The sequence below is a fragment of the Moschus berezovskii genome, chromosome 10, assembly GCF_049115385.1.
Source record: "Moschus berezovskii isolate FMDL1 chromosome 10, NW_MosBer_1.0, whole genome shotgun sequence".
NCBI lineage: Eukaryota > Metazoa > Chordata > Mammalia > Artiodactyla > Moschidae > Moschus > Moschus berezovskii.
The window spans coordinates 39220429-39364607 of NC_142469.1; the positions used below are offsets into that span (position 1 = coordinate 39220429).

Genomic DNA, 144179 nt, shown 5'->3' on the forward strand with positions numbered 1-144179 from the left:
AATTTATCAATTTTTCTGTCTTGTATAATGAATTCTGAAACAACCATATGGCTTTTCTTCCACTGCATACCATGTTTCTGGGATCAACATACGTTTACTATGTAATGGTAATTCTTGCATCCTTACTGATGTATAGAGTTTTCTTATATGAAATACCACAATTTACTTACTCATTTTACTGTACTTGAGTATAGAGTTGTTTTTATTTATTGACTGTTATGGAGGGAGATACCTTGAGGTGTTTGATTGTGAATTTATAAAGTTTATCAATTTTCTTACAACACTTTTATGCATCACAAGGTTTTCTCCATTTAGGAATTAAAAGACGTCTATGTTTTTCTAGTTATTCAAAGTAATTTTATTCTAAATATTCAACTTTTAAATACACATAGAATTACTTTAGTGAGAGATATAGATACAAATATTTCTTTCCATCCAAATAGTTAAATAATTGGACCATTAGATCATCAATCTACTTTTGAAACTTAACTCCTTAGTTTAAACTTTGTGATCTAGTAAATCACTAAACAGATGCATCTGCTTCTCAGATGCATGTGATTTCTCTATTTACTCAATATTCACATTGGTTTTAAGCCAAAATATCACATTTCAATTAGAAAATTATAGATAAATAATGAGTGCCTGCTACAGAAAACACTCTCAAAATATTCATGTTGCATGCTTTCTTTCTTTCTTTCACTTTATCATACAGGTTAACAGTGCAGATTATCCAAATCATTTTAATTATCGTAATGTCAAAGTTTCATTAAAGGCAAGGAAATGAATCTAAGCACAGTTTACTTCTTTTGTTGATTAACAAAGTTTTATAATTAACATTTCTATGAGAAGCACAAATTAATGTGTATGTTAAAATATGCTTTCCAGTTGTTAGATTTTGACAATATTATTATATTTTGCACTAATTCTACTCCTCATCTATTTCCCAGATGAACTTCAAGGGGAAATCTTTCATCTTCCTTTGGAACACTCTGTCAAATCACTCACTTTGCTCCACTGTCAAGTTACGTTTCCAGTCTCCAACGGTACCTGGTGGGACAAACACACAGACAGCCCTGGGTGAGGAGGTAGTACTGTTGGGCCAAAGCTGCCTTCAATCCACTTTATTATCTTCACAAGCAGATAAATATCTGTTTGTTCTCCATGGAATTTGATGCCTCACCTTTTCTTAAACATGGATGAGCTAAGAAGCACACTTAGGACGCGGTAACACAGAAAATAGGGCTATAATCCACTTCCTTATCTTAGACTTTCATTATCCACAACCATTAAATTAGAGCTTTCTTAAGAAGGAAAAATAAAACTAAGTATGCAAAGAGATTAGAATATTTGAATATATCTTACAAAGTTCCACACTTGGCAAACCATATAAATTATACCACATAATATAGTTCTTAATGATACCCTTCAAAGTAAGTATTTTCTTCATCTTTAAAATTGCAGAAAAAAAAAATTAGCCCCAAAGATTTTTAAGTAGAAGAGAGATCAAGATGGTGAGCAAAAGGAGTTGAACTTCACCTCCCTCCATGAACATATTAAAAATACACCTTTGTGTGGAAGAATTCTCATTCACACTTTGTTTCTCACTGATTCTTTCTCACTGAAAGAATTCTACCTAGAAACAGGCAGTCAGACTCCCAGACAACCAGGACTATCAGAAAGTTACACACGTAGCACACGTATGAAGGGAAGAAGGGTGATCAGGTCAGGACCCATGACCCTTGGGAGAGACTCAGAAGAAAAGGGAGATCACGTGAGAAGACACTGGGGAGTGAACAGATTGAGCCATGATCTGGGCATCTCAGACTTGGGCTGGTTGGGAAACCACTGGGACAGTTAGAGAGGCTGGAGCACTCTGGGGTCCAGGATTCCAGTATAAAGTAGATAAACAACAAGGATATATTGTATAGCACAGGGAATTACAGCAATTACCTTGCAATAATTTATAATGAAGTATAATATGCAAAAATAATGAACCACTATGCTGTACATGTATGATGGAGTAGCCATCATAGTAAAAAAAATGAGTCCAAAATGCAGTACTTGGATGCAATCTCAAATACAGCAGAATGATCTCCATTTATTGCCAAGGCAAACCATTCAATATCACAGTAATCTAAGACTATGCCTTGACCAGTAATTTCTGAAGAAACTGAAGTTGAACAGTTCTATGAAGACCTACAAGACCTTCTAGAATTAACACCCCCCAAAAATGTCTTTGCATTATAGGGGACTGGAATGCAAAAGTAGGAAGTCAAGAAATACCTGGAGTAACAGGCGAATTTGGCCTTGGAGTACAGAATGAAGCAGAGCAAAGGCTAATAGAGTTTTGCCAAGAGAACGCACTGCAAACACCCTCTTTCAACAACACAAGAGAAGACTCTACACATGGACATCACCAGATGGTCAATACCAAAATCAGATTGATTATGTTTTTTGCAGCCAAAGATGGAGGAGCTCTAAACAGTCAGAAAAACAAGACCGGGACCTGACTGTGACTGAGATAATGAACTCCTTATTGCCAAATTCAGACTAAAATTGAATAAAGTAGGGAAAAACACTAGACCATTCAGGGATGACTTAAATCAAATCCCTTATGATTATACAGTGGAAGGGACAAAAAGATTCAAGGGATTAGATCTGATAGACATAGTGCCTGAAGAACTATGGATGGAGGTTCGTTACATTGTACAGGAGACAGTGATCAAGACCATCTCCAAGAAAAAGAAATGCAATAAAGCAAAATGGTTGTCTGAGGAGGCCTTACAAATAGCTATGAAAAGAAGAGACGTGAACTAAATAACCTAACTCTACATCTAAAGCAACTAGAAAAGGAAGAAATGAAGAACCCCAGGGTCAGTAGAAGGAAAGAAATTGTAAAAATTAGGGCAGAGATAAATGCAAAAGAAACAAAAGAGACTATAGCAAAAATCAACAAAGCCAAAAGCTGGTTCTTTGAGAAGGTAAATAAAATTGACAAACCACTAGCCAGACTTATCAAGAAACAAAGGGAGAAGAACCAAATCAATAAAATTAGAAATGAAAATGGAGAGATCACAACTGACAACACAGAAATACAAAGGATTATTAGAGAATACTATCAGGAATTATATGGCAATAAAATGAATAACCTGGAAGAAATGGACAAATTCCTAGAAAAATACAACTTTCCAAAACTGAACCAGGAAGAAATAGAAAATCTGAACAGACCCATCACAAGCACGGAAATTGAAACTGTAATCAAAAATCTCCCAGCAAACAAAAGCCCAGGTCCAGACGGCTTCACAGCTGAATTCTACCAAAAATTTAGAGAAGAGCTAACACCTATTCTACTCAAACTCTTCCAGAAAATTGCTGAGGAAGGGAAACTTCCAAACTCATTCTATGAGGCCACCATCACCCTAATCCCAAAACCTGGTAAAGACCCCACAAAAAAAGAAAACTACAGGCCAATATCACTGATGAACATAGATGCAAAAATCCTTAACAAAATTCTAGCAATCAGAATCCAACAGCATATTAAGAAGATCATACATCATGACCAAGTAGGTTTTATCCCAGGAATGCAAGGATTCTTCAATATCCGCAAATCAGTCAACGTAATACACCACATTAACAAACTGAAAAATAAAAATCATATGATTATCTCAATAGATGCAGAGAAAGCCTTCGACAAAATTCAACATCCATTTATGATAAAAACCCTCCAGAAAGTGGGAATAGAAGGGACATACCTCAACATAATAAAAGCTATATATGACAAACCCACAGCAAACATTATCCTCAATGGTGAAAAACTGAAAGCATTTCCCCTAAAGTCAGGAACAAGACAAGGGTGCCCACTCTCACCACTACTATTCAACATAGTTCTGGAAGTTTTGGCTACAGCAATCAGAGCAGAAAAAGACATAAAAGGAATCCAAATTGGAAAAGAAGAAGTAAAACTTTCACTGTTCGCTGATGACATGATCCTCTACACAGAAAACCCTAGAGACTACCAGAAAACTACTAGAGCAAATCAATGATTACAGTAACGTTGCAGGATATAAAATCAACACACAGAAATCCCTTGCATTCCTATACACTAATAATGAGAAAATAGAAAGAGAAATTAAGGAAACTATTCCATTCACTGTTGCAACGAAAAGAATTAAATACTTAGGAATATATCTACCTAAGGAAACAAAAGACTTGTACATAGAAAACTATAAAACACTACTGAAAGCAATCAAAGAGGACACTAATAGATGGAGAAATATACCATGTTCATGGATTGGAAGAATAAATATTGTAAAAATGAGTATACTACCCAAAGTAATTTATACATTCAATGCAATCCCTATCAAGCTGCCAACGATATTTTTCACAGAACTAGAACAAATAATCTCACAATTTGTATGGAAATACAAAAAACCTCGAATAGCCAAAGCAATCTTGAGGAAGAAAAATGGAACTGGGGGAATTAACCTGCCGGACTTCAGGCTCTACTACAAAGCCACAGTCATCAAGACAGTATGGTACTGGCATAAAGACAGAAATATAGATCAATGGAACAAAATAGAAAGCCCAGAGATAAATCCACGCATCTATGGACACCTCATCTTTGACAAAGGAGGCAAGAATATAAAATGGAGAAAAGACAGTCTCTTTAACAAGTGGTGCTGGGAAAACTGGTCAACCACTTGTAAAAGAATGAAACTAGAACACTTCCTAACACCATACACCAAAATAAACTCAAAATGGATTAGAGAGCTAAATGTAAGACCAGAAACTATAAAACTCCTAGAGGAGAACGTAGGCAAAACACTCTCCGACATAAATCACAGCAGGAGCCTTCATGACCCACCTCCCAGAATATTGGAAATAAAAGCAAAAATAAACAAATGGGACCTAATTAAAATCAAAAGCTTCTGCACAGCAAAGGAAACTATAAGTAAGGTGAAAAGACAGCCTTCAGAATGGGAGAAAATAATAGCAAATGAAGCAACTGATAAAGGATTAATCTCCAAATTATACAAGCAGCTCCTGCAGCTCAATTCCAGAAAAATAAATGACCCAATCAAAAAATGGGCCAAATAACTAAACAGACATTTCTCCAAAGAAGACATAAAGATGGCTAACAAACACATGAAAAAATGCTCAACATCCCTCATAATCAGAGAGATGCAAATCAAAACCACAATGAGATACCATTTCACACCAGTCAGAATGCCTGCTATCCAAAAGTCTACATGCAATAAATGCTGGAGAGGCTGTGGAGAGAAAGGAACCCTCTTACACTGTTGGTGGGAATGCAAACTAGTACAGCCACTATGGAGAACAGTGTGGAGATTCCTCAAAAAACTGGAAATAGAACTGCCATATGATCCAGCGATCGCACTTCTGTGCATACACACCGAGGAAACCAGAATTGAAAGAGACACGTGTACTCCAATGTTCATTGCAGCACTGTTTATAATAGCCAGGACATGGAAGCAACCTAGATGTCCATCTGCAGACGAATGGATAAGAAAGCTTTGGTACATATACACAATGGATTATTATTCAGCCATTAAAAAGAATACATTTGAATCAGTTCTAATGAGGTGGATGAAACTGGAGCCTATTATACAGAGTGAAGTTAAGCCAGAAAGAAAAACACCAATACAGTATACTAACACATATATATGGAATTTAGAAAGATGCAAATGATAACCCTGTATACGAGACAGCAAAAGAGACACAGATGTATAGAACAGTCTTTGGGACTCTGTGGGAGAGGGTGAGGGTGGGATGATTTGGGAGAATGGCATTGAAACACGTATGTTGTCATATGTGAAACGAATCACTAGTTCAGGGTCAATGCATGTTATAGGATGCTCGGGGCTGGCATGCGGGGATGACCCAGAGGGAGGATAAAGGGAGGAGGGAGGTGGGAGGGCGGTTCAGGAGGGGGAACTTATGTAAACCCGGGGCAAATTCATATCAATGTATGGCAAAACCAACCAATATAATATTGTAAAATAATTTGCCTCCAATAAAAAATAAATTAATTACCTAAAAAAAAAAAAAAAAAGAAGAGACGTGAAAGGCAAAGGAGAAAAGGACAGATATACCCATTTGAATGCAGAGTTTCAAAGAATAGCGAGGAAAAGCTTTCTCCATCAGTGATCAACAGATAAATAGAGGCAAACAACAGAATGGGAAAGACTCCAAGATAATTAGAGATATCAAGGGAATATTTCATGCAAAGATGGGCTCGATAAAGGACAGAAATATTATGGACCTTAGAGAAGCAGAAGATATTAAAAAGAGTTGGCAAGAATACACAGAAAAACTATACAAAAAATATCTTCATAACCCAGATAATCACGATGGTGGAATCACTCACCTAGAGCCAGATATTCTGGAATGTGAAGTCAAGTGGGATTTAGGAGACATCACTACAAACAAAGCTAGTGGAGGTGATGGAATTCCAGTTGAGTTATTTCAAATCCTAAAAGATGATGCTATTAAAGTGCTGCATTCAATATGCCAGCAAATTTGGAAACTCAGCAGTGGCCACAGGGCTGGAAAAGGTCAGTTTTCATTTCAGTCCCAAAGAAAGGCAATGCCAAAGAATGCTCAAACTACCACCAAATTATACTCATCTCACACACTAGTAAAGCAATGCTCAAAATTCTCCAAGCTAGGCTTCAACAGTATGTGAACTGTGAATTTCCAAATGTTCAAGCTGGATTTAGAAAACGCAGAGGAACCAGAGATCAAATTGCCAACATCTGTTGGATCATGGAAAAAGCAAGAGTTCCAGAAAAACGTCTATTTCTGCTTTATTGACTATGCCAAAGCCTTTGACTGTGTGGATCACAACAAACTGAAAAATCTTAAAGAGATGGGAATACCAGACCAACTGTCCTGACTCTAGAGAAATCTGTAGGCAGGGCAGGAAGCAGCATTGAGAACTGGACTTGGAACAACAGACTGCTTCCAAATAGGAAAAGGAGTACATCTTATCTGTAGATTGTCACCCTGCTTATTTAATTTATATGCAGAGTATATCATGAAAAACGCTGGGCTGGAAGAAGCACAAGCTGGAATCAAGATTGCCGGGAGATATGTCAATAACCTCAGATATGAAGATGACACCACCCTTATGGCAGAAAGTGAAAAAGAACTAAAAAGTGAAAGAGGAGAGTGAAAAAATTGGCTTAAAACTCAACATTCAGAAGACTAAGATCATGGCAACTGGTCCCATAACCCATGGCAAATAGATGGGGAAAGAGTGGAAACAGTGACAGACTTTATTTTATTGGCCTACAGTATCACTGCAGGTCGTGAGTGCAATCATAAACTTAAAAGATACCTGCTCCTTGGAAGAAATGTTATGACCAGCCTCAGTTCAGTTCAGTTCAGTTCAGTTCAGTTCAGTCTCTCAGTCCTGTCCGACTCTTTACGACCCCATGAACCACAGCATACCAGGCCTCCCTGTCCATCATCAACTCCCGGAGTTCACTCAAACTCACGTCCATTAGTTGGTGATGCCATCCAGCCATCTCATCTTTGTCATCCCCTTCTCCTCCTCTGCCCAATCCCTCCCAGCATCAGAGTCTATTCCAGTGAGTCAACTCGTCACATGAGGTGGCCAAAGTATTGGAGTTTCAGCTTTAGCATCAGTCCTTCCAATGAACATCCAGGACTGATCTCCTTTAGAATGGAGTGGTTGGAACTCCTTGCAGTCCAAGGGACTTTCAAGAGTCTTCTCAAACACCACAGTTCAAAACCATCAATTCTTTGGCAATCAGCTTTCTTCACAGTCCAAATCTCACATCCATACATGACCACAGGAAAAACCATAGCCTTGACTAGACGGACCTTGGTTGGCAAAGTAATGTCTCTGCTTTTTAATATACTATCAAGGCTGGTCATAGCTTTCCTTCCAAGGAATAAGCATCTTTTAATTTCATGGCTGCAATCAGCATCCGCAGTGATTTTGGAGCCCAGAAAAATAAAGTCTAACACTGTTTCCACTGTTTCTCCATCTATTTCCCATGAAGTGATGGGACCAGATGCCATGATCTTGGTTTTCTGAATGTTGAGATTCAAGCCAACCTTTTCACTCTCCTCTTTCACTTTCATCAAGAGGCTTTTGAGTTCCTCTTCACTTTCTGCCATAAGGGTAGTATCATCTGCATATCTGAGGTTATTGATATTTTTCCCAGCAATCTTGATTCCAGCTTGTGCTTCTTCCAGCCCAGCATTCCTCATGATGTACTCTGCATATAAGTTAAATAAGCAGGGTGACAATATAAAGCCTTGACGTACTCCTTTTCCTATTTGGAACCAGTCTGTTGTTCCATGTCCAGTTCTGACGGTTGCTTCCTGACCTGCATACTGGTTTCTCAAGAGGCAGGTCAGGTGGTCTGGTATTCCCACCTCTTTCAGAATGTTCCACAGTTTATTGTGAGCCACACAGTCAAAGGCTTTGGCATAGTCAATGAAGCAGAAATAGATGTTTTTCTGGGACTCTCTTGCTTTCTCCATGATCCAGCGGATGTTGGCAATTTGATCTCTGGTGCCTCTGCCTTTTCTAAAACCTGCTTCAACATCTGGGAGTTCACGGTTCACATATTGCTGAAGCCTGGCTTGGAGAATTTTCAGCATGACTTTACTAGTGTGTGCGATGAGTGCAATTGTGTGGTAGTTTGAGCATTCTTTGGCATTGCCTTTCTTTGGGATTGGAATGAAGACTGACCTTTTCCAGTCCTGTGGCCACTGCTGAGTTTTCCAAATTTGCTGGCATATTGAGTGCAGCACTTTCACAGCATCATATTTTAGGATTTGAAATGGCTCAACTAGAATTCCATCACCTCCACCTGCTTTGTTTGTAGTGATGCTTCGTAAAGGCCTCTTGATTTCACATTCCAGGGTGTCTGGCTCTAGGTGAGTGATCACACCATCGTGATTATTTGGGTCATGAAGATCTTTTTTATACAGTTCTTCTGTGTATTTTTGCCACCTCTTCTTAATATCTTCTGCTTATGTCAGGTCCATACCATTTCTGTCCCTTGTTGAGCCCATCTTTGCATGAAATATTCCCTTGGTATCCCTAACTTTCTTGAAGAGATTTTTAATCTTTCCCATTGTATTGTTTTCCTCTATTTCTTTGCATTGATTGCTGAGGAAGGCTTTCTTATCTCTCCTTGCTATTATTTGGAACTCTGCATTCAAATGGGTGTATCTTTCCTTTTCTTTTGCTTTTCGCTTTCCTTCTTTTCACAGCTATTTGTGAGGCCTCCTCAGACAGCCATTTAGCTTTTTTGCATTTCTTTTTTTGGGGATGGTCTCGATCCCTGCCTCCTGTACAATGTCACAAACTTCCGTCCATAGTCCATCAGGCACTCCGTCTATCATGTCTAGTCCCTTAAATCTATTTCTCACTTCCACTGTATAGTCATAAGGGATTTGATTTAGGTCATACCTGAATGGTCTAGTGGTTTTCTCCACTTTCTTCAATTTCGGTCTGAATATGCCAAAAAGGAGTTCATGATCTGAGCCACAGTCAGCTCCCGGTCTAGTTTTTGCTGACTGTATAGAGTTTCTCCATCTTTGGCTGCAAACAATATAATCAATCTGATTTCAGTGTCGACCATCTGGTGATGCCCACATTTAGAGTCTTCTCTTGTGTTGTTGGAAGAGGGTGTTTGCTGTGATCAGTGTGTTCTCTTAGCCTTCAGTTCAGTTCAGTTCAGTCGCTCAGTCGTGTCCGACTCTCCGCGACCCCATGAATCACAGCACGCCAGGCCTCCCTGTCCATCACCAACTCCTGGAGTACACTCAAACTCATGTCCACAGAGTCGGTGATGCCATCCAGCCATCTCATTCTCCATCGTCCCCTTCTCCTCCCGCCCCCAACCCTTCCCAGCATCAGAGTCTTTTCCAGTGAGTCAACTCGTCGCATGAGGTGGCCAAAGTATTGCAGTTTCAGCTTTAGCATCAGTCCTTCCAATGAACACCCAGGATTGATCTCCTTTAGAATGGACTGGTTGGATGTCCTTGCAGTATAAGGGACTCTCGAGAGTCTTCTCCAACACCACAGTTCAAAAGCATCGATTCTTCGGCGATCAGCCTTCTTCACAGTCCAACTCTCACATCCATACATGACCACGGGAAAAACCATTGCCTTGACTAGACGGACCTTAGTTGGCAAAGTAATGTCTCTGCTTTTTAATATACTATCAAGGTTGGTCATAACTTTCCTTCCAAGGAGCAAGCGTCTTTTAATTTCATGGCTGCAATCAGCATCTGCAGTGATTTTGGAGCCCAAAAAAACAAAGTCTGACACTGTTTCCACTGTTTTTCCATCTATTTCCCATGAAGTGATGGGACCAGATGCCATGATCTTTGTTTTCTGAATGTTGAGCTTCAAACCAACCTTTTCACTCTCCTCTTTCACTTTCATCAAGAGGCTTTTGAGTTCCTCTTCACTCTCTTAGCCTTAGCCCTGCTTAATTCTGTATTCCAAGGCCTAATTTGCCTGTTACTCCAGGTGTTTGTTGACTTCCTACTTTTGCATTCCAGTCCTCTATATTGCAAAGGTCTTTTTTGGGGGTGTTATTTGTAGAAGGTCTTGTAGGTCTTCATAGAACTGTTCAACTTCAGTTTCTTCAGCGTTACTGGTTGGGGCATAGACTTGGATTACTGTGATATTGAATGGTTTGCCTTGGAAATGAATAGAGATCATTCTGTCACTTTTGAGATTACATCCAAGTACTGCATTTAGGACTTTTTTGTTGACTATGATGCTACTCCATTTCTTCTAAGGGATTCCTGCCCACAGCAGTAGATATAATGGTCATCATATCTGAGTTAAATTCACCCATTCCAGTCCATCTTAGTTCGCTGATTCCTAGAATGTCAATGTTCACTCTTTTCATCATAGCTTTTACATAGTGCATTTTTAAAGTCAACCATACAAAGATAAGAAGGAGAACGTGGTTCATTGAAACCATAAGAATTTCTAAGAAAGAATTTAAAAATAACTTTATTCTCCTACTTTCATCATCTCCTCATACATCATGAAGAGGATATTGAAGTCATGTCTATGCTCATACCAGCCTCTGATGTGATCAAACCAAAGGCTTCCTAACACTGTGGGAAAATTAATAAGTTAGCAGGTAAAGATGTCACACTTATTACATAACAAGCTATAGTCTGTCTTTTCTGTTCAAGAATCCTCAAAAGGCAAACCAAGCTCCAAACCATTGGGCATCTATGCTATCTTTTAAAAAGTGGAGTTGTGGGAAACAATTGCACCATTTTAATAGAAAACTGCTTTTGCAAGTTAGTCTATGTTTGTAGGAAAGCAGCAATGTAGAAAAAAGAATCCTGAAAAACTAAATTCTTAGGTAAGAACTAACATTAGTCAAGAAATAAGATTTTGTTAAGATCACTCCCTTCTTTCTTCTGTTTCCTTCACCTGAAAACATGCATCTTTATTTCTCCTATTATTGTCTATTAAAAGATCATGTATAGCAAGTTTATTTACTGACAAACCAGCACATGAATATAAACTTTTAAGTGTGAGAAAGCCCAGATCCCACATTCCAGAAATCGCTTGCATCAGTCTTTCTATTTCAGTGCTGGAATGAGAATCCCACAGCTGCCATTTAAGGTCTACTCCAGGACCATGACAGAGCATAAAATGACACCTACATTAGCTACTCTGGAATGAGCTTTGGATCTAGACCTTTTCTGGTTCTATTATTCCCTGGTCAAAGTTTCTCTTATACACTGTGCAGCCTTGACAATACTCAGAATAGGTTCAGTTCAGTTCAGTCGCTCAGTCGTGTCCGACTCTTTGTGACCCCATGAATCACAGCACGCCAGGCCTCCCTGTCCATCAGAATAGGTGGTCCTAGTTTTAAAAAAAGAGCTATAGGATGGCGAGTAGATAGCCAATACAACCACTTGTATATATGTAGCATATTATGATTAACCTTCTCTTCTCACTAAATATGTTCCCTTGGTTTGAAAATTTGGCTAAATGACAACATGACCTCATAAACATGTTGCTTGATAAATAAATTCATAGTTACCTTTTCCATCTAGAAATTTTTCCATGAACTGTCCTATGTTATCTGAAGCTTCTAATACAACCATCAAATTAGAAAAATGAAAATATGAGGTCAAAACATCCTTGGGGTTTCTGTAGACATAAATTACCTGCAGAGGGAATAATGAACAATTTGAACAATTCTGGGTTATCTTTACAGATTTTTTAATACCTACTTATTATTTCATTATATAAATGCAAAGTAATTTATTTTATCCAGTCTACTACTCACAGAAACTAAGTTGTTCACAAGGTTTTTTTCTATCTAAAGGATTATTGCAATAAAATCTTTATTCTTAAGAATTTTCACTTGTGTGAGCATATAGGGCTAATTCCTAAAAACTGAAATTATTTATTATAAGGTTGATTAAGTTTGCAAATTACCTTCCATAAAAGATGTTCCATTTACCTCTGTGAGCATTAAGTGATATTTGATATACAGACAAGGTAGCATTGGAGATCAGTGAGAAAAGGAAAATCTGCTTAACAGATGATGTTGGGTAAATAATAATCCATATTAAAAAGTGGATTTCTGCTTCACACATGTATAGAAACACATTTACAAATGGATTAAGGATTTAACTTTGAAAAAAAATTTTAGACTCTATAAAGATAAAAGAAAGTATTACTGACCCTGTGTAAAGAAACAATTTTTCAAATAGGAAAATATTTCCCATATAGAAATACATAAAAATGGATCAATCAGACTCCATTAAAATAAGAATGCTGTTCATCAAAATGTACCAAAGCTTTACAAAAAGCAAGAAAATATAAGTGCACTACTGCTGCTGCTGCTAAGTCGCTTCAGTCGTGTCCAACTCTGTGCGACCCCATAGACGGCAGCCCACCAGACTCCCCCGTCCCTGGGGTTCTCCAGGCAAGAACACTGGAGTGGGTTGCCATTTCCTTCTCCAGTGCATTAAAGTGAAAAGTGAAAGTGAAGTTGTTCAGTCGTGTCCAACTCTTCGCGACCCCGTGGACTGCAGTCTACCAGGCTCCTCCGTCCTGGGATTTTCCAGGCAAGAGTACTGGAGTGGGGTGCCATTGCCTTCTCCAAGTGCAGCACAGATACCAATAATAGATTAGTATCTGAATTGTGTTCAAACTACCATACAATTGCATTCATTTAACATGCTACCAAGGTAATGCTCAAAATCCTGCAATTAGGCTTCAGTAGTATGTGAACCAAGAACTTCCAGATGTACAAGCTTGGATTTAGAAAAGGCAGAGAACCAAACATGGAACAACAGGTTGTTCAAAATTGAAAAGAAATATATCAAGGCTGTGTTTTGTCACCCTGCTTATTTAACCTCTATGCGGAGTGCCTGTGTGCTAAGTCACTTCAGTCATGTCTGTCTCACTGCAACCCATGGACTGTAGCCCACCAGACTCCTCTGTTCATGTGATTCTCCAGGCAAGAATATTGGAGTGGGTTGTGAGCCCTCCTCCAGGGGATCTTCCTGACTCAGGGATCGAACCCACGTCTCTTATATCTCTTGCATTGGCATGCAGGTGCTTTACTACTAGCACCAGCTGGGAAGCCCCCTATGCAGAGTTCATCATACAAAATGCTAGGCTGGATGAATCACAAACTGGAATCAAGATTGCTGGGAGAAATATCAACAACTTCAAATATGCATATGATACCACTCTAAGGGCAGAAAGCAAAGAGGAACTAAAGAGCCTTCTTGATGAGGGTGAAAGAGGAAAGTGAAAATGCTAGCTTAAAACTCAACATTCAAAAACTAAAATCATGACATCTTGTCCCATCACTTCACAGCAAATAGAGGGGAAGAAGGGCAAACAGTGTTAAATTTTATTTTCTTGGCCTCCAGAATCACTGCAGATGGCAACTGCAGCCACGAAACTAAAAGATGCTTACTCCTTGGAAGGAAAACTTTGACAAAACTAGACACTGTAGAAAGCAGAGAGTTTGCTTTGCCAACAAAGGTCCATATAGTCAAAGCTGTGTTTTTCCCAGTAGTCATGTATGGGTGAGAGTTGGACCATAAAGAAGGCTGAGCACCAAAGAATTGATGCTTTCCAATTATGGTGCTGGAGAAGACCCTTGAGAGTCCCTTGGACTGCAAGGAGATAAAGCCAATCAATTCTAAGGGAAAACAACTCTGAATTCATCAGAAGGACTGGTGCTGAAGCTGAAGCTCCAATACGTTGGCCACCTGATGCAAAGATCCTACTCATTTTAAAAGACCCCAATACTGAGAAAGATTGAAGGCAAAAAGAGAAGGGGGCGACAGAGGATGAGACGATTGGACAGCATCACCAACTCAATGGATATTAGTTTGAGTAATAACCTCCAGGAGATAGTGCAGGACAGAGAAGCCTGGCATGCTGCAGTCCATGGGGTCCCACAGAGTCGGACATGACTTAGAGACTCAACAACAACAACAAAAAAATTAAACAGAAGATACATATAAAAATCACTATGAAAAAAGTAACATAAAAAAACTGACAAAAGTTATAAATTTCACTGAATAAGAAATAACTGTGGGCAATAAAGTTTTCAAAAACCTGCTTAATTTCATTATTGATTACATAAATGGAAATTAAGATCAATTTTAGATAGCATCTTATAATCACCAAATTGATAAAATTAGGAAATCTGGGGGGAGACAGGAAGATGGCAGAGGAATAGGATGGGGAGACCACTTTCTCCCCCACAAATTCATCAAAAGAACATTGAACTCTGAGTAAATCCCAAAAAAAATCTTCTGAATGCTGGCAGAGAACATCAGGCACCCAGAAAATCAGCCCATTGTCTTCGAAAGGAGGTAGGAAATAGTATAAAAGATAAAAAGAGAGGTAAAAGAGGGAGGGACAGAGATCCGTCCCGGGAAGGGAGGCTTAAAAAAAAGAGAGAAGTTTCCAAACACCCGGAAACACTCACTGGCGAGTCTGTGGCAAGCCTTGGAACCTCAGAGGGCAACATAACCGGGAGAAAAAAGAAAGAAATAATTAAAACCCACAGACTACAGCCCAGAGGAAACTCTCAGTGGAGAAGCAGTGCAGACACCCACACCCCACACTAGCAAGCGGGGGCTGGGCAGGGAGGCACCAGTGGCATTGCTTAGAGAAAGGACCGGGCCTGAATGCCCCGAGGGCAATCTGAGGGCACTAACCCAAGACAGCTAAGCAGACTGTGGGATAGCGACCCTGTGAAAAGGCAAAAAGCCCCAACCTAAGACAGTGCCAGACCTGCTCACAGAACAAAGGACTGAGCAGAGCTAGCTGGCTGCGGACGGCCCATCTCCCATCCCCCGCCGAGACAGTCAGGGGAGGGCGGCCAGAGCCGGAAGCGGGCAACCGCCTCCCCAGAGAGGCTTCCGATACCAAGCTGCAGGCAGGCTTCGTTGCCAACCAGGACTTCCTGGGTTCCGGAGGGTCGATATCCGCCTGAGAAGATGCGCTGGTTGTACACCCAGAAAACCAAGCGGCAGGGACCGGGGAGGCGATAATTCGCAGCAACTGCACTCGCCAAACACCGGGTCACCTGAGCTGCTAGAACGGGGAAGGCACAAAACGCAGGCCCAACCAAGTCTGCGCCTGTGTGGAGTACCCAAGTACCTGAACCTGAGCCGCTGAGACCTGGGAAGTGCATGCAACCCAGCACCAGCCTTGGAGAGTACCCGGCAGAGCAACCTAGAGCCTGAGCAGCATAAACAGGGAAAGCACACACACCGTGAGCGGGGGCAATCCCAGTGTAACCGAGACACTGCATGCACTTCCCACAGATGCCAGTGATATTTGTTAGCAGTGTTCCTCCCTCCCCACAGCACGACTGAACAGGTGAGCCTATAAAAGTGTCCACCACCGCCACCTTGTGTCAGGATGGGAATTAGACACTGAAGAGACAAGCAAACAGAAGAGCTTAAACAGAAGGAACTGCCTTGGAAGTGACAGAGGGAGAAGTCTTGAGCCTACTGCAAGAATAAGACTGAAAACCAGAGGCAGAGGTTTAAGTCCAAATCCTGAGAACACCAGAGATCTCCTGTTCCAGGGAACATTAATTGATAGGAGCTCATCAAATGCCTCCATACATACCTTGAAACCAGGCACCATCCAAGGGTCAACAAGTTTCAGAGAAAGACATAACACACAAATTCTCCAGCCACACAGGAGAATAGCCCTGAGCTTCGATATACAGGCTGCCCAAAGCCACTCCAAACCCACTGACATCTCAAACTCATTACTGGACACTTCATTGCACTCCAGAGAGAAGAAATCCAGCTCCACCCACAAGAACACTGACACAAGCTTCCCTAACCAGGGAACCTTGACAAGTCACCCGTCCAACCCCACAAACAGTGAGGAAACTACATAATAAAGAGAACTCCACAAACTGCCAGAAGATGGAAAGGCCATCCCAAGCACAGCAATATAAGCAAGATGAAGAGGCAGAGAAATACCCAGCAAGTAAAGGAACAGGATGGGCTTCCCTGGTGGCTCAATGCGGGAAGCATCTGCCTCCAATGTGGGAGACCCGGGTTCGATCCCTGGGTCGGGAAGATCCCCTGGAGAAGGAAACGGTAACCCACTCCAGTATTCTTGCCTGGAGAATCCCATGGACGGAGAAGCCTGGTAGGCTACAGTCCACAGGGTCGCAAAGAGTCGGACATGACTGAGCGACGGAATGGAACGGAAAGGAACAGGATAAATGCCCAACAACACAAACAAAAGAGGAAGATATAGGGAATCTACCTGATAAAGAATTTCGAATTTTGATAGTGAAAATGATTCAAAATCTTGAAAGCAAACTGGAGTTACAGATAAATAACCTGGAGACAAGGATTGAGAAGATGGAAGAAAGGTTTAATAAGGATTTAGAGGAAATAAAAAAGAGTCAATATACAATGAATAATGCAATAGATGAGATCAGAAACACTCTGGAGGGAACAAACAGTAGAATAATGGAGGCAGAAGACAGGATAAGCAAGCTAGAAGATAGAATTGTAGAAATAAATGAAACAGAGAGGAAAAAAGAAAAACGAATTAAAAGAAATGAGGACAATATTAGAGACCTCTGGTGCAATGTTAAAAGCCCCAACATTCGAATCATAGGAGTCCCAGAAGAAGAAGACAAAAAGAAAGACCATGAAAGAATATTTCAGGAAATAATAGTTGAAAATTTCCCTAAAATGGGGAAGGAAATAATCACCCAAGTCCAAGAAACCCAGAGAGTCCCTAACAGGATAAACCCAAGGCGGAATACTCCAAAACACATATTAATTAAATTAACAAAGATCAAACACAAAGAACAAATATTAAAAGCAGCAAGGGAAAAGCAACAAATAACACACCAGGGTGTCCCCATAAGGATAACAGCTGATCTTTTAATAGAAACTCTTCAGGCCAGGAGGGAATGGCAGGGCATACTTAAAGTGATGAAAGAAAATAACCTACAGCCCAGATTACTATACCCAGCAAGGATCTCATTCAAATATGAAGGAGAAATCAAAAGCTTTACAGACAAGCAAAAGCTGAAAGAATTGAGCATCACCAAACCACCTCTCCAACAAATGCTAAAGGACCTTCTCTAGACAGGAAACACAGAATGAGTGTATAAACTCGAACCCAAAACAATAAAGTAAATGGATACAGGATCCCATACTTATCAATAATTACCTTAAATGTAAATGGGTTGAATGCCCCAACCAAAGGACAAAGACTGGCTGAATGAATACAAAAACAAGACCCCCATATATGTTGTCTACAAGAGACCCACCTCAAATCGAGGGACACATACAGACTGAAAGTGAAGGGCTGGAAAAAGATATTCCATGCAAATAGAGATCAAAAGAAAGCAGGAGTAGCAATACTCATATCAGATAAAATAGACTTTAAAACAAAGGCTGTGAAAAGAGACAAAGAAGGACACTACATAATGATCAAAGGATCAATCCAAGAAGAAGATATAACAATTATAACACAATAGTGGGAGACTTTAATACCTCACTCACATCTATGGATAGATCAACTAAACATAAAATTAACAAGGAAACACAAACTTTAAATGATACAATAGAACAGTTAGACCTAATAGATCTCTATAGGACATTTCACCCCAAAACAATGAATTTCACCTTTTTCTCAAGTGCACATGCAAACTTTTCCAGGATAGATCACATCCTGGGCCATAAATCTAGCCTTGGTAAATTCAAAAAATTGAAATAATTCCAAGTATCTTTCTAACCACAATGCAGTAAGATTAGATATCAATTACCGGAGAAAAACTATTAAAAACGCCAACATATGGAGGCTGAACAACACGCTGCTGAATAACGAACAAATCATAGAAGAAATCAAAATATGCATATAAATGAATGAAAGTGAAAACACAACAAACAAAAACCTGTGGGACGCTGTAAAAGCAGTGTTAGGGGGAAGGTTCATAGCAGTACAGGCATACCTCAAGAAACAAGAAAAAAGTCAACTAAATAACCTAACTCTACACCTAAAGAAACTAGAAAAGGAAGAAATGAAGAACCCCAGGGTTAGTAGAAGGAAAGAAATCGTAAAAATTAGGGCAGAAATAAATGTAAAAGAAACAAAAGAGACCATAGCAAAATTCAACAAAGCCAAAAGCTGGTTCTTTGAGAGGGTAAATAAAATTGACAAACCACTAGCCAGACTCATCAAGAAACAAAGGGAGAAAAACCAAATCAATAAAATTAGAAATGAAAAGGGAGAGATCACAACCGACAACACAGAAATACAGAGGATCATTAGAGACTACTATCAGCAATTATATGCCAATAAAATGGACAACTTCGAAGAAATGGACAAATTCTTAGAAAAGTACAACCTTCCAAAACTGAACCAGGAAGAAGTAGAAAATCTTAACAGACCCATCACAAGCACAGAAATTGAAACTGTAATCAGAAATCTTCTAGCAAACAAAAGCCCAGGTCCAGACGGCTTCACAGCTGAATTCCACCAAAAATTTAGAGAAGAGCTAACACCTGTCCTACGCAAACTTCCAGAAAATTGCAGAGGAAGGTAAACTTCCAAACTCATTCTATGAGGCCACCATCACTCTAATACCAAAATCTGACAAAGATGCCACAAAAAAAAGAGAACTACAGGCCAATATCACTGACAACATAGATGCAAAAATCCTTAACAAAATTCTAGCAATCAGAATCCAACAATACATTAAAAAGATCATACATCATGACCAAGTGGGCTTTATCCCAGGAATGCAAGGATTCTTCAACACCCGCAAATCAATCAATGTAATACACCACATTAACAAAATAAAAAATAAAAACCATATGATTATCTCAATAGATGCAGAGAAAGCCTTTGACAAAATTCAACACCCATTTATGATAAAAATCCTCCAGATTGTGGGAATAGAAGGAACATTCCTCAACATAATAAAAGCTATATATGACAAACCCACAGCAAACATTATCCTCAATGGTGAAAAATTGAAAGCATTTCCCCCAAAGTCAGGAACAAGACAAGGGTGCCCACTCTCACCACTACTATTCAACATAGTTCTGGAAGTTTTGGCCACAGAAATCAGAGCAGAAAAAGACATAAAAGGAATCCAAATTGGAAAAAAAGAAATAAAACTCTCACTGTTTGCAGATGACATGATCCTCCACACAGAAAACCCTAAAGACTCTACCAGAAAATTACTAGAGCTAATCAATGAATATAGTAAAGCTGCAGGATATAAATCAACACACAGAAATCCCTTGCATTCCTATACACTAATAATGAGAAAATAGAAAGAGAAATTAAGGAAACAATTTCATTCACCGTTGCAATGAAAAGAATAAAATACTTAGGAATATACCTACCTAAAGAAAAAAAAAGACTTGTACATAGAAAACTATAAAACACTAGTGAAAGAAATCAGAGAGGACACTGATGGAGAAATATACTGTGTTCGTGGATTGGAAGAATAAATATTGTGAAAATGAATATATTACCCAAAGTAATTTATAAGTTCAATGAAATCCCTATCAAGCTACCAACGGTGTTTTTCACAGAGCTAGAACAAATAATTTCACAATTTGTATGGAAATACAAAAAAACCTCGAATAGCCAAAGCAATCTTGAGGAAGAAGAATGGAACTGGGGGAATCAACCTGCCAGACTTCAGGCTCTACTACAAAGCCACAGTCATCAAGACAGTATGGTACTGGCATAAAGACAGAAATATAGATCAATGGAACAAAATAGAAAGCCCAGAGATAAATCCATGCACCTATGGACACCTCATCTTTGACAAGGGAGGCAAGAATATTCAATGGAGAAAAGACAACCTCTTTAACAAGTGGTGCTGGGAAAACTGGTCAACCACTTGTAAAAGAATGAAGCTAGAGCACTCCCTAACACCATACACAAAAATAAACTCAAAATGAATTAAAGATCTAAATGTAAGACCAGAAGCTGTAAAACTTCTAGAGGAGAACATAGGCAAAACACTCTCCGACATAAATCACAGCAGGATCTTCCATGACCCACCTCCCAGAATACTGGAAATAAAAGCAAATATAAGCAAATGGGACCTAATTAAAATTAAAAGCTTCTGCACAGCGAAGGAAACTATAAGCAAGGTGAAAAGACAGCCTTCAGAATGGGAGAAAATAATAGCAAATGAAGCAACTGACAAAGGATTAATCTCAAAAATATACAAGCAGCTCCTGCAGCTCAATTCCAGAAAAATAAATGACCCAATCAAAAAATGGCCCTAAGAACTAAACAGACATTTCTCCAAAGAAGACATACAGATGGCTAACAAACACATGAAAAAATGCTCAACATCACTCATAATCATAGAAATGCAAATCAAAACCACAATGAGGTACCATTTCACACCAGTCAGAATGGCTGCTATCCAAATGTCTACAAGCAATAAATGCTGGAGAGGGTGTGGAGAGAAGGGAACCCTCTTACACTATTGGTGGGAATGCAAACTAGTACAACCACTATGGAGAACAGTGTGGAAATTCCTCAAAAAACTGGAAATAGAACTGCCATATGACCCAGCAACTGCACTCCTGGGCATACACACCAAGGAAACCAGAATTGAAAGAGACACGTGTACCCAGTGTTCATCACAGCACTGTTTATAATAGCCAGGACATGGAAGCAACCTAGATGTCCATCGGCAGACGAATGCATAAGAAAGCTGTGGTACATATACACAGTGGAGTATTACTCAGCCATTAAAAAGAATGCATTTGAATCAGTTCTAATGAGGTGGATGAAACTGGAGCCTATTATACAGAGTGAAGTAAGCCAGAAAGAAAAACATCAATACAGTATACTAATGCATATATATGGAATTTAGAAAGATGGAAATGATAACCGTGTATGTGAGACAGCAAAAGAGACACAGATGTATAGAACAGTCTTTTGGACTCTGTGGGAGAGGGCAAGGGTGGGATGATTTGGGAGAATGGCATTGAAACATGTATATTACCATATGTGAAATGAATTGCCAGTCCAGGTTCGATGCATGATACAGGATGCTCGGGACTGGTGTACTGGGATGAATCAGAGGGATGGGATGGGGAGGGAGGTGGGGGGGGTGTTCAAGATGCGGAACATATGTACACCCGGGGCAGATTCATGTCAATGTATGGCAAAACCAATACAATAATGTAAAGTAATTAGCCTCCAATTAAAATAAATAAATTTTAAAAAAAGACAGAGGACAAATGAACAAAGGGGTAGCTTAGGATTTCTATCATCCTCATAGAAACTGATGAGCTCTTGCTATGTGGCTTAAATCAAATCAACATTCTGGGATAGTCAGAGTTACAAATCTTCTCCCAAGAAATTCCCCCATTCTACACAACTACGCATGTGTTTGCCTTCCAAGGCACAAAGGACTTTGCAAATGTAATTAAGGTTACTAATTAGCTGACTTTAATTAAAGTTGGGAGACTATCCTGGCTTATCCATTTGGGTTCAATGTGATCCACTGAACCTGGGGGGCAGAAGAGGAAGGTGATAGGAAAGTCAGCAAGATTTGAAGCACAGGAGGGATTCAAGAGGCCATGGCTTGCTAGAAGATGAAGGGGCCACCTGTCAAGTAAACAGTTTTGCAACCACAACTAACTGAATTCTTCTAACAACCTGAATGCACTTGGTAGTAGGCACCCCCCCCTCAGAGTATTCAAAAAGAAAGAAAATTTGGCCAACTCTTTAATTTCAGCCTTGGCAATTTTAAACAAAGAACCCAGCCATCATGCTGGAACTTTTGTCTACAGAACTCTGAGATAATAAATGGGTGATATTTTAAACCATAGACTTGTGATAATGTATTATGTAGTAATGCAAAACTAAAGCCCATTATATTTATTATTCAACACACTTCAGTGACTTAGTTACTGTCAATGTCACCATTAAAAGTGCAGTGTCCAGAGACTAACTATCAGTCAGACAACTGATACGAGGCTGAGCTGTGAATGTTCAGGACCTGGGATTATGTAGAATTAACAGGTAAGAACTACTTAGGCTTCATGTGAAGAGGAGCCCTGGTGTCTAATTGCAGTTCAATGAATTACTAATTGTATGGCAGGTTATTTAATCTAAGTTTCACTTTCTACAGTTGTAAAACATTGGGAATTAAAATATACTTTAAGGCCAGGTACAGCATTCTAGGATTTCCCTAGTGGCTCAGAAGGTAAAGTATCCTCCTGCAGTGTAGGAGATCTGGATTTGATCGCTGGGTTGGAAAGATCCCCTGGAGGAGGAAATGGCAACTCACTCCAGTAGATTTGCCTGAGAAATCCCATAGACAGAGGAGCCTGGCAGTCTCCTATTCACAGGGTTGCTAAGAGTTGGATACAATTGAAGGACTTTCACTTTCACACTATTCTAAAGCAAGCACACTTGGGAATCAGTTCTAAGCACAACTGCAAACTTGCGTGTCCAAATTTTATTACCCCCCAAAATTTGGGATGTCATAATTTGACACCTTGTTTATCACTTGACTTAACTTTCCCACTTGTCACATTCTCTCATTTATCTATAGTCACTTTAATGACTGAATAATACTTTTAGGTGTAGGTTTCAATTTCCTTGAAGACAGAGACCAGTTTTTTGTTTCCATGTGACCTCAGGGTCTAGAGCAGAGTGAGCAGCCAGTAAATACTTATTCAATGGAAATAAATAGTTCAATTGCTCTTATCATATCCTAATAGGATCACAGGATTGCCAATCCATAAAACAGTTACCCACAAAGATTCTATATCACTGTACTTAAAAGAATTTTTTATTAGCATATAGTTGATTTACAATGTTGTGTTAGTTTCACATGTACAGCAAAGTGAAATACATATACATTGGATTGGGTTAAGTCACTCAGTCGTGTCCGACTCTTTGCAACCCCAGGGACTGTAAACTTACCAGGCTCCTCTGTCTATGGGATTTTCCAGGCAAGAGTACTGGAGTGGGTTGCCATTTCCTTCTCCAGGGGATCTTCCCAACCCAGGGATCGAACCCAGGTCTCCCACATTGGAGGCAGATGCTTTACCATCTGAGCCACCAGGGAAGCCTTACATATACATGTATCCACTCTACAGAATATTGAGTAGCGTTCCCTGTGCTATACAACATCACTGCACTTTTCTTGAAAATGATTACAGTTAATGTAATTCACCACGTATTATTCTTCTCTCTTGCTGGCATGTTCTATATCGTTGACCAGTATGAACATTATTCTTAAAGAGATAGGAAAACCAGACCATCTTACCTGCCTCCTGAGAAATCTGTATGCAGGTCAAGAAGCAACAATTAGAACTAGACATGGAACAACAGACTGGTTCCAAATCAGGAAAGGAGTATATCAAGTCTGTATATTGTCATCCTGCTTATTTAACTTATATGCAGAGTACATCATGCGAAATGCTGGGCTGGAGGAAGCACAAGCTGAAATCAAGATTGCTCGGAGAAATATCAGTAACCTCAGATATGCAGATGACACCACCCTTATGGCAGAAAGCGAAGAACTAAAGAGCCTCTTGATGAAAGTGAAAGAGGAGAGTGAAAAAGTTGGCTTAAAGCTCAATATTCAGAAAACTAAGATCATGACATCTGGTATCATCTAGAAATTTACATGGCCTGGAGAATCCCATAGACTGTATAGTCCATGGGGTCACAAAGAATTGGACATGACTGAATGACTTTCACTTCCCTTCACTTCATCAGGGCTTCCTAGGTGGCACTAAGTGGTAAAGAACCTGCCTGCCAGTGCAGGAGACATGAGATCCAGGTTCGATCCCTGGGTTGGAATGATCCCCTGAGGAGGAAATGGCAAACCACACCAGTATTCTTGCCTGGAGAATCCCCATGGACAGAGGAGCCTGGTGGGCCAAGGTCCATAGGGGCACAAGGAGTAAAACAGGACTGAAGTGACATAATACCCAGTTCTCTTCTCAGTCCAGCTTGCTGAGTTTCATTCATCTTTAGAGAGGAGCTTACAGAGTCTCCAGGATTCACTACAAATTGTATCAAATCGATCATCTATATAAATCAATGGAGTAGTGACACTACAAGACTGTTAACATTGTCGAGATCAGCTCTACAAGCAGGGTTTCAGAAAAAGCAATATGGCAAGAGAATGAGAAACGAGACACAAGAATGCAGAGAAAAGCGAGGATCAGGGGACCAACACTGCTCCAAGGTGAAGGTGCTGAAACTGAATCCAAGCCAGCTTTGTTATACTCTCAGCAGTGAATGAAAGAATAAGTGGGGAGTTAAACTATAACTCATGTGGCCTTCAGGACCAAAGAACAAAATGATCATTAACTATTGAGTAATTAGGAAACAGTAATCAATAACAAATCAGTAACTAAAACTAATATTCTTATCTATAGATTTTCCACCAGATACGTAAAACATGTGACTCTGAGACGCCAGTTGAGAAACAGTCTGGGGTCAGTTTTCCGACCCCAGGATCATATCTTGTTTTCAAGATTATGAACTGTTCCTTCTGGACTTGTTCCAAGAGTCTCATGCCTTATAGCATCCAGTTTATCAATAATTATAAATTTCTTTTGTGGCCCTTGCCGGGGCCTGCTATTCTTTTATTCTTCCTATCTCCTACAAACATCTCACATCCTTTTATTAGATTATTGATGCTATTTTGTGAAAATAGAAGCAAAAATCCTAAAAACCATTGCAAGCAAAACCAATGTAGCAATGTTAAAAAAAAATAAACTGTGACAAAGGTGGGCTTATTTCAATAGTCAAGGTTGGTTTGAAAAGTTTCATTCACATTGCTAGAGTATAAGAGAAAGCCTATGTTATCAATTCAATAGTTGCAGAACAAGCATTCAATAAAATTCAGCAGCCATTCATGCAGGAAACTGTTAGCAAGCTAGGGAGAAAAGGGAACATTTTTAACCTGAAAAAGAGAATCTACAAAAACTGCCACAAACATCATACACCACAGTGAAACATTTTATGAAAAATGTTTTCAGAAATGTTTCTTGTTCACAAAAAATCAAGAACAAGACAAGACGGCCTGCTGTCCTTAGTTTTATTCAACACTGTGTAAGAAGACATGCTACACAATAAAAAAAAAACGGAAAAAGAAATGAAAGTTCTTTTTAGTCTTGAGCTCTTAATTAGTCTATACTTTAAAAGATAAAGCTGTAAGAGAGGAGACTAAGGAAGAAGAAATAGGGAGCCTCAGAAAATTGTATAAAGGGAGTTTACTTGAAGTACAGGAAACAGAAAAGCTGAAGGGTTCATCTGAATCACTAATATTTTGGAATCAGAATCACCCACAGCTCTTCAGGTTGAAAAGGAAGGAAGAGGCCATGATTCCACCTTTATTAATGTTAATATAAAAATACAAATAAAACAAAAAACTTGGGGCAAATTCATTAGCACATTTAGAGTGGTTAACAGGAATTAAAAGCTCTGAATGATGTTGAAATGGATGGCTTTGACTATTGACATTTACTATTAAAAATTTATTCAAGGTTGAAAATAATATTATTTATTTTTACAGGCACCATCTGGTCTCAGCAGATATTAAGCTTGATTTATTTTGAGGGACATCATAACAGAAAGGAAATTGTGGAAACAGTTGATAGAGTCCCCTTCCTTGAATACAAACTACGCACAATAGACCATGACAAGAGACCATCCCCTCTCATCTTCTCTTCCCACAACCCATATTATTTGGCACCGAAAGATCTCAAGAACAAAAAAGCTGAAGTATGTCATAGAAATAACCTATGAATATTTTGCACAAACAAAAATATTTTCTTCAAATATTGTTCTCCATCCCTACTCATCCACATTCTTTCAAATGGGATTATTATACTCTTTCTGATCTTGTTTTATTACATTAAACCAATATATATGTAAATTAGATCATCACCAACATTGCTTGCAGTGTTATTATATGTGTTGTGCTTAGTCACTCGGTCATGTCCAACTCTTTGAGACCCTATGGACTGCTCTCCCCCAGGCTCCTCTGTCCATGGAATTCTCCAGGCAAGAATACTGGAATGGGTTTCCATGCCCTTCTCCAGGAGATTTTCCCAACCCAGGGATCAAACCCACGTCTCCCGCATAGCAGGTGGATTCTTTACCGTCTGAGCCACCAAGGAAGCCCAATATAACATATAGCAAAAACTCTTTTATGTCAGCACACAAAATTCTATTCTTTCATAATTTCAGGATGGCAGTAGAATATATAGCATATTCTGGTGGACAGGTAGGTTGCAGCAAAGAAACACACCAAATTGCAAAAGCAATAAACTTTCTCATAGATCCTTGAACTTTTTTGGTCTCTGGTGAAATGTTTCCAAATAAGTCGCATTTTCAGATTAAAGGGTCCAAATATTTTATATGTTGGGAAGTATTATCTATTTGCATTCTAAAATCTATCAATTTGCATTTCATGAAGTACTTTTTTCACATCTTTCCAAAGACTGAAATTATCAGTCTATGCTAATGTGCTAAATAAATACAATGCTATTCTTGAGTAATCTGAAGCCCTTTTTTTTTTTGTTAAACTTTGAGCATCTTATTTTACATTTCTAGGCCTTCATATGTCCTTTGTATCTCTTATTCAATTTTCTGTAGGCTGTCCTTTATTCGCTTTTATATTTAAGTATTTATATAGGGGCCAAATATTGTTCTAATTAACAGTTTACATTTAAAAATTGTTCACTGCTTTTAATTTTATAGAACCAGTCTATTAATCTCTCCTTCATAACTTCTGGCTCTTGCTGCTGCTGCTAAGTCGCGTCAGTCGTGTCCGACTCTGTGCGACCCCATAGACAGCAGCCCACCAGGCTCCCCTGTCCCTGGGATTCTCCAGGCAAGAACACTGGAGTGGGTTGCCATTTCTATCTCCAATGCATCAGAGTGAAAAGTGAAAGTGAAGTCGTTCAGTCGTGTCCAACCCTTAGCGACCCCATGGACTTGAGACACGCAAAAAAATACCTCCTCCATAAATATGCAAATTCTCTCCAGATTTTCTAATGAACTTTTATATTTAATTATAAGTTATATCTGATACTACATGTGATTTGAACTATGACTGTTCCATGATATTTACCAACTGGCTGGTCAATGGACCCAATATAGTTGATTTTTTAATTATTTTTAAAGATAAGCTTGTTTTTGTTCTTTTTTTTATTTTACAATATTATATTGGTTAGTTTTGCCATACATTGACATGAATCCGCCCCGGGTGTACATGAGTTCCCCTTCCTGAACCCCCCTCCCAACTCCCTCCTTCCTTTATCCTCCCTCTGGGTCATCCCCGTGCACCAGCCCCAAGCATCCTGTATCATGCGTCGAATCTGGACTGGTGATTTGTTTCACATATGATAATATACATGTTTCAACGCCATTCTCCCATATCATCCCACCCTCACCCTCTCCCACAGAGTACAAAAGACTGTTCTAAACACCTGTGTCTTTTTTGCTGTCTCGTATAAAGGGTTATCATTTCCATCTTTATAACTTCCATATATATGCGTTCAGTTTAGTTCAGTTTAGTTCAGTCACTTAGTCATGTCCCACTCTTTGCGACCCCATGAACCAAAGCACGCCAGGCCTCCCTGTCCATCACCAACTCCCAGAGTTCATTCAAACTCATGTCCATCGAGTCGGTGATGCCATCCAGCCATCTCATTCTCTGCCATCCCTGTCTCCTCTTACCCCCAATCCCTCCCAGCATCAGAGTCTTTACCAGTGAGTCAACTCGTCGCATGAGGTGGCCAAAGTATTGGAGTTTCAGCTTTAGCATCAGTCCTTCCAATGAACACCCAGGACTGATCTCCTTTAGAATGGACTGGTTGGATTTCCTTGCAGTCCAAGGGACTCTCAAGAGACTACTTCAGCACCACAGTTCAAAAGCATCAATTCTTTGGCAATCAGCTTTCTTCACAGTCCAACTCTCACATCCATACATGACCACGGGAAAAACCATAGCCTTGACTAGACAGACCTTGGTTGGCAAAGTAATGTCTCTGCTTTTTTTTTTTTTTTTGGTAATTAATTTATTTTTTATTGGAGGCAAATTATTTTACAATATTATATTGGTTGGTTTTGCCATACATTGACATGAATTTGCCCCGGGTTTACATAAGTTCCCCCTCCTGAACCCCCCTCCCATCTCCCTCCTCCTTTTATCCTCCCTCTGGGTCATCCCCGCATGCCAGCCCCGAGCATCCTATAACATGCATTGACCCTGAACTAGTGATTCGTTTCACATATGACAACATACGTGTTTCAATGACATTCTCCCACATCATCCCACCCTCACCCTCTCCCATAGAGTCCCAAAGACTGTTCTATACATCTGTGTCTCTTTTGCTGTCTCGTATACAGGGTTATCATTTGCATCTTTCTAAATTCCATATATATGCGTTAGTATACTGTATTGGTGTTTTTCTTTCTGGCTTACTTCACTCTGTATAATAGGCTCCAGTTTCATCCACCTCATTAGAACTGATTAAAATGTATTCTTTTTAATGGCTGAATAATACTCCATTGTGTATATGTACCAAAGCTTTCTTATCCATTCGTCTGCAGGTGGACATCTAGGTTGCTTCCATGTCCTCGCTATTATAAACAGTGCTGCAATGAACATTGGAGTACACGTGTCTCTTTCAATTCTGGTTTCCTCAGTGTGTATGCCCAGGAGTGCGACTGCTGGATCATATGGAAGTTCTATTTCCCGTTTTTTGAGGAATATCCACACTGTTCTCCATAGTGGCTGTACTAGTTTGCATTCCTACCAACAGTGTAAGAGGGTTCCCTTCTCTCCACACCCTCTCCAGCATTTATTGCATGTAGACTTCTGGATAGCAGGCATTCTGACTGGTGTGAAATGGTATCTCATTGTGGTTTTGATTTGCATCTCTCTGATTATGAGGGATGTTGAGCATTTTTTCATGTGTTTGTTAGCCATCTTTATGTCTTCTTTGGAGAAATCTCTGTTTAGTTCTTTGGCCCATTTTTTGATTGGGTCATTTATTTTTCTGGAATTGAGCTGCAGGAGCTGCTTGTATATTTTTGAGATTAATCCTTTATCCGTTGCTTCATTTGCTATTATTTTCTCCCATTCTGAAGGCTGTCTTTTCACCTTACTTATAGTTTCCTTTGCTGTGCAGAAGCTTTTGATTTTAATTAGGTCCCATTTGTTTATTTTTGCTTTTATTTCCAATATTCTGGGAGGTGGGTCTTGGAGGATCCTGCTCTGATTTATGTTGGAGAGTGTTTTGCCTACGTTCTCCTCTAGGAGTTTTATAGTTTCTGGTCTTACATTTAGCTCTCTAATCCATTTTGAATTTATTTTGGTGTATGGTGTTAGGATGTGTTCTAGTTTCATTCTTTTACAAGTGGCTGACCAGTTTTCCCAGCACCACTTGTTAAAGAGACTGTCTTTTCTCCATTTTATATTCTTGCCTCCTTTGTCAAAGATGAGGTGTCCATAGGTGCGTGGATTTATCTCTGGGCTTTCTATTTTGTTCCATTGATCTATATTTCTGTCTTTATGCCAGTACCATACTGTCTTGATGACTGTGGCTTTGTAGTAGAGCCTGAAGTCTGGCAGGTTGATTCCCCCAGTTCCATTTTTCTTCCTCAAGATAGCTTTGGCTATTCGAGGTTTTTTGTATTTCCATATAAATTGTGAGATTATTTGTTCTAGTTCTGTGAAAAATATCGTTGGCAGCTTGATAGGGATTGCATTGAATGTATAAATTACTTTGGGTAGTATATTCATTTTCACAAAATTTATTCTTCCAATCCATGAACATGGTATATTTCTCCATCTATTAGTGTCCTCTTTGATTGCTTTCAGTAGTGTTTTATAGTTTTCTATGTACAAGTCTTTTGTTTCCTTAGGTAGATATATTCCTAAGTATTTAATTCTTTTCGTTGCAACAGTGAATGGAATAGTTTCCTTAATTTCTCTTTCTATTTTCTCATTATTAGTGTATAGGAATGCAAGGGATTTCTGTGTGTTGATTTTATATCCTGCAACATTACTGTAATCATTGATTAGCTCTAGTAGTTTTCTGGTAGAGTCTCTAGGGTTTTCTGTGTAGAGGATCATGTCATCAGCGAACAGTGAAAGTTTTACTTCTTTTCCAATTTGGATTCCTTTTATGTTTTTCTCTGCTCTTATTGCTGTGGCCAAAACTTCCAGAACTATGTTGAATAGTAGTGGTGAGAGTGGGCACCCTTGTCTTGTTCCTGACTTTAGGGGAAATGCTTTCAGTTTTTCACCATTGAGGATAATGTTTGCTGTGGGTTTGTCATATATAGCTTTTATTATGTTGAGGTATGTCCCTTCTATTCCCACTTTCTGGAGGGTTTTTATCATAAATGGATGTTGAATTTTGTCGAAGGCTTTCTCTGCATCTATTGAGATAATCCCCTGGAGAAGGAAACGGTAACCCACTCCAGTATTCTTGCCTGGAGAATCCCATGGACGGAGAAGCCTGGTAGGCTACAGTCCACGGGGTCGCATAGAGTCGGACACGACTGAGGGACGGAACGGAACAGAATGCGTTTATGGTTGCTATTACTTACAGGACTAATATTTTTTAAATTTCTGCTTTCATTTCTAACATAGTAAATATCAATGTATATGTAATTTACATAAACAAAAGCTCTTGGGAATCTTCAGTTTTTAAGAGGGTAAAGACTGCCATGCTCTTGTGACCAAATTAGACACGAATCTCTCTTCTTGTGTAGAGACTTCTTCGGTGAACCAAGTTCCTCCCAGGCTATTCAAGGGCTATTCAAGGATTCAAGGATTGAGATAATCATATGATTTTTATTTTTCAGTTTGTTAATGTGGTGTATTACATTGATTGATTTGCGGATATTGAAGAATCCTTGCATTCCTGGGATAAAGCCCACTTGGTCATGATGTATGATCTTCTTAATATGCTGTTGGATTCTGATTGCTAGAATTTTGTTAAGGATTTTTGCATCTATGTTCATCAGTGATATTGGCCTGTAGTTTTCTTTTTTTGTGGGGTCTTTACCAGGTTTTGGGATTAGGGTGATGGTGGCCTCATAGAATGAGTTTGGAAGTTTCCCTTCCTCAGCAATTTTCTGGAAGAGTTTGAGTAGAATAGGTATTAGCTCTTCTCTAAATTTTTGGTGGAATTCAGCTGTGAAGCCGTCTGGACCTGGGCTTTTGTTTGCTGGAAGATTCTTGATTACAGCCTCTATTTCCGTGCTTGTGATGGGTCTGTTCAGATTTTCTATTTCTTCCTGGTTCAGTTTTGGAAAGTTGTACTTTTCTAGGAATTTGTCCATTTCTTCCAGGTTATTCATTTTATTGCCATATAATTGCTGATAGTATTCTCTAATAATCCTTTGTATTTCTGTGTTGTCAGTTGTGATCTCTCCATTTTCATTTCTAATTTTATTGATTTGCTTCTTCTCCCTTTGTTTCTTGATAAGTCTGGCTAGTGGTTTGTCAATTTTATTTACCTTCTCAAAGAACCAGCTGTCTCTGCTTTTTAATATGCTATCTAGGCTGGTCATAACTTTCCTTCCAAGGAGCAAGCGTCTCTTAATTTCATGGCTGCAATCAGCATCTGCAGTGATTTTGGAGCCCAAAAAAATAAAGTCTGACACTGTTTCCACTGTTTCCCCATCTATTTTCCATGAAGTGATGGGACCAGATGCCATGATCTTCGTTTTCTGAATGTTGAGCTTTAAGCCAACCTTTTCACTCTCCTCTTTCACTTTCATCAAAAAGCCTTTGAGTTCCTCTTCACTTTCTGCCATAAGGGTGGTGTCATCTGCGTATCTGAGGTTATTGATATTTCTCCCAGCAATCTTGATTCCAGCTTGTGCTTCTTCCAGCCAGCGTTCCTCATGATGTACTCTGCATATAAGTTAAATAAGGACGGTGACAATATACAACCTTGACGTACTCCTTTTCCTATTTGGAACCAGTCTGTTGTTCCATGTCCAGTTCTAACTGTTGATTCCTGACCTGCATACAGGTTTCTCAAGAGGCAGGTCAGGTGGTCTGGAATTCCCATCTCTTTCAGAATGTTCCACAGTTTATTGTGATCCACACAGTCAAAGGCTTTGGCATAGTCAGTGAAGCAGAAATAGATGTTTTTCTGTAACTCTTTTGCTTTCTCCATGATCCAGCAGATGTTGGCAATTTGATCTCTGGTGCCTCTGCCTTTTCTAAAACCTGCTTGAACATCTGGAAGTTCACGATTCACATATTGCTGAAGCCTGGCTTGGAGAATTTTGAGCATGACTTTACTAGCGTGTGAGATGAGTGCAATTGTGCAGTAGTTTGAGCATTCTTTGGCAGTGCCTTTCTTTGGGATTGGAATGAAGACTGACCTTTTCCAGTCCTGTGGCCACTGCTGAGTTTTCCAAATTTGCTGGCATATTGAGTGCAGCACTTTCACAGCATCATCTTTCAGGATTTGAAATAGCTCAACTGGAATTCCATCACCTCCACTAGCTTTGTTCGTAGTGATACTCTCTAAGGCCCACTTGACTTCACATTCCAAGATGTCTGGTTCCAGGTGAGTGATCACGCCATCGTGATTATCTTCATCGTGAAGATCTTTTTTGTACAGTTCTTCTGTGTATACTTGCCACCTCTTCTTATCTTCTGCTTCTGTTAGGTCTATACCATTTCTGTCCTTTATCGAGCCCATCTTTGCATGAAATGTTCCCTTGATATCTTTAATTTTCTTGAAAAGATCTCTTATTTTTCCTATTCTGTTGTTTTCCTCTATTTCTTCGCATTGATCGCTGAGGAAGGCTTTCTTATCTCTCCTTGCTATTCTTTGGAACTCTGCATTCAGATGCTTATATCTTTCCTTTCCTCCTTTGATTTTCGCTTCTCTTCTTTTCACAGCTATTTGTAAGGCCTCCTCAGACAGCCATTTTGCTTTTTTGCATTTCTTTTCCATGGGGATGGTCTTAGTCCCTGTCTTCTGTACAATGTAACAAACCTCCGTCCAGAGTCCATCAGGCACTCTATCTATCAGATCTAGACCCTTAAATCTATTTATTACTTTCACTGTATAATCATAAGGGATTTGATTTAGGTCATATCTGAATGGTCTAGTGGTTTTCCCTACTTTCTTCAATTTAAGTCTGAATTTGGCAATAAGGAGTTCATGATCTGAGCCATTGTGAAGAAAGCTGATCGCCGAAGAATTTATGCTTTTGAACTGTGGTGTCGGAGAAGACTCTTGAGAGTCCCTTGTACCTCAAGGAGATCCAACCAGTCCATTCTAAGGGAGATCGATCCTGGGTGTTCACTGGAGGGATTGATGCTGAAGCTGAAACTGCAATACTTTGGCCACCTCATGCGACGGGTTGACTCACTGGAAAAGACTCTGATGCTGGGAAAGGTTGGGGGCAGGAGGAGAAGGGGACGACCGAGAATGAGATGGCTGGATGGCATCACCGACTCTGTGGGCATGAGTTTGAGTGAACTCCGGGAGTTGGTGATGGACAGGGAGTCCTGGCGTGCTGTGATTCATGGGGTCGCGGAGAGTCGGACACGACTGAGCGACTGAACTGAACTGAAATGAACTGATCTGGGCCACAGTCAGCTCCTGGTCTTGTTTTTGCTAACTGTATAGAGCTTCTCCATCTTTGGCTGCAAAGAATATAATCAATCTGATTTCTGTGTTGACCATCTGGTGATGTCCATGTGTAGAGTCTTCTCTTGTGTTGTTGGAAGACGGTGTTTGCTATGACCAGTGCATTCTCTTGGTAAAATTCTATTAGCCTTTGCCCTGCTTCATTCCGTGCTCCAAGGCCAAATTTGCCTGTTACTCCAGGGGTTTCTTGACTTCCTACTTTTGCATTCCAGTCCCCTATGATGAAAAGGACATCTTTTTTGGGTGTTAGTTCTAAAAGGTCTTGTAGGTCTTCATAGAACTGTTCAGCTTTGGCTTCTTCAGCATTACTGGTTGGGGCATAGGCCTGGATTACTGTAATATTGAATGGTTTGCCTTGGAAACAAACAGAAATAATTCTGTCGTTTTTAAGATTGCACCCAAGTACTGCATTTCGGACTCTTTTGTTGACCATGATGGCTACTCCATTTCTTCTAAGGGATTCCTGCCCACAGTAGTAGATATAATGGTCATCCGAGTTAAATTCACCCATTCCAGTCCATTTTAATTCACTGATTCCTAGAATGTCGACGTTCACTCTTGCCATCTCCTGTTTGACCACTTCCAATTTGCCTTGATTCATGGACCTAACATTCCATGTTCCTATGCAATATTGCTCTTTATAGCAACGGACCTTGCTTCTATCACCAGTCACATCCACAACTGGGTATTTGTTCGCTTTGGCTCTATCCCTTCATACTGGGCAACTACCGACCTAGGGAATTCCTCATTCAGTATCCTATCATTTTGCCTTTTGATACTGTTCATGGGGTTCTCAAGGCAAGCATACTGAAGTGGTTTGCCATTCCCTTCTCCAGTGGACCACATTCTGTCAGACCTCTCCACCATGACCCGTCCGTCTTGGGTGGCCCCACATGGCATGGCTTAGTTTCATTGAGTTAGACACGGCTGTGATGCATATGATCAGATCAACTAGTTTTTTTGTGATTATGATATCAGTGTGTCTGCCCTCTAATACCCCTCCCAATACCTACCGTCTTATTTGGGTTTCAGTTACCTTGGTCGCGGAGTATCTCTTCACAGCTGCTCCGAGAAGGCGCAGCCGCTGTACCTTACCTTGGCCGAGGGGTATCTCCTCAAGGCCGCCCCTCCTGACCTTGAATGTGGAGTAGCTCCTCTCAGCCCTCCTGTGCCCGCGCAGCCACCACCTCTTGGAAGTGGGACAGCTCCTCTCGGCCACCGCCCTGACCTTGGGCGTTAGTATACTGTATTGTCATTTTTCTTTCTGGCTTCCTTCATTCTGTATAATAAGCTCCAGTTTCATCCACCTCATTAGAACTGATTCAAATGCATTCTTTTTAATGGCTGAGTAATACTCCATTGTGTATATGTACCAAAGCTTTCTTATCCATTCGTCTGCAGGTGGACATCTAGGTTGCTTCCATGTCCTCGCTATTATAAACAGTGCTGCAATGAACATTGGAGTACATGTGTCTCTTTCAATTCTGGTTTCCTCGGTGTGTATGCCCAGGAGTGCAGTTGCTGGATCATATGGCAGTTCTATTTCCAGTTTTTTAAGGAATCTCGACACTGTTCTCCATAGTGGTTGTACTAGTTTGCATTCCTACCAACAGTGTAAGAGGGTTCCCTTCTCTCCACACCCTCTCCAGCATTTATTGCATGTAGACTTTTGGATAGCAGGCATTCTGACTGGTGTGAAATGGTATCTCATTGTGGTTTTGATTTGCATTTCTCTGATTATGAGGGATGTCCAGCATTTTTTCATGTGTTTGTTAGACATCTGTATGTCTTCTCTGGAGAAATGTGTGTTCAGTTTTTTGGCCCATTTTTTGATTGGGTCATTTATTTTTCTGGAATTGAGCTGCAGGAGCTGCTTGTGTATTTTGGAGATTAATCCTTTGTCAGTTGCTTCATTTGCTATTATTTTCTCCCATTCTGAAGGCTATCTTTTCACCTTGCTTATAGTTTCCTTTGCTGTGCAGAAGCTTTTGATTTTAATTAGGTCCCATTTGTTTATTTTTGCTTTTATTTCTAATATTCTGGGAGGTGGGTCATGAAGGCTCCTGCTGTGATTTATGTCGGAGAGTGTTTTGTCTATGTTTTCCTCTAGGAGTTTTATAGTTTCTGGGTTTACATTTAGCTCTCTAATCCATTTTGAGTTTATTGTTGTGTATGGTGTTAGGAAGTGTTCTAGTTTCATTCTTTTACAAGTGGCTGACCAGTTTTCCCAGCACCACTTATTAAAGAGACTGTCTTTTTTCTGTTTTATATTCTTGCCTCCCTTGTCAAAGATAAGGTGTCCATAGCTGCATGGATTTATCTCTGGGCTTTCTATTTTGTTCCATTGATCTATATTTCTGTCTTTATGCCAGTACCATACTGTCTTGATGACTGTGGCTTTGTAGTAGAGCCTGAAATCCGGCAGGTTGATTCCCCCAGTTCCATTTTTCTTCCTCAAGATTGCTTTGGCTATTCGAGTTTTTTTTGTATTTCCATACAAATTGTGAGATTATTTGTTCTAGTTCTGTGAAAAATATCGTTGGTAGCTTGATAGGGATTGCATTGAATGTATAAATTACTTTGGGTAGTATATTCATTTTCACAATATTTATTCTTCCAATCCACGAACACGGTGTATTTCTCCATCTATTAGTGTCCTCTTTGATTACTTTCACTAGTGTTTTATAGTTTTCTATGTACAAGTCTTTTGTTTCCTTAGGTAGATATATTCCTAAGTATTTTATTCTTTTCATTGCAACAGTGAATGGAATAGTTCCTTAATTTCTCTTTCTATTTTCTCATTATTAGTGTATAGGAATGCAAGGGATTTCTGTGTGTTGATTTTATATCCTGCAACTTTACTGCACTCATAGATTAGCTTTAGTAGTTTTCTGATAGAGTCTTTGGGGTTTTCTGTGTAGAGGATCATGTCATCAGTGAACAGTGAAAGTTTTACTTCTTCTTTTCCAATTTGGATTCCTTTTATGTCTTTTTCTGCTCTGATTGCTATGGCCAAAACTTCCAGAACTATGTTGAATAGTAGTGGTGAGAGTGGGCACCCTTGTGTTCCTGACTTTAGGGGAAATGCTTTCAGTTTTTCACCATTGAGGATAATGTTTGCTGTGGGTTTGTCATATATAGCTTTTATTAGATTGAGGTATGATCCTTCTATTCCCACATTCTGGACGGTTTTTATCATAAATGGATATTGAATTTTGTCAAAGACTTTCTCTGCATCTATTGAGATAATCATATGATTTTTAGTTTTCAGTTTGTTAATGTGGTGTATTACATTGATTGATTTGCAGACATTGAAGAATTCTTGCATTCCTGGGATAAAGCCCACTTGGTCATGATGTATGATCTTCTTAATGTGTTGTTGGATTCTGATTGCTAGAATTTTGTTACGGATTTTTGCATCTATGTTCATCAGTGATATTGGCCTGTAGTTTTCTTTTTTTGTGGGATCTTTACCAGGTTTTGGGATTAGGGTGATGGTGGCCTCATAGAATGAGTTTAGAAGCTTCCCTTCATCAGCAATTTTCTGGACGTGTTCGAGTAGAATAGGTGTTAGCTCTTCTCTAAATTTTTGGTGGAATTCAGCTGTGAAGCCATCTGGACCTGGGCTTTTGTTTGCTAGAAGATTTCTGATTACAGTTTCAATTTCCGTTCTTGTGATGGGTCTCTTAAGATTTTCTATTTCTTCCTGGTTCAGTTTTGGAAGGTTGTACTTTTCTAAGAATTTGTCCATTTCTTCCAAGTTGTCCATTTTATTGGCATGTAATTGCTGATAGTATTCTCTAATAATCCTTTGTATTTCTGTGTTGTCAGTTGTGATCTCTCCCTTTTCATTTCTAATTTTATTGATTTGGTTCTTCTCCCTTTGTTTCTTGATGAGTCTGGCTAGTGGTTGTCAATTTTATTTACCTTCTCAAAGAACCAGCTTTTGGCTTTGTTGATTTTTGCTGTGGTCTCTTTTGTTTCTTTTGCATTTATTTCTGCCCTAAGTTTTATGATTTCTTCCCTTCTACTAACCCTGGGGTTCTTCATTTCTTCCTTTTCTAGTTTCTTTAGGTGTAGAGTTAGGTTATTTAGTTGACTTTTTTCTTGTTTCTTGAGGTATGCCTGTAATGCTATGAACCTTCCCCTTAGCACTGCTTTTACAGTGTCCCAGAGGTTTTGGGTTGTTGTGTTTTCATTTTCATTCATTTCTATGCATATTTTGATTTCTCTTTTGATTTCTTCTATGATTTGTTCGTTATTCAGCAGCGTGTTGTTCAGCCTCCATATGTTAGCATTTTTAATAGTTTTTCTCTGGTAATTGAGATCTAATCTTACTGCATTGTGGTCAGAAAAGATGCTTGGAATGATTTCAATTTTTTTGAATTTACCAAGGCTAGATTTATGGCCCAGGATGTGATCTATCCTTGAAAAGGTTCCGTGTGGACTTGAGAAAACGGTGAAATTCGTTGTTTTGGGTGAAATGTCCTATAGAGATCTATTAGGTCTAACTGGTCTATTGTATCATTTAAAGTTTGTGTTTCCTTGTTAATTTTCTGTTTAGTTTATCTATCCATAGGTGTGATTGGGGTATTAAAGTTAAGACTCTGATGCTGGGAGGGAATTGGGGCGTGAGGAGACGGGGACGACAGAGAATGAGATGGCTGGATGGCATCACCAGCTTGATGGACATGAGTTTGAGTGAACTCCGGGAGTTGGTGATGAACAGGGAGGCCTGGCATGCTGTGATTCATGGGGTCGCAAAGAGTCGGACATGACTGAGTGACTGAACTGAACTGAACTGAACTGAACTATTATTCTGTTGTTGTTAATTTCCCCTTTCATACTTGTTAGTAATTGTCTTACATATTGCAGTGCTCCTATGTTGGGTGCATAAATATTTATAATTGTTATATCTTCTTCTTGGATTGATGATTTGATCATTATGTACTTTCCTTCTTTGTCTCTTTTCACAGCCTTTGTTTTAAAGTCTATTTTATCTGATATGAGTATTGCTACTCCTGCTTTCTTTTGGTCTCTATTTGCATGGAAAATCTTTTTCCAGCCCTTCACTTTCAGTCTGTATGTGTCCCTCGTTTTGAGGTGGGTCTTGTAGACAACATATATGGGTTCTTGTTTTTGTATCCATTCAACCGGCCTTTGTCTTTTGGTTGGGGCATTCAACCCATTTATGTTTAAGGTAATTAGTGATAAGTATGATCCCGTTGCCATTTTCTTTATTGTTTTGGGTTTGAGTTTATATACCCTTTCTGTGTTTCCTGTTTAGAGAAGATCCTTTAGCATTTGTTGGAGAGGTGGTTTGGTGATGCTCAATTCTTTCAGCTTTTGCTTGTCTGTAAAGCTTTTGATTTCTCCTTCATATTTGAATGAGATCCTTGCTGGGTATAGTAATCTGGGCTGTAGGTTATTTTCTTTCATCACTTTAAGTATGTCTTGCCATTCCCTCCTGGGCTGAAGAATTTCTGTTGAAAATCAGCTGTTATCCTTATGGGAATCCCCTTGTGTGTTATTTTTTGCTTTTCCCTTGCTGCTTTTAATATTTGTTCTTTGTGTTTGATCTTTGTTAATTTGATTAATATGTGTCTTGGAGTATTTCGCCTTGGGTTTATTCTGTTAGGGACTCTCTGGATTTCTTGGACTTGGGTGATTATTTCCTTCCCCATTTTAGGGAAGTTTTCAACTATTATCTCCTCAAGTATTCTCTCATGGTCTTTCTTTTTGTCTTCTTCTTCTGGGACTCCTATGATTCGAATGTTGGGGCATTTAACATTGCACCAGAGGTCTCTAATATTATCCTCATTTCTTTTAATTCGTTTTTCTTTTTTCCTCTCTGTTTCATTTATTTCTACAATTCTATCTTCTAGCTTGCTTATCCTGTCTTCTGCCTCCATTATTCTACTGTTTGTTCCCTCCAGAGTGTTTCTGATCTCATCTATTGCATTATTCATTGTATACTGATTCTTTTTTATTTCCTCTAAATCCTTATTAAATCTTTCTTCCATCTTCTCAATCCTTGTCTCCAGATTACTTATCTGTAACTCCAGTTTGCTTTCAAGATTTTGAATCATTTTCACTATCAAAATTTGAAATTCTTTATCAGGTAGATTCCCTATATCTTCCTCTTTTGTTTGTGTTGTTGGGCATTTATCCTGTTCCTTTACTTGCTGGGTATTTCTCTGCCTCTTCATCTTGCTTATATTGCTGTGCTTGGGGTGGCCTTTCCGTCTTCTGGCAGTTTGTGGAGTTCTCTTTATTATGTAGTTTCCTCGTTGTGTGTGGGGTTGGACGGGAGACTTGTCAAGGTTCCCTGGTTAGGGAAGCTTGTGTCGGTGTTCTTTTGGGTGGAGCTGGATTTTTTCTCTCTGGAGTGCAATGAAGTGTCCAGTAATGAGTTATGAGATGTCAGTGGGTTTGGAGTGACTTTGGGCAGCCTGTATATTGAAGATCAGGGCTATTTTCCTGTGTTGCTGGAGAATTTGCATGGTATGTCTTGCTCTGGATTTTTTTGACCCTTGGGTAATGCTTGGTTTCAGTGTAGGTATGAAGGCGTTTGATGAGCTCCTATCGATTAATGTTCCCTGGAGTCAGGAGTTCTCTGGTGTTCTCAGGATTCACACTTAAGCCTCTTGCCTCTGGTTTTTGGTCTTATTCTTGGAGTAGCCTCTAGACTTCTCTATCTGTCATTTCCAAGGTGGTTCCCTCTGTTTTAGCTTCTGTTTGCTGGTCTCTTCAGTGTCTAATTTCCACCCTGACACTAGGGGGCGTTGGTGGACACTTTTTAGGCTCACGTGTTCAGTCCTGTTCTGGGAAGGGAGGAACGCTGCAGACAAATATCTCTGGCGTCTGTGGGGAGTGCTCGCAGTGTCTTGGCCACACTGGGTTTGTCCCCGCTCATGGCACGTGTGCTGTCCCAGTCTACACTGCACAGGCTCTAGGTTGCTCTGCCAGGAGCTGTCCTCGGCCGGTGCTGGGTTGTATACACTTCCCAGTTCTGAGCGGCTCAGGTTCAGGTACTCAGGTACTCCACAAAGGCGCAGACTTGGTTAGGCCTGCGTTTTGTGCCTTCCCTGGCCCGAGCAGCTGAGGTGAGCAGGTGTTTGGAGAGCGCAGTCACTGCGACTTATCGCCTCCCCAGTCCCTCCCACTCGGTTTTCTGGGTGTACAACCAGCTCACCTTCTCAGGCGGATGTTGACCAGTCAGAAACCCATGAAGTCTTGGTTAGCAACGAAGCCTGCCTGCAGTTTGGTATTGGATGCCTCTCTGGGGCCGCGGTTGCCCCCTTTCAGCTCTGGCTGCCCTCCCCTGCCTGTCTCGGCGGGGAATGGGCCGTCCACGGCCAGCCAGCTCTGCTCAGTCCTTTGTTCTGTGAGCGGGGCTGACGGAGTCTTGGGTTAGGGCTTTTCGCCTTTTCGCAGGGTTCCGTTCCATTCCGTTCTGTCGCTCAGTCGTGTCCGACTCTATGCGACCCCATGGACTGTAGCCTACCAGGCTTCTCTGTCCATGGGATTCTCCAGGCAAGAATACTGGAGTGGGTTACCGTTTCCTTCTCCAGGGGATCTTCCCGACCCAGGGATCGAACGCCGGTCTCCCGCATTGGAGGCAGACGCTTTAACCTCTGAGCCACCAGGGAAGCCCACAGGGTATTTCGCAGGGTAGCTATCCCACAGTCTGCTTTGCTATCCCCAGTTGGTTCTCTCAGATTGCTCTCGCGGCATTCAGGCCCAGTCCTTTCTCTAAGCGGTTTTTCCGGCTCCTCCCTGCCCAGCCCCCGCTTGCTAATGGCGAATGCGGGCGTCTGCACTGCTTCTCCACTGGGAGTTACCCTTTGGCGGGTAATCTGTGGGTTTTAATTATTTCTTTCTTTTTCCTCCCAGTTATGTGGCCCTCTCAGGTTCCAAGGCTCACCACAGACTCACCAGTGAGAGTGTTCCCTGGTGTTTGGAAACTTCTCTCTTTTTTAAGCCTCCCTTCCCAGGATGGAGCTCCATCCTTACCTTTTTTGTCTCTCTTTTTATCTTTTATGTTTTTTCCTACCTCCTTTCAAAGACAATGGGCTGCTTTTCTGGGTGCCTGATGTCCTCTGCCAGCATTCAGAAGTCGTTTTGTGGAATTTACTCAATGTTCAAATGTTCTTTTGATGAATTTGTGGGGGAGAAAGTGGTCTTGCCAGCCTATTCCTCTGCCATCTTATTCCCCTCCCCCCAATATAGTTTAAGCATTTGCTTTTTACAGATTATTTTGAACTCTACATTTTGATATACTAACTTTCCTTAGCACCTTCATCTGAGTTTGCATTTTTATTCTTAAAATTGGTAAATCTGTTTAATATGTGGCAGTTCTTCACTGTTTTAAACATTATACCTGGTAAGGCAAATTCCTGTTAATTTAGATTCTGATTAGATTTGATTAAAGATACATATTAATTCTGGAACATTCATTGCTTTGCAATATTCCACCATTCCTTCCAGTATCATTGTATCACTCCTTATCAAGTCTATTTTCATGTCCATTGTATGTGATGTATTTTATATGTTCCTATACATTTTTTCCTGAATCTTCAGTTGATAATTTTTTTTTCATAGTAAAAACTGGAAAATTTTCACTGTGGTATTTCTATTTAGTTATTACTGTTTTAAAATAGTGGCATTGATTGTGTTACATTATTTTAGTTGGCTCCATTAATCTCTTTTTTAGTTTCATTAATTTGAACATATTTCATTTAAGAAAATACATTTTTTGGCTTTCTTTTCCAATCTTTGCACTTCTTTGCCTTCTCTTTCAGGGGTTAAAATCTGCAGAAAAAATACAATAACAGAGATTATGACAAATGTCCTTGACTCTAGTACGCTTAGTACCTTTCCTGGTTTTGTTTGTTTTGTGTTGTTTTGCAATTGGTTTTTGAGGGACATAATGCTGAGAAATTTATTTTTGTTATCTTAGTTTACTTAGAGTTTTACTTGTAGTTTTGTTTTACTAGTCAGTAGAGGTCTAATTACATAAATGCCTTTTTAGGCAACTCAGTGTACCATGTCCTTCCTCCCATGCTTTAATCTAGAGTGAAATGAAATCCACTAATAATTTACTAATGTTCTATTCCTGTGGTAAATCCCACTTGTTTATAGTAGAGTTCTTGTGTTAACAAACAGCTGGAATAGTTTTGTTAATTTTAACTCAAGAATTGTTACCACTATTTAAAAAACACACTTTAATATTCCATAATTGTTTTATTATTTGACAATAGAATCACTAGAAATCTAATGTTGCAGATTTCTTTGAAGCTTTGTGTATTTTTTTCTAAGTCATCAAGTGATTTTCAAATATAAGACAACATAATTTTTTGAAGGCTTGAGTATCAGTTCAGTTCAGTCGCTCAGTCGTGTCTGACTCTTTGCGACCCCATGAACCACAGTACAACAGGCCTCCCTGTCCATCACCAACTCCCGGAGTTCACGCAAACCCACCTCCATCAAGTCGGTGATGCCATCCAACCATCTCATCCTCTGTCGTCCCTTCTTCTCCTGCCTTCAGTCTTTCCCAGCATCAGGGTCATTTCCAGTGAGTCAGCTCATCGAATTAGGTAGCCAAAGGGTTGGAGTTTCAGCTTCAACGTCAGTCCTTCCAATGGACACCCAGGACTGATTTCCTTTAGGATGGACTGGTTGGATCTCCTTGCAGTAAAAGGGACTCTCAAGAGTCTTCTCCAACACCACAGTTCAAAAGCATCAATTCTTTGGCTATCAGCTTTCTTCACAGTCCAACTCTCACATCCAGACATGACCACTGGAAAAACCATAGCCTTGACTAAACGGACCTTGGTTGACAAATTAATGTCTCTACTTTTTAATATGCTATCTAGGTTGGTCATAACTTTCCTTCCAAGGAGTAAGCATCTTTTAATTTCATGGCTGCAATCAGCATCCACAGTGATTTTGGAGCCCAAAATAATAAAGTCTGACACTGTTTCCCCATCTATTTCCCATTAGTGATGGGACCAGACGCCATGATCCTACTTTCTGAATGTTGAGCTTCAAGCCAAATTTTTCACTCTCCTTTTTCAATTTCATCAAGAGTCTTTTTAGTTCCTCTTTACTTTCTGCCATAAGGGTGGAGTCATCCACATATCTGAGGTTATTGGTATTTCTCCCGGCAATCTTGATTACAGCTTGTGCTTCTTCCAGCCCAGCGTTCCTCATGATGTACTCTGCATATAAGTTAAATAAGCAGGGTGACAATATACAACCTTGACGTACTCCTTTTCCTATTTGGAACTAGTCTGTTGTTCCATGTCCAGTTCTAACTGTTGCTTCCTGACCTGCATACAGGTTTCTCAAGAGGCAGGTCAGGTGGTCTGGGATTCCCATCACTTTCAGAATGTTCCACAGTTTATTGTGATCCACACAGTCAAAGGCTTTGGCATAGTCAATGAAGCAGAAATAGATGTTTTTCTGAAACTCTCTTGCTTTCTCCATGATCCAGCGGATATTGGCAATTTGATCTCTGGTGCCTCTGCCTTTTCTAAAACCTGCTTGAACATCTGGGAGTTCACGGTTTACATACTGCTGAAGCCTGGCTTGGAGAATTTTCAGCTTGACTTTACTAGCGTGTGAGATGAGTGCAATTGTCCAGTAGTTTGAGCATTCTTTGGCATTGCCTTTCTTTGGGATTGGAATGAAGACTGACCTCTTCCAGTCCTGTGGCCACTGCTGAGTTTTCCAAATCTGCTGGCATATTGAGTGCAGCACTTTCACAGCATCATCTTTCAAGACTTGAAATAGCTCAGCTGGAATTCCATCACCTCCACTAGCTTTGTTAGTAGTGAAGCTTTCTAAGGCCCACTTGACTTCACATTCCAAGATGTCTGGCTCTAGGTGAGTGATCACACCATAGTGATTATCGTGGTCGTGAAGATCTTTTTTGTACAGTTCTTCTGTGTATTCCTGCCACCTCTTCTTAATATCTTCTGCTTCTGTTAGGTCCATACCATTTCTGTCCTTTATCGAGCCCATCTTTGCATGAAATGTTCCATTTGTATCTCTAATTTTCTTGAAGAGATCTCTAGTCTTTCCCATTCTGTTGTTTTCCTCTATTTCTTTGCGTTGATCACTGAGGAAGGCTTTTTTAAATCTCCCCTTGCTATTCTCTGGAACTCTGCATTAAGATGCTTATATCTTTCCTTTTCTCCTTTGCTTTTCGCCTCTCTTCTTTTCACAGCTATTTGTAAGGCCTCCTCAGACAGCCATTTTGCTTTTTTGCATTTCTTTTCCATGGGGATGTTCTTGGTCCCTGTCTCCTGTACAATGTCACGAACCTCCGTCCAGAGTTCATCAGGCACTCTATCAATCAGATCTAGTCCCTTAAAAGCCCCGGCGGCGCAGACGCGACGCGAGAGACACCGGCCCCGGCGCCGGCCCCAGCGCAACGAACCACGCAAAGAGGTGCAGCCGTGAGGAGCTACCCCATGCCTGAGGCCAGGGCCGGCGGCGGAGAGGATCTGCCCTACGTCCAACAGGCGGTGGTTGCAGGGGCGCAGGAGGGCCAAGAGGAGCTACTCCGCGTTCAAGGTCAGGAGGGGCGGCCTTGAGGAGATACCCCTCGTCCAAGGTAAGGTACAGTGGCTGCACTTTGCTGGAGTGGCTGTGAAGAGATTTTCCATGACCAAGGTAAGAGAAACCTAAATAAGATGGTAGGTATTGCTAGGGGGCACCAGAGGACAGACAAACTGAAATCATAATCACAGGAAACTAGCCGATCTGATCACATGGACCACAGCCGAATGTGGTCCACTGGAGAAGGGAATGGCAAACCATTTCAGTATACTTGCCTTGAGAACCCCATGAACAGTAACAAAGGGCAAAATGATAGGATACTGAATGAGGAATTCCCCAGGTCGGTAGGTGCCCAGTATGCTACTGGAGCTCAGTGGAGAAATAACTATAGAAGGAATAAAGGGATGGAGCAAAAGCAAAACCAATACCCAGTTGTGGATGTGACCAGTGATAGAAGCAAGGTCCGGTGCTGTAAAGAGCAATATTGCATAGGAACCTGGAATGTGAGGTCCATGAATCAAGGCAAATTGGAAGTGGTCAAACAGGAGATGGCAAGAGTGAACGTCGACATTCTAGGAATCAGTGAATTAAAATGGACTGGAATGGGTGAATTTAACTCGGATGACCATTATATCTACTACTGTGGGCAGGAATCCCTTAGAAGAAATGGAGTAGCCATCATGGTCAACCAAACAGTCCGAAATGCAGTTCTTGGATGCAATCTTAAAAATGACAGGATGATTTCTGTTCGTTTCCAAGGCAAACCATTCAATATTACAGTAATCCAGGCCTATGCCCCAACCAGTAATGCTGAAGAAGCCGAAGTTAATCGGTTCTATGAAGACCTACAAGACCTTTTAGAACTAACACCCAAAAAAGATGTCCTTTTCATTATAGGGGACTGGAATGCAAAAGTAGGAAGTCAAGAAACACCTGGAGTAACTGGCAAATTTGGCCTTGGAGCACGGAATGAAGCAGGGCAAAGGCTAATAGAGTTTTTTCAAGAGAATGCACTGGTCATAGCACACCCTCTTCCAACAACACAAGTGAAGACTCTACACATGGACATCACCAGATGGTCAACACCGAAATCAGATTGATTATATTCTTTGCAACCAAAGATGGAGAAGCTGTATACAGTTAGCGAAAACAAGACCAGGAGCTGACTGTGGCTCAGATCATGAACTCCTTATTGCGAAGTTCAGACTTAAATTGAAGAAAGTAGGGAAAACCACTAGACCATTCAGATTTGAGTATAGTCCGTTATAAATATGTTGATCCTGTTAAATTTATAATCTAAAACGTCTGTCTTTTTCTCCTGAGTTTAACTTACCTGCCTTTCCTAATCCAACAATATAATTTTATTTTCAGAGTAAATTATCCTCATTTCATCTAGATAGAAAAACACTGAAAAAATCACAGTGTATTCTGTTATGACTTGATCATTTTGTTTTGTTTGCACATCTTTTTCAATAATTTGTAATTTTGAAACCTATTACATTTTTGAACACTTTTCAGGATATCAGCAGTTTTTTGTTAGATGGTGTTCTTTAAAAAGTCTGGCTTCTTTTTTAAAGATAATTTAAAGTTTTCTATTTCGTCAACTTCTTCTTTTATTTTAATAAATTATTTCCTAATTTTTTGCATTATTTTCTGCAAATATTTTTCTGTGTTTAAATAAATTCTAATTTTATCTTTTTCCAAAATTGACATTTTATGATGATAAAATTCTTTTTAGTATAGCTATGGATGTAATTTTGTTAGTTTATAAATAATCTATCCTTTTAGTTTTGATTTTATAATAAAAATTATATGTCATATATAAATTTTATATATGATATACAAATTATAATATATATTATAAAATATATTATAATTTTACAATAAAAATTATTTTGAAGGTTTTTTCCAAGGCTTTTTCTACAATTTTCTTTTTAAAATGTTTTCATCGCTGATTATAGTATTACAATACTGTCATGCGATGATGGTACTAAAGAGTTCCAACTTTTAAGATTTAATAATAAGGTTTATGGCCAAATGCATGATCAATTTTTCAACATGATCTAGACTTCATGAGAAAATAGTGTATATTCCATGTATCAGGCATAACATACACACATATATATAATATATTTTGTTAAATAATATTGTAAATTTATTATGTTAATATTTTTATTCTCAAGTCTAAAGATAAATGTGTCTACAACTCCCACTATGCTTGTTGCTAAGCCAAAATCTTCAGTGACTTACTAGAAACTATACTATTTATTCGTTGATGTTATTTATGATACAAGATTTCCTGCCTTTTGGGTCATTGCAAACAAATTACATGTTGTTTTGTTAAACTATTTGACTTTAAATTTTACTAAACTTTAGTTTGACACTGTTTCTATTTCCCCCCTGGGGTTTGCCATATGCCTTTTTTTGTTCTTGACTTATAATATTATTTTCCATTGTTCTATAATTTTAGAAGTTGTGTATATTGCCCTATTTGAACTGTATTTTCCCTGACTGAATAATGAGATTTTTTGAGTATTTTGTTATTATAACACATGCTGCTATAAACAATCTTGATAACATACCCTGGTGCACATCTGAATGAGCTTCCCTAGAAGTAAACACCCTAGAAGAGAAATGCAAAGGAACAAAATACAAAAACATTCGATTTTATAAGAAGATGCTGTTTTATTTTCAACAAAGCAGTTGTGCTAACTCAAGCTGAAATCAATATATGAGCTCTTATTTCTCAACTAGTAATTATTCTATCAAACTTGTTTTTATAAATATATAATTATAAAATAGTATCTCAAACTAATGACAATTTGCATTTCTTAATCTGTGAAATTCAGTTCTGTTTGGTCGCTCAGTCGTGTCCGACTCACACAGCATGCCAGGCCTCCCTGTCCATCACCAACTCCCGGAGTTTACCCAAACTCATGTGCATCAAGTCGGTGATGCCATCCAGCCATCTCATCCTCTGTCACCCCCTTCTCCTCCTACCCCCAATCCCTCCCAGCATCGGTGTCTTTTCCAATGAGTCAAATGGCAACCCACTCCAGTGTTCTTGCCTGGAGAATCCCAGGGACGGGGGAGCCTGGTGGGCTTCCGTCTATGGCGTCACACAGAGTCGGACATGACTGAAGTGACTTAGCAGCAGCAGCAGCAGCAGCAACTCTTCACATGAGGTGGCCAAAGTATTGGAGTTTCAGCTTTAGCATCAGTCCTTCCACTGAACACCCATGACTGATCTCCTTTAGGATGGACTGGTTGAATCTCCTTGCAGTCCAAGGGGCTCAAAGAGTCTTCTCCAACACCACAGTTCAAAAGCATCAATTCTTCTGCTCCCAGCTTTCTTCAGAGTCCAACTCTCACATCCACACATGACCACTGGAAAAACCATAGCCTTGACTAGACGGACCTTTGTTGGCAAAGTAATGTCTCCGTTTTTTAATATGCTATTTAGGTTGGTCATAACTTTCCTTCCAAGGATTTCAGTTCAGTTCAGTTCAGTTCAGTCGCTCAGTCATAACCAACTCTGTGCGACCCCATGAATCACAGCACGCCAGGCCGCCCTGTCCAACACCAACTCCTAGAGTTCACTAAAACTCACCTCCATCGAGTTGGTGATGCCATCCAGCCATCTCATTCTCTGTCAGTTCCTTCTCCTCCTGCCCCCAGTCCTTCCCAGCATCAGAGTCTTTTCCAGTGAGTCAACTCGTCGCATGAGGTGGCCAAAGTATTGGAGTTTCAGCTTTAGCATCAGTCCTTCCAATGAACACCCAGGATTGGATCTCTTTTAGGATGGACTTGTTGGACCTCCTTGCAGTCCAAGGGACTCTCAAGAGTCTTCTCCAACACCACAGCTTAAAAGTATCAATTCTTCGGCAATCACCCTTCTTCACAGTCCAACTCTCACATCCATACATGACCACTGGAAAAACCATAGCCTTGACTAGACGGAACTTGGTTGGCAAAGTAATGTCTCTTCTTTTTAATATGCTGTCTAGGTTGGTCAAAACTTTTCTTCCAAGGAGTAAGCATCTTTTAATTTCATGGCTTCAATCAGCATCCACAGAGATTTTGGAGTCCCCAAAAATAAAGTCTGACACTGTTTCCACTGTTTCCCCATCTATCTCCCATGAAGTGATGGGGCCAGATGCCAAGATCTTAGTTATCTGAATGTTGAGCTTTAAGCCAACTTTTTCACTCTCCTTCTTGACTTTTATCAAGAGACTTTTGAGTTCCTCTTCACTTTCTGCCATAAGGGTGGTGTCATCTGCATATCTGAGGTTATTGATATTTCTCCCGGCAATCTTGATTCCAGCTTGTGCTTCTTCCAGCCCAGCGTTCCTCGTGATGTACTCTGCATATAAGTTAAATAAGCAAGGTGACAATATACAGCCTTGATGTACTCCTTTTCCTATTTGGAACCAGTCTGTTGTTCCATGTCCAGTTCTGACTGTTGCTTCCTGACCTGTATACAGGTTTCTCAAGAGGCAGGTCAGGTGGTCTGGTATTCCCATCTCTTTCAGAATGTTCCACAGTTTATCGTGATCCACACAGTCAAAGGCTTTGGCATAGTCAATGAAGCAGAAATAGATGTTTTTCTGGAAATTAACCACACTATAATATACTTATTAACCATAATTATTCCTTCCCCTGTGAAATTATTACAACTTTTGCTCAATATTTTATGATGTTGTTTATCTTTTTCTTTTTGACTTGTTATTTGCATATATAAACAAATAAATACTCTGAATACAGATCTATTATTGGTTATATACACTGATCCTCATATTTTCTTGCATTTTGTAACACTATGTTATATTTTGACTAATAGCATTTTAATTTTAATGCAGTCCAATTGATCAATTTTTATTTTAAATAATTTTTCCTTTTTAGGAAATCCTTGATTGGGCTCCAAAATCACTGCAGATGCTGATTGCAGCCATGAAATTAAAAGACGCTTACTCCTTGGAAGAAAAGTTATGACCAACCTTGATAATATATTAAAAAGCAGAGACATTACTTTGCCAACAAAGGTCCGTCTAGTCAAGGCTATGGTTTTTCCCGTAGTCATGTATGGATGTGAGAGTTGGACTGTGAAGAAGGCTGATCGCCGAAAAATTGATGCTTTTGAACTGTGGTGTTGGAGAAGACTCTTGAGAGTCCCTTGTACTGCAAGGAGATCCAACCAGTCCATTCTAAGGGAGATCGATCCTGGGTGTTCATTGGAGGGACTGATGCTGAAGCTGAAACTGCAATACTTTGGCCATCTCATGCAACGAGTTGACTCACTGGAAAAGACTCTGATGCTGGGAAAGGTTGGGGGTGGGAGAAGAAGGGGACGACCGAGAATGAGATGGCTGGATGGCATCACCAACTCTGTGGACATGGGTTTGAGTGAGCTCCGCAAGTTGGTGATGGACAGGGAGGCCTGGCGTGCTGTGATTCATGGGGTCGCGGAGAGTCGGACACGACTGAGCGACTGAACTGAACTGAACTTACTTATCCAAGACTAGAAATACATTCTTAATTGTTTTAGATGTTGAGGTTTTGCTTCCATATTCAAATCCTTAATTCATTCATAAATGTGTTTGCATGCATGCTGTGAGGGTGAAATTTATTTTCTTTGGTTCTTTTTTTTTTATATATAGAAATTTATTTGCTCCACCTTCATCAGTTAAGCAGTTTTTCCTTGTTTCAGCAATGTCCAATGTTACCTTAATATCACTTAATATTCATGGTGAGTAAAATGAAACAAATTCAGTGCAAGGTAATTTCCAGTACTAGTTAAATTTATAAATAAATAATTTCATTTTTTAGAATTAGTCCTGTATGCTTCCACAATATGAAATATCATACAAACAAAGTTATGTATTACAACAGACTTTGAAATAGCCAAAAATTGGGAAAAATAAATTTCCATGTATATTATACTGCATGAAATATTAAGAAATTGCTATTCATTGATGTAACAATGTTATATAGGCATTAAAAGCCCTGCAAAGATAACCAAGAATTATTAAAATATTTCATTATTCCTCCTGCATATTATTCATATCTACAGAAACCCCAAGGATGCTTTGATCTCACTCTTTCATTTTTCAAATTCAGTGGTTACATTAGAAGCTCCAGACAACATGGGGGATTTCATGGAGCAGTCTCTAGATGTAAAAGGTAACTGTAAATTTGTTTATCAAGCAACATGTTTATGAAGCATTGTTGGTGTGTAGCCAAATTCTCAAACCTGGGGAACATATTTTAGGAAGATAGAGAAGTGGTAATCATAAAGATAGAATGCACATAGAAGATAGAATGTCACTATAGTTAGAACTGAACATGTAACAGTGGCCTGGTTCAAACTGGGAAAGGTATGTGACAGGTCTGTATATTGTCACCCTGCTTATTTAACATTTATGCATAGTATATCAGGGGAAATGCCAGGCTGGAGGAATCACAAGCTGTAATCAAGATTGCTTGGAGAAATATGAACAACCTCAGATATGCAGATGATACCACTCTATTGGCAGAAAGGAAAGAGGAACTAAAGAACCTCTTGATGAAGGTGATAGAAGAGAGTGGAAAAGGCTGGCTTAAAGCTCAACATTTAAAAAACTAAGATCATGGCATCTGATCCCACCACTTCATGCAAAAAGATGGGGGAAAAGTGAAAAAAGTAACATATTTCATTTTCTTGGTCTCCAAAATCACTGCGGACAGTGACTGCAGCCATAAAATTAAAAGACATTTGCTCCTTGGAAGAAAAGCTATGACAAACCTAGACAACATATTAAAAAGCAGAGACATCACTTTGCCAACAAAGGTCTATATAGTCAAAGCTATGGTTTTTCCAATAGTCATGCATGGATGTGAGAGCTGGACCATAAAGAAGGCAGAGCACCAACGAATTGATATTTTTTAATTGTGGTGCTGGAGAAGACTTTTGAGAGTCCCTCTCTCTGTAAGGAGATCAAACCAGTTAATCTTAAAGGAAGGCAACCCTGAATATTCACTTGAAGGACTGATGCTGAAGCTGAAGCTCCAATACTTTGGTCACTTGATGCGAAAAGCCAACTCATTGGAAAAGTTCCTGATGCTGGGAAAGACTGAAGGCAGGAGGAGAAGAGGGCAACAGAGGGTGAGCAGATTGGATGGTGTCACTGATTCAGTGGACATGAATCTGAGCAAACTCTGGGAGATAGTGAAGAAAAGGGAAGCCTGACATACTGCAGTCCATTGGGTCGCAAAGAGTTGGACACAACTTAGAGACTGAACAATTGTCTGTCTACTTAATCTGCCATCCAGTGACTTTTCTGTCCTCACGAGGAACACTATGGCGATTGTCAAGGTTGCAGAAGCAATTGTATAGGAAATATTTTTACCAGAGTATAAGACAATCTCTAACAGTCTAACAACTCAAACTAGTCAGATTAAAGCTAGATCCTCCAAGTGTTCCAGAATAGTTAATGTTCAGGATGGGTGAAGGTTTTGGACTTTGTCATGGACTTCGGGTAGGTCTTATATGGCAACTGTGGAATGTTCATTCCAGCACTGAGAAGAACAGATTGATGCAAGAGGCTTGTGCAATATTGGATCAGGGCTGCCACTCATTTAAAAGATTATATTCAGGTGCTGTCCTGTTGTAGATAGTTAAAATTGCTATCCACAGACCTTAAAATAGATAATAAAATGTATGTTTTCAGATGGAAGAAATAGGAAAAAAGGGGGGGCTTACCTTAACAAAGTTTTCAAAATTAGATCTCTGGGATTCTTCTGTCTACATTACTGTTTTCCTGTAGACACAGAGAGTAGGTTGCAAAGGCAGGTTTGGTATTTAAATGATGCAATAGCTCCCCTGAACACCATTTTTAAAAGATAGTAAAGATGTCGTTTGAGTGAACTCCGGGAGTTGGTGATGGACAGGGAGGCCTGGTGTGCTGTGATTCATGGGGTCGCAAAGAGTCAGACACGACTGAGCAACTGAACTGAACTGAACTGAAAGATGTCCAATGGTGTAATTTTATCTATGTGAGAAATCCAGAACAAAAAAGAAACTATAGTTACTAAGCTTGACTAGACGGACCTTTGTTGGCAAAGTAATATCTCTGCTTCTTAAAATGCTCTCTATGTTGGTCATAACTTTCCTTCCAAGGATTAAGCATCTTTTTATGCATGGCTGCAATCGCAATCTGCAGTGATTTTGGAGCTCAGAAAAATGAAGTCTGACACTGTTTCCACTGTTTTCCCATCTATTTGCTATGAAGTGATGGGACCAAATACCATGATCTTCGTTTTCTGAATGTTGAGCTTTAAGCCAACTTTTTCACTCTCCTCTTTCATTTTCATCAAGAGGCTTTTTAGTTCCTCTTCACTTTCTGCCATAAGGGTGGTGTCATCTGCATATCTGAGGTTATTGATATTTCTCCCGGCAATCTTGATTACAGCTTGTGCTTCTTCCAACCCAGCGTTTCTCATGATATACTCTGCATATAAGTTAAATAAGGAGGGTGATGATATACAACCTTGACGTACTCCTTTTCCTATTTGGAACCAGTCTGTTGTTCCATGTCCAGTTCTAACTGTTGCTTCCTGACCTGTATACAGGTTTCTCAAGAGGCAGGTCAGGTGGTTTGGTATTCTCACCTTTGAAGAATTTTCCACAGTTGATTGTGATCCACACAGTCAAAGGCTTTGGCATAGTAAATAAAGCAGAAATAGATCTTTTCTAGAACTCTCTTGCTTTTTCGATGATCCAGCAGATGTTGGCAATTTGATCTCTGCTTCCTCTGCCTTTTCTAAAACCAGCCTGAACATCTGGAAGTTCACGGTTCATGTATTGCTGAAGCCTAGCTTGGAGAATTTTGAGCATTACTTTACTAGTGTGTGCGATAAAGGACAGAAATGGTATGGACCTGACAGAAGCAGAAGATATTAAGAAGACGTGGCAAGAATACACAAAAGAACTGTACAAAAAAGATCTTCATGACCCAGATAATCACGATGGTGTGATCACTCACCTAGAGCCAGACATCCTGGAATGTGAAGTCAAGTGGGTCTTAAAAAGCATCACTACAAACAAAGCTAGTGGAGGTGATGGAATTCCAGTGGAGATATTTCAAATCCTGAAAGATGATGCTGTGAAAGTGCTGCACTCAATATGCCAGCAAATTTGCAAAACTCAGCAGAGGCCACAGGACTGGAAAAGGTTAGTTTTCATTCCAGTCCCAAAGAAAGGCAATGCCAAAGCATGCTCAAGCTACCACACAATTGCACTCATCTCACACGCTAGTAAGGTAATGCTCAAAATTCTCCAAGCCAGGCTTCACCAATATGTGAACTCCTTATTGCCAAATTCAGACTTAAATTGAAGAAACTAGGGAAAACCACTAGACCATTCAGATTTGACCTAAATCAAATCCTTTATGATTATACAGTGGAAGTGAGAAATAGATTTAAGGGACTAGATCTGATAGACAGAGTGCCTGAAGAATGGATGGAGGTTCATGACATTGTACAGGAGACAGGGATCAAGACCATCCCCATGTAAGAGAAAAGGAAAAAAGCAAAGTTGCTGTCTGAGGAGGCCTTACAAATACCTGTGAAAAGAAGAGAAGTGAAAGGCAGAGGAGAAAAGGAAAAGATATTCCCATTTGAATGCAGAGTTCCAAAGAATAGAAAGGAGAGATAAGAAAGCCTTTCTCAGAGATCAGTGCAAAGAAATAGAGGAAAACAACAGAATGGGAAAGACTAGAGATCTCTTCAAGAAAATCAGAGATACCAAGGGAACATTTCATGCAAAGATCAGTAATCTCCAGGTGTTAAATTTGGGGAGTGGTTGTGAATACTAACGGGTGACACAAAGAAGTGTGTGACACAGGAAGTGTTTCTCCTGATTGAGCTGATGGTTACATGAAACTACATACATGTGCTTGTCTTACTAGGTATGGTTGGAAACTGGAAGCATCACTTGACAATGCAGTACAATGAAAGATTTGACAGAGTATTCCAAAGGAAGATGAGATATTTTCCTTTAAGTTCATCAGGGATATAAATGAGGAGTACAATTTATAAAGAATCATATAAAAAAATCTAACTAGAGAGCATATTTTAATATACATATTCATTTGTATTTCTAATACAAATGTTAACTATAACATTAACAAAATAAGTAAACTGTGCTTGGATTAGTTGTCATGAATTTGATGAACACTTTGAAATTTCAAAAAATAAGATGATGGTCTGCATTGTTAGCCTGATGATAAAGGAAAAACAAAAAGCATACAACATACATTGTAAATGTCTTGAGTTTTCTGTAGTGTATACTTTTTATTTATCTCAATTAAATTTAGGATCAATCAAATGTTAAACAGTCTTTTCATCCTTCTAATTAAACTTTAATGCTTTGGCTTACAATCAATGTAAATATTGAAATTGAGAAATCACATGTAAATACACACATCTATTAATAATTACCAGATCACAGTTTTCACAAAAGATCAAAAGTTCAAGGTAAGTTAATCATTTAACTATTTGGATGAAAAACATTGTTATGTCCATAACACATCACTTTATTTAACACTTAAATATTTAAGATAAAACCGTTTTGAACAGCTAGAAAAGTATAGGTGAATCTGATCATAATTTTCAAATTGCAAAAAAACTTGTGAACCATAAAAGCAGTGGAAAACCTTTAAAAAATTAGTAAATTTACAGTCATAAACATTTTGAGGACTACTATCAAGTCAACCAGTAGAAATAACCCAATACTCAAGTACAGCAATACAAATAAAGAAATTGTATGGCTTTGTATAAGGAAACACTATAAGAATGCATGAATTAAAACTACGTGGAAAACATATATGAATCTCAGAAATATAATATTCAGTGGAAAAAAATAGACACATCACACAATTCTTTATAAAAGATTAAAAAGCAGTAAGATTAATCTATGGCTTGAAAAGGAGAGTAATTACCTTTTGAGGATGGTATAGTAACTGATTAGGTAAATGAGAAAAGTCTTAGGGTCTTAGTAATATTTTTAATTGAGTTATAGTTATAGTTGCTGTACAATATAAGTTATAGATGTATAATATAACAATTCACAATTTTTAAAGATTGTACTCCATTTATAGTTATTATAAAATATTGGCCATGTTCCCTGTATTGTATATCCATGTAGCTTATTTTATAATAATAGTTTGTACCTTTTATTCCTCTACCACTATATTGCCCTTCCTCCCTTCCCTCTCCCCACTGGTAACCACTAGTTTGTCTTAGTAATAGTTTATTTCTTGATCTTATTGCTAGTTCCATAGATTTAGTCATTTTGCAAACATTATTATTCACAATAATTTTTTAATTTTCCTGTATTTGTGTCATATTTAATAATATGTGAAATAAATAACAAATATGAAAACATTTGTATACTAAATACAAAGCTTGCCATTTATAAAAAAGACAAAACATTAATTCATAAGTCTCTTCGGTCATGTTGAATGCTTTGCGACCTTATGGACTCTAGCCCACCAGGTTCCTCTGTCCATGGAATTCTCCAGGCAAGAATATTGGAGTGGGTAGCCATTCCCTTCTCCAGGGTATCTTCGCAACCCAGGGATCAAACCCAGGTCTCCCACATTGCAGGCAGATTCTTTACCAGCTGAACCATAGGGGAAGCCCTGGAGCCAGTCTACAAAGACTGAGAGACGTATTTCTTTTTTCAAATACCCAATTTTTAACAAAAATTTAAGAGTTATATAAAGAAACAGGAAAATTAGCCACAATCCAAGGAACAAATTAATCTCCAGAAACAAACCCTGAAAAAACAATAAAACTAAATTTATTTGACTAAAATATCAAAACAACCAAAATAATTGTCTGAAATAAATCAACAAGATAAAGGAGAACAGAGATAGGAATAAATGGTATTAGGAAAATGGTTAATTACAAAAATTAGAATATCAACAAAGAGATAAAGCATTCATCTTTTTAAGAGAACCAAATAAATTAAGTGCTTGAACTGATAAATTCATTAGACAGTTTCAACAGAAGTCTTGAATAGTCAGAAGAATCTGAAAACTTGAAGACAGGTCATTTGAAATTACGGAATGTGAGGAGTCAGAAAAAATAGAAGGACAAAAAGTAAACACAACCTAAACGGACTTTGGGAATATTATCAAAGAGAATTAATATGCATAAATCTATTGCATGAATGTCAAAAATAGTAAAGAGAAAGGGATAGAGAATGTATTTGAAGAAATAATGACTGAAATATCTCTAAATCTGAGGAAGGACAGGTTTACCTAAAGAAGAAGCTCAATAAACAAGTAGGAGAAACCCACAGAGACCACAGTACTACATATTATACTCAAATTGTTGAATGTCAAAGACAAAGAATCTTGAGAGTATCAAAACAATGTAACTTAAAGTAGCCACAATAAGATAATGATCAAATTTCTCAATAGTTGCTTTGCAGGTCAGGAAGTGGGATGATGCATGAAAAGTGCTGAAAGAGAAAAACTATCAACAAAGAATTCTGTGTGCACCAAACTCCTTTTGAAAAAGTGAGAGAAATTAAGGCAATCTGAGATAAGCAAAATTTTAAGATGTCCATTACCAACAAGATGCCCTTACAAGAAATGTTAAAGGGAGTCCTTTCAATTGGAACAAAAAAACACAGCACAGTAGCTGAAACACTTACAAAAATACAATGAACTCCAGTAACTTACTGGAGTAATAACTCCAGTAAGTAAATACATGGACAAATATAAAAACCTGTATTTCTATCATTTTGACTCATTCAGATCAGTTCAGTCGCTCAATAGTGTCCGACTCTCCGTGACCCCATGAATCACAGCACGCCAGGCCTCCCTGTCCATCACCAACTCCCGGAGTTCACTCAAACTCATGTCCACAGAGTCGGTGATGCCATCCAGCCATCTCATTCTCTGACTTCCCCTTCTCCTCCTGCCCCCAACCTTTCCCAGCATCAGAGTCTTTTCCAGTGAGTCAACTTGTCCCATGAGGTGGCCAAAGTATTGCAGTTTCAGCTTTAGCATCAGTCCTTCCAATGAACACCCAGGATTGATCTCCTTTAGAATGGACTGGTTGGATATCCTTGCAGTATAAGGGACTCTCAAGAGTCTTCTCCAACACCACAGTTCAAAAGCATCGATTCTTCGACAATCAGCCTTCTTCACAGTCCAACTCTCACATCCATACATGACCACGGGAAAAACCATTGCCTTGACTAGACGGACCTTGGTTGGCAAAGTAATGTCTCTGCTTTTTAATACACTATCAAGGTTGGTCATAACTTTCCTTCCAAGGAGTAAGCGTCTTTTAATTTCATGGCTGCAATCAGCATCTGCAGTGATTTTGGAGCCCAGAAAAATAAAGTCTGACAATGTTTCCACTGTTTTTCCATCTATTTCCCATGAAGTGATGGGACCAGATGCCATGATCTTTGTTTTCTGAATGTTGAGCTTCAAACCAACCTTTTCACTCTCCTCTTTCACTTTCATCAGGAGGCTTTTGAGTTCCTCTTCACTTTCTGCCATAAGGGTAGTGTCATCTGCATATCTGAGATTATTGATATTTCTCCCGGCAATCTTGATTCCAGCTTGTGCTTCTTCCAGCCCAGCGTTCCTCATGATGTACTCTGCATATAAGTTAAAAAAGCAAGATGACAATATACAGCCTTGACGTACTCCTTTTCCTATTTGGAACCAGTCTGTTGTTCCATGTCCAGTTCTAACTGTTGCTTCCTGACCTGCATACAGGTTCCTCAAGAGGCAGGTCAGGTGGTCTGGTATTCCCATCTCTTTCAGAATGTTCCACAGTTTATTGTGATCCACACAGTCAAAGGCTTTGGCATAGTCAATGAAGCAGAAAGATGTTTTTGACTACTAGATGTTTTTCTGGAACTCTCTTGCGTTCTCCATGATCCAACGGATGTTGGCAGTTTGATCTCTGTTGCCTCTGCCTTTTCTAAAACCTGCTTGAACATCTGGGAGTTCACGGTTCACATACTGCTGAAGCCTGGCTTGGAGAATTTTCAGCTTGACTTTACTAGCGTGTGAGATGAATGCAAATGTGCGGTAGTTTGAGCATTCTTTGGCATTGCCTTCCTTTGGGATTGGAATGAAGACTGACCTTTTCCAGTCCTGTGGCCACTGCTGAGTTTTCCAAATTTGCTGGCATATTGAGTGCAGCACTTTCACAGCATCATCTTTCAGGATTTGAAATAGCTCCACTGGAATTCCATCACCTCCACTAGCTTCGTTTGTAGTGATGCTTTCTAAGGCCCACTTGACTTCACATTCCAAGATGTCTGGCTCTAGGTCAGTGATCACATTTTCGTGACTATCTCGGTCATGAAGATCTGTTTCGTACAGTTCTTCTGTGTATTCTTGCCACCTCTTCTTAATAGCTTCTGCTTCTGTTAAGTCCATACCATTTCTGTCCTTTATCGAGCCCATCTTTGCATAAATGTTCCCTTGGAATCTCTAATTTTCTTGACGGGATCTCTTGTTTTTCCTATTTTGTTGTTTTCCTCTATTTCTTTGCATTGATCGCTGAGGAAGGCTTTCTTATCTCTCTTTGCTATTCTTTGGAACTCTGCATTCAGATGCTTATATCTTTCCTTTTCTCCTTTGCTTTTCGCTTCTCTTCTTTTCACAGCTATTCGCAAGGCCTCCTCATACAGCCATTTTGCTTTTTTGCATTTCTTTTCCATGGGGATGGTCTTGGTCCCTGTCTCCTGTACAATGTCATGAACCTCCGTCCATAGTCCATCAGGCACTCTATCAGATCTAGTCCCTTAAATCTATTTCTCACTTCCACTGTATAATCATAAGGGATTTGATTTAGGTCATATCTGAATGGTCTAGTGGTTTTCCCTAGTTTCTTCAATTTAAGTCTGAATTTGGCAATAAGGAGTTCACAATCTGAGCCACAGTCAGCTTCTGGTCTTGTTTTTGCTAACTGTATAGAGCTTCTCCATCTTTGGCTGCAAAGAATAATCAATCTGATTTCGGTGTTGACCATCTGGTGATGTCCATGTGTAGAGTCTTCTCTTGTGTGGTTGTGGCAGAAGGTGTTTGCTATGACCAGTGTGTTCTCTTGACAAAACTCTATTAGCCTTTGCCCTGCTTCATTCCGTGCTCCAAGGCCAAATTTGCCAGTCACTCCAGGTGTTTCTTGACTTCCTACTTTTGCATTCCAGTTCCCTGTAATGAAAAGGACATCTTTTTTGGGTGTTAGTTCTAAAAGGTCTTGTAGGTCTTCATAGAACCGTTCAACTTCGGCTTCTTCAGCATTACTGGTCGGGGCATAGGCCTGGATTACTGTAATATTGAATGGTTTGCCTTGGAAACGAACAGAAATCATTCTGTCGTTTTTAAGATTGCATCCAAGTACTGCATTTCGGACTCTTTTGTTGAGCGTGATGGCTACTCCATTTCTTCTAAGGGATTCCTGCCCACAGTAGTAGATATAATGGTCATCCGAGTTAAATTCACCCATTCCAGTCCATTTTAATTCACTGATTCCTAGAATGTCGACGTTCACTCTTGCCATCTCCTGTTTGACCACTTCCAATTTGCCTTGATTCATGGACCTAACATTCCATGTTCCTATGCAATATTGCTCTTTACAGCACTGGACCTTGCTTCTATCACCAGTCACATCCACAACTGGGTACTGGTTTTGCTTTGGCTCCATCCCTTCATTCTTTCTGGAGTTATTTCTCCACTGATCTCTAGCAGCATACTGGGCACCTACCAACCTAGGGAACTTCTCATTCAATATCCTATCATTTTGCCCTTTGATACTGTTCATGGGGTTCTCAAGGCAAGTATACTGAAGTGGTTTGCCATTCCCTTCTCCAGTGGACCACATTCGGCTGTGGTCCATGTGATCAGATCGACTAGTTTCCTGTGATTATGATTTCAATGTGTCTGCCCTCTGATGCCCCCTCGCAATACCTACCATCTTATTTGGGTTTCTCTTACCTTGGGCGTGGGATATCTCTTCACAGCTGCTCCAAGAAAGCGCAGCCGCTGCACCTTACCTTGGATGAGGGGTATCTCCTCAAGGCCGACCCTCCTGACCTTGAACGTGGAGTAGCTCCTCTCGGCCCTCCTGCGCCCGCGCAGCCACCGCCTATTGGACGTGGGGTAGCTCCTCTCGGCCGCCGGCCCTGGCCTCAGGCGTGGGGTAGCTCCTCTCTGCCGCGCCTCTTTGCGTGGTCTGTTGCGCCGGGGCTGGCGTCTCTCACGTTTGACTCATAGTTCTACTTTATTCTTTTATGTGCTTTACATAAGAAAAGCATAAGAACTGTTACTAAAGGCATCATAGAATGTAGATCATAGATAAATGCCTTATTCTATGAACTGTAATAACATACTTCCTAGTGAAAGAACCCATAATCTGTATAGTATTTTTATTAATATATTTTCCCTTATATACTTAAGAACAATTCTAATCAATTGCTCTATTTTTGAATAAAATGAAATATATTTAATTTCATGACTGAAGTCTTTTAATAAAATTTCATTTTAAATTGAAAAATTAATTAACTGACTTTAACAATTCAAGCAGTAAAACTGTGTTAGTGAATCAACATATTAATCAGAGATCACAAAACAGTTACATTCAAATGCATTTTGTTTGGTTTATGCGATGTTTTAAAAGAGCATTGAATGGAAATCAAATGTAAGCATTATTGGTATCACAAGAAAGCCACATTTCAAGATTCTCATTAAAAAAATAATAAATGAAAGAACTTGTGGAACAGGCCCACGTTCTTCTCTGGCTAATTAGCCATATCATAGTGGGGTCTAACTTCAGTTCTTCCTTGTGCCTTTCTTTCTTTTAAACTGTGGGTGCTCCACACACTTGAGTTTACCTTTGTTACTGCAGATGCTTACATGAAAAGGAATTACAATTGATGTTCATGGACAGGGAGAAAAGAGAACTGAGGAAGACCTGTAATGAAGGGAAGAGCACCAAATGAGGCTTCTGAGAAGCAATTAGGTGTGAAGGTAACTAGGAGAATGTGGTTCATGAAAACAAGGGTAAGGAAAGGTTTCCAAGAAATAATTAAAAAAAAAAAAAACAACGCCTTCCTCTCTCACCTTGTTCCTCTCCTCAACCATCACCAACAGAATATTGAAGTCATGCCCATGTTCATACCAGCCTCTGTTGCAATCAAACCAGAGGCTTCCTCAGTTCAGTTCAGTCGCTCAGTCGTGACTGACTCTTTGCAACCCCATGAATCACAGCACGCCAGGCCTCCCTGTCCATCACCAACTCTGACTCACTGGAAAAGAGGCTTCCTGACAGAGTAGAAATTTGTAAGTAACAAGGTAAAGATGTTGCACCTATTAAAGAGTAAATGACCGCCTTTCTTTTCTGTTCTGGACTCTTCAGAATTACAAAGTTGCTACTACCACTAAACCTTTGAAAAACGGTTCTCTGCAAAACAATGACATGATTTTAATAGAAACCTGCCTTTGCAAGGTACTCTGTCTGTAGGAAAGTGGGACTGTAGAAGAATATCTAAGGTAAATCTCTTCCTTTTCCTACTTTCTCTACCTGAAACCTGGAGGAGGACAAGGCAATCCACCCCAGTATTCTTGCCTAGAGAATTCCAGGGACAGAGGAGCCTGGCGGGCTACAGCCCATGTGGTTGCAAAGAGTAGGACACAGCTGAGCAACTAACACTCACTCATGATTACCCTTTGCCTTCTCCCTAAATCTATTCCTTATATTTGAGAATTTGACTAAATAGCAGCATAACATGTTTCTTGATAAATTTAGAGTTATCTTTTCCTTTCATAAACATTTCATCCAATGTTCTATGTTATCTGAAGATTCAAATGTAGCTCTCAAATTTGAAAAATGAAAAAGTGAGATCAAAACATCCTTAGGGTTTCTGTAGATGTAAATAACCTGCAGAGGAAATAATGAAACAATTCTAACAATTCTTGGTTATCCTTACAGGTTTGGATTTTAACACACTAAGTATTAGTTGCTCAGTCACATCCAACTTTTTGTGACCCCATGGACTGTAGCCTATGAGACTCCTCTGTTCATGGGATTCTCTAGGCAAGAATACTGGAGTGGGTTGCCATTTCCTCCTTCAGGGGACTTTACCAACCATACATAAAGGAGATTTCATTACTGTGCATTAGAGGATACCCCAGGTTAACCTGTCATAGAAAACTCTCTTGAGCCCTTTAAATTCTATACCAGTTCCACATAGTATTTAATTACAGGAATGCAGAACAGTTCATTTCATCAGCTTGCTACTCATGGACATGTAGGTTGTTCCCAATATCTGCTATTTCAAAGACTGATAGAATAAATAACTTCATTTCCAAGACATTTTACATGTGCTATCATATAGGATTAATTTCTTAAAGTGAAGTTATTTATTTGTACATATTATAAACATCCGGAGAAAGCAATGGCAAGCCACTCCAGTACTCTTGCCTAGAAAATCCCATGGATGGAGGAGCCTGGTAGGCTGCAGTCCATGGGGTCGCTATAAGTCAGACATGACCGAGTGACTTCACTTTCACTTTTCACTTTCACACATTGGAGAAGGAAATGGCAACCTACTCCAGTGTTCTTGCCTGGAGAATCCCAGGGACGGGGGAGCCTGGTGGGCTGCCGTCTATGGGGTCGCACAGAGTCAGACATGACTGAAGTGACTTAGCAGCAGCAGCATTATTAACATCACAAATTATCTTGCAGAGATATTCAATTTACTTTTGGTGAGTAATAAGTGATACTTGATACACAGTTAACACTGGAGATGAGTGAAAAAAAGGAAAACTACTTAACAGATGATTTTGGAATAATTACCCATATAGACAAAGAGAAAGGAAATGCATTTCTATCTTACTCCCTACACTGAAATGCATTTACAGTAGGATTAAGGATTTAAATATAAAAGCAAAACTTTGACATCTAAGAAAATAAAGGATATATTTCTGAAAATGTATGGTATAAAATTTTTTGATGTTTTGAAATCTAGATGTTATGGGGACAATTAGCTTTACAAAAATATATAATATCAGTTTAGGAAAAGGCAGCTGATTTGAGTAAGCTGATGAGAAAACAAAAAATGTGGTAGGATTATAAATACCTGACAGGATCATATACATATTTATAATATACTTTAATCAAATCTTTAATTTTTCAGCTTATTTATATTTTTAATCTTCCTGATAACATTGCTAGACTGCAAACAACAAAGAGCCTTGAAATTTATTTGACAAGACTAAATTTATTGTGATAAAATCAAATAATGATAAAACAATCATAGAAAATTAAAGTCTATTTTCTAAATAATTACACATAAAAATTCCTGTATTCAAAAGCACTATGTTAAAACAAGTATTATAAGTAAGTAAAATTTATTCCAGGAATAAAATATCATTATTACTCAATTTTATTTCATTGTGGATTAAAGGGCAGGAAAAAGCATGACATCTTCAGAATTGCCCAAAAAAGGCATTTTATGTCATTAGACCTTTTCTGAAGAGGGCAAAAACAAAAGTGAACATAAAACTCCAAATAAACTAAGAATAGAAAAAAATCTTCAACATCATGTTCCACAGAAAACAATTTAAAAACATACCAAAACACAAAGACAAGAAAAGGTACTAAAAATACTAGTATCAACGACAAGAGGAGAACATTACATCGATACGCTGGGGAAACGGGGAACATGTTTCTGGGATGGGTGAATGATTTTTCACTTCAGCCAGGCAGATCAAACTATCAGCAGGGTTGTTGATCCATCTGCAAATATAACCAGAAATAGGCACAAATGTAAACAGGGTGAAACTTGAACCAAATCCCAACTTGTTCACTTGCTAGTTGAGGCCATGTAACTAGACTATTTTAAGTTTTTAACTTCCTCATCTCTAAACTTGAGATAAGGACACTTATTTCACAAGGTTCTAGTTGCTAAGTATTTCTTGAAAGGACTACAACATTATGTCAGCACTTTGCAAAACTGTGTCAGCCTAGTGAGATTTTTCTCTTGCTTTGGTTTGGTTTTTCAACCTCAAGAGGCTGCCTTACAAACACTGTGAACCAAGGAAAACAACCAATATGTTTGCTTACCATCTGTTATCTCCCACAATTTCGAAGGAAGGGAAAAAGAAAACACAAAGGGTCGCTGAAAACCATAATAAGGTTGGAAAACATGACATGGAAACACTACATTCTCAAATAGTGAAAAACAGACCAAAGGAAAAAGTAAAAACTAGGAGAAACACTCAACCGAAAGAGCAGAGAAAAGCATGGTTCTTCCTGGAAGAGTTCAGAGCAAACTGCAGGGAGAAGCAACCAGATTAAGGATCAGATGTGGACATCGAGCCCTGGGGCAGGCTACTAACAACCTCAATTCCAGATAGCTGGTTGCGTGGGTGCTGTCTCTCCAGATTTCTGGGTTCTGTAGAGAAAAGCTTTAACTTGAATAAATCTTGAGAACCACTCTTTCAGAGAGTGGTTTGTCTAGGTAACCAGTGGGTTGTAAAACCTAATGGAGAAAGAACTTGAGGAAACTCTGGACTTTGTTATCAGATGCTGGGGGGAAAAATAATACACATATAACAAAAATATCAAAGGAGCTTTACCCGGGAAAAAATGCAAGTGTTCTCCGTGGAGATTAGGAGCCTTTATTTTGGCATTTGAGGGGATTTGCAGCCTGGCTTCCTCTCTGTTCCAGCCTCACCCAAGCCCACCTCACAAAACTACCCCATTGGTCCTTCCAGTAAAAGAAAAGAATTGTTAGGAAAACACTGCTACAAAGGTGGAGGAAAGGAAAACCACTCAAGCCAGCTATAATGATCAGTCTAATTCTTCATGGTAACAAATTATAAGGGGTGATCACTGAGTTTGTGAGGAAAATTAATAGAAAGTATTAAATATAAGACAACAGGCCCAAAACAGAGATTATGCTAAGCCACAAAGAGCCAAAGCAAAACAAGCAATTACAGTCTGGCTCTCTAGGAAATGAAATCTTAAACCAGTCAGTCAGTCAGGAGTCACCTAATGAACACTAGCTAGGTAACCTGCCTGAGACACCCCTAATAGAAAGTAAATTTGTAATAATTAACCTGCCCTTTTTGCAAAGTACAACTTCCTTGTTCTCTCTCCTCTTTGCCTGTAGAAATCTCATTTTGTACAGCTCTTTGGAGACTTTCTATCTGCTGGACTTGATGCTGCCTGACTCAGATGGAATTTTGCTCAAATAAACTATTAAAAAATTTTTAATGTAAACATAAAAGGAGCTGCTCATTGTGGGGAAATAAACAAGATGGTGCCAGTTAGGTCCTCTGGCCCCATGTTCTATAAACAAGGATTTTGCATGGTTACATAACAGTTGAGATCACCTATAGCACTGCAGATGTGCATCCACTTTTGTTCTGTAAGAGTATATAAGCCCTACCTGAGGAGCCCCTTTTTGCTGTTGCCTGAAGAGAATAAACGTGTCTGCAGCCCCAGTGGCTCCTAGAGTTTTCGTCCAGCTTCCCTGCTCATGCCTTGTCTTCCCTGGGTTCAGCAAACAATGTGAGAATCATGACACTCAAAATTTGGATAATTCTTCTATTTGTCTGTGGTGGCTCAGAGCTTAAAGCATCTGCCTCCAATGCAGGAGACCCGGGTTCAATCCCTGCGTCGGGAAGATCTCCTGGAGAAGGAAATGGTAACCCACTCCAGTATTCTTGCCTGGAGAATCCGATGGACGGAGAAGCCTGGTAGGCTACAGTCCATGGGATCGCAAAGAGTCGGACACGACTTAGCGACATCACCTCACCTCACCTCTATTTGTCTGTAAGTCACCCTATCATTCTGATTTTTCTGCAGATTTTAACTACTAAAGTTTTTAAGTGTAAATATTGTACAGGAAAATAAAATGTTACTAATTTAAGATGAAATGCACTCCAGAGAATAAAAGGAAAATTAATAAAAATAATAGTCAGGAGTTAGGCAGCCAAATGTAATAGAGAAAGAAATCATGGCCTTTTCCTTTACAACAGCAAAACCCTGATAGAATAGACATTGCCAAATATTTCTAGTTCATAATAGCCTCAAAAAAATGTTTAAAGTGGAAATTGAGGGGAAAATCTTTAAAATGCATAGAACAACATAGTGGACTTCCCACATGGCCCAGGGATAAAGAATCTGCCTGCAAAGCAGGAGACACAGGAGACATGGGTTCAATTCTTGGGTTGGGAGGATGCCCTGGAGGAGGAAATGGCAACTCACTCCAGTATTCTTGCCTAGAAAATCCCATGGACAGAAGAGCCTGGCATGCCAGAGTCCATAAAGATTGCAGAGTTGAACACGACTGAACAACGGGAGCATGTGCACACACTGAACAGCCTAGTACACTTGGTAGACAGGAACGATGACCTGATGAAAGACTGACAGCATAATGCTGTGTGGTATGGTGGAATACTGCAGAGATAATAACTGTCCCTTTATTCCTCCATTAATCTATATATTTCATCAATTCCAGTCAATACCTACAAATTACTGGGGGAATTAATATTTTAAAAATAATGTTGATGAGGATTTATCTTATCAGTTGTAAAATTTAAAAGAATGAAGAACTGCCACATGGTTAAACATATATCTATTTTTGCAGAATCAGAGGGAGAAATTATGGAAATAGTATTCAAGAATGAGATTGATAATACCTAGCACATCAGCAAAGATTGATATTGATAATTCTAATCAATGCTGAGTACATGACTAAAAAAGCATTCTTATATGCTATGTGATGAAATGTGAAATATAAGTTGACAAACTATAGAAGGCAGTTGGAGAAGGAAATGGCAACCCACTCCAGTGTTCTTGCCTGGAGAATCCCAGGGACGGGGGAGCCTGGTGGGCTTCCATCTATGGGGTCACACAGAGTCGGACACGACTGAAGTGACTTAGCAGCAGCAGCAGCAGCAGGGGTTAATGGTCAGCTGCCTGTTACTCTGGCTAAGCTATGAGAAAATCATCATGGGAAAAGAATAAAAGCAAAATATAGCAATACAACATAACCCAAATAAAAGTACATGGGGTTGAGTAGTTGGGGTCACCATGCCCTGCTAAGCTAAGGGAAAACATAGCGTGGACCTTGGAACGCCAGGTCAGCGCAAGTTCAGAACGCTGCTTATGCACACACTAAGATGTTTTCCCAAGGCATATGCGGGTCTATGACCTCCAGCTCAGTGATACCCCTTGTACAAGAAAATAACAAAGATAGTTCAAAGTCATCAATAAATGGGAAACATGGCCAGGGACACAGGAGGCTGACTTCATCATAGCACAACAGATACTTTCTGCTTGCCAAGACACTAAATAAGAGTGATGTGGCTCTGGGGAACACGGCTCTGGATCCAAGAGGTCTCGAGTCCCCCAGTCCCATCATTAAAACTTTCATTCTGTCTCTAGTTTTTTTCCCAAAACTGTGTGTCAACCACTTTTGATCCCTACCTGCTGCACTGGCTGCAGCAGGCAACATATAATGCCTACCAATTCTTAAAATATTTGGAAAATTTAAACTGAAAAATTCTCTTTTAGGCAAACATTTGACCAAGTCAAAAGAGTGCAAACATCTTTAAGAATGTTTATGTGATGTGTACATTCACTATGACCTACCAGTCCATCAATATACATTCAATACTGCATGGCTATACAATATAATTCTACTGAACTATTAAAAAGGATAGAATTTTATGGCCTGACATAAAAGAGTTTTTCCAATATTTTGTATAACTATTCAGCAAACAATGTATATTGCAACCTAATTTATTTATATGTTTGTAATTCCATATATACTTTAAATGTATAGAATAATAAAAGCTGAATAATCCTGAAGAAATGTGGATGATTGGTGCTAGGGAGCAATAGGGTGCTAGGGAGCAGAGTCGGATACGACTGAAGTGACTTAGCAGCAGCAGCAGTCATCATGCTCGTATAAGCTTCTCTTTGATAGTGATTCTCAGCTTTCCACTAAACACAGAATTTGATTCCAGGGGAGATTTTTAATCCCTTCAATGTCCAAATCGGCACTGATATGGAAATAGGGTTTAACCTGAGGGTGCTTGGAAATGTTCATCTTCTCACTTGTTTCACCTGATGTTCATGAATTAAGACACTAATACATTTTGCTGTCATACAATAATGTAATTAGCCTCCAATTAAAATAAATAAATTTTTTTAAAAAGACACTAATACATTTTGAGAACCTGAAAAGTAGGAATCAAAGAGACTAGAACACTTACAAAGGTGAATAGCTCCCCCAATAATTTCTGATTTTATGGCAGGAATTTTCATTGAACTGAATTCTTTAGGGGCCTTCAGAGATGCTTGAGATCTCTCTTTAGACAAGCCATTAATAACATAAGAGTGAAAATGACAGTACCACATCTACAATTTTAAATATTGGTTTAGTTTTGTCATTTCCATAACAACAAAAAGGTACAGTACAGCTTGCAACTAAGAATGTTAGTAACTTTTTGTTTCCTCAGCAGTTTTTAAAGATTACTGAAGTCTTAGTTTTCTGAAATGTTGGAGGGGATGCCCTATTCCAATAAAGGTCTGCCCAAAATATTAACTAAAGGTGAAACGGAGAAAGTTTTTAAATGGCCTATATAATTTTGATGTTGTGCTGCAGTTTGTTCTCTTCTTCACTCTAAGTAATCAAGTAATCTTTTCATTGTCATTTTGGAGCCCAAAATGTAGAAGTAATTGGGAGCCCATCATATCATCACATAAAATTATACCACTTTATATTACCTAGTTCTGTCTGCTGGGGGACCTGGAAGTGAGGAGAAGTCAGAGGAATGAGCACACCGAAAGCCTGGCTCCTGATTTCTAAATACCATTCTCTATTCAGAGTGATCACAGTAAGTGACTTATTGCAGTGGTGGTGCAAGGAATGTTCGAATAAGGCTAGAACATCTCCTACACCAGAGAGAACACAAAGAACACTGGAGACACGTCAAAAGCACGTGGGAGCTGACTGGGACTCAAGGCATCTGAGAAATTCTGGGACATCTGGAACACTGAAATCAATAATGGCAATACAGATTGTACTCTTTAAATAAGAAAGAAGACATGAGCCTCATGAGAAGTGCTGGCAAACTTTTTTGGTAATAGGTCAGTAAAGGTTTTAGTTTTACAGCACAAACATTATGTAAGTGTTTATATAACAAGAAACAAAAGTCCACAGATTTTTCTGTAAGAATTCATTCAAGCTTATACTTTATAATAATTCTTTGTAATACACATCTACTAAAGACAAGGTCAGAGTCACAGATGTTAGGAGATAGTTTACAGTCATATATTTTCTATGGACATGTTTCTTTAGATGCTTTCATTGTTTAGTCACTAAATTGTGTCCAACTCTTTTCAACACCATGGACTATAGCCCATCAGTCTCCTCTGCCCACAGGATTTCCCAGGCGAGAATACTGGAGTGGGTTGCCATTTCCTTTTCCAGGGGGTCTTCCTGACCCTGTGATAGACACTTTACTCAAACTATTAGACGCAAAATAGATAAATAGCTTATCTTGCTTGGTTAACAAATGAATCACTGCAAATTTGTTTTAACTGCAGCATCATTTTTTATTTTTATGAAACTATTTTGTTGAGACGAGAAATTCTGTTTAAATATGTGTATTTTTTCTGTCCATTTCTTTTATGCAACTTAGGAATACTGTGACAACTACTTAGTCTGGTTAGATAAATGTACGTTGTATCCTTTTAGCTTAGCTATAGTTATCATTACGGTTTCCCTGATGGCTCAGTGGTAAAGAATCTACCTGCCAATGCAAGAGACATGGGTTCGATCCCTGGGTCGGGAAGATCCCCCAGAGAAGAAAATGGCTACCCACTCCAGTATTCTTGTCTGAAAAATCTCATGCACAGAGGAGCCTGGTGGGCTATAGTCCATTGGGTCGCAAAGGAGTCAGGCATGACTGAGCAGCTAAAACAACAAAATAGTGTCACTGTGTAATAAAAATGCTGCTTTATCTGTTCATCAACAAAAGTAATCCGTTCTCCACTGTACCTTCAAAGCATGACATTTGAATCTATTTTTCTTATTTTTCCATGATAAGAATGTACTGGTAATAACAAATAAACTATTAAAGTATGGTCATATGTACTCTGAAAGGTAGTTTATTTATAATGACATCATTGTGATCATTTTTTGAGGAAACATGGTTTGTATTATATAAACTTTGTAACTACTAACCCAAACCTTTGTTGGAAAAGAATAAAGGATAAAAAATGCAATATTTCTCTGGAGACGTATATCCTTTCCTCAGTCCGTGTGTGGCAGCTCTGAGTCCTTCCAACAGAGAAGTTCAGAAAGGCAGGAGGTAAAACCAGGAGGAGACCTGGAAAATCAGAAACCTTCTGATGCAAGAAGCAGGACTCATTCCATCCTTGTTTAAAGTAAGAACTTAGGAAGGAAAATCATATATGTTTCTTGGGAAAGATAAACAGAGTTATGAGCAAATTGAAATAAAAGCAAGTGAAGCAGCCAGGAACCCTAAGTTGATCACAAATTAGCAGAGGAGTACCAGTAGGTGCAGGCTTCCCTGATGCTTCAGATGGTAAAGAACCCGCCTGCAATGCAGGAGATCTGGGTTCAGCCCCTGAGTTGGGAAGATCCCTTGGAGGAGGGCACGGCAACCCACTCCAGTATTCTTGCCTAAAGAATCCCCAGGGACAGAGGAGTCTGGTGGGCTACAATCCATGGAGCCCAGCATCAGTGGATGCAGAATCTGAGGTTGGAGGTGCAGCACCTGCTCTACTGTGGACCTTACACAAACTGCATCGCTTCCCCCTCAGCCTGATTAACTTCCAGGAACCCAGATTCTCAAGGAGCCAGCAAAAATCAGGAGCAACAAAAAGCAGTTAGAAAATGTAGCTAAAACAGTATTCTACTTACAGTAGCTACAAAAAGTATCTATATAGGTTTAGGAATAAATTTAACAAGAAAGGAGCAAAACTTTTATAAGAGCAGTGTTCTTTACCAACTGACCTGAAAGAAAACAGAAATAAATGGTAAGTGCAGTATTTCTGAATGGAAATACTCAATTTGTAAAGGTGTCACTTATTAAATTACAATTTAAACCAATAACAAAATTCCAATAGGATTCTTTATGAGAGCGATAAATTTATGTTAAAATGTCAATTTTCTGTAAAAAGTTTATCAATGCATCATTATACAAGAATCAAATCATATACATAAAATTATTTACAAGATAATGAAGTCTATTATAATTTGTAAGAAAATGATACAATATTCAATAAATAATGCTGGGTAAATTCTCTTTATTTGAAAAAATGTGTTAATTTATTTTTTAATTTTTTAAAATAAATTTATATAGAGGTATAGTTAATTTTAAGAGAAATCAACCCTGAATACTCATTGAAAGAACTGATGCTAAAGCTGAAGCTCCAGTAGTTTGGTCATGTGATGTGAACAGCCAACTCATTGGAAAGTGCCTGATGCTGGTGGCTTGATGGCATCACCAATGTCATGGACATGAACTTGGACAAACTTCAGGAGATGGTAAGGGACAGGGAGGCCTAGCGTGCTGCAGTCCATAGGGTCGCAAAGAGTCAGACACAAATGGGCAGCTGAACAACAACAACAATAGTTGATTTACAAAGTTGTGTTCATTTCTGCTATATAACACAGTGAATCAGTTACTCATATACATATATCTATATGATATATGTATATCACCGGGAGTTGATGATGGACAGGGAGGCCTGATGTGCTGCGATTCATGGGGTCACAAACAGTCAGACATGACTGAGTGACTGAACTGAACAGTACCTGGGATGGACAGCAAAGAAACTGCTTCAGTGAAGTTTTAAGGATGGGAAAACATGATAACTTAGTTTTGGAAAAAACGTTATTTTTCCTCTTTTACTTTTTTCTTTGCCAAGTTCCCAGTTATGCCTCCACAAAGTCATGACTCACCCGCTTTATGGAAGCATGTGAACAAACTTACCATTGTATTTATATTATCAGTTCAGTTCAGTTCAGTTCAGTCACTCAGTCGTGACCGACACTTTGCAACCCCATGAATCACAGCACGCCAGGCCTCCCTGTCCATCACCAACTCCTGGAGTTCACTCAAACTCATGTCCACAGAGTCGGTGATGCCATCCAGCCATCTCATTCTCTGTTGTCCCTTCTCCTCCCGCCCCCAATCCTTCCCAGCATCAGAGTCTTTTCCAGTGAGTCAACTCGTCGCATGAGGTGGCCAAAGTATTGGAGTTTCAGCTTTAGCATCAGTCCTTCCAGTGAACACCCAGGATCCATCTCCTTTAGAATGGACTGGTTGGATCTCCTTGCAGTCCAAGGGACTCTCAAGAGTCTTCTCCAACACCACAGTTCAAAAGCATCAATTCTTTGGCAATCAGCTTTCTTCACAGTCCAACTCTCACATCCATACATGACCCCAGGAAAAACCATAGCCTTGACTAGAAGGACCTTGGTTGGCAAAGTAATGTCTCTGCTTTTTAATATGCTATCTAGGCTGGTCATAACTTTCCTTCCAAGGAGTAAGCATCTTTTAATTTCATGGCTGCAATCAGCATCCGCAGTGATTTTGGAGCCCCCAAAAATAAAGTCTGACACTGTTTCCACTGTTTTCCCATCTATTTCCCAAGAAGTGATGAGACCAGATGCCATGATCTTTGTTTTCTGAATGTTGAGCTTCAAGCCAACCTTTTCACTCTCCTCTTTCAAGCCTCTTTCCTCAAGAGGCTTTTGAGTTCCTCTTCACTTTCTGCCGTAAGGGTGGTGTCATCTGCACATCTGAGGTTATTGATATTTCTCCCAGCAATCTATAACTACATATAAACAATATGCCTTCAACTACCTGGGAAAAAAAGAAAGTTACTATAAATTGATGACTGTTTTGTTCCAGGCTAACACTGGTTATTGTACATTACAGAAGTACTTAAAATTTCCATAAGATCAGTCAGCTAATATTTAGCAATGAGGACATGCATTTTCACATGGAGATTTTAATAAGGTTATACATTTATAATGGCAAAGCTAAAATTATTACACCTTTACCCAGTTTAGATGTGATATAGCCTTAAACTAAACTTACAGAGATACTGATTTCTGATGACAAACAGCAGCTGATAGGAGGAGTAGCAATAAAAGAAAATGATTTTTAAAAAACATGGAAATATAAACAAATGAAACTCCAAATAAACTGAAAACACAAACAAAAACAGTGAAGATTGGTAAAGTCTTTAGTTACCAGTTCTTATTTTTCAAGAGAAAGGGGAAAATTATACCTCAGATTAAGTGAAAGAAATACTAACTTAGAGAAATACAAAGCCAGTGTTTATTGCTACTGGACGTAGATGCATATAACCTTTCATGTATTCCAATTTATTTGTTATATGAAGAATTCATTTATTCTGCAAACTCAAATCACCAAAGGTCAGATAAATGAGATGTTTTTATAAATTTTATGATATGAGATTTTGGTATAATAAGAGATATCTAATAGCCCCTCTCAATAGTGAAAGAAAGTCATTTGTGTTATTAACTTTTCCTAGGGGGAGGTTCAGGATAAATTTTGGAGATGTAAAAGCAGCCTGTGATGGACAACAGTACAGTCATCACTACATCATCAGTTCTGTGGTCTTGTTAATGAGGCGAAAGAGTTTCACATTAAATGAACACTAAATGAACTACCACTTTGTGCCAGGCACTGTGCTAGGCATTGGTAGATTTTCAAGTATCAGGTAGAAGAACTTACAATTCTAGGATATTTATCAGATTCCTTCCAGGAAAACATAATGTAGTTTCTTATACGACAAGAAGCAGAAATCATGGAAATACAACTAACTAGGTAAGAGAAGAAGGCAAAAGGGACACCATTTTTGGAAACTCTGGAAGGAAACCCAAAGACTACACTGTGGTTCACTTGTACCATAGTCCAAGACAATCATTCATGGCTAAACTTCACCTTTTCGAAGGAAATGGCCTTCTTTTCTTGACAAACAATGTTGGTTTATTATAGTTTCATAACTTGCTACTCGGAGAAGGCAATGGCAACCCACTCCAGTTCTTACCTGGAGAATCCCATGGACGGAGGAGCCTGGTAGGCTACAGTCCATGGGGTTGCTAAGAGTCGGACACAACTGAGCGACTTCACATTCACTTTTCACTTTCATGCATTGGAGAAGGAAATGGCAACCCATTCCAGTGTTCTTGCCTGGAGAATCTCAGGGATGGGGGAGCCTGGTGGGCTGCCGTCTACGGGGTCGCACAGAGTCGGACACGACTGAAGTGACTTAGCAGCAGCAGCAGCAACTTGCTACTGGGTCATACTTCATATTCTCAAATGTGGCCTGAAAACATCATCCACAGCTTCCTGATTCAGTTCTTTCCCCAGAAATGCACATAATTTTAACACAGAACTTCTGAGATCCTAAGGGTATGAAAATTATGCAAATTATAAGAAAGAAGACTTATGTCACAGCTAAATATCATTATGGGGATGAAAAATGTAAGTGCTTAAGCTGTATAGTAATTTTGATTTGGACCATGAGAGGTGACTTATCCCTTCTTGGCAAATTAGTCTTGACTTGTCTACTGCTAGAGTGCTTATATGGTTGCATTTTAGGAGTTCTTACATTTCATTTTGGCCACATGATGTGAAGAACTGACTCATTGGAAAAAACCCTGATGCTGAGAAAGATTGAAGGCAGGAGGAGAAGGGGACAACAGAAGATGAGCTGGTTGGATGGCATCACCAACTCAATGGACATGAATTTGAGTAAGCTCCAGGAGTTGGTGATGGACAGGGAAGCCTGGAGTGCTGCAGTCCCTGGGGTCGCAAAGAGTCAGATATGACTGAGTGATTAAAGTGACATTTCATTTTATCTGTGTTCACTCAGCAAATATTTTGAAAGTACTTGCTGCTGCTGCTGCTGCTGCTGCTAAGTTGCTTCAGTCGTGTCTGACTCTGTGCAACCCCATAGACGGCAGCCCACCAGGCTCCCCCGTCCCTGGGATTCTCCAGGCAAGAACACTGGAGTAGGTTGCCATTTCCTTCTCCAATGCATGAAAGTGAAAAGTGAAAGTGAAGCTCAGTAGTGTCCGACTCAACTGCAGCCTACCAGGCCCCTCCACCCATAGGATTTTCCAGGCTAGACTACTGGAGTGGGTTGCCATTGCCTTCTCCTTGAAAGTACCTACTATGTGTCAAACTGTTCCAGGTGATGGTGCAAGTGAACAGAATAATAACAGTATAGCCAGGGCTAGGAGTTGAGTACAAAGACTTATGGTGAGAGAGTAACTCTGAAACAGAACTCAGCTAAAGTCTCAACCAATAAGATAAATGTATTTGTTGAAATTGAGAGGAGTTCAACAGAAGTCTTGAATAGTCAGAAGAATGAATCAGAAAATTTTTTTAATATAAATGTATTTATTTTACTTGGAGGCTAATTACTTTACAATATCGTACTGGTTTTGCATGCATTGACATGAATCTGCCCCAGGTGTACATGAGTTCCCCATCCTGAACCTCCCTCCCACCTCCCTCCCCATCCCATCCCTCTGGATCATCCCAGTGCACCAGCCCCGAGCATCCTGTATCATGCATTGAACCTGGACTGGTGATTCATTTCACATATGGTAATATACATGTTTCAGTGCCATTCTCCCAAATCATCCCACCCTCACCCTCTCCCACAGAGTCCAAAAGACTGTTCTATACATGTGTGTCTCTTTTGCTGTCTCATATACAGGGTTATTGTAACCATCTTTCTAAATTCCATATATATGTGTTAGTACACTGTATTGGTGTGTTTTTCTTTCTGGCTTACTTCACTCTGTATAATAGGCTCCAGTTTCATCCACCTCATTAGAACTGATTCAAATGTATTCTTTTCAATGGCTGAGTAATACTCCATTGTGTATATGTACCAAAGCTTTCTTATCCATTCGCCTGCTGATGGACATTTAGGTTGCTTCCATGTCCTGGCTATTATAAACAGTGCTGCGATGAACATTGGAGTACATGTGTCTCTTTCAATTCTGGTTTTCTCGGTGTGTATGCCCAGGAGTGAGATTGCTGGATTGTATGGCATTTCTACTTCCAGTTTTTTAAGGAATCTCCACACTGTTCTCCATAGTGGCTGTACTAGTTTGCATTCTCACCAACAGTGTAAGAGGGTTCCCTTTTCTCCACACCCTCTCCAGGATTTATTGCTTGTAGACTTTTGCATAGCAGCCATTCTGACTGGCATGAGATGGTCCCTCATTGTGGTTTTGATTTACATTTCTCTGAATCAGAAAATTCAAAGCCAGGTCATTTGAAATTATGGAGTTTGAAGCATCAAAATAAAGTAGAATATAGAAAAGTAAATACAATGGACTTTGGGGATATCATCCTAGAGAGAATAATTCATATTATGAAACTGTCAAAAATAGGAGAGAAAGAGAAAGGGGCAGAGAACCCATTTGAAGAAATAATCATTGAAATATCTCTAAAGCTGAGGAAGCAAATGGCTATACCTAAAGATGGAGAAACCCCCTGAGACTTACAGTACAGTGTATTATATTCAAATTATTGAATGTCAAAGACAAAGAATCTTGAGAGTAGCAAAACAATGCAACTTGTCAAAGTATCCTCAATAAAATAATGATCAGATTTCTTAACAGTTAATTTGCAGGCCAAGGAACATAACGCATGAAAAGTGCTGAAAGAGAAAAACTACCAACCAAGAATTCTGAGTGCACCAAAACTCTCCTTTTGAAAATGTGAGAGAAATTAAGGCAATCTCAGATAAGCAAAAATTTAAGATGTCCGTTTCCAGTAAGGCTACCCTTACAAGAAATGTTAAAGGAGTCTAAGTTGAAACAGAAAGGCACAGCACAGTAACTCAAATCCTTATGAAAATAAAAAGATTTCCAAAAAAGACAAATATATGGACAAATACAAAGTCTGTATTTCTATAATTTTGATTCATAATTCCACTTTATTCTTTTATGAGCTTTAAAAAAAGAAAGCATAAGGTTTTACAGAACTTAGACAATAAATGCCTGATTTCAAGTAATATAATATTTCCATAATTTCTACTGCATTTTTATGTATATATTTCCCTTATGTACTTAAGACCCACTCTATATAAATTTCTCTATTTTTGTATATATTGTATAAAATACAATATATTGAATTTCATGGCTGAAGCCCATAATAAACAGTATAAACTGAAAAATAAATTAACTCACTTTAACAATCCAAGCAGTAAAAATGCATTTGTGAATCAAGATGTTAATCAGAGATTACAAAATGGTGAAGTTCAAACGTACTTTGTTTGATTTATACAATGTTTTAAAACAGCACTGACTGGATACCAAATGCAAGCATTATGTGGTTTCAAAGGAAAACTATATTTCAAGATTCTCTTTTTAAAAAACACAAAGAACTTGCAGCACAGGGCCACATTCTTCTCTGGTTAATTATTCACACCTTAGTGGTTTCTCACGTCAGTAAGGAATCCTAATTGATGTTCGTGGACAGGGAGAAAAGAGCTCTGAGAAAGAGCAGTAAGGAAGGGAAGAGCAGGAATTAGATAAAAAAAAAAGTTTGAGAAGCATTTAGGTATAAAGAACTGGAGTCATTAGGTATAAAGATCAAGGAGAAGGTGGCTCATGGAAACCAGGATAAGAAAGGGTTTCAAAGAAATAATTAAAAAAAAAAACCTTCTCTTACCTTCTTCATCTCCTCATACATCAAGAACAGAATATTAAAGGCATGTCTGTGCTCATACCAGCCTCTGATATGATCAAACCAAAGGCTTCTTAACACTATGGAAATTTGTTAAGTAGCAAGGTAAGGATGTTGCGCCTGTCAAAGAACAGAAGACCACCTTTCTTTTCTGTTCTGGAGTCCTTAGAATGACAAAACTGCTCCTACACCGGGCATCTATGCTACCTTTGAAAAACGGTTTTGTGGGAACAATGACATGATTTTAATAGGAACTTGCCTTTGCAAGGTACTCTATGTCTGTAGGAAAGTGGGACTGTAGAAATAAGGATACCGAACTGTAAACATTTCTTTAAGGTAAATCTCTTCCTTTTCCTACTTCATCTACCTGAAAACATGTGTGTTTGTTTTCCCTCTTATTGTTTATTTTAAGATCTGTGGGTAACAACTTTAGCTACCCATTGTAATGGGTCAGAAATGGAATGTAATCTACTAAATGACTAAGAACCCCAATTCCACATTACAAAAGTCTCTAGCCTCATATATCCTCTTCAGAATTGGAATGAATATTCCACATGTTTCTTATAAAGCCTACTACAGGACCATGACAGAACACAGAAAATTACACCTACCCTGAACATTGGCTATTCTAGAACACATGCATCTAGCATTGGATCTAGCTAGAAGGATTACTAGATTGCCTTTGATTCTTTTAAAATCTGGTCAAAATGGTTTCTTGAACAATGTCCCCTTGCAACCTTGACAATCCCCAAGTGGTCCTGTTGAAATTAGAAAGCCACTGGGTGACAGATTAAGTGGACAGACAATAGTGACCACTTATATACATTCTGTCTTCTGTGATTCTTAAAACTATTTCTTATGTTTGAGAATTTGGCTAAATGGCAACATTGTCTCGAAACATGTTCCTTGATAAATTTAGAGTTACCTTTTCCTTCTAGATTCAATATCAAGGTAATCCAAGCCTATGCCTCAACCAGTAATGCTGAAGAAGCTGAAGTTGAACAGTTCTATGAAGACCTACAAGACCTTTTAGAACTAACACCCAAAAAAGATGTCCTTTGCATTATAGGGGACTGGAATGCAAAAGTAGGTAGTCAGGAAACACCTGGAGTAACAGGCAAATTTGGCCTTGGAGCACGAAATGAAGCAGGGCAAAGGCTAATAGAGTTTTGCCAAGAGAACACACTGGTCATAGCAAACACCCTCTTCCAACAACACAAGAGAAGACTCTACACATGGACATCACCAGACGGTCAACACCAAAATCAGATTGATTATATTTGCAGCCAAAGATGGAGAAGCTCTATACAGTCAGAAAAAACAAGACTGGGAGGTGACTGTGGCTCAGATCAGATCATGAACTGCTTATTGCCAAATTCAGATTTAAATTGAAGAAAGTAGGGAAAATCACTAGACCATTCAGGTATGACCTAAATAAAATCCCTTATGATTATACAGTGGAACTGAACAATAGATTTAAGGGACTAGATCTGATAGACAGAGTGCCTGATAAACTATGGACGGAGGTTCATGATGTTCTACAGGAGACAAGGATCAAGACCATTCCCCTGGAAAAGAAATGCAAAAGAGCAAAATGGCTGTCTGAGGAGGCCTTACAAATAGCTGTGAAAAGAAGGAAAGTGAAAAGCAAAGGAGGAAAGGAAAGATATAAGCATCTGAATGCAGAGTTCCAGAGAAGAGCAAGGAGAGATTTTAAAAAGCCTTCCTCAGTGATCAACGCAAAGAAATAGAGGAAAATAACAGAATGGGAAAGACTAGAGATCTAGTCAAGAAAATTAGAGATTCCAAGGGAACATTTCATGCAAAGATGGGCTCGATAAAGGACAGAAATGGTATGGACCTAACAGAAGCAGAAGATATTAAGAAGAGGTGGCAAGAATACACAGAAGAACTGTACAAACAAGATCTTCATGACCACGATAATCACTATGGTGTGATCACTCACCTAGAGCCAGACATCTTGGAATGTGAAGTAAAGTGGGCCTTAGAAGCATCACTACAAACAAAGCTAGTGGAGGTGATGGAATTCCAGTTGAGCTATTTCAAATCCTGAAAAATGATGCTGTGAAAGTGCTGCACTCAATATGCCAGCAAATTTGGAAAACTCAGCAGTGGCCACAGGACTTGAAAAGTCAGTTTTCATTCCAATCCCAAAGAAAGGCAATGCCAAAGAATGCTGAAACTACCGCACAATTGCACTCATCTCACACGCTCATAAAGTGATGCTTAAAATTCTCCAAGTCAGGCTTCAGCAATACATGAACCGGGAACTTCCAGATGTTCAAGCTGGTTTTAGAAAAGGCAGAAGCACCAGAAATCAAATTGCCAGCATCCACTGGATCATGGAAAAAGCAAGAGAGTACCAGAAAAACATCTATTTCTGCTTTATTGACTATGCCAGAGCCTTTGACTGTGTGGATCACAATCAACTGTGGAAAATTCTTCAAGAGATGGGAATACCAGACCACCTGACTTGCCTTTTGAGAAACCTGTATGCAGGTCAGGAAGCAACAGTTAGAACTGGACATGGAACAACAGACTAGTTCCAAATAGGAAAAGGAGTACGTCAAGGCTGTATATTGTCACCCTGCTTATTTAACTTCTATGCAGAGTACATCATGAGGAATGCTGGGCTGGAGGAAGCACAAGCTGGAATCAAGATTGTCGGGAGAAATATCAATAACCTCAGATATGCAGATGACACCACCCTTATGGCAGAAAGTGAAGAGGAACTAAAAAGCCTCTTGATAAAAGTGAAGGAGGAGAGTGAAAAAGTTGGCTTAAAGCTCAACATTCAGAAAATGAAGATCATGGCATCTGGTCCCATCACTTCATGGGAAATAGATGGGGAATCAGTGGAAACAGTGTCAGACTTTATTTTCTTAGGCTCCAAAATCACTGCAGATGCTGATTGCAGCCATGAAATTAAAAGACGCTTTCTCCTTGGAAGGAAAGTTATGACCAACCTAGATAGCATATTTAAAAGCAGAGACTTTACTTTGCCAACGAAATCCGTCTAGTCAAGGCTATGGTTTTCCTGTGGTCATGTATGGATGTGAGAGTTGGACGGTGAAGAAAGCTGAGCGCCGAAGAATTGACGCTTTTGAATTGTGGTGTTGGAAAAGACTCTTGAGAGTCCTGTGGACTGCACGAATTTCCAACCAGTCCGTCTTAAAGGAGGTAAGTCCTGGGTGTTCATTGGAAGGATTGCTGTTGAAGCTGAAACTCAATACTTTGGCCACCTCATGCGAATACTTGATCATTGGAAAAGACTCTGGTGCTGGGAAGGATTGTGGACAGGAGGAGAAGGGGACAACAGAGGACAAGATGGCTGGATGGCATCACTGACTTGATGGACATGGGTTTGGGTAGACTCCAGGAGTTGGTGATGGATAGGGAGGCCTGGCGTTCTGCAATTCATGGGGTCGCAAAGAGTTGGACACAACTGAGCGACTGAACTGAACTATCCTTCTATAAATCTTTTCATGAAATGTTCTATGTTATCTGAAGATTCAAACATAGCTATCCTATTTGAAAAATGAAAAACTGAGACCAAAACATCCTTAGGCTTTCTGTAGATGTAAATAACCTGAAGAGGAAATAATGAAAAAATTTTAACAGTTCTTGGTTATCTTACAGGTTTTGTTTTTAGCACCTACAAAGTATTTAATTACAGGAATGCAGAATAATTCATTTCATCAGTTTGCTACTCATGGACATTTAGGTTATTCCCAGTATCTGCTATTACAAAGACTTATGGAATAAATAATTTCATTTCGAAGACATTTTACATGTGCTACCATAAAAGACTAATTTCTCAAAGTGAAATAATTTATTTTCACATTTGATTAATATCACAAACTATGTTGCAGAGATATTCAATTTATTCTTGGTAAGCAATAAACTGTGGAAAATTCTGAAAGAGATGGGAATACCAGACCACCTGACCTGCCTCTTGGGAAACCTGTATGCAGGTCAGGAAGCAACAGTTAGAACTGGACATGGAACAGACTGGTTCCAAATAGGAAAAGAAGTAGGTCAAGGTTGTATATTGTCACCCTGCTTATTTAACTAATATGCAGAGTACATCATGAGGAATGCTGGGCTGCAAGAAGCACAAGCTGGAATCAAGATTGCTGGGAGAAATATCAATAACCTCAGATATGCAGATGACACCACCCTTATGGCAGAAAGTGAAGAGGAACTCAAAAGCCTCTTGATGAAAGTGAAAGAGGAGAGTGAAAAGGTTGGCTTGAAGCTCAACATTCAGAAAACAAAGATCATGGCATCTGGTCCCATCACTTCATGAGAAGTAGATGGGGAAACAGCGGAAACAGTGTCCAAACAGACTTTATATTTTTGGGCTCCAAAATCACTGTGGATGCTGATTGTAGCCATGAAATTAAAAGATGCTTACTCCTTGGAAGGAAAGTTATGAGCAACCTAGATAGTATATTAAAAAGCAGAGACATTAGTTTGCCAACCAAGGTCCGCCTAGTCAAGGCAATGGTTTTTCCCGTGGTCATGTATGGATGTGAGAGTTGGACTGTGAAGAAAGCTGATCGCCGAAGAATTGATGCTTTTGAACTGTGGTGTTGGAGAAGACTCTTGAGAGTCCCTTGGACTGTAAGGAGAGCCAACCAGTCCATTCTAAAGGAGATCAATCCTGGGTGTTCATTGGAAGGACTGATGCTAAAGCTGAAACTCCTATACTTTGGCCACCTCATGCGACGAGTTGACTCACTGGAAAAGAGTCTGATGCTGGGAAAGGTTGGGGGCAGGAGGAGAAGGGGACGACGGAGAATGAGATGGCTGAATGGCATCACCGACTCGATGGACATGAGTTTGAGTGAACTCCGGGAGTTGGTACGGACAGGGAGGCCTGGTGTGCTGTGATTCATGGGGTTGCAGAGAGTCGGACACGACTGAGCGACTGAACTGAACTGACTGACTGAAGCATTAAGTGATATTTGATACACAGTCAAGGAAACACTGGAGATCAGTGAAAAAAGGAAAAACTACTTAATAGATGATTTTAGAATAATTATCCATATAGAAAAAAATAAAATGCATTTATATCTCATACTCTAGACTGAAATGCGTTTATAGTTGGATTAAGGATTTAAATATGAAAGCAAAATTTTATATCTAAGAAAATAAAGGATGTTTTTCTGGTCAGATCACAAAAACTCATGATGTAAAAATTTTTTATATTTTGAAATCTAGATGTTATGGGGATAATTTGCTTTGAAAAAATATATGATACCAATTTAAGAAAAGGCAACTGATTTAAGTAAACTGATGAGAAAACAAAAATGTGGTAAGATTATAAATAAACTTGATAGGATTATAAATACCTGATCACATGTATATTTATTATATACTTTAATCAAATCTTTCCTGTTTCAGTTCATTCATAGCTTTTAATCTGCTTGATATCTAGCAAAACTACAAAGAGCCTTGAAATTTGACAAGACTAAAATTACAGCAATAAAAATCAAATACTGGTAAAATAATCATAGAAAATTAAAGGCTATTTTCTAAATAATTGCATATAAAAACTCCTGCACTTGGGCCAGCATTATGTGAAAACAAGCTTTATAAGCAAGTAATGTTTATTCCAGGAATAAAACATCCGTAAATATTACTGAATTTTATTTCACTATGAATTAACGAACAGGAGCATGGCATCTTCAGAATTCCCCGAAAGGCATTTTATGTCATTAGACCTTTTCTAAAGAGCACAAAAACAAAAGTGAATGTAAAACTTTAAGTCAACTAAGAATAGAAAAAAATCCTCAACCTTATGTACCACAAAAAAGCAATTTTAAAACAAATCAAAACACAAAAACAAGAAAAAATACTAAAAATGCTAGTATAAAGGACAGGAGGGGTATTCCAGGTGATGGCAGTGGTAAAGGACACACCTGCCAATGCAGGACACGCAAGACACGCAGGTTTGATCCCTGGGTTGGGAAGATTCTCTGGAGAAGGGCGTGGCAACCGACTCGAGAATTCTTGCCTGGAAAACCCCATGGATGGGGAGCCTGGCAGGCTGCAGTCCATGGGGTTGCAAAGAGTCAGACATGATGAGTGACTTTCACTTATTGTGAAGCATACTGTAAATGAAAATAAAAGGTGTTATTAATTTAGGATGATATATATCCTGAAGAATAAAAGAAAAATTAATAAAAATAATAGAAGAAATTAAGGCAGCCAAATATACTAGAGAAAAAAAACCAAGTCATTTTCCTTTAAAACAGCAAAATCTAAACAGAAAACACATTGAAACTATGTCAAGTTCATAAAGTCTTAAAAAAATAAAAAATTGGAAATTGATAAAAATATTGAAAAAAAGCATACATAGACCAGCAATAGTACATTTGGTAGAAATGAGGGATGACTTGATAAATAAGAGTGATATCATAATGAATTTTGGAATATTGCAATGATAATGATTGTCCTTGAATTAATCTGTATCTGTCATCAATTCCATCAACATTTAAAAATTACTGAGGAATTCACATTTTAAAAATAAAGTTGATGAGCATTTACCATATCAGTTGTCAAGTTTAAAACAGTGAAGAACTGCCACATGTTAAACTTCTATCCATTTGTGCAGAATTAGAGGGAGAGACTACGGAAACAGTACTCAAAGAATGAAATTGATAATATCTAGCATATCAGCAAAGACTGATAATTCCAGTCAATGCTGAGTACATGACTAAAAAAGCATTCTTATATGCTATGTGATGAAATATAAGTTGATATACTGTAGAAGGCAATGTATGATGCCTACCAATTCTTAAAATATTTAGAAAATTTAAAGTGAAAATTCCTGTTTTAGACAAATGTTTGACAAGGTCAAAAGAGTACAAAGATCTTCAAGAATGTTTATGTGATATATACATTTGTTGCAACCTACTATTCCATCAATATACATTCAATATTGCATGGCCATACAATATGATTCTACTAAACCATTAAAAAGGATAGAATTTTATGGCCTGACATAAAAGAATTCTTGCAATATATTATATAACTACACTGCAAACAATGTCTGTGGTGACTTAATTTATCTATATGTTTATAATTCCATTTGTATTTAATGTGTAAAATCATAAAGGTTGTAACAATCGAGAGAATGTGGATGAGTGGAGCTGGAGAATGATTTGAAAAAAAAATTTCTCTTTATAAAATAGTCTATAAGTTACTTCTATGACACACCTTAGCTTTTTTGTTCTTGAGGCTCTTCATTGCTAAATAACATGGGATGTAGGAAAAAAAGAGGCAAGCGATGGTCTCTTGGTGTGGTCCCAATTGTGTCGACTGTATTCCCAATAGGGCTTTGTAAAGTGTTTGCACATTTTAGGTTCTGTTACGATGTCCCTGAAAATAAATCAAGCTTAATATCTGCTGGGTCCAGATGGTACCTGTAAAAATAATATTATTTTCAATTCTGACTTAATTTTTAATAAAAGTTCATTGGGAATGCCATCTGTCTCAAAATTATTTGGAGATTTTTATTTCTTTTAACCATTTTAAGGACCTCAATGAATTCATCCAAATTTTATTTGTTTGTATTTTACATTAAAGTTAATAAAGATAAAAATGAAGAATCAGTTCTTTCTTCAATTTGAAAAGCTGTGGTTGTTCTGATTCCATGATAGTAATTCAGATTGATCCTTTAGCTCCTTCTCTGTTCTCTATAATTTAAGTAGGTCCTTTTTGAAGATTAAACAGTCTTAAATTTCAAAGTAGGCAGAAAAAGGGAGACACTGGATCATCATGAAAATCAGGAATTTTTTTTTCCTATTGACTTAGAGTCCACTGTATTTTTGTGTATTGAGGCATATTAACTAGTCCATACAATATTACTTCAATGGGAATAAATGTGCTATGTCCTTAAAAGTACAATTTTTAAAAATAATCTTTTTGTAATGTAAAATTGAGGTCATTTTATTTTAGATTAAAATTAGCTCATTGTTATAGGGAAATGCAAAGTTAATTGGAAAGTGTATTAAGAATTAATTCTGATTGAGATATGCTGCTAACAAAAATCTTGGTTGGTTTTCAAATGTATGTTCTTCCATTCTCAGGCCAACCCAACAGCTCACGATTTACCAGTAATCTTTTGGTTCAGTATTTGGGCTTTTCATATCTGCCATCAAAAACGGCAATACATGCATTTCTGATGACCTTCTGTGAGAGAAGCTTCAGATTTATTTAACTTTTTCTGATCCTAAGTAGTTGTCTAACTGTCAGATGTGCTTCTCTCAACACCGTGGTCGGGCACATTTGTCCGCGTATATTACCAAAGCAGAGTGAAGACTGAAACAGGTGACACAAACCTCAAACTTACCAGATTTGGGATGTAATTATAAAGACATCATCATCTCTAATTTCAAAGTCATCTGGATTTTTCATTAAGTTAAAATCAAAGCTGTAACGTTGAAAATTACAGCCTTTAAAGTTCAATAAATATATGTCTTTGTTGTCCATAATTATTATCTACAAGCAAAAACAGGTAAAATTATTTTCAACTTTTGACTATTTTGCAATAATGACTAACACTTCCTGAGTGTTGAATATGTGCCATGCATCATTAAATGTCATATGTGTTATCAGTTCGTTTACCATAGAAACAAACTTGCATATGGTAAACATTTAATCTTCACAGGAACCGGACATTATGGCAGGTATTGTTATTACTACTATGTTAAAGATGAGGAAAGTAAGATACTAAGGGGAATAATAGCTTTTTCCAATCCCACTAGGTGTGTATTATCTTGATTCCAAGCCTACATGAGGAAACTGAGGCCAGGTAGTTCAGCAGGCTATTCAAGGTGGCCCAGTTAGCAGAGCTGCAAGATTTGAGGCCAGACAATATGGCCACAGGGGCTTCCCTCATAGCTCAGTTGGTAAGAAATCCACCTGCAATGCAGAAGATCCTGGTTCAATCCCTGGGTTGGGAAGATCTGCTGGAGAAGATATAGGCTACCCACTACAGTATTCTTGGGCTTCCCTTGTGGCTCAGCTTGTAAAGAATCTGCCTGCAATGTGGGAGACATGGGTTCAATGCCTGAGTTGGGAAGCTCCCCTAGAGAAGGGAAAGGCTACCCAATCCAGTATTCTGGTGTCCATGAGAGGGAATCCATGAGTGTATTAGTTGCTCACTTGTGCCCAACTCTTTGCAACCCCATGAACAGTAGCCTACCAGGCTCCTCTGTCCATGGGATTCTCCAGGCAAGAGTACTAGAATGGGTTGCCATTGCCTTCTCCAGGGAATCTTCCCAACCCAGGGATTGAACTCAGGTCTCCTGCATTTCAGGCAGATTCTTTGCCATCTGTGCTACCAAGGAAGCCCTACTGAATCCATGCTATTCATCAATTTATCATATAGTTCCTTAGTATTTTATATTTTTTTCTTTACACTTATTTCATTGTATAGAAGTAGAAAAGTCTTTAATACATATACTTTTTATTTCTCTTTTTTTCCAGGAATATGAATAATTTTCTGTCTCTTGAAAAACATGGACAAATGCAGATGTCATAAGTAGGGAGTACAGTTAAACAGAAAAGCAAAGAAGAAAATGTGAGTCACTATCACATCCCTCCTGACACCCCCTAATGCCAAACACACAGACTTGAAAATCAAGTTTCAGAAAATCTGGATGCTGAGAAAAGAGAGAAGAGTATCAACCAGCCCACACAAACACTCTGAACAGCATTCCATTTGTGCTGTTTATTATTTTTAACTTGTCAAGCACTGTTTCAAGAGAGAGAGAATGCTAACAGTTGTGTCACAGAAACAAGAGGAAAAGACTGGGGTATGGGGTAGATTTCTGTAGGATCTGGATATTGGCAAAATATATGTTGTTTGCCTTTCTTTGATTAATACGGAGAAAGTGACTGTGTATGGGACTTTTTTTTTGTCTCTCTCTTATTCTTGCACTGAAGTTCAAAAACAGAGAAGGAAAAACATAAAATTGATGAAAGAGCAAATTCCTTTGTATACTAAAGAGAGGGGGAGATTTGAAAGACCTCAAAATCTACCCTTTTACTACTCACTGTTCCACGTCAACTGGAGAAACAAAATCCACTTCTGATGCAACTTTAAGGATGATAGGGATTAATTTGTTGAGAAAGAAACATTCCCTGCAGAGTTTGTCTTGGTCAATGGGTATCATTCTAAGGTGGCAGGAGGTAGTGCAGTTTGGATAAATAAATTGGGTAAGATTTTGTTGATATTAGGAGAATGATATCTGGTTATTCCAGAAACAGCAAAGGAGTCAAAACTGTTATCAGTACTAAAGAGACCTGTGTGTAACCAGTAGTCATATGTACTTAACTTTGTCAACTCTCCAAAACACAACAAGATGTATTTGAAAGCTATAGCAATGACTTCCTTCGGTATGAAAGGTGGTTAGTAAAATCTTTTATACCTCTTTCACAGAGCTGGTGTTTATTTTTTATGTGTTTATTTGCACAATCCTATAAAAATAGTGGTTATGGTTGTGGAATGTACCAAGAGTCTTCTAAGATCAGTTCAGTTCAGTAGCTCAGTCAGGTCCGTCTCTTTGTGACCCCATGGACTGGCCTTCCTGTTCATTACCAACTCCCAGAGCTTACTCAAACTCATATTCATTGAGTTGGTAATGCCATCTAACCATATCATCCTCTGTTGTCCCCTTCTCCTCCTGCTTTCAACCTTTCCCAGCATCAGGGTCTTTTCCAATGAGTCAGTTCTTCACATCAGGTGGCCAAAGTATTGGAGTTTCATCTTCAGCATCGGTCCTTCCAATGAATATTTAGGACTAATTTCCTCTAAGATAGACTGGTTGGATCTCCTTGCAGTCCAAGGAACTCTCAAGAGTCTTCTCCAACACCACAGTTCAAAAGCATCAGTTCTTCAGAGCTAAGCTTTCTTTATAGTCCATCTCTCACATCCGTACATGACTACTGGAAAAAACATAGCCTTGACTAGATGGACCTTTGCTGGCAAAGTAATGTCTCTGCTTTTTAATGTGCTGTCTAGGTTGGAGAAGGAAATGGCAACCCACTCCAGTGTTCTTGACTGGAGAATCCCAGGGACGGGGGAGCCTGGTGGGCTTCCGTCTATGGGGTCGCACAGAGTCGGACACGACTGAAGTAACCTAGCAGCAGCAGGTTGGTCATAATTTTTCTTCCAAGGAGAAAGTGTCTTTTAATTTCATGGCTGCAGTCACCATCTACAGTGATTTTAGAGCCCCCCAAAATTAAGCCTGTCACTGTTTTCATTTTTTCCCCATCTATTTGCCATAAAGTGATGGCACCAGATGCCATGATCTTAGTTTTCTGAATGTTGAGTTTTAAGCCAGTTTTTTCACTCTCCTCTTTCACTTTCATCAAGAAGCTCTTTAGTTCTTCTTCGTTTTCTGCCATAAGGGTGGTGTCATCTGTGTATCTGAGATTATTAATATTTCTCCTAGCAATCTTGATTCCAGCTTGTGCTTCATACAGCCCAGCATTTCGCATGATGCACTCTGCATACAAGTTAAATAAGCAGGGTGACAATATGCAGCCTTAACGTCATATTGACACCAAAGGCAAAAAAGAAAATCAGTAATTATTTAAAATTTGAATATTTTGTTTGCCATTGGTTTTACATTATTGTTTAATATTTTAAAATATTGCATTAAAATATTATTTAACTTGATTATTTGGGTTTTGGTGCTGCCATAATTTTGCATAAAAGATGTGTTTCCGTCTCCTCCAATAGTCCTTAGTAGTTCAAAAAGACTCTCAGGTTTCCTGGCCTCCATCTTGAAGATCGTTAGGTAGAAAGGCCTGAAGGTGGAACCTTGTGGAGCTTTCAGGTAAGGGAGTCTTCTCCGCATGAATGAATGTGCTCAGTGGACAAACAATAATAATCCATATTATAACAACCTCAAGAAGAGTTAAGATAAACAATTAAAGACCTGAAAATTACTGGAATTTGGGCTACTGTCACATGACCAAGACAGTTAAAAAGTGGGTTATTGGCTTTGACCATACAATAGTAATCATATTTAACGTGAGGTTATCATTAAGTGAAATGAATTATATTCCAAAATAGTTGTATCTTTAATAGACTGATTATTGTGAAATTGAGACTGTTTTGATAATATGAAACTAGAACATTTTCTACCTATACTTTTTGGATAAAGTGTTTTTTCAATATTTCTTAATATTAATTTAATATTTTGTCTTTATAACATCAGATGGATTCATATCTACTTATCTAAAGGCTTTAAGACATTTGGGTCTGTTACTAAATGTATTTATTTTAAAAGGTAAATATTGATGCTAAGGTCTTTGAAAGTATCATAGAAGGAGAATGGCAGGCACATTGTCAAAGGTTTGCATTTATGTCTTGGTCTTTTTATTATTATCAACTAGTTTTATGGGATTCTATTTGAGGTAGGAAGTGTCTCTGTGTACACATAATTTTTTATTTGAGATGGTTTGGATTTCACTTTTTCTGACATTGGTGCTCAATTCATAATGAACCAACACACTCTGAGGTTGTCCCAAGCATCCTGAGCAATGGGGTGGGGGAATGGGAAGGATTGTGAAGATTTAATATTTCATCCTGATTATTTTAGTCCATCACGAAATTTAACATATTTCTTGGTATGAAAATATATGACATCATTCTGGTGAAATGGGGGTGAAAATTAAAATAATAGGCTCTCCTACTAACTGTGGGAGCTTGAAAAAAATTTTTATAACCTCTGATCCTCAGTTTTCTCATCTAGAAGATGTATATTCTATACACGAAAAATATAATTTAAAAGCAAAATTAATAAATTCAAAACTGTGGAGTTAACAGCAAACTTCTCCACAGGCTTTTGTCTACAAATCTTTCACACTGCACCTTATTCCACCTGCCTTACTTACCCAAATTATAATAAAGAAGTCCACTTCTATGGATGAAATGTTGGTGTCCCCCCAAAATTTATATTATTAAAGTGTTTTTCAGGGTTACACATCAGGAATCTTGATTTTTCAACAGATGAATTTAGGTTCATCAGCTTTTCTCTTCTTGGAATAAGTTCAATAAACTTACACATAAAAGTGATTTCTGTGTTAATGGGACAACTGGAACACAACTGGAACATACTCAGGAAATGTTCACGGAATGATTTTAAATGACAAAGTATGTCACATTTGAGGGAATCTTAGATAAAGTACTTGTGCTATTTAGGGTGATACACTTGGACTAGCTAATTGACTTATAGGTTGTAACTCTCACTCTCTTGCTCTAAACCCATGATTTCCTGCAAATGAATTTGAAGATTAAAAATGGCAAGAGTGGAATTCCAACCCTAAAGTGTCAGTTGGCATTTAAGGTTACAATTAAAAGACAAATAAGCTGAACTCTTCAGAATTGAAGGATGCTCACAATAACTGGTCAATTACAGCACTTAAGAGGGTAGCTATGTTAATAAACTTTAATACAAATCACCATTTAAATTTGGGTTACAACTTTCTTTCCTGGGGTTCCCAGGTGGCTCAGTGGTAGAGAATCTGCCTGCCAAGGCAGGAGATGCAAAGACCCAGGTTCCAGCCCTGGGTCAGGAAGATCCTCTGGAAGAGGAAATGACACCGCACTCTAGTATTCTTGCCTGGGAAATCCCATGGACAGTGGAGTCTGGCAGGCTACGGTCCATATGGTCACAAGAATTGGACACAACTGAACAACTGAGCACACACACTCACACCAATAGGTCATGAGAAGCCTATGCGCCCATGGTGAAATCCGCTAAAAAACAGTTCAGTTCAGTTCAGTCGCTCAGTCGTGTCCAACTCTCCACGACCCCATGAATCACAGCACGCCAGGCCTCCCTGTCCATCACCAACTCCTGGAGTTCATTCAAACTCATGTCCACAGAGTCGGTGATGCCATCCAGCCATCTCATTCTCGGTCATCCCCTTCTCCTCCCACCCCCAACCTTTCCCAGCATCAGAGTCTTTTCCAGTGAGTCAACTCGTCGCATGAGGTGGCCAAAGTATTGCAGTTTCAGCTTTAGCATCAGTCCTTTCAATGAACACCCAGGATCGATCTCCCTTAGAATGGACTGGTTGGATCTCCTTGCAGTCCAAGGGACTCTCAAGAGTCTTCTCCAACACCACAGTTCAAAAGCATCAATTCTTCGGCGATCAGCTTTCTTCACAGTCCAGCTCTCACATCCATACATGACCACGGGAAAAAACATTGCCTTGACTACCCGGACCTTGGTTGGCAAAGTAATGTCTCTGCTTTTTAATACACTATCAAGGTTGGTCATAACTTTTTTTCCAAGGAGTAAGCGTTTTTTAATTTCATGGTTGCAATCAGCATCTAAGTGATGTTGGAGCCCAAAAAAAATACAGTCTGACACTGTTTCCACTGTTTTTCCATCTATTTCCTATGAAGTGATGGGACCAGATGCCATGATCTTGGTTTTCTGAATGTTGAGCTTCAAGCCGACCTTTTCACTCTCCTCTTTCACTTTCATCAAGAGGCTTTTTAGTTCCTCTTCACTTTCTGCCATACGGATAGTGTCATCAGCATATCTGAGATTATTCATATTTCTCCCAGAAATCTTGATTCCAGCTTGTGCTTCTTCCAGCCCAGCGTTCCTCATGATGTACTCTGCATATAAGTTAAATAAGCAAGGTGACAATATACAGCCTTGATGCACTCCTTTTCCTATTTGGAACCAGTCTGTTGTTCCATGTCCAGTTCTGACTGTTGCTTCCTGACCTGCATACAGGTTTCTCAAGAGGCAAGTCAGGTGGTCTGGTATTCCCATCTCTTTCAGAATTTTCCACAGTTTATTGTGATCCACACAGTCAAAGGCTTTGGCATAGTCAAGAAAGCATAAATAGATGCTCTTCTGGAACTCTCTTGCTTTCTCCATGATCCAGCGGATGTTGGCAATTTGATCTCTGGTGCCTTTGCCTTTTCTAAAACCTGCCTGAACATCTGGGAGTTCACGGTTCATATATTGCTGAAGCCTGGCTTGGAGAATTTTCAGCATGATTTTACTAGCTTGTGAGATGAGTGCAATTGTGCGGTAGTTTGAGCATTCTTTGGCATTCCCTTTCTTTGGGATTGGAATGAAGACTGATCTTTTCCAGTCAGTTTGCTGAGTTTTCCAAATCTGCTGGCATATTGAGTGCAGCACTTTCACAGCATCATCTTTCAAGATTTGAAATAGCTCAACTGGAATTCCATCACCTCCACTAGCTTTGTTCATAGTGATGCTTTCTAAGGCCCACTTGACTTCACATTCCAAGATGTCTGGCTCTAGGTCAGTGATCACGTTATTGTGACTATCTTGGTTGTGAAGATCTTTTTTGTACAGTTCTGTGTATTCTTGCCACCTCTTCTTAATATCTTCTGCTTCTGTTAGGTCCATACCATTTCTTTCCTTTATCGAGCCCATCTTTGCATGAAATGTTCCCTTGGAATCTCCAATTTCCTTGAAGAGATCTCTTGCTTTTCCTTTTCTGTTGTTTTCCTCTATTTCTTTGCATTGATCACTGAGGAAGGCTTTCTTATCTCTCCTTGCTCTTCTCTGGAACTCTGCATTCAGATGCTTATATCTTTGCTTTTCTCCTTTGCTTTTCGCTTCTCTTCTTTTCACAGCTATTTGTAAGGCCTCCTAAGACAGCCATTTTGCTTTTTTGCATTTCTTTTCCATGGGGATGTTCTTGGTCCCTGTCTCCTTTACAATGTCACGAACCTCCGTCCAGAGTTCATCAGGCACTCTATCTAGCAGATCTAGTCCCTTAAATCTATTCCTCACTTCCACTGTATAATCATAAGGGATTTGATTTAGGTCATATCTGAATGGTCTAGTGGTTTTCCCTACTTTCTTCAATTTAAGTCTGAATTTGGCAATAAGGAGTTCATGATCTGAGCCACAGTCAGCTCCTGGTCTTGTTTTTGCTAACTGTATAGAGCTTCTCCATCTTTGGCTGCAAAGAACATAATCAATCTGATTTCGGTGTTGACCATCTGGTGATGTCCATGTGTAGAGTCTTCTCTTGTGTTGTTGGAAGAGGGTGTTTGCTATGACCAGTGTGTCCTCTTGACAAAACTCTATTAGCCTTTGCCCTGCTTCATTCCATGCTCCAAGGCCAAATTTGCCTGTCACTCCAGGTGTTTCTTGACTTCCTACTTTTGCATTCCAGTCCCCTATAATGAAAAGGACATCTTTTTTGGGTGTTAGTTCTAAAAGGTCTTGTAGTTCTTCATAGAACCGTTCAACTTCGGCTTCTTCAGCGTTACTGGTTGGGGCATAGGCCTGGATTACTGTAATATTGAATGGTTTGCCATGGAAACGAACAGAAATCATTCTGTCGTTTTTAAGATTGCATCCAAGTACTGCATTTCGGACTCTTTTGTTGACCATGATGGCTACTCCATTTCTTCTAAGGGATTCCTGCCCACAGTAGTAGATATAATGGTCATCTGAGTTAAATTCACCCATTCCAGTCCATTTTAATTCACTGATTCCTAGAATGTCTATGTTCACTCTTGCCATCTCCTGTTTGACCACTTCCAATTTGCCTTGATTCATGGACCTAACATTCTAGGTTCCTATGCAATATTGCTCTTCACAGCACTGGACCTTGCTTCTATCACCGGTCACATCCACAACTGGGTATTGGTTTTGCTTTTGGTCCATCCCTTTATTCCTTCTAGAGTTACTTCTCCACTGATCTCTAGTAGCATACTGGGCACCTACCGACCTGGGGAATTCCCCATTCAGTATCCTATCATTTCCCCTTTGATACTGTTCATGGGGTTCTCAAGGCAAGTATACTGAAGTTGTTTGCCATTCCCTTCTCCAGTGGACCACATTGGCTGTGGTCCATGTGATCAGATCAACTAGTTTCCTGTGATTATGATTTCAGTGTGTCTGCCCTCTGATGCCCCCTCGCAATACCTACCGTCTTATTTGGGTTTCTTACCTTGGTCGTGGAAAATCTCTTCACAGCTGCTCCAGCAAAGTGCTGCCGCTGTACCTTACCTTGGACGAGGGGTATCTCCTCAAGGCCGCCCCTCCTGACCATGAACGTGGAGTAGCTCCTCTCGGCCCTCCTGCGCCTGTGCAGCCACCACCTGTTGGACGTGGGGTAGCTCCTCTCGGCCACGCCTCTTTGCCTGGTTGTTGCGCCGGGGCGGCATCTCTCGGTCGGCGCGGCTGGGGCCGGCGTCTCTGGCGTTGGCGTGGCAGGGGCCAGCGTAGGTAAAGTACAAAAATCAAAATTAAAAATCCTTAGATCCCTGGAAACTATAAGTACTAGATTAACTAAAATTCTAGAGAGGAAGAGCCCTTCTGTATAAGAAGGACTATTGGTTTTCTTTTCAGGGTGCATGTGTGAATTCTGGACTTAGGTCAGAATTCGAAACTTTAGGGCAGGAGATTATAAAGAACTAAAATCAGCACTTCAGAGAAGGATAACTAAATACTCCCATTTTTAAGGGCTAAAGATACTTACTGGGCTGTCAATAGGATGAGGATAAATCAAAGGTAGATTTGAATACGTTAAAATAGTAACTCAGTCCCCAAGCAACTTAATTCTTAAAAGTGAGCTAAAAGTCAAGATTAGATTATTAAAGCCACTCTTTCTCCTTCATAAAACAAAAAAAGATGAGAGAGAGAGAGTATTAAAGAGTTTTCAGTTCTAGAGTCAGAACAGGTTTGGCATCATAATGCTAATACTTACTAAATATTTGCCCTTGGGAAATTTAGTTTACCTCCCTATGCATCCTGTTTTCTCATTTTATGAAATGGCACCTACCTTATTCGTTTTTGTGTTAATAATAAAGGAGATAATTCACATGAAAATCTAACTCCATTCTGGTATGCAAAAGGTGCCAATATTTATTTTCTTAAGCACAAGATTTCCTTTCCACTGCTAACCCAAACCCTTGTTTGAGAAGAAAATAAGGAGAAAGGAGGAGAAAAGGAATATTTGTCTCCAGTAGGATAACATTCCTATTCTGACACCTGTGGAAGTTATGAATGCTTCGATAAAGAAAGGCAGAAAGTGGTGAAGAAGGGGTGGGGAGCAAGGGATGAGAAATTCTTCCCAATGCAAGAATCAGAGCCCTTTATATCCTAGTTTAAAGTAACACCTTACAAAAAATCACTGTGTTTCTTAGGAAAAGTGAACAGAGTGTTGAGCAATTGAAATGAAAGCCAGTAAGGCAGCCTGCCTGCCTACCTTGGGCGTGAATCAGCAAAGAGATGCCAGTGGGTGCAGAATCTAATGGTTAGAGGTGGTGGTATTCACTCTGCTGTGGCCTCAGACTAATTGCATTGCTTCTCACTCAACCAGACTTAATACCAGAACCCCGATTATGGAGGAGCAGGCAAAAATCCAGGAGGACGAATAAGCAATTAGAAATTTAACTGAAAAAATATCCTACTCGCAATATCTACCAGTACTGTCTATACATGCTTTAGGAATAGACTTAACAAGAGCAAGGCTTTTATAAGAACTAAGTTCCTTACCAAATGATCTGAGAGAAAGCACAAATAAATGATGAGCATACAATATTTCTGACTGGGAAGACTCATTTGTAATGATGTCAGTTTTTAAATTACTTTTTCAGGCATAAAGCAATATTTTTTAAAATTCCAACAGTATTTCTAAAGAGCTTAATAATTTATTTTAAAAGTATATCTTTAGAATAACATGCCATTATGGCAACCCACTCCAGTACTCTTGCCTGGAAAAGCCCATGGACAGAGGAGCCTGGTAGGCTACAGTCCTTGGGGTTACAAAGAGTCGGACATGACTGAGCAAATTCACTACTACTATACATAAGTTAATTATGTACATATAAATATTTATAACACGATAATGTTGCTTTTTATCAGTAAGTAAAAGATGGAGTAGTCAATAAATGATGTTGGGTCAGTTTGTTTTCTGTATGAAAAAAATGTTTTCTTACAATTTAAGAATAATATACAGATTAAATAAAGATATGATTTATAAATACATGAAAATTTTTGTATAGAAATCCTCCTAATTAAATCTCAAAACCTAGAGGCCATAAAATAAAAGATTGATTCATTTGATCATATGAAAATTAAAATCTCAAATGTGAAAAGTCATAACCAACATTCTTTTTAATTAACCTGGATTCTACTTCAGGATAGCAAATTGATCAGATGTTATGATCTCCTCTTTTTTTCAAGAACTGAGGGATTACTAAAAGTAAAGTAAAAATATTCCATAATTATAAGCCAAAACAGTAAGTGGAATCCACTTTCAATCAAAAACTGAGGAATCCCTGGAAATAAATAAAAGTGGAAAATGATATAAAGATAATCTATTAATGTTTATAATTCACTGAAGTTTTTCAGAAATTATCCAATGAGAGTCAAAAATTAAAGTCTGAAATCAAATGTATTTTTTTCTTTTTCTTCCAGAAGAGCAAAATAAATCAGCTTTTAATTTTGCCTATATTTTTACGTGCAATGTGGTTATCTCTTTCTTACCTATTTTAAAACCTTAAGTTTAATCATGCTTAGCTCAAGAACTATGTTTTAGTCCATCCGGATAATGATGCTGACTGGAACAAAGGCTGATCATACCAGATCACAATCCATTTCCTACATTCCCAACTGCATCCCATCCTTTCACGATCTACCAGTTCTGGGATTTTTTTCATTTTGACTTACTTTAATTTCCCTGGGCCTTGTCCATATCCTTTAGTTTCTAACTTGCTATAAAACTTATTTAATTTGGCTTTGAAGTCTCACTTGTAAGGGGCTGGAGCACGGTCATTGGCACCCTGAGTACTTATGTGCATGCCTGCTCAGTCATGTCCAACTCTTTGCGACCCTAAAGACTGTAGCCGGGCCAGGCTCTTCTGTCCATGGGATTACCCAGGCAAGAATACTGGAGTGAGTTGCCATGCCCTTCTCCAGGGGATTTTCCTGATCCAGGGATTAAACCCATGTCTCCTGTGTCTCCTGCATTGCAAGTGGATTCTTTACTGCTGAGCCTTCGGGGAAGCCCTGAGTACCTACATCAAAACACAGAGAGGAGGGTGTGGATTTGTGCAAAGTTCTGATGTTAATCACAACACTATGAAAAAATATTACCATGGGGCTGAGACCACAGTTGTATTGTAGACACATAATCTGTCCATCCTAAAGGAAATCAGTCCAGAGTGTTCATTGGAGGGACTGATTTTGAAGCTGAAACTCCAATATTTTGGCCACCTGATGCGAAGAGCTGACTCATTTGAAAAAACTCTGATGTTGGGAAAGATTGAAGGCAGGAGGAGAAGGGGACGACAGAGGATGAGATGGTTAGATGGCATCACTAATTCAATGGATATAAGTTTGGGTAAACTCTGGGAGTTGGTGATGGACAGGGAGGCCTGGCATGCTGCAGTTCATGGGGTTGCAAAGAGTCGGACACGACTGAGAGAATGAACCGAACTGAACTACACACATTTTATATCACAGGGTAGAATAATATTGATTTGAAAACAGAATTCAGCCATAATTGCAAAAGGCTCACATCTCCTGGTTGTGCAGGGTAAATAATATTGTGATTTGTTGCATTCTTAATATGTGCCAAGTACTATGATTATCTACAGATTATCTAAAGATGTTTTACTAGTCATTACAGGGCTGATGCTGGGAAAGATTGAGGGCAGGAGGAAAAGGGGATGACAGAGGATGAGATGGCTGGATGGCATCACTGACTCGATGGACATGAGTTTGGGTAGACTCTGGGAGTTGGTGATGAACAGGGAGACCTGGTGTGCTGCGGTTCATGGGGTCGCAAAGAGTCAGACATGACAGAGTGGCTGAACCGAACTGAACTGAACAGGGCAACATAAAAAAGCAACATAGTTTGTTCCTCTTTCCATAGAAAAATCTGGTCTGGGGTCACACCATGACTAAAGGACAAGCCAGAAAACAATGATGACAAATATGGGAAACAACCACCATGACAAAACACTGGATATTTCAACTAAATATTTCACAACACAATAAGAGAAACTAGAAAACAAACATCTTGATGGCTCATGCATTACATAATATATAAACTCCTGAAATATATCTTTTTAAATGTATTTTTAAATTAGAGGATAATTGCTTTACAATGTTGTCCTGGTTTCTGCCATACACTCAATCGAAACTCTCTCTCTCTCTCTCTCTCTATATATATATATATATATATATATATATCAGTCAGTTCAGTTCAGTCGTTCAGTCGTGTCCAACTCTTTGCGACCCCATGAATCACAGCACGCCAGGCCTCCCTGTCCATCACCAACTCCTGGAGTTCACTCAAACTCATGTCCATTGAGTCGGTGATGCTATCCAGCCATCTCATTCTCTGTCGTCCCCTTCTCCTCCCACCCCCAATCCCTCCCAGCATCAGAGTCTTTTCCAGTGAGTCAACTCGTCACATGAGGTGGCCAAAGTATTGGAGTTTCAGCTTAAGCATCAGTCCTTCCAATGAACACCCAGGATTGATCTCCTTTAGAATGGACTGGTTGGATCTCCTTGCAGTCCAAGGGACTCTCAAGAGCCTTCTCCAACACCACAGTTCAAAAGCTAAGGGGATATATATATATATCCCCTCCCTCTTGAGGCTCCCTCTTTCACCACCCCCCATCACACCCCTCTAGGTCATCACAGAGCACCAAGCTGAACTCCCTGTGTTATGTAACAGTTTCTGCCTTGTTTTTATTTTACACAAAGTTGTGTATATATGTCAATGCACCTTTCTCAATTCATCCCACCCTAAATGTATTTTTTTCAGAGAGTGCTATACAGGTATTTTACGTGCTGAACTTCTATTCTTAATTTATGTCCCAAGTGAATGTAAGGGAAATCTTTCACCTTCTTTTGGAAAAGCTTGTGAAATTTTTATTATCCACTAGAGTCATGTTATTGGAGAAGGAAATGGCAACCCACTCCAGTGTTCTTGCCTGGAGAATCCCAGGGACAGGGGAGCCTGGTGGGCTGCCGTCTATGGGGTCACACAGAGTCGGACACGACTGAAGTGACTTAGCAGTAGCAGCAGAGTCATGTTATCAAGTTTACAGTTGCAAATGAGAGGGAAAACAAAAAATTGCTTCAGTGAAGTTTGGAGTGAAGGGGAACATGATAACTTAGTGTTGAATAAAACATTATTATACTTTTCTTTCTACTAAGTTCCTGGTCACTCCTCCACATGGCCATGGCTCTCCCACCTTATGACAAGAAGGCAAACAATTTTATCTTTGTAATTGTACTATTATTAGATTTAATTAGTCTCCCTACTCAGCATCAGTCACTTGGGAAAAAGAAAAATTAATACAACAGAATCACAACTTTCTACCAGGCTGACATTGGTTATTGTATCTTATACAAGTATCTTGTATCTTTACAAGACTTTTTACAAGTCCACAAGATCAGATATCATTGAGCCAACATTTACTGATGAGGACAAGCAAAGGACAAAATCATATGTCCTTGAGATAGTATCTACTGACAAGGAGAGTTAGAGAGATCTTTAAAAGCAATCCACATTTACATAATTTAGAATGGCAGACCTGAATTCACTTCATCTTTTCATTCTTTAAATATGAGACAGCCTTAGGCTAAACTTACAGAGATACAAAGCTGCCATGACTAATACAAGCTGATAGGAGAGGCCAGAAAAGAATTTTAAAAACACACTGAAGTGAAAATAAACAACTTAAATAAACTGAAACACTGAGCAAATGGAAAACATAAACAAAAACTTCGTGCAAATGTAGAGAAGCCAATACAAATGAAGTTCAGGTAGGTAATATCCCAGAGCGAAGTGCCTGTGCTTCTGTAAAATAAGCATGGGTATGTACTTCACTTCCACAAAGAAATTTTGCTTCTACTATTTTTCTTCTTAGCCATTTAAGTCTCTAATTTTCAGGTTTTATCAAAAACATAGAAACAGAAAATTTTCTTTTTTCAAAAAAAAAAAGCAACAGGCAAGGCAGTTGACAATGACCTTAGAATCTAGAACATGATAGAAAGTGCTAGGGCAAAACAGCCTCAAGGATATGTGCTCTCATCAGATAGGCTACATTGTTACCAGTGCTTCATATTTTCCAGAAGAGGGAAAGGGACAATCTGAGAGGAAAGGAAATAAATACTAACTAATACTTTGGCCACCTCATGTGACGAGTTGACTCACTGGAAAAGACTCTGATGCTGGGAAGGATTGGGGGTGGGAGGAGAAGGGGATGACAGAGAATGAGATGGCTGTTTGGCATCACCGACTCGATGGACATGAGTTTGAGTGAACTCTGGGAGTTGGTGATGGACAGGGAGGCCTGGCGTGCTGTGTTTCATGGGGTCGCAAAGAGTCGGACACAACTGAGCAACTGAACTGAACTGAACTGAAGAGAAATCAAAGTCAATGCTTATTGCTATTTCTCATAGAGTCATACTGCACCATTTGTTGTTCAGTTGCTAATTCATGTCTGATTCTTTGCATCCCATGGACTGCAGCACGCCAGGCCTCCCTGTCCTTCACCATCTCCTGGAGTTTGCACAGATTAATGTCCACTGAGTGAGTGACGCTATCTAACCAACTCAACCTCTGCCATCTCCTTCACCTCCTGCCCTCAGTCTTTCCCAGCATCAGGGTTTTTTTCCCAATAAATCAGCTCTTTGTTTTCAGTGGCCAAAGTATTGCAGCTTCAGCTTCAGCATCAGTCTTTCCAATGAATATTCAGGGTTGATTTCCCTTAGGATTGATTAGTTTGATCTCCTTGGTGTCCAGGGGACTCTCAAGTCTACTCTAGCACCACAATTCAAGAGCATCAATTCTTTGGTGCTCAGCCTTCTTTATGGTCCAACTCTTATATCCATACATGATTACTGGAAAAGCCATAGCTTGACTATACGGCCTTTTGAGGAGACAGGCAAGGTGGTCTGGTATACCCATCTCTTCAAGAATTTTCCACAGTTTGCTGTGATTATTTCACCCTATAATTAACTGCAATATCGATGCCTATAATTCTGCATTATACATTCCTATATACTAAGAAGATCATAAAATGTAATTCAGAGTGATTATATAAAATAAAAATATTTTAACATCGTCATATTTATCAGTTTTACAGATAATCTATTCTAAACACTCGATTATTGGAGGTCCAGATAAATGAGATATTATTATAAATTTCTATGGTATGAGATTCTGGTTTAATGAAAAGCATATAATAGTCCCTCCCAATAAGGAAAGAAGTTCAAATTTTGGCATTACCTCTTCCCAGGAGGAAGTTCAGGACAAACTATTGAGATGCAAGAGCAGCCAATGGTGGCTGAAAGATCTCTCATTGCTATATCATCAGATGCTGTGGCCAATATCGGTGAGGCAACAAGTTAAACAGTAAATGAACATCCACTTTTTCCTCAGGCACCTCTGGCCACTGGTAGATATTCAGAAGCCATGCAATAGACCAGGTCATTTTAGGTGACACTGGATTCCTTCATGAAGGAAATACTACAGTCTCACAAAAACCACCAGGCAGAAATATTGGAAAATAAACAGTCTAGAGAGGGGATGGGAACTGTAAGGGCTCCACTTTTTGGAAACTCTAAGAAGAAGCCTAGCAATTTGCACTTTGGTTCATTTGTACCACGGTCCAAGACACCATTCACTGGTGAACTTCACCTTTGGGAAGGAAATGGCCTACTTTTCTTTTTACCCCAGTCTGGCTTTTCAGGATATTTTTCAATTTGCTATTGGGGCATGTTCTGAAATGTGGCCTGTCTCACAGCATCATCCATGGCTTTCTCACTCAGTTTTTTTCCAAGAAATTTGCAAACCTCAACATAGAACTTCTGAGATTCCAAAATAATCCCCAAATATCACTCCGATCCCGTTATTGGGGTGATAATGATAAATTATGGAAGTTATAAGAAGAAAAATGTACAAATGTCACAGTGAAATGTCACTATGTAGGTAAAAAATGTAGGTGCTGAAGCTGACTTATTAATAAATAGTTGCACAGTTAAAAATGACTTTCTTATCGCTTCAGTCTTCCCTGGTGGCTCAGACAGTAAAGAATCTGCCTGTCAAGTAGTAGAAAAAGGTTCGATCCCCGGGTTGGGAAAATCCCCTAGAGAAGGGAATGACTACCGGCTCCAGTATTCTTGCCTGGAGAATTCCATGGACAGAGGAGCCTGGCATGCTACAATCCATCTGGTTGCAAAGAGTCAGACAGGACTGAGTGACCAACACTTCACTTCTTGTGCCTTCAAGGTATATTTGTCTTTCAGTTGTCTACAGGCACAGTGCTTATTTGGGTACATTTTAAGTGTGCTCTTATTTCATTTTATCTGTGCTCACTGTGGAAATATTTGGGGAGTAGTTGCTACATGTTAGACACTGCCCTGAGTAATGGTGTAAGTGAACTGAGGGATAACAATGGAATCACTGCTAGGAGTTGTGTTCAAGGACCTATGGGGAAAGAGTGATTGTGCAACAAAATTCAGAGAATTTCCAACAAGAAGATAAATTCGTTCTGAGTTTTAAAGGAAAAACAGAGATGCTATAGATAGGCAAAACTGAAGAACAGAGTCTAGAGAAAAAGAGTAGTATAGGCAGTCTATATTTTGCATGAAAGGGGTGAAATGCCTAGTCACAGAAAAGCTAGAAGTTGGAACTTGATGGGGACAAGCATGGGATGGGATACAGGAGATGTGGCTGGAGGAACTGGAGCGGGCCATGTTGTGAAAGGTTTGCAAAGCAGCCAGAGTGATTTGGACTCAAAAGAAGAATCTAGGGCAGATTTTAACCAAAGGTACTTACAAATATTCAGCAGGTGGAAGCCAATACTTCTCTGCATTTTAATCTTTCTTTTCTTTCTTGCTGAGAGAACTCTCGTTCTGGCAACAGTGTCTAGCCCAATAATGCCCAATAATGGAATAATCCTGGTTGATCCAACATGTCCATGGCAACCTCATCCTTCCTTACAACAGAATGGTCTATGTTGGTCATGTAATTGAATTTTGTAGTTGAACGGAAATTGGAAGTTGAATAGAAGCTTCTGACCAAATTTACATTACCATTTACTGAGCAAACTGCCATTTCCCCATTGTATATTCTTATCTTCTTTGTCGTAAACTGATTGATCATATATGTCTGAGTATACCTCTGACCTCTGTATTCTGTTTCACTGATCATTGTGTCTGTCTATTTTTATACCAATATAATAATTGTTTTATTATTAGAGATTTGCAATATAGTTTGAATACAGGAAGTATGATGCTTCCAGCTTTGTTCTTTTTCTCAAGATTGCTTTGGCAATTTGGGGTTATTGTGGCTTCATACATATTTTAGGAATGTTCTTATATTTCTGAAAAAGTAATTGAAATTTTCAATTGTATTGAATTGATAGATTGTATTGGTAGTTTGGACTTTTTGAAACTATTAATTCTTTTAATCTATTAGCATGAAATATCTTCCCATTTACTTGTGTCGCTTTTCATTTCTTTCATCAGTGACATAGTTTTCAATGTGCAGGTATTCACCTCCTTGGTTTAACTGATTCCTAGGTATTTTATTCTTTTTTAAATTTTTGATGCAATTGTAAATGGGATTCTTTGTTAGCATCTCTTTCTGTTGTGTTTTTGGTGTGAAGAAATACAGCATAATTTTGTATTTTGATTTTTTCAGTGACTCTGCTGCTGAATCACTAAGATGACATTTATCCATAGACTCTATAAAATGTTTCCAGGATTTCAGTTCAATGTCCCCCCCACCCCCGCCGATAAACCAAGCTTAAATTAATATCTGTTGAGTCTGAAGGGTATCTGTAAAAATAATCTTTTTTTCAATCCTGGATCAGTTTTTAATCAATAATTTAGTAGCAATACATTCCATCTCAAAATTCTTTGGAGCTTTTTATTCCTTTTAACCACTCTAAGAATGCCCGTGAACTCCCCCAAGTTGTTTATTTATATTTTACCTTAAAATGAGTAAAGATTAAAATTGGGGCTTTTAGTTCCTTTTTCACACGGAAGGACTGTGTTTTTTCTGATTCTATTATAATAGGGATTCAAATTAACCCTTCAGCTCCTTCTCTGTTAACTATTACTCAATTAAGATTTCATTTTACAATTTTGTGTGACTCCTCTGCTTCTTCTTCCTTAGCCTCCTTTCATAAACCTTTAACTTTAAAAGTATGGACAAGTTAAGAGTGCAGCCCCTTTCATTTCTTTCTTTTTCTGTATTGTATAGCATTGTATAGAATGTTGAGTAAAAGTACAGATAGCTGGCATTCTTGTCCTGCTTCTCATTATAGATGTTTATTGCATTGATGTTTGTGGTAATGTTGGTAAGCTCTGTTTATCAGGTTAAAGAAATTCCCTTGTTTCTTACTTTATTAGTAATTTTTATTATGAACTGCTGCTGAATTTCATTGAATGATTGTTCTGCAGTAATGAGATGATAACTCAGCATTTCTCCTATACGCTAACAGTATGGGTGAACTACAATAATAAATTTGTAAAACAATCTTGATGTTTGAAATAAACCCACCTTGGTCAGGTTGTATTTTTAACATTGACTGATTCGCTTTGCTTCTATTTGGTTTAGGATTTTTCATCGACATATCAGTTCAGTTCAGTCGCTCAGTCATGTCTGACTCTTTGAGACCCCATGAACTGCAGCACGCCAGGCCTCCCTGTCCATCACCAACTTCCGGAGTCCACCCAAACCCATGTCCATTGTGTGGGTGATGCCATCCAACCATCTCATCCTCTGTCATCCCCTTCTTCTCCTGCCTTCAGTCTTTCCCAGCATCAGGGTCTTTTCAAATGAGTCAGCCCTCCACTTCAGGTGGCCAAAGTATTGGAGTTTCAGCTTTAGCATCAGTCCTTCCAATGAACACCCAGGACTGATCTCCTTTAGGATGGACTGGTTGGATCTCCTTGCAGTCCAAGGGACTCTCAAGAGTCTTCTCCAACACCACAGTTCAAAAGCATCAATTCTTCTGCTCTCAGCTTTCTTTACAGTCCAACTCTCACATCCATACATGACCACTGGAAAGATCATAGCCTTGACTAGATGGACCTTTGTTGGCAAAGTAATGTCTGCTTTTTAATGTGCTGTCTAGGTTGGTCATAACTTTCCTTCCAAGGAGTAAGCGTCTTTTAATTGCATGGCTGCAGTCACCATCTGCAGTGATTTTGGAGCCCAGAAAAATAAAGTCAGCCACTATTTCCACTGTTTCCCCATCTATTTGCCATGAAGTGATGGGACCAGATTGGTCTGGTATTCCTATCTCTTTCAGAATTTTCCACAGTTTATTGTGATCCACACAGTCAAAGGCTTTGGCATAGTCAATAAAGCAGAAATAGATGTTTTTCTGGAACTCTCTTGCTTTTTTGATGATCCTGCGGATGTTGGCAATTTGATCTCTGGTTCCTCTGCCTTTTCTAAAATCAGCTTGAACATCTGGAAGTTCACGGTTCATAAAACCATCTAGACTAGGGACTGTCCCCCAGATTCACTATACACTGTATCAAATCTATCATGGATATGAATCAGCTGAATAGTGACATTTTCAAGATTGTTGATCTTACATCAAAATTTATTTAACATTTTTTCTGATTCTGTGGATGAACTACTGTCACTGTTCAAAACAGGCATGTCTGTACATGTATATTATCAAACCAGAGTGAAGACTGAAACAGGTGTCCCATTCTTCAAACTTACCAGATTTTAGATATGTTATAGTGAAGACATTATCATCTGTAATTTCAAAATCATTTAGATTTTGCAGGTCAATATTAACTAAAGAACTTTGAAAATAATAGCTTTTAAAGTTCAGTAATTATGTCTGTGTTATCTCTAATCATTATCTAAATGTAAAATCAGGCAAACTTCTTTTCAAATTCTCAGTATTTTATAATAATGACTATCACTTCCTGAGTGCTCAGTATGTACCAAGCACTATATAAATGTCCCATGTATATCAACTCCGTGAATCATGAGGTTGTGAAGTCGCTCAGTCGTGCCCGACTCTTAGCAACCCCATGGACTGTAGCCTACCAGGCTCCTCCCTCCATGGGATTCTCCAGGCAAGAGTACTGGAGCGGATTGCCATTTCCTTCTCCAGGGGATCTTCCCAACTAACCACCTAACACATACTATATCATGTACTCTTCACAGCAATCCAACATTGCTAGAGGTACTGCTTTGTCACTATTTTAAAGATGAGGAAACTGAGATATTAAGAGGTTATTAAATAGCTTTTCCTAAAGCCCCACAAGGGTGGTATTATCGTGATTCAAAATATAAGGAAGAGGAAATCGAAGCATGGGACATTTGCCAACCTGTTCAAAGAGGCCCAGCTGGTAGACCTGACACCAGACAGTTTGGCCTTAGAGCCCTTGCTTTGAATCACTGTATCATAGAGTTTCTTAGTGTTTTATATTTTTAATCTCTACACTGTTTTATTGTTCTAACAACAGGAGATTCTCAAACAAGGGTACTTTTTGTGGAACGTGTATACTTTCCTGTCTCTGAATGAAGCTTCTGAGGTTTGAGGATCTAGTATGTTTTTCCAAATGAATTGGGAGAAAATGCTCTGTGTGCGTAAGAACTGAAACTGAATTGTAAATGTTGCTGTCACAGAATTGCAACTATTGTATGGTAACTATTATATTTTTCAAAAGAAGTTTTTTTTTTTAAATCTGAAAGAAATGGAAATAAGAAAGTCAAAATGCAAATGAGAAGCAAATAGCCGAAAGACACATCTGTTGAAAAATTGGATTACCCAAGCATTTCTTTATTAGCGCTTCCTGAGAAATATATTCTTGAATGTTAAATAGAGGAAAGAATCCCCAAAGTTTGGATAACATAATGTAAGAAATAGCAATATTTCATCTCACATTTTCTGTGCACACCAATATGAATTTGTTACATTTTTTTAAATGCTATGTCTAAACTGAATGTCAAAGCAATATTCAATTATTTTTACAATCTAACTCACGAGATCAATACAGGCAAAGGTTAGAATTTTCCTGAGTCAGAGTCAAAAAACCATTATTATTAGATTACCTGGATTTCTGGATAGAAGTTCATATTCCAGGGCCTAACCCCCACTGGTAAGTTAATTCATAGAAAATTTTAAAGTCAGCATCTTGTGCACAGAGGTAGTGAATATTTACCTTTGTTAAAGCACAAGATTTCCCTCTAATTACTAAACCAAAATATTGTTTGAGGGAAAAAAAAAAAAAAAGGACGAAGATGGTGAAAAGGAAGGCTTCTCTCAGACATAGGACACTTCTAAACTCATACCTATGGAAGTTTTCAGCCCCTGGAGCAAAGGGGTTCAGAAAAGCAGGAAGTGGTGAACAAGGAGGTGCACGGGAAATGAAAAATCCTCTCCCAATGCAAAAATCAGAACTATTTGCATCCTTATCTAAAGCAACAATTTATGAAAGACATGGTGTGTGTTTCCAAAGATTAACAGAGTAGTGAGCAAATTGAAATGAAAGCAAGTGAGGCAGCCGCGACTCAGTCAGCACGGATCAGCAAAGAGACAGCAGTGCAGGCAAAATCTGATGACAGGCAGGGGCAGCATCCTTCCCACGTCTGGCCTCAGACTAACTCCATTGCCTGTCGCTCAGCCACACAATATTAGGGATGAGCAGGCAAAAGTTCGTGAGCTGCAATAAGCAATTAGAAATTGTAATGGGGGAAAATATCCTATTCCCAATAGCTGCAAATACTATCTATACGTGCTTAGAAATAAAAGTAACAAGATTTGAGCAAGGCTTTTATAACGGCCATGTTCTTTATGAAATGACTTGAAAGGAAATACAAATGATGGCGCACCCGCGCACGCTCAGTTGCTCAGTGTCCGACTCTTTGCAACCCCATGGATTGTAGCCCACTAGGCTGCTCTATCCATGGGATTTCCCAGGCAAGAATACTGAAGTGGGTTGCCATTTCCTACTCCAGGGGATCTTCCTGAGCTAGAGATGAAACTTGCATATCTTGAGTCTCCTGCATTGGTAGGTGAATTCTTTACCACTATGCCACTTAGGAAACAATAAATGGTGAGTTTATACTGCATCTAGAGAGGACAACTCAGTTTGTAATGATGTCAATTTTTAAATGATTTTTAAGAGTAAAGCAACACTGTAATAACCTATAAAGGAAAAGAATCTGCAAAAAAGATAGATACAGAGATATATCTATTATCTATATATAACTGAATCACTTTGCTCTACACCTGAAACTAACACATTATAAATCAACTAAACTTTTAAAAAGAGTAAAGCAACATTAACAAAATTCCAATGCAAATCTTTATAAGAGTTTATGAATTTATTTTAAATTAAAATATTTTTTAAAGGAAAGTGTATCCTCAATAATATATCATTACACACAAGTCAACTCCTGTACACACAATTATTTAGAACACGTAGTGGTCTAACATAAGTAACATTATATTCTAACGTATAGTGAAGAAGTGATGGACTATTCAATAAACAATATTGGCTCAGTATGTTATACAGCTGAAAAAGTAGACAGATTTTTTACAACAGTAAGAATGATATCCAGATTAAATAAAGGTATGATTAATGAGTACATGAAAGTGTTCAAGATAGAGATGCTCTTGAGTTGAACACAAAATCTGTTTTTTTAAGTTGACCTGGCTTTCATTACAATGTAAGAAATTTCTCACAGGTTATGTCCTTCTCCTTGCTCAAGAACTTAGGAACTGATAAAAGTAAAAGTTTTAAATATTCTATAATAGCCGAAACAATAAAGGAAATCCTCTTTTGATCATAAACTGGGAAACCCTTGGAATGGAAGATGTAAAGACTGCTGTTGTTCAGTCGCTCAGTCATGTTCGACTCTTTGCAACATGGGTGCAACATGCCAGACTTCCCTGTCCGTCACCATCTCCCGGAACTTGCTCAAACTCATGTCAATTGAGTCGGTGAGGCCATCCAGTCATCTTGCTCTTTGTCATCCCCTTCTCCTCTTGCCTTCAATCTTTCCCAGCATCAGGGTCTTTTCTAATAAGGTGGCTCTTCGCATCAGATGGCAAAGTATGGATTTTCAGCTTCAGCATCAGTCCTTCCAATGAATATTCAGGACCAATTTCCTTTAGGAGTGACTGCTTTGATCTCCTTGCAGTCCAAGGGACTCTCAAGAGTCTTCTCCAACACCACAGTTCAAAAGCATCAATTCTTCAGTGCTAAGTCTTCTTTATGGTTCAACTCTCACAGCCATGCACGACTACTGGAAAAACCATACCTTGGACTATATGGACCTTTGCCAGCAAAGCAATGTCTCTGCTTTTCAATACATAATTAGGTTTGTCATAGCTTTTCTTCCAAGGAGTATCTTATTTCATGGCTGCAGTCATAGTCCACAGTGATTTTGGAATCCAAGAAAATAAAGTCTATCACAGTTTCCATTGTTTCCCCATCTATTTGTCATGAAGTGATGGGACCGGATGCCATGATCTTAGTTTTCCAAATGTTGAATTTTAAGCCAGCTTTTTCACTCTCCTCTTTCACATTCATCATGAAGCTCTTTATTTTTTTAAATTAATTTATTTTAATTGGAGGCTAACTACCTTACAATATTGTAGTGGTTTTTGCCATACAGTGACATGAATTAGCCATGAGTATAAATGTGTCCCGCATCCTGAACCCCCTTCCCACCTCCCTCTCCATCCCATCCCTCAGGGTCATCCAGTGCACCGGCTTTGAGTGCCCTGTTTCATGCATCAAACTTGGACTGGTGGTTTATTTCACATATGGTAATATACATGTTTCAATGCTATTCTCTCAAATCATTCCACCCTCGCCTTCTCCCACAAATCCAAAAGTCTGTTCTTTATATCTGTGTCTCTTTTCTGTCTCTCATATAGAGTCATCGTTACCACCTCTCTAAATTCCGTATATATGCCTTAATATACTGTACTGGTGTTTTTCTTTCTGACTTCCCTCTGTATAATAGGCTCCAACTTCATCCATCTCATTAGAACTGATTCAAATGTGTTCTTTTTAATAGCTGAGTAATATCCCATTGCAGTTTCAGCTTTAGCATCAGTCCTTCCAATGAACACCCAGGATTGCTCTCCTTTAGAATGGACTGGTTGGATCTCTTTGCAATCCAAGGGACTCTCAAGAGTCTTCTCCAACACCACAGTTCAAAAGGTGGGGGTGGGAGGAGAAGGTGACGACAGAGAAAGAGATGGCTGGATGGCATCACCGACTCTGTGGACATGAGTTTGAGTGAACTCTGGGAGTTGGTGATGGACAGGGAGGCCTGGCGTGCTGTGATTCATGGGGTTGCGGAGAGTCAGACACGACTGAGCGACTGAACTGAACTGAACTGAATATCCCATTGTGTATATGTACCACAGCTTTCTTATCCATTTGTCAGCCAATGGACATCTAGGTTGCTTCCATGTCCTAGCTATTGTAAACAGTGCTGCAATGAACATTGGGTTACATGTGTCTCTTCCATTTCTGGTTTCCTTGGTGTGTATGCCAAGCAGTGGGATTCCTTGGTTGTATGGCAGTTCTATTTCCAGTTTTTTGAGGAATCTCCACACTGTTCTCCATAGTGGCTGTACTAATGTGCATTCCCACCAACCATGTAAAAGGGTTCCCTTTTCTTCACACCCTCTCCAGCATTGATTGTTTGTAGACTTTTTGACAGCAGCCATTCTGACCAGCACGAGACAGTACCTCATTGTAGTTTTTATTTTCATTTCTCTGATAATGAGTGATGTTGAGCATCTTTTCATGTGTTTGTTAGCCATCTGTATGTATTCTTTGGAGAAATGTCTGTTAGTTCTTTGGCCCATTTTTTGATTGGGTCATTTATTTTTCTGGAATTGAGCTGCATGAGCTGCTTGTATATTTTTGAGAGTAATTCTTTGTCAGTGGCTTCATTTGCTATTATTTTCTCCCATTCTGAAGGCTGTCTTTTCACCTTGCTTATAGTTTCCTTCATTGTGCAAAAGCGTTTAAATTTAATTAGTCCCATTTGTTTATTTTTGCTTTTATTTCCATTACTCAGGGAGGTGAGTCATAGAGGATCCTGCCGTGATTTATGTCAGAGAGTGTTTTGCCTGTGTTTTCCTCTAGGAGTTTTATAGTTTCTGGTCGTACATTTAGATATTTAATACATTTTGAGTTTTTTTTGTGTGTGTATAGTGTTAGAAAGTGTTCTAGTTTCATTCTTTTACAAGTGGTTGACCAGTTTTCCCAGCACCACTTGTTGAAGAGATTCTCTTTTCTCCCTTGTGTATTCTTGCTTCTTTTGTCAAAGATAAGGTGTCCATAGGTGCGTGGATTTATCTCTGGGCTTTCTATTTTGTTCCATTGATCTATATATTTCTGTCTTTGTGCCAGTACCATACTGTCTTGATGACTGTAGCTTTGTAGTATAGTCTGAAGTCAGGCAGGTTGATTCCTCCAGTCCATTCTTCTTTCTCAAGATTGCATTGGCTATTCAAGGTTTTTTTAATTTCCATACAAATTGTGAAATTATTTGCTCTAGTTCTGTGAAAATACTGTCATTAATTTGATAGGGATTGCATTGAATCTATAGATTGCTTTGAGTAGTATACTCATTTTCACTATATTGATTCTTCTGATCCATGAACATGGTTCAGTTCAGTTCAGTTCAGTTCATTTCAATCGCTCAGTCGTGTCTGACTCTTTTCGACCTCATGAATCACAGCATGCCAGGCCTCCCTGTCCATCACCAATGCCCGGAGTTCACTCAAACTCATGTCCATCAAGTCGGTGATGCCATCCAGCCATCTCATCCTCTGTCGTCCCCGTCTCCTCCTGCCCCCAATCCCTCCCAGCATCAGAGTCTTTTCCAGTGAGTCAACTCTTTGCATGAGGTGGCCAAAGTATTGGGGTTTCAGCTTTAGCATCAGTCCTTCCAATGAACACCCAGGATGGATCTCCTTTAGAATGGACTGGTTGGATCTCCTTGCAGTCCAAGGGACTCTCAAGAGTCTTCTCCAGCACCACAGTTCAAAAGCATCAATTCTTCGGCGATCAGTTTTCTTCACAGTCCAACTCTCACATCCATACATGACCAAGGGAAAAACCATAGCCTTGACTAGATGGACCTTGGTTGGCAAAGTAATGTCTCTGCTTTTTAATATGCTATCTAGGTTGGTCATAACTTTCCTTCCAAGGAGTAAGCATCTTTTAATTTCATGGCTGCAATCAGCATCTGCAGTGATGTTGGAGCCCAAAGAAATAAAGTCTGACACTGTTTCCACTGTTTCCCCATCTATTTCCCATGAAGTGATGGGACCAGATGCCATGATCTTCGTTTTCTGAATGTTGAGCTTCAAGCCAAACTTTTCACTGAACATGGTACATTTCTCCATCTATTTGTGTCATCCTTGATTTCTTTCATCAGTGTTTTATAGTTTTCTATATGTAGGTCTTTTGTTTCTTTAAGTAGATATATTCCTAAGAATTTTATTCATTTCATCGCAATGGTGAATGGAATTGTTTCCTTAATTTCTCTTTCTGTTTTCTCATTGTTAGTGTATAGGAATGCAAGGGATTTCTGTGTATTATCTTTATATCCTGCAACTTTACTATATTCATTGATTAGCTCTAGTAATTTTCTGGTGGTGTCTTTAGAGTTTTCTATGTAGAGGATCATGTCATCTTGCAAGCAGTAAGAGTTTTACTTCTTCTTTTCCAATATAGACTCCTTTTATTTGTTTTTCTATGCTGAATAGTAGTGGTGAGAGCAGGCACCCTTGTCTTGTTCCTGACTTTGGGGGAAATGCTTTCAATTTTTCACCATTGAGGATAAGGTTTGCTGTGGGTTTACATATATGACTTTTATTACGTTGAGGTATGTTCCTTTTATGCCTGCTTTCTGGATGGGGTTTTTTTTTTAATCATAAATGGATGTTGAATTTTGTCAAAGACTTTCTCTGCATCTATTGAGATAATCATATGGTTTTTATCTTTCAATTTGTTAATGTGGTGTATCAATTTGATTGATTTGCAAATATTGAAGAATCCTTGCATCCATGGGATAAAGCCCACTTTGTTATGATGTATGATCTTTTTAATATGTTGTTGGATTCTGTTTGCTAGAATTTTGTTGAGGATATTTGCATCTATGTTCATTGGTGATATTGTCCTGTAGATTTTTTTTTGTGGCATCTTTGTCTGGTTTTGGTGTTAGGGTGATGGTGACCTCATAGAATGAGTTTGGCAGTTTACCTTCCCATCATGAGGCTCTTTAGTTCCTCTTCACTTTCTGCCATAAGGGTGGTATCATCTGCATATCTGAGGTTGTTGATATTTCTCCCAGAAATCTTAATTCCAGCTGTGCTACATCCACACAGTCTTTCATCAGATGTAAAGATTACTATTTTAATATTTATTAATCACTCATGTCTTCAATGATGATCCAATGACAGTCACAGATAAAGGGTATAATAAACATATATCCTTCTGAAAGTGTTCTTAGAGTTTTTTGGTGTGGATTTTAGAATTTTATCCTTCATTTATATCACAGATGAATTTCAAGGGTTAATTGTTCATCTTCCTTTGGAAAACCTTGTTAAATCTTTCATTCTGATCCATAGTCAAATGTTTCTTCCAGTTTCCAATGGAACCCGAATGGCAGGTGAAAACAAAAAAATTGCTTCAGTGAATTTTTGGAGTTGGGGAAACAAGGTAATGTAACATTGAGAGAAACATTATTTTTTCTGCTTTTATTTTTCTCCCTGCTAAGTTCTCAGTTATTCCCCCACATGGCCATGACTCTCACACTTTATGGAGGCAGAAAAACTTATCATTGCAATTATACTATAATTACATATAAATAGGGCACTTTAGCCATTGAGGAAAAAAAGAAAATTACTACAAATTGACCACTGTTTAAAAACTCCACAAGATTATATATCACTGAGCACATATATCATAATCATTAGTGATAAGGACATGAATATCCACAGAGACTTTAAAAATTATTCCAAGGTTACACATTTACAATGGAAGAGCAAAAATTGGGTAAATTCTTTACCCAATTTACATGTGAGATAGCATTAAACTAAACTTACAGAGATACCGATTTGCGATAACAAACAGCAGCTGATAGGAATGACAATAAAAAGAAAAAAACCTTTGATTTTAAGAACAGTAAACTGAAACTAAACAAACTGAAAACACAAAAAATCTTGTGCAAGAGTAGAAAAGCCAATGCAAATGACATTCAGATAGGTAACCTCAAAGAGAGAAGTGTTTGTGTTTCTGTTCACGTCCACAAAGACATCTCCCTATGTTTATTAGCCATTTAAACCTGTAATTTCCAAGTTTTGTTAACACAGAGGAACCCAGAAAACCTTCTTATTTTATAGACAAATGAAATGCAAATGCAACAATAATGGCAGTTGACAATGGCTTTAGCACCTAGAACATAATTGTGTGCTAACAATAAAGAGTATGTTCCCTCTTTATGTTGTTTGATATATATACTTTGTATTTTTCAAGAGAAGGGGGAAAGACATACCTGAGATAAAGGGGAAGAAATACTAACAGAAATACAAAGCCAGCATTTATTGCTACCTGATATCCCAAGTATATAATGTTATAAATAAGGATAAAAATATATATCTCTAATTCCATTCTATATTACACAATTTCCACATACTAAGCTAGAAATTCATAATATATAATTAGAGTAATTGTATGAAATAATAAAAATGTTTTCATGTGCTCAAATTAGTCAGCTGAATGAAGAAGTTATTCATTCTACAAACTGAATTACCAGAGGCCAGATAAATGGGATGTTACTACAAATTTTTATGAGATTCTAATATAATAAAAGGCCTTTTATAGCCCCTCCCAATAACAAAAGTAAGTGAAATGTGTGCTATTAATTCTCTTCACTGGAGCTTCAGAATAAATCATGAATTTGTAAGAACAGCATGTGATGACCAACAGACTGTCATCACTACATCATCAGATCCTATGGTCATCTTGATGAAGCAAAATAGTCTAACACTAAATGAGCATCTCTTTTGTTCCAGGCACTGTGCAACACATTGATAGATTATTAGGGGCCTCATAGAAGAACTTGTGACATTAGTGTACTCATCAGATGACTTTAGAAACCAAACAATGTAGTTTCTTGAAAAATATCAAGCAGAAAGCATGGAAAACCGAATAACTAGACATGAGATGAGGACCACCTGGACTCCATATTTGGAAATTCTGGAAGGAAAGCCAAAGCCCACCCTGTAGTCCACTTGCACCACAGTTTACACCAACTACTCACTGCTGAACTTCACCTTGACCAAAGAAGCGGCCTTCTGTTTTCAACCAAGGGTCTCGTGTATTTTCATGATTTGCTACCTGATCATTCTTCATATTCTCAAATGGGGCCTGTTTAACAATATCATCCACAGCTCCCTGACTCAGGTCTTCCTCCAGAAATTTGCAGAAACTTGACATAGAACTTCTGAGCTCCTAAAATAAATCAGAGTATAGTTCAGTTCAGTAAATCAGAGTATTAAAAATATATGAATTATAAGAAAGACTTATATAACCGTCACAGCTAAATATCATTTTGAGAATGAAAAATGTAATTGTTTAAGCCATTTGTAAACATGGACTTGGACAGTGAGTGGTGACTTTCTTATCCCTTCTTGGGTAATTAGTTATTCATTTGTCTACCATTATAGTGCTTATTTGGTTGCATTTTAGGAGTGCTTATATTTTATTTTATCTGTGTTCACTCAAAAAACATTTTGGGAATAGTTGCTCTATGTCAGATTAACCTGGGAGACTATGCAAGTGAACAAAGAGATAATGAAATCGCTGCTAGGAGTCAAGTTCAAGGACCTATGGAGAGAATAACTGTGAAACAGAACTCAGAGAAAGTTTCAAATAAAAAAGAAAAACCTTTTCTGAGACAAAAATTCAAAACAGGTGTTTTCTACATTGACAAAATAGGAGTTGTATAATCTACACAAATGAAGCAGTATATGCAATACTATAGTTGCATGGTTATATAAAATGTTGGGTCACAGAAAAGTTGAAAGTTCAGTACCCCTGGAGGGTGATGAGAACAGACCCTGGGATGAGAATAAAGGGAGAAATGGCCGAAAGCTCTGGAGGGAATGATATTGTGAGGGGAGTACTTATAACTTTATTTTGTAGGTCACGTGGATTCAACAGGAGTCTCTAGATCATTAGTTATCACCTACAGTTCATCTTGTTCTCTTCTCTCTTGCTAAATAATCCCAGGCGGTTTTCTAGCATCAGCACTAAGGCCATTACAGAAAATATCCCAATTGATCTAAGATCTCCATGAAAATTCCATTCTCCTTTATAAGATATTGGTCTAGGGTGGTCACATGTCAACTTCTCTGTTTCTGTATAAAATGCAGTATATTGAACTTCATGGCTAAAACCCATTAATAAAATATTATTAAATTATTAAATTAAATATAAAATTTAAAGATAAATCGACTCACTTTAAATATTCAAGCAATAAAAATATATTAGTGAATCAATATATTTATTTATCAAAGATCACAAAATAGTGAAATTCAAATGTGCTTTGTTTGGTTTATGCAATGTTTTAATTCCATTGGATACAAAATGTAAACATTATGTGCTTTCACACAAAAGCTACATTGCAAGATTCTCAAAAACGTAAAAAGTTGGGAAGAACTTGTGTCATGGAGTCACATTCATCTCTGGCCAATTAGCCATATGGTAGTGCCCTGTCATCCCAGTGCTCCCTAGTGCCCTTTCTCTCTTAAGTTAAGGATGCTTACATATTTAAGTTGGTCTTTACTACTATAGATGGTTACATGAAAAGGAATCACAAAAGATTCAGCTCTCATGAAGTGAGAAGAGAGGCCTGAGGAAGACTAGTAATGAAGGGAGGGGCAGGAAATTAGAAACCTAAAAAACTTGAGAAGTCGTTAGGTAAGAAGATAACTAGGAGAATGCATTTCATTGAAACTGTGATAAGAAATAATTTCAAACAAATAATTTTAAAAAACCAAAACTTTTTCCTCTCACCATTGTCATCTCCTCATACATCATAAACATAATATTGAAGTCATATGTGTGCTCATACCAGCTCTGATGTGATCAAACCAAAGGCTTCCTAACACTGGGAAAAACAATGAATAACAAGGTAAAGGTGTTGCTCTTATTAAACAGTAAAGTACAGTTTTTTTCTTTCCTGTTCTGGATCCTCAGAAAGACAAATGAAGTTCCTACACTTGGACATCTATGCTATCTTTTTTAAATGGTTTTGTGGGGAATAATTACATAATTTTAATAAAAACCTGCCTCTGCAAAAAACTCTACATCTGTAGCTTCGAGTTCCACTGAGTACAAATAGAAACTCAATTGTATTAGATTCACCTGGTTTTCTGGGTAAATATTCATGGGTCTTGGAGAAGGAAGTGGCAACCCACTCCATTATTCTTGCCTGGAGAATCCCTTGGACAGAGGAGCCTGGCAGGCTAAAGTCCATGGGGTCGCAAAGAGTCAGACATGATTTAAGCAACTGAGCACATTCATGGGTCTAGGTCCTATATCAGACTGGTAGGGTCAGAATTTCTCAGGAGTGTGAATTAGAAGTCTGCATTTTAACAACCCAGACATTTGCACTAAAAAGTGAGAATCCAAACAATAACAAAGCCCTGTCTTGATTTCCATGGACATTTTATCTCACCCTCCAGAGGAAACTTTGTGGAATGTTATTTGATTCCCAACAAAAATTCCAACTAAGGCCCTAGTGACCTGCTAGAGATTTCCTCACTCAAGCTGGAATCTATACAATCCCTATAACAAGTATTGAGCTAGAATAGACATAGAGCAGTTTCAACAGAGGTGTGTGGAGAGACACATTTTGACATTGGCATCACACATTTTCTGAAAAGACAGTCTGTAGATGGCAGTGAGGAAGAATTTATGCTATGTAACATAGATAAATGCAGAAGTTATAAGTAGGGAGTTAATTGAAGGGAGAAGTAAAGATGGAAATGTGAATCACAATCACATGTCTCCTAACACTCCACAATACCACACACACACACGCACACACACGCGCACACACACACACCCCTTATAAACCCATTCTAAAACCTCTGGATACTGAGAAAAGAGGGAAGAAAGTCAGGCAGCCCACACAAACATTCTGAACATCATCCTTTTTTGCTGCTTGCAGGAGGAGAAGGGGACGACAGAGAATGAGATGGCTGGATGGCATCACTGACTCGATGAACATGAGTTTGAGTGAACTCCGAGAGTTGGTGATGGACAGGGGGGCCTGGCGTGCTGCGATGCATGGGGTCGCAAAGAGTCGGACACGACTGAGCAACTGAACTGAACTCATGTTTAGTCCTTCTTGTAGAGTCTCAGGAGAGAGAATTAAAAGTGGTATCACAGAAACTAGAGAAAAAGAGTGACTTATTGGAAGGACTGTTGCTAAAATTGAAACTCCAATACTTTGGCCACCTCATGCGACGAGTTGACTCACTGGAAAAGAGTCTGATGCTGGAAAAGGTTGGGGGCGGGAGGAGACGGGGATCACAGAGAAGGAGATAGCTGGATGGCATCACCAACTCTGTGGACATGAGTTTGAGTGAACTCCGGGAGCTGGTGATGGACAGGGAGGCCTGGCGTGCTGTGATTCATGGGGTCGCGGAGAGTCGGACACGACTGAGCGACTGAACTGAACTGAACTGAACTGATGGTATAAATTCATTTAAGATATTGGTATTGGCAAATTATATATTTTTTGCATCTCCTAGATGAATATGAGAAAAAGTAACTGTCTGAAAAGTCATCTCTTTTCTCCCCCATATTCTTGCACTAAAGATCAAAATAAGAGGTAAAACAGAAAATTGAGAGAAAAAGTACATACATTTGTATGTTAAAGAGAAGGTGAGACTTGAAAGAGGCTCTGTTTATCCTCTTACTACTCACTGTACAGATCAACTGAAGAAGTAAAATCCACCTCTGATATAATTTTAAGGATGGCAGAGATTGATATATTGCCGAGAAAGAAATATTCCCTGCAGAGTTCTTCTTGGTCATTGAGTATTGTTCTAGAGTACCAGGAGATAGCTCAGTCTGGATAAATAAATTGAGTAAGATTTTGTTGACATTAGGAATAATACACCTGTTTATTCCAGAAACAGCAAAGGAGTGATAACTAAAGGAAACTACATATAACTAGTAATCATAGTTACTTAATCTTGGCGACTATCCAACACACAAGTTGTATATGAAAGCAACAAGAAAGACTTTCTTGGGCATGACCAATGCTTAGTAAAATCTTTTATAATCTCAGAGGGCTATTATTTAACCTTTAGGGGTCTCTTTCACTATCCTATGCAAATGTGACTATGACTGATGGCCGGGAGATGTTTCAATGGCCTTGAAAAATCACTGAATACTTAAACGCTTTGTCCAAATTGTTCAGGGTTGACTATGCTAAGTGATGACTTTTGAAACACTTTATGTTGTTTTTTCAAAGTAGGCATTGCAAGAGCTCTAAGATCAGGAATGAACCTAAGATGCCAGTTGAAAAGGAAGAAATAAAACAGTCACTTTTTTCACATGACATTATATTATTTGTGAAAAATACAAAAGATTCCTCCCCAAAAAATAATTGATGAATAAACTCAATAACATTTTAAGATATAAAATTAATATACAGAAATCTGTTCCACATGTATACACTAATAAAAAATTATAAAAGAAATGAAGAAAATAATCTCATTTACAATTTCATCAAAAAGTATAGAGTACCAAGGAAGTGAAAGAACTGTACTCTGAAAATGATAAAAATTGAGGGAAAGTATTGAAGACATTAGTATTAAATAAAGAGAGAACTATATCATGCTCATGGATTGAAAGACAATTTTTAAATCATCCATGCTAGCCAAAACAATCTGCAGATGCAGTGTAATCCCTGTTAAATTACCAACAGCATTTTTTAAACTAGAACAGTTAATCCTAAAATTTGTAAGAAACCACAAAAGATTTTGAATAACCAAAACAATTTTGAAAAATAAAAACATAGCTGAAATTATCACACTCCCAGCCTATGTTTTCTGTATTCTACAATAATTGAAATGTATCTCATACCTGCCCTAATATTTCCCTTGCACATTTCCCTCATTCCTCAGTCATCTGCCCTACATAAGCTTCTCTTTGACTTGATTTGATTCAAATTTGAATTTGATTCTGGGGAAGATATTTACTTCTTTTAGCCAAAAAATTCGGAGAAGGCAATGGCAAGCCACTCTTGCCTAGAAAATCCCATGGATGGAGGAGCCTGGTGGGCTGCAGTCCGTGGGGTCGCTAAGGGTTGGACACGACTGAGCGACTTCACTTTCACTTTTCACTTTCACACATTGGAGAAGGAAATGGCAACCCACTCCAGTGTTCTTGCCTGGAGAATCCCAGGGACGGGGGACCCTGGTGGGCTTCTGTCTATGGGGTCACACAGAGTCAGACACGACTGAAGTGACACAGCAGCAGCAGCCAAAAAATTAGTAGTGATGAGAAAATGGGGCTTAATCTGAGGGTAATTTAAGCTTGTTCAGCTTCTATCTTATTTCAACTAACATTTGTTAATTAAGATAATAGTTCATTTTGTGAGTGTGGCATAACTTGAAAATTAGGAATCAAGGATATTAGAACACTTATTAAAATGAGCTGCTCAGCAAAGAATCTCTGATTTCATATCATGAATTCTCATTTATCTGAATCATTTAGGAACTTTTTGAGACACTTAAGATCTCCTCCCCCTTCTTTCTTTCTAGATAAGTCTGTAATAATATCAGAGTGAAAAAGACAGTAGGTACCATGTCTGTGACCAAAGGCATTCTTTTGTTTCCTCATATCCGTGCCAAAAAAAGTGATATGGTCACACATAGCAACTAAGAAATGACACCAACCTTTTTGTTCCTTGGAATTTTCCAATGCTTGCTGCTGCTAAGTCACTTCAGTCGTGTCCGACTCTGTGGGACCACATAGACGGCAGCCCACCAGGCTCCCCCGTCCCTGGGATTCTCCAGGCAATGCTTAGTGAAGTCTTAGTTTTCTAAGTGTTGTCCCACAGAGGCCAGAGTAGGAGGAATCAGGGGAGAAGTTTAGAGTCTTTGGCAAGTTTGTTTAGATGCTTTACTCAAACTCACTTTAGACAACTCATTATTAATAAATAGCTTATGTTGCTTGACTAACAAATGAGTCACTTCAAATTTAGATTGTAGCCTCACTTTCATTTTTATTTTTCTGAAACAGTTCTGCTATGATGAGGTATTCTGTTTAAATTTTTATATTTTTCTGTTCAGTTCTTTCCTGTGATTTGGGAATGTTGTGATAACTGCTTAGTCTGGTTATGTTGAGGCATATTGTATTCTTTCAGCATAGCTTTAAGTGTCATTGTTTACCAATTCTTCAATCAAAGTAATCCATGCTTCATTGTACCTTAAAAACAATACACTTGAATCTATTTTTCTTGCTTTTACTTGATGAGTATGTATTGGTAATAAAATAATACAGTATCAGAGTATGGCCACACAGTGGCACATGAAGTGCCATTTACCAATAATGCATCACTGTAATTTGTCTTAATTTTTTATTGAGGCAATTTATAAGATTATGTAAGTTTCAAATGAACAACATTGTATTTATGTTTCTGAAGAACTTACAGCCTGCTCATTCCAAAAATTTAGTTTTCATTCCATCTATCCCCATACAGTTTTTCCCCCTTATTCATGGGGTCGCGGAGAGTCGGACACGACTGAGCGACTGAACTGAACTGACTGACTGACATATTTCTTACCATACCGCCCCCACCCCAGCCCCTTACCCTCTGATAATCACTATTCTGTTCTCTGTACCTGTGTGTTTTGTTTTTGCTTGGTTTTGTTTGTTCATTTATTTTGGACTTTTTGTTTGTTTATTTATTATATTTCTCTTATGAGTGAAATAATACAGTATTTTTCTTTATCTGATTTACTTCACTTAACATAGTATTTTCAGGTTCCATCCATGTTGTCATAAATGGCAAGATTTCACATTTTTATGGCTGAGAAATATTTCATTTCACATACATGTGAAACATCTTTATTCATCAGTTGTTGAACACCAAGTTCGTTTCCTTATTTTGACTATTGTAAATGATACCATAATGAATAGAATCAACTCGTATGACTCAACAACAACAAAACCAACCTGATTAAAGGATGGGCTGCTCCTGCTGCTAAGCCACTTACAGTCGTGTCCGACTATGGGCAGAGGAGCGGAATAGAAGACATACAGATGGCCAACAAGCAAGCACATGAAAAGATGTTCAATAAAACTAATTATCAGGGTAATACAAATAAAAGCCACAATGAGATATCACCTCACATCTGTTAGAATGACTTTACCAAATAAGGCAAGAAAAAATGAGCATTGGCAGGGATGTGGAGAAAAGGGAACCCTCATACACTGTTGAAGGGAACGTAAATTGGTGTAGTTACTATGGAAAACAAGCTTCCCGGGTGGCTCCGTGGTAAAGAGTCCACCTGCCAATGCAGGAGAAGCAAGAGACGTGGGTTTGAACCCTGGATTGGGAAGATCCCCTGCAGTAGGAAATGGCAACCCACTCCAGTATTCTTGCCTGGAAAATTCCATGGACAAAGGAGCCTGATGGGCAACCTTCCATGGGGTCCCAAAGAGTCGGAAACGACAGAATGACTGAGCATGCATGCCCTATTGGAGAACAGTATAGCGACTGCTCAGAATTTAAGAATAGAACCACCATATGATCTAGCCATCCCGCTTCTGGGTATTTATCCAAAGAATAAAAGAAATAATTCAAGAAAATATGTGCACTCCATGCTAATCATGGCATTATTAACAGTAGCCAAATTATGAAGACATCATTGTGATTTGCAGTGAAATGAGCAGTAGTGGGAAGCAAAGAGTTTGTTGAGCACCGCGAATTGCCTCTGTCACTCTTACTCTACCTGGCTATTGCAGTGCAAAAGCAGCCGTAGACATATGGACACAAATAAGCATGTGTGCCAACAAAACTTCATCCGTTACATTGAAATTTGAATATCGTATAATTTGCACATGGCACAAAATATTTTTCCTCTCTTAGTTTTTGTAATTTCTTCACCTTTACTCTTTTTTTTTTTTTACTGTTGTTGGAGTAGAGCTGATTTATTGACACTATTTTGTGTTAGTTTCAGGTGTGAATCAGTGAATCAGTTATACATATACATACATCCGCTCTTTTTTAGATTCTTTTCCCATATAAGCCATTACAGAGTATTGAATGGGGTTCCCTATGCTACACAGTAAGTCCTTGTTATTTATCTATTTTATATATACTAGTGTGTGCATGTCAATCCCAATCTTCCAATTTATCACTCCATTACTTCTGGTAACCATAAACTTTTCTTCTACATCAGTAATTCTATTTCTGTTTGTAAATAAGTTCATTTGTACCCTTTTCTTAGATTCCACGTGTAAACAGTATCATATATTTGTCTTTCTCTGTTTGACTTACTTCACTCGGTGTGAAAATATTTTTAAATTTTATTTATTTATTTTTGGCTGTGCTGGGTCTTCGTTGCTGTGGGGGCTTTTCTCTAGTGTGGTGAGCTGGGGCTACCCTCTCGTTGTGTTGTGCATGCTTCTCATTGCAGTGACTTCTCTTGTTGCAGAGCAGGGGCTCTAGGGTTCACAGGCTTCAATATTTGAGGCAGTATTTGTGGATCCCAGGCTCCAAAGCACAGGCTCAATAGTTCTGGCACGCAAGCATATTGCTCTGCAGCATTTGGGATGCTCCTGGACAAGGGATTGAATCCATGTCTCCTGCATTGGCAGGTGGATTCTTCACCACTGAGTCACCAGCAAAGCTCCAGTATGACAATCTTTAGATCCATCCATGTTGCTGCAAATGACATCATTTCATTCCTTTTTATAGCTGAGTAATATTCCATTGTATATATGTACCACATCTTCTTTATCCATTCTTCTGGGGAGGGTTTTGAAGTCCTCCCTGCCCAGATTCTTGCACCTTCACTATGCACTGGATCTTGATTCAGGGTAGACAGATTTAAAACTGAAAACTCAGTTCAGTTCAGTCGCTCAGTTATGTCTGACTCTTTGCAACCTTATGAACTATAGGCAACAGGCCTCTGTGTCCATCACCAACTCCCGGAGCTTGCTCAAACCCATGTCCATCGAGTCAGTGATGCCATCCAACCATCTTATCCTCTGTTGTCCCCTTCTCCTCCTGCCTTCAACCTTTCCCAGCATCAGGGTCTTTTCCAATGAGTCAGTTCTTCACATGAGGTGGCCAAAATATTGGAGCTTCAGCTACAGCATCAGTCCTTCCAATGAATATTCAGGACTGACTTCCTTTAGGATGGACTGGTTGGATCTCCTTGCAGTCCAAGGGACTCTCAAGCGTCTTCTCCAATACCACAGTTCAAAAGCATCAGTTCTTCAGCATTTAGCTTTCCTTATGGTCCAACTCTCACATCCATACATGACTACTGGAAAACCATAGCTTTGACTAGACGGAACTTTGTTGGCAAAGTAACGTCTCTGCTTTTTTATATGCTGTCTGGGTTGCTCATAGCTTTTCTTCCAAGGAGCAAACGTCATTTAATTTCATGGCTGCAGTCACCATTTGCAGTGATTTTGAAGCCCAAGAAAGTAAAGTCAGTCCCATGGTCTCCACTGTTTCCCCATCTATTTGTCATGAAGTGATGGACCCAGATGCCATGATCTTTGTTTTTTGAATGTTGCGTTTGATTTGAATGTTTGATTTGGACTAGAACCTGGAAAAGCCCCAGGCCAAGGGACATTGTTGAAAATAATCATGATCATGGTGGGAAGCCTTCATGGAAGGTCAATATTGCAGATGTGATACTGGTTTGCATAATGAACAGAAAAACCAGAAATGTTAACAGAGACACCCAGAGGATGCGAGAGCCATAAGTGGACTTTGATAATCAACTATATTTCAGGGGGTCTGGCAGTCTGAACATATGCACAGGGATGCATGCACACACAGGAGAGACTGTATTGCTCTCCACCTATCATCATTCCAGAGCTAAATATGATGTCCTGTGCTCAGAGAAGGCAAAAATCATGAAATATTTGTTAACTGCCTGAACTTTTGAATGTGCACACCAACTCACACCCATATACCTCAGCAAGAAGGTGGAGTAAAGGTGTTCACACACGACTTAGGACAATTACTAGCTGATTATTAAGACACACTGACCCAGTGTGCTTAGTCGCTCAGTTGTGTCCGACTCCTTGTGACCCCATGGACGGTAGTCCACCAGGTTCCTCTGTCCGTGAGGATTCTCCAGGCAAGAATACTGGAGTGGATTGCCACTCTCTCAAGGATATCTTCCCAACCAGGGATCAAACCCAGGTCTCTCGCACTGCAGGAGTATTCTCTGCCATCTGAGCCACCAGGGAAGCCCAAGAATACTGGAGTAGGTAGCCTTTCCCTTTTTCCAGGGGAATGTCCTGACCCAGGAATCAAACCGGGGTCTCCTGCATTGCAGCAGATTCCTTATCTGCTGACACAGGATTGACACCTAAGAAGCCAAGATTTTTGTAAAATGGATATAAAACACACATACATGCACAAAAGTAGAGACATCAGTGCTCACTGCGAGGAAGAAGGCTGCAGAATTAGTCAAGGCTAGTGACGAAACTGGAGAAACAGACTCCATAGAATTAATTTTATTCCTAAGTTCTTTGAATTGTCTTTCTGAGTTATCTTGTACCTTGCTGAATTTCTTCATAACAGCCATTTGAATTCTTTATCAGTTATATTGCAATATTATGTGTTTTTCAGTTCCTTTGCTTAAGAATTGCCATTTTCTTCCTGTGATACTGTATTACTGTGCTATTTCATAGCATGTGATAAAAATCTCATTTGAAAGAACAAATGCCTTTCTTATTAAAGGAAGGTTTTGTTCACCTTGATTCAACTGTTCAACAGATGGACAGAAACCTTTCTTTTGTTTTCCAGAAGATGGCTCTTAGCACAAATTTTTGGTTTCTCTGAGTGGATCTGACTTGCAAAAAAGTTGGGAGTGACCCTAAAAATTGTGGCCTGAAAAGAATCTGGTAGGAGAGTGGGGAGCTATGTGCATAGCACCTGGGGCTTTGGCTGTGTCCGCAGCCCAGTAGGGAATCCCAGGGGACTGTGACTTGTCTTCTTGCTGAAATCGTGGAGTGGACAGCAGGAAATGTGACCCTCTTATTCTGTTTGTCTGCTTTCTTCCCTTTCCTTTCTCTCCTGCATCAGAGTTTGCTTCACAGATCCAGGTGCTCCTGGAGAGCAGCAGGTCTCTCCAGCTATAACTGAGCTGGCAGACAGATTTTCACTAAACACTTCCCTTTCCACCTTCTCTGCTAGAGAGCCCACGACTGCCCCTTTGCCTCCACAGCAGCTGTGATACTCACAGCCCCCTAGTCTCGTTTGAGGTCCAATCCATTCCCTTTCAGATGCAGAAAGTGGATGTGTCTCCCAGGTATCCTAGTGCACTGCACAGAGGCACTTTTGTTTGGTTGCTGCTGCTGCTGCTAAGTCACTTCAGTCGTGTCTGACTCTGTGTGACCCCATGGACGGCAGCCCATCAGGCTCCCCTGTCCCTAGGATTCTCCAGGCAAGAACACTGGAGTGGGTTGCCATTTCCTTCTCCAATGTGTGAAAGTGAAAAGGGAAAGTGAAGTCGCTCAGTCATGTCTGACTCGTAGCGACCCCATGGACTGCAGCCTACCAGGCTCCTCCGTCCATGGGATTTTCTAGGCAAGAGTACTGGAGTGGCTTGCCATTGCCTTCTCCATTTGTTTGGTTATATATATCCAATTAGTTTTAAATCAAAGGAGAGGAGAAAGTGAACGTCTTATGCCACAAAGATGCTGATGTCATTCTCTGGGTTCTTTATTTCAATGGATGTGATTGAGAGTTTGAAAAAAAAAATTTTTTTTTGAAATTTTTTTCTAAGTAGGAGCTGATTTAAGGTTTAAATGCAGTACAGTCATTTCCTGGGATAAACAGGGATGCAGGAAAATTTAGGCAGGGAATCTAAAACAGGCCACATTTCAAGGAACAACTATAGGTGCCTTTTTTACTGTATAAAAATATTCATGCAAGAATAGAGAGAAGCCTATCTACGAGACAGAATTTTGTGTGATATCAATCCAATCTAGAGGAGTTTGAAGCCCATCAAGTTCTCTCAAAGGACCATACAATTCTAGAATCAAAACCCTATCACTCAAGTTCTGGTTGCAGGATGGTGGCATAATTCCCTTCGTCCATCTTTCAAATAACTATAAGTTCTCTGGACAAGTGAATTTAAAAACCCACAACTAGACGAAGATACCAAAGAGTAAACAAAGGCAGAAATTTTGTGGAGGGGACACAAAATCTGAACAATTGGTCATGTGTGGAAATGATTGCCTATTTTTTGTTTGTTTAGTTTTGATTTTTGCCTGCTTTGTCCCTGGAGCCAGCCACTGCGGTCCCAAAATACTGGTGATTAAAAAGCAATAGAGTCCTTCACCACTAGATGGCACCAGTTAACCCAGAATTTTCAAGACAATTTACTCAGTTTGGTTTATAGATAGGATACAGGCCTTTTCACAATCAAAAGAAGTATTTAAATTTAATACCATTTACAGAGTGAACAAGCAATCTCAGTAATACAGTGTGCTTAACAATTTGGACTCTCTTATGAACAAAAGTTCTTATGAAATGGTAGTAATGTATTTGTATTGTATGGTAAAATTCACAAAAATTTCACTCCTCTTTTCACAACCATGCTTTGGCATATGCTTATCCTTGTTTATTTTTTATCATAAAAATATGAATAAAAAAAGAAACTCCTCTCACTTGCTACAACATAAGCACTGCTGTCTTGTTATATTGCTAGAACTTAATGTTCTTGAAGCCTAACTGCAAGACTTGCATGATTTCTATACCCATGGGGATTTTTAATAGAATATAATCCATGCTTATTTATTAGCTAAGCTACTTGCTACCTTGAAACTGCCTCCTAGCAGTGAGTCAAATACAAGACAAGGCTTTATTACCTCAATTTAATTCTCCTCTAACAAAATTGAATTACACTCCATGCCTAAGTACTTTGTGAAAAAGTAATAAATATTTTGTTTTCTGTACCAAGTCATCTCATTCTCAAACCCTCCTTCCTGCCAACAAAATAAATAAGTAATAAAACCATAGATTAAAATTATATCTCCTCCAGTGTTGAACATGGACTTGAGGTAAATTTAATTAAGACAATTAAAATTCTCTGTCAGGGCTGTTTCTCCCCTCCTAACATATCTTGCATCCTATTTCTCCTTCTCAAAAGGGAATATGACACAGAAGAAGATGAGTGTCTGCATTTTGGGGGTTGGGGGGGTAGGCTCAGCTAGTCTGGCCTGTGTTCTGTCTTCTCGGGCTCTAGGGAGATGTCTCTCCTTCCACCAGGGCCTCCAGCACAGTTGTGTGTTGCGTGAAACTGGCGGCTACTGATGGTGACCGTGGACCTGCTTTGCCTGAGGTCTTGAGTTCCTTCTCCTCAGGAGCCTCCTTATCCCCCTACTCCAGGTCTCTTCTTGTCAGTAGGCTCTACTATCCCTTCTTCATCCTTTATATAAGAGCTGGGGGGAATTTATGTCCTAGAAAAAATGTTTTCAGCCCTACCATCCCCCATATCCTCGGGGGGCAGGGGGTCTTTTTTCATAATACTTTTTTGTTTAAATTGAGTTGTGATTTATAATATATGCTGTAAAATTCATTAATGTTAAATAGGTAGTTGATGAATTTTTCCTTTTACCTCAGGTGCCATTACGGCTCTGCACAGCGCTGTCAAATTTTTGATAACTCTTTATAATATTCTTGAACCTTCCCCAGCATTTTCCCGTCTTAATTAATGGAAGAGATTTAGTACATTTGGATTCCAACTCACCCCCTTTCTTTCCAAGTCCTTTGATGAGTTTGCCCAACAAAGGTGACACAAGAGAACTTTTGGCAAAATTCTGTCATCTGTTACCCTGACACAGGTCCTAAAGCAGCAAGCAAGCTAGTGTCATTCACACTTACCTGTTTATAGGAATTCACACTTCATGTGTCATTTGTGGAAAACTTTCCCTGTCTCTTTAGAAATCAATGGTCTAAAATTACTCCCTAGTTCTTGAACTGCGTGACTCATTTATAATCACACAATCCCTAACTTTGCCGCCTGTCATGTGTGTTCTCTGAAAGACAAACACTGGGAGCTACTTGTACTAATTTATCTTCTGTTTGCAGCTTCGTAACACTTAACTGGCTAGCACATAAATATTGAAAACCCACAATTTCCTTTCTTCTGGAATCCAAGAATACATCGCTTTACTTCTTGGCACATGTGGGAGTTTGTCCCACTACACTCAATGACCTCATCCTTTTCACTCATAAGAGATGTTATTGACATCTCTCTTAGATTTACCTCAACTAGAAAATGTTCATGTAATCTTTTAGATGTGTTAAATTAGTTTTTCCCAAGGTATCAAAGAATATGAAGTGGAAACTAGAAGCATTATTCAAAGCTGCAGACACCAAACAGAACATTTCTTTGAAATCTCATATTTTGTCTTTAAAATGCATAATTATCTTGCATTCTATTCCATAATTCATTCACTCAATAATCAGGTGCCTGCTGCTGCTGCTGCTGCTGCTAAGTCACTTCAGTCGTGTCCTACTCTGTGTGACCCCATAGACGGAAGCCCACCAGGCTCCCCCGTCCCTGGGATTCTCCAGGCAAGAACACTGGAGTGGGTTGCCATTTCCTTCTCCAATGTGTGAAAGTAAAAAGTGAAAGTGAAGTCGCTCAGTCGTGTCCGACCCTTAGCGACCCCATGGACTACAGCCTACCAGGCTCCTCCATCCATGGGATTTTCTAGGCAAGAGTACTGGAGTGGCTTGCCATTGCCTACTCAGTGCCATTGTTCCAGGGATACAGCAATGAACACAAATATTTGTGTAGGTGTTTCACTTAGTAATACTGTATACCATTTGACACAAGTTAAGAAACTGAAACAATTTTCCCTGATTCAAGAGCAAAACTGGTCATTCAAAGTGGGCCAATTATTGCTTCAAATACCACCCAGTCATGCTGTTACTGGGTGGGGCTTCCCAGGTAGCGCTAGTGGTAAAGAACCTGCCTGCCAAGGCAGGAGAACTAAGAGACCTAAGAGACCTAAGGGTTCAATCCCTGGGTTGGGAAGATCCCCTGGAGGAGGGCATGGCAAGCCATTCCAGTATTCTTGCCTGGAGAATCCTATGGACAGAGGATTGTGGTGGACTGCAGTCCCTAGGGTCTCACAGAGTTGGACACGACTGAAGCAACTTAGCACGCACACACGCTGTTACACATCTTGCAATTATGTGTGCTTCAGTTTGAGAAGCAGTCTTTGCTTAATTCCTGGAATACAAAGCCAACAGTAAATTTCTGTTCAGATGAATATATGTGGGAGTATCATTAGAACTAACCAGGTTGTCTTCATTTCCATTTCATTAGGTTCTGCCTACATATGAAATGACAAAGGTGGATATTCGGTACCTGTAGAAAATGTATAAACTTAAATGAGGGGCAAGTGTAATCATTCTTTCCACTTCAGGGTCAAGTCTATGGACCTCATGTTACACGGCTCACCACTGCTCTTCTTAACCTTAATCGAACCACTCTTTCAGGTTCTTAGGCAATTGATTAGCTACAGAAAGGATTTCACCTTAGGAAAAGCAAAATCTCCCATAACAAACTTTTGGACTTCTCTTTGCATAGAAATATTGAATACTGCAGCTATTTCTTTTTATTGTTCAAGATCAAGGTGGGTGATGAGTATTAAACTTTGTCTTAACTTTAATCATAAAGCCTGACTTTAAAAATTAACATGGATACTGCCACTCTGTGGGTATACAGTTTTTGTACTTTTGAACACAGACAGCCATTTGTAATAGCATAAGTGCTTTCCTGTTGGGGTTAAGATTCAATACTCCAAAGCTGCAGAGACTGGGTAACGTGTATGAAGCCTGGCTCTCCTACCTAGAGCCCCCAAGTCAATCATTCCATATTATCATGAAGGTCTCGTGTGCATGAATGTGAATGTGTGCAGTGAACAATCGCATGAATTCGGATCCCTTCAGACTGGCCAGTTAGAAAAGTTGGGAATGTCACAATTTATAGACCTGACAACTGGAGGACAGCGGTTCTTCATCAGGAGTGTGCATCACAATCATTCTATCTCTGGCATGAGATCTCACTCATAAGGCTCAGATTGAGGCTCAGGGTTTATTAAGCTTCACTGAGAATGGCCTAGGGGTGTACTTCTCCATAACTCCAAAGATGATTCTGATTCAGGTATTATTATAGACTAAAGTCCATTTTACTCCTGACTGTTACATGGGCTTCTGGTTTTAAGACTTAAATTTATCATGTCTGAAGGCTAGAATTCAGGTTTAATGCCCTGCTCACTCAGTCTTCTAATATTTTATATGAATGAAAACCCTTAGAGTTTGAAAGTCACCACTGTCTCCACACAGAAATTCCTACTCCAATTCCTTGTACATAAACCCACACTTGTGTTCAGCATGGCATATCTTCCAGCCTGGGTATTTTTGGCAGGATCTCTGTCCAACACTAAATGACTTTATAAACATGTGACCTTCTTCCTACCAATAAGAGGAAGTGAACATTTTAATATTTGAAATTTTTAAGATCAATTTATTAAGTTCAATGATGAAAGCCATCAGAAGAATATTCTCCTGAAAATTATTTTTTTCTTAGAAAAAAGAAAGGAAAATCAACACCCTCTCAGCATAGCCACAGATGCTGTGGCAGTCAAGCCTCTCTGCAGACGGGAATAGTCCATCAGTCGGTCAAGTCACTCTCCCGGTCAGCAGGATTGTAGTCTGGATCATCTTCATCGTCCTCCAGCTCCAAGTCATCCATTTCCTGGAACAAAGACTCATCCACCTCCACGTTGTTTCCAGCTGCAAAAGACAGATTTCCCCTTCAGTCCTATACTCAGAAATAGAAGATACAATCCACTGGCAGGACCAAACAGACTTCTTAAACATGCATCTGTAGTCCACGTGACGAAATCCTGAACTACTACTGCAAATCACACCAGCGATGATCTGCTCTGGTCAACAGAGACTCACACATCTTAAGAGCATCTTCAGGCTTCCAGTTCATAGTCTAAAGAGATCCAACTACCAAAAAGGCCTTCCTAGAATGAATTATTTATGATCTGGCATGTTGTAAGCTGGAGAAAACGATGATACAAGGTTGATTATCCCTGACCAGGGGACCTGTACCAAGAGTTCATCTCTTTCCATACTGGAGATATGTATGTACATCATTAAAGCTCAACTATACATATAATCTAGTCAAGGCTATGGTTTTTCCAGTGGTCATGTATGGATGTGAGAGTTGGACTGTGAAGAAAGCTGAGAGCAGAAGAATTGATGCTTTTGAACTGTGGTGCTGGAGAAGACTCTTGAGAGTCCCTTGGACTGCAAGGAGATCCAACTAGTCCATTCTAAAGGAGATCAGTCCTGGGTGTTCACTGGAAGGACTGATGCTAAAGCTGAAACTCCAATACTTTGGCCACCTCCTGCGACGAGTTGACTCACTGGAAAAGACTCTGATGCTGGGAGGGATTGGGGGCCGGAGGAGAAGGGGACCACAGAGAATGAGATGGCTGGATGGCATCACCGACTCGATGGACATGAGTTTGAGTGAACTCCGGGAGTTGGTGATGGACAGGGAGGCCTGGCGTGCTGCGATTCATGGGGTCACAAAGAGTCAGACATGACTGAGTGACTGAACTGAACTGATACATATAATCAGCTGACAAATTTATTTTGCTCTTCACTCTCATCCAGCTCCCCTGTTACCAGTGGCATGCCTTTCCAAGATTCCAAATGTCTAAGCCCTACTGCAAGCAATACCCAGGCTTTGCATGCAATAACTTCATTCTTCAGTCTGTCTATAGTACACAGAAGTAGGGTATTACAGTACTCTTAAATCACCGAACATTGTTCACCTTCTTTCCCTCTCAGACTCTAGTCATTCAACTCAGTGAGAAGAAACCCTGCTTCATGAAGACCAAGAGCAGTTCAGTAATAAAATACAATTTGGTATGCTCAGGCCAAAGAGTAACTGACTAGGCCTGGGAGAGGAAGTAGTGAAGCCTTCACAGAGCAGATGACATCTGAAATATCTTAATGATAAATTTGAAACTACCCAGAAGTAAAGGAGCAGGATGAAGTGATTCTAGGTAGAACACTATGCAAAAGCAGAGAAAAAAGTTAAGACCTTGAATCCTTCTAATTGGAACACAAGATTCATGAAGAAAAACATCCGAAAATAACACAGATGAAGGCCAAATCGAAGGACCAAAGTAGGTCAACCCCTTCCTCTAAGCATCAGAGAAGCCCAGAGGATTTTAAGGGAGAAGCGGCATGCTTAAACATGGGTTTTAGAAATAGTGCCTCAGAGGTGGTAGCTACACGGCAGGTAAGGGCACTAGGAGGAAGAGACTGGGGCAGGGAAATAATGAAGCTACTACTAAAGTCCAGCTGAAAAATAACAAATTTTCAAATCACAAGGCAAGAGTCAAAAAGATATTTCAGAGGCAGAATCAACAGAGCACTTCTGATAAGTTATTGGCTATAAAGAGATACTTGATCCACCAAACAGGAAAAAGAGTCAAAAATGAGTAAAGACAGTAAAACTTTTAAAAAGACGTTTGATACTTAACGTTCTTCCCTTCTCCAAAAGGTAGTCCAGGAATAAGGTCAAAACAGATGCTAGAGGATCCCAGCAGGCACGATGGGCGTGACAGAAGGATGACGGAGTACAGAACTCGGGGAGCTACTGGTGGGTGGCTGAGTAAGGAGCTCTACAGTTAAGAGACACTCACTGGCCTCAAGCTCCGTGAGGGCAAGGGACTTATCTGAATGTTCTCCTCTCCATCCTCAGTGCCCAGGACAGTGCCAAGCCTATGGCAGGGATGCGATAAATAGCTGTGGGTGGATGGAAAAGAACAGATGAAGACAGCAAGAGGATAAGGGTTAGGATAAAAAAGAGAAGGAAAGTACAGGGACTAGATGCTCCAGAGACAGTAAGAGTGGTGTGAAATGTAAGGCTTTTGGTTAGTTCCAGGTTTGCAGTGTTTATAGAGCTCCGTGACGGACCATGGATTACAGTTCCCGTAGACTCGTGATACTATAACTTTGAGGAAAACAGGTGTTCTGAGTCACAGTGACCTGGTTTACCAAGTGTTAGAGGCAAAGGTGACCATACTGTTTACCTATTGCTATCTCTAATTTTCCTTATGACAAAACTTTTAAAAAATACACTGCCATAATTTAATGTATAACCTGATCAAACATTAGAATTTATTCTTCAAAGTGTGTTTCTTTAGAGCCTTGGGAGGAAAAACTTACATTAAGTTATCGCTATGATTTTCATGGTTTAATATTAAAAACAGCACATTATGTACATATAGAATTCTAGTATTATCTTACCATCTTCCAAGAACTGGATATCAGATGTGTCGAGGTTATGATCTGTTTCAAATAGTTGTCTCCCTAAAAGAAATAAAATATTTAATTAGAATGGCATAGTTTTTCTCCATCTTCCCTACAACCCTTTAAAAGGTATAATAATTTTAAAAAGTTAAAGATATAAAAAATCTGAAAATCCATTTTTCTGTGAATTTCAATAAATGTATGAATTCAGTAAGTAGCTAAGAGGCATATGAAATGTATTGGCTTTGCCATAATATTGTAAAATAATTTGCCTCCAATAAAAAATAAATTACTTAAAAAAAAAAAAAAGAAATGTATTGGCATTAAAATGGAACAAGTGAAAGCCTAGTTCCAGAAAAATAAATGGGTTTGATTCCACCACTCTTAAGCATTGTGATCCTAAAAGTCTTGGCAGCTATATCTGAAGATCTATCCATTGCAATAGATGAAAGATAAGCCATAAAAATTAATGATAATTATGTGTGAAGAAACATCATCATATGGAGATAACACTCTCTTTTTGCCCTACATGCCTAAGAATATTATTTTCTTACAGAAATCTATGCAAATGATCCTCTTGCTATGTAAGAAGTATTATAGGAGGGCTTAAAGGGAACAGGATATTGGGTGGGAGGTGGTATCATACCACTTAGTTTATTTTTTCCTGCTTGCTCTTCTTCCTTCATCCGTTTCTTTTTAATTTCCAAGAGTTCTGCATCAAACTTGGCCTTCCAATTTAAGAAATTCTCAATTGTAACAGGAGTACCATGGAATAATTGCTTAGGAAAGAAAAAAACACATCACCAGATAAATGAAACAACAGTTAGAAAGTAAAACCTAATGAACTTATTGACTAATGAACACAGCCACTGAGAGGAATCAAAGAGAAAAATGGTTTCAAGTCCATAATATTCAGTCTGATTTCTATCTGCACTGGCTACTCTCATTGGTTTTGGCAATTTACTCTCGAAAAGTCTGTTTTTATATTATTACAAAAAACCAAAGATAATATGTGAGGCGTTCCCATTGTTACTCACAATTAAGAAGAAAGCTGCTCAATATTAATATGTTTAAACATACATCAATTCATAATACTGACATCCTTGCTTACCTTTTTTACTTCATTTTAGAATCTAAGGTTTTCTTTAAATTCAGTAAATATTTAAATTATTCTGACAGGAGCTTTATAATTCTAAACTTTATACTGTAAGTGAAATAATTTATATTTCTTGATTTCACCTGCATGCACTTTATTAACCTTTAACCAACTGACTGATCATTATTGTGCGATGCCCACCAAGTAAATGAGGGCCCTTCTAAAATTTTACTTAGTAAAGCTTTATTAAATTTCACTTGTGCTTATTTCTGTGATTTCCTCTGAAATTACTGAAATTTCCAAAACAAAAAAAACCCCAAATGACAGATTTAAAGAATAATGAAAGAAAATATAACTTTTAAATATACCTTTTCAGCTTCTTCTGCTTCTTTTTCTTTTTGTTTCTTTTCTTCTTCTCTTCTAGTTTTTATTTGATCTACTATTTCATTTAATTTTTCTTGCACAGCTGTCACTAAGGTGAAGATCATCACCATACCAAGGTTTTCTTCTGCCTATGTAACCAAAAAGGAAAAAAAAAGGTTGTTGTTAGAAACATAATTCTCAGAAAAATAAAAACTAGTTGGGGGGGAGTGTTTTAGCATAATCACTACACTCATACATTTATAATATGATCACTAATTCAGTTACACCGTTAAGTTCAGACTCTTGGGTCACTTACGACAGAGGATGAGATGGTTGAATGGCATCACCAACTCAACGGACATGAGTCTGAGCAAGCTCTGGGAGATGCTGACGAACAGGGAAGCCTGGCATGCTGCAGTCCATGGGGTCGCAAAGAGCAGACACAACTGAGCAACTGAGCTGAACTGAACTGATGTGTGTGTTTGTTTGTGTATATATATTTAAAGTGAAGTGAAGTGAAAGTCGCTCAGTTGTGTCTGACTCTTTGTGACCCCATGGACTATACAGTCCTTGGAATTCTCCAGGCAAGAATACTGGAGTGGGTAGCCTTTTTCTCCTCCAGGGAATTTTCCCAACCCAGGTCTCCCACAATACAGGCGGATTCTTTACCAGCTGAGCCACCAGGGAAGCCCATATATAACATCTTAAATTTTAAAAGTCTTATAATTTGCTATATTCAATTGAAAACAGGTATTTCAATAGATTCCATGTAATAATCGCACAAGCTGGAATCAAGATTGCTGGGAGAAATATCAATAACCTCAGATATGCAGATGACACCACCCTTATGGCAGAAAGTGAAGAGGAACTCAAAGGCCTCTTGAGGAAAGTGAAAGAGGAGAGTGAAAAGGTTGGCTTGAAGTTCAACATTCAGAAAACAAAGATCACGGCATTTGGTCCCATCACTTCATGGGAAATAGATGGAGAAACAGTGGAAACAGTGTCAGACTTTGGGCTCCAAACTCACTGGCGGATGCTGATTGCAGCCATGAAATTAAAAGACACTTACTCCTTGGAAGCAAAGTTATGACCAACCTAGATAGTGTATTAAAAAGCAGAGACATTACTTTGCCAACAAAGGTCCGCCTAGTCAAGGCTATGGTTTTTCCAATGGTCATGTATGGATGTGAGAGTTGGACTGTGAAGAAAGCTGATCGCCAAAGAATTGATGCTTTTGAACTGTGGTGCTGGAGAAGACTCTTGAGAGTCCCTTGGACTGCAAGGAGATCCAACCAGTCCATTCTAAAGGATACCAATCCTGGGTGTTCATTGGAAAGACTGATGCTAAAGCTGAAACTCCAATACTTTGGCCACCTCATGTGACGAGTTGACTCACTGGAAAAGACTCTGATGCTGGGAAGGATTGGGAGCGGGAGGAGACGGGGACGACAGAGAATGAGATGGCTGGATGGCATCACCGACTCGATGGACATGAGTTTGAGTGAACTCCGGGAGTTGGTGATGGACAGGGAGGCCTGGCGTGCTGCGATTCACGGGGTCGCAAAGAGTTGGACACGACTGAGCGACTGAACTGAACTGAATAATCATATATGTAGGTAGAATTCAGAAAACCTTTTTCTACAGTAGCTAACAACATCAGTTCTCCAGCATATATTCATCATTTTAGCTTTAAACCATAAAAAGAAAGAAAGAAAGATACATAAAGATAAATCATAAAAGTATCTACATTGTTATGTTAGAAAATCCTTTTGCCTTCAAAATTCATGTTCATGTCACAGCTCTCAAAATATCCCCAAAGAACTAAAATGATGATAACATGCTAGATAATGCTAGTTACTGTAGGAAAAAGTTTTCTGAATTCACACCAAGTGTTAATAAGCAGTTATACCTGACTGGTGAGATTAAGAATAGTCTTTATTTTCTTCTTCATTGTTTTCTGTATTTTCTGAGTTTTTTGTAATATAAATTATTTTGATAACTGAAAACTAATACAACTGACAAAAAAGATACAAATATGGCCTTAATACCTCTGATCTCAGGTAAGTATCAGAAATCAAAACTTCATTTTTGAAAGAAAGGAGTTGGAATATAAATAAAATATAAAATGCATATTAACAAAAATCACTCAGATCAAGAAACTTACATTAATACATGAGTAACTGAACATAGTATATTGTTCCAGGCTTTCTACAATGTTTCCAAATGAAGCACTTTAAACGAAATGATATAGAAATAATATGACTTCACACTGGGTAATGAAGTGAACAGGACCTAGAATCAGCATAAATTAATGTTTGATATATCTTCATTCACTCCTCATTCTCTAACAGCTCCAGATATGTTTAAAATGTCAACAGTGAGAGTACCCACAGTTCTTGAAATATACCAGTCATACTTACAGTGGAGACATTTTCTGTCAGTTCTTCTCAGAAAAACAAACAAAACTAGGACTTCTGCTTTTAAGATGGTGGAGTAAGATTTTATTTGCCCTCCCTACTCTCTACTGTGAAGAATCCATGAAAACTCTACCCAAGTAAAAGAGAGCTTTAAATATCCACCACGCCTAGACTGTGACTAGCCTGGCCCATCAGAGAACTAGCCAGGTAAGAACTTTCCAATACCCATTTTTTCTTCCAAGTAAACACCTGCTCTTGGAAGGGTCATACCATTATTGCTGTTCATAAGTTTAGTAGGGAGCAGGAGAGATAGGAAAGAAAAAAATCAATCACCTCTCACCAAATTGCAGGTAACTAGACTGCAACAGATCAGAGGGCTTAGGAGCTTTACTTTTTTAAGTTGGGATTTTTAAGTGTGCATGGGACTAGACATTCTGAAAACCAACTTATGACTGTGTTATAACTTACTGTACCTAATTGAACTTTTTATCACCTAAAAGTCACAGGGCTTTTTATTCCCTAAAAGTCACAGGGCTGAGTTTCAAACAAGGGTATAGGGAGAACTTCTCTTATTCAAATTTTAAAGGTACAGGAGGGAAGAATAATATAGATGCTTTGTGAGTGTGTGTGTATGTGTGTGTATACACATACATCATGAATTCTGCTTGTTCAGTACACTCATGATACATATTTAATTTTCTGACTCAAGATTAACGTATAATATTGAAGGCCAAGAAAATAATGCCATTACAAAACGTGTTATTTCCTTACCTGTAATGCTAATAATTTTAAAATGTCTGCTACATCATTATCTTCTAGATTTAACTGGGCGAATATTTCATAAAGGGGAGCTTCATCTGGGTATTTTTCACTGTATGTAAACTTGAGGGTTGTCTGGACAGCTAAAGACATAAGAGAAGAGATTAATACAAATACCTTAAAATGCAGAGAGAGGTCAAAACCTTTGCTGAATTAGTAATTAATTTACAATGTGTCCATGAAAAGTAACACAAAAGATTTTCCTACAAAAGGAAAACAAGGTTACTATGAGACCAGATAATCATTAACATACACAACATGTACCACAAATATAGGTGAAAACAAATCACAGGAATACCAAAGATCACATCTAACACATGACATACATTTGCTACTTATGAGTATTTTATCTTACTGCATGTCAGAGAAAGAGGATGAAGAAGACACTCCTTTTAAAAGCCTCCTTAAGATGAACAAAAGGCACTGAATATGACGCACAGAAAAAGCACCAACTTAGGCTCATTTCCAGGCCTCTCCCAGAGCCGACATCCAATGCAGACGATCTGACTTTAGCTCCAAAGTCCACACTTCTATCTGCACAATGCCAGCAGAGCATTGCTAAGGGACTGCCAGGGGACAGGGTTGTAAACTGGACAGTTTGAGAGGTTGTCTGAGACACTTTTAACCTGACTCACTGACACGTTCTCCCCCAATCTTTGGCCTGTGCCAGTTCACAGATATGATATCAGTACAGGTGTGACATTCTTAAAGGCACATAAGTGTGAAGTATCTCTCAGCTACATAGTCTGATGAATTCTCAGTTTTGCCAGGCAATCTAAAACAGAGCAGTAGTGCTAAATATTTTTTGTTAAAACCTATTTGTCAACATGACCCTTTGTCTCCATTTTGCCCTTCCTATAACTCATATTTTAATTATTAAAATCTCCAGTTTTTGATGATTTAAACTAAGATCCAGATTTCTCTCCATGGGAATGAAAAAAAAAAAAAACACCTCAAAATCTGCTGGCTTGGTATTTTTGTGTATGATGTCAACAAGAATTTTATGAATCAACGGATATAAGACTGAATGTTAGGTAAGAAACATAGGTGTCTTTTGGCATTTTTCTTTTTTTTTAATTAATGTTTCTAAATTTTATTGCTAGCACAAGTTTTCTTTTTTTTTTTTTAATTTACTGATTCCACTATATGATGTAACAGAAATTCATTACATAAAAGTTAGCAATATATTAAAGGAAAAACAAAGTCAGTAATGATCCCATCCTCAGAAAGATATCACTGTTACCATTTTGGTATCTTTAAAGTATCTTAAAAGTACTATTAAAAGGATACTTTAAAGTATCTCTCTATGAATATAGTCTTTTAAACAAAATGTCAAAGGATCCTCATGTGTAATTGAGACTTTATAAATATAAATAAAATCCATCTATATAAATACGTTAATAACTGTATCTAATGTCTCTTTATCTCAGATTTCAGTAACATCAGTATTAACCTCATTTTCAATTCTAATAGATTCAGAATTGTCAAGTGATACCACTAAAATTGCTATAAGTGACTACTCATGACAGAATTGTAGTTGACCAGCTTAACAGGAAAAAAAATTCTTGGGGTTAACGTGTTGGAGAAGACTCTTGAGAGTCCCTTATACTGCAAGGAGATCCAACCAGTCCATTCTAAAGGAGATCAATCCTGGGTGTTCATTGGAAGGACTGATGCTGAAGCTGAAACTCCAATACTTTGGCCACCTCATGTGACGAGTTGACTCACTGGAAAAGACTCTGATGCTGGGAAAGGTTGGGGGCGGGAGGAGAAGGGGACGACGGAGAATGAGATGGCTGGATGGCATCACCGACTCTGTGGACATGAGTTTGAGTGTACTCCAGGAGTTGGTGATGGACAGGGAGGCCTGGCGTGCTGTAATTCATGGGGTCGCGGAGAGTCGGACACGACTGAGCGACTGAACTGAACTGAACTGAACTGATATAACATTTTTATCAAGTGACAATATTAATATAACTTGACCAAAGCAGAAATAAACTTGAGATACGCCTCCCCCAACATGTGCCAAATTAATTTAATCTTACTAGTTTTATAGCTCCCTTATTTCAATTTGTATGTGTGTCTTAGTTCGACAGTTATATAATATTGGTTTGTATCTGGCTTTATGTATAAACATATTTAAATAACAGT

The 144179-nt window shown here is 38.9% G+C and overlaps 1 protein-coding gene and 1 pseudogene across 2 annotated transcripts in view; both read right to left on the bottom strand.

The window, feature by feature from the left end:
- Positions 1-925: 925 nt before the first annotated feature.
- Positions 926-88154, bottom strand: LOC129560776 (amine sulfotransferase-like; annotated as a pseudogene).
- A 46334-nt stretch (positions 88155-134488) lies between these two features.
- RWDD1 (RWD domain containing 1) overlaps positions 134489-144179 on the bottom strand; it is an 18726-nt gene continuing 9035 nt past the window's right edge. For both annotated transcript variants that reach the window (XM_055433407.2, XM_055433406.2), the window contains 5 exons: positions 141981-142111; positions 138798-138941; positions 137980-138112; positions 137331-137393; positions 134489-134786 (listed from right to left, as the gene is read on the bottom strand). In XM_055433407.2, the coding sequence (XP_055289382.1) occupies positions 134665-134786; positions 137331-137393; positions 137980-138112; positions 138798-138941; positions 141981-142111 (593 nt within the window). In that variant the 3' untranslated portion in view covers positions 134489-134664. The remainder of the gene's footprint in view (positions 134787-137330; positions 137394-137979; positions 138113-138797; positions 138942-141980; positions 142112-144179) is intronic.